This window comes from Coloeus monedula (assembly GCF_965178545.1).
Source record: "Coloeus monedula genome assembly, chromosome: 7".
NCBI classification, from domain to species: Eukaryota; Metazoa; Chordata; class Aves; order Passeriformes; family Corvidae; genus Coloeus; species Coloeus monedula.
In genome coordinates this window covers 14,908,570-15,052,748 of record NC_138787.1, presented here as the reverse complement: position 1 = coordinate 15,052,748, position 144,179 = coordinate 14,908,570, and the positions used below count along the sequence as shown (strand labels likewise).

At 40.7% G+C, this 144,179-nt stretch overlaps 3 protein-coding genes across 12 annotated transcripts; 2 read left to right on the top strand and 1 right to left on the bottom strand.

The window, feature by feature from the left end:
* The first annotated feature begins 24,211 nt into the window (after nt 1-24,211).
* Nucleotides 24,212-45,956, top strand: DNAJC10 (DnaJ heat shock protein family (Hsp40) member C10). The gene is made up of 23 exons (XM_082284722.1): nt 24,212-24,572; nt 24,844-25,205; nt 26,808-26,973; nt 28,697-28,747; nt 30,086-30,168; nt 30,361-30,492; nt 31,386-31,479; nt 31,693-31,770; nt 32,981-33,024; nt 33,384-33,521; nt 34,827-34,916; nt 35,666-35,779; nt 36,577-36,691; nt 38,450-38,577; nt 38,827-38,943; nt 39,720-39,821; nt 40,844-40,999; nt 41,911-42,044; nt 42,503-42,556; nt 42,934-43,081; nt 43,559-43,678; nt 44,830-44,946; nt 45,248-45,956. The coding sequence occupies exons 2-23, from the start codon at nt 25,005-25,007 to the stop codon at nt 45,257-45,259; spliced, it is 2,394 nt and encodes a 797-aa protein (XP_082140848.1). The 5' UTR covers nt 24,212-24,572; nt 24,844-25,004; the 3' UTR covers nt 45,260-45,956.
* Nucleotides 45,957-50,539: 4,583 nt separating this feature from the next.
* PIKFYVE (phosphoinositide kinase, FYVE-type zinc finger containing) lies at nt 50,540-116,643 on the bottom strand. Of its 10 annotated transcripts, none has more exons than XR_014226570.1 (44): nt 116,045-116,105; nt 113,164-113,345; nt 111,516-111,695; nt 105,125-105,243; nt 102,828-102,999; nt 101,917-102,124; nt 99,435-99,524; nt 96,097-96,235; nt 93,341-93,498; nt 92,422-92,542; nt 90,551-90,698; nt 89,891-90,058; nt 84,571-84,633; nt 83,186-83,315; nt 82,655-82,835; nt 81,238-81,312; nt 80,454-80,561; nt 78,507-78,647; nt 77,715-77,841; nt 75,310-76,496; nt 73,832-73,932; nt 72,584-72,655; nt 71,041-71,212; nt 69,544-69,722; nt 68,948-69,061; nt 67,541-67,649; nt 67,276-67,430; nt 66,661-66,751; nt 65,575-65,635; nt 64,867-65,007; nt 64,578-64,698; nt 64,125-64,169; nt 63,374-63,469; nt 62,529-62,612; nt 61,943-62,031; nt 61,166-61,330; nt 60,530-60,589; nt 59,918-60,094; nt 59,097-59,200; nt 58,711-58,839; nt 57,176-57,437; nt 55,021-55,095; nt 53,601-53,996; nt 50,540-52,419 (listed from the first exon to the last, which is right to left on the bottom strand). XR_014226570.1 is itself a non-coding variant. In XM_082285047.1 (43 exons), the coding sequence occupies exons 2-43, from the start codon at nt 113,333-113,335 to the stop codon at nt 53,881-53,883; spliced, it is 6,405 nt and encodes a 2,134-aa protein (XP_082141173.1). In that variant the 5' UTR covers nt 113,336-113,345; nt 116,619-116,643; the 3' UTR covers nt 50,540-53,880. The 10 variants fall into 10 exon arrangements, 8 of the variants coding, with proteins under 8 accessions (XP_082141173.1, XP_082141171.1, XP_082141174.1 ...); XR_014226571.1 differs by having other exon boundaries at nt 53,667-53,996; XM_082285047.1 differs by lacking the exon at nt 116,045-116,105 and adding an exon at nt 116,619-116,643 and having other exon boundaries at nt 50,540-53,996.
* Nucleotides 116,644-116,827: 184 nt separating this feature from the next.
* On the top strand, nt 116,828-133,323 carry IDH1 (isocitrate dehydrogenase (NADP(+)) 1). The gene is made up of 9 exons (XM_082285488.1): nt 116,828-116,961; nt 119,762-119,889; nt 121,384-121,675; nt 123,804-123,909; nt 126,483-126,660; nt 127,067-127,218; nt 128,288-128,428; nt 130,660-130,822; nt 131,326-133,323. The coding sequence occupies exons 2-9, from the start codon at nt 119,768-119,770 to the stop codon at nt 131,417-131,419; spliced, it is 1,248 nt and encodes a 415-aa protein (XP_082141614.1). The 5' UTR covers nt 116,828-116,961; nt 119,762-119,767; the 3' UTR covers nt 131,420-133,323.
* The last annotated feature ends 10,856 nt before the right edge of the window (nt 133,324-144,179 follow it).

The window sequence follows — 144,179 nt, the reverse complement described above, 5'->3', positions numbered from 1 at the left end:
TCAGGATTCAAGACACTTCTGAACTATTATGAACTTCCTGAATCATTGCAACAGCATATAAACATGGGACAATGAATCCAAATTAAATTGTGCACAATGCTGGACTCCATGGGACATTTTTGAAATACCAGTTCTGTGCTTTAGAGAATTGCATCCTCTGTCATACTAAGAAACTTTATTGCAGCAATGAAGCAATTTATATGGCTTAGACTTTAAGGCTCAGACTTTAAGGTTTCTTGTTCCAAACAGATGTGCAGTCTGGCCCACAGGGACTCTTAACCTGATGTTCTTCTACCACAATACTATTAATCAGAATAATGTCTTTACTAAAGTAAACTTTTCTGACTCATGTGTTTGGCCAAACCATATTCAGTGCAAGAGGAATACAAGGCAAAAAGCAAGAATGGGACAGAGATGTTCTGCCCAGGGGCTGAAGTGCTTCTGCTTTTTCAGATTATTCTGGAGATGTAAAACAAAATGGTTGCATAACATCTGGGAATCCTAACATATACCCAGATCCTACTGGAGACTAATCACAACAGTTTCACATTTAGAAAACATCAACTAAGCAGAAACAGTAAAATGTCAAAAAGCATTTGGGAAAAATCTTTCAAATTTCCAAAGCTTACATTAGCCTCAGTCTGAAAAAAAGAAAAAAGAAAAAAAATCAGATAACATTTGAAAGTTTGCAAAATCAGTAGGCAGAGAAAGAAAAGTCAAAGCAATTTAAGCAAACAAACAAAACCACAACCCACAACACTCACTGATCATTGCAATGTTTCCGGATCCCAGTTCTTATAATTAGGTTTACCTGAAAAATTAACAGTTTTAATGTTAAAAATTAGAAAATAGCAATGAGTGGATAACTATTTATTTTATTTGTTCTTCAGTACATGTACTTCATAGAAACAATTAGCAATAACTTAGGTATTATCATGCAAAATTTCTACTAAAAACCTGTGCTCATATGCTTGCAATGAGATATGCAAATATGACTCCTGGAAGCATGCAGCTGATGGAAACACTGCAGTGTGAAAAATTGTATACATCCTACTCCAAGTGCTTTTGTTAATCCTGTGCCTATTCAATTAATTTCTCAACTATCTCAGAGTCTAGTTCTATTAATAGTTCTAACATTTACTAAGCATATAAATAAGGATCAAACAAATGGCCAAAGAAAGTAGGATAATCCATTAGTGCACTTCATGTGACCTCAAAATACCATCCATCAAAAAATTCCTTGTATTTAATTTTCTTAATATCATCACCCACACAGTCTCTAAAATGTACAAGAATTAAAACTAAAATTAGAAAGAAATCACTAAATAGTTCTTCGTAGATGTGTCTAAATTTATCTCTTCAAAGGTATGAACAAGCAGGAAAGATTCATTTTTAGCAGCTCTTTGAAATCCATGTTCCAGAGACTGGTTTGTGAGTCTGAGAGGATGCCATGTAAATGACCCTTTCTTTGATCCAATTAAGATAGAAAAGACCCTTAAACTGATTCAGCGTTGGCAGTGATTGTCTCTCAAGTACCTGGACTTAATCATCAAGATCTCTCTCACATTCTCTTTTGTTGCACTCTCATTTCATTGTTTATTATTCCTATTACAGAAATTCTGCAATTCCAATAAAATTCAGAACTTAATCTTCTAAATGTCTGTCTTCCATCTCCAGGTCCTTAAAAACATCCAAAGCTCACATTAATCTCAAGACTAGAAAAATTGATTATATCTAAAGGTTGGAGAGAGTATAAAAGAAAAAAAATAGAAGAAAAACATCCTAAGGGAAAACAATCTAAGATTTGCTGCCAAGCAAGTTCAGAATGTTTTCATTTCATCATGCATCTTTTCATTTTTGGTTGTGTCTAACCTTTCATATCTTTGAAAAATAAGAAAAATAGAAACATTATCTAGCAAGAGCTGCTTTGAAGAGTAACATATATTTCACACAGACCAGTAATAAATTATATACTTTGTAAAAATGTTATTGTGTATATAGGATTAAGGGTTTCTCACTTGAAAGAATTATCAAAAACTACAAGGAATACTGCATTAAAAATGCTGCCTGAATGCAAGCATATCTAGGCTGCTTTGTATCACTCTTATGGTTAAACTGAGGCCTTATTATTCTACTTACCAAAACACAATCATGAGTCTTTCTCACCCTCAAAAAAAGAAAAGTGATTTTAGCCCTGAGTAAGCTCATGTTATAAGAATAAATATACAAATCAAACAAATTAGAGATTCAGCAAAGAATCTGAAAGTCTCAGATTTGTGAACAACAATAAATTGCTGGTTGAAAAAGCGTTGGTCACATATTTGTACCACAGAAATGTCTTGGCTGAACAGACAGTAAATACTTCCCTTTATGTGGGGTTTCCTCCTTTTCTACCTGTTCTTAACTTGGAATTCAGTTTTCCCTACATTCAGTCATGTAGGGATGAAGACTTCCAGAAAACATTAATTTATGCACATTGAAAAGACAAAAAACCAATCAACCCCAAAACTAACAAAATTTAGCTCTAAAAAACCCCCAAATATTAACCCAGCAACTTGTTATTTGAATATACACTGAGAACAGAAACAGGCATTGATTTTAATGACTGGAATAAACCTTTCAGCTTCTTTTGCTTCTTAGAAATCAGCAGCAAGCAAAGAGTAAGGAATGCCTGGCATTGCGCCTGCCACAGGGAAGCATTTGCAGGTATAGACTATCACAGACCTGCAGGAACACAGTAATAATCCATTGCTACAGAAAGCAGCAGTTCTTCACTACAGAACAGCTCCAGTCCATTACATATCTGGCCACAAGTTAGTCAGATCACACTTCTCCATAAAGAGATGCTCAGGAGGTTGGAGGGTACCAGTTTGAGTGCTACAACTGGCTAAGGAACAAGCCTGTTTGAAAAAATAAGGAGGCTCCAGCTCTATTGGATCTTGCTTGGATCTGCCTTTGTCACTTCTAAAAGCTACTGCTATGTCACCACAAAATTAAAATCCCACTAAGAAAATCACAGAGTTGGGATAAACTACTTCTGAACAAAGGAGCAGCAGCAACAACAATCTTTACTGGCAGATGAACTGCAAGGCCTGACTTAAATGTGCATGTTGGGCTGTGGAAGATAATTTGTATGCCTAGAACACTGGAATTAAATTATTTCTTTTAAGAGTTGGACACTTGTAGAATAAAAGCTTTCTGAGGATAGCAAGGAGCAATAATCAACAAGCAAAAAAGTGTCTAATACAAGAAATCTGTGTATTAGCAACTAATGATTGAACTACTGAAATAAATGAAAAATAGTATCTGCAATACCATTAATACCAGAGCTTATCTCTCCTGGAGGCCAGCTTGCTTTCTTTCTCTCATTAAAGCCCCTCAGCATCACTCTGTTGGTGGTTAACTGTTGCTGCAGGAAAAAGGTAAAATGCCTGTGCATACAAGACCCCTCTTTCCCTCACACAGCAACAACAGATCTCTACCTTTAGGAAAGGAAGAAGTTTTCAACTGCTTTGCTTCACTGTGCATCACCATCAAGCCCTGGTATAATGGATCTCACAGGGAAAGCAGAGCAGTGACACTGGAGAAGGTGAGAGACACTTCCAACCCACTGAGGGACTCTAGACATAAGTGATAACAGTCATGTAAGTGCAACCACTTTAATTCTTTAATGCCAGAAAACAAAGCATGTGCTTCAATGGCCCACTCAGCTACCTAAAGGAGCAAGCTCCTTCCCCTAACTAGTGTCATACTGCTGCTTCCCTTATCTTAGTGCCAGCATTTGTGCAGCTCCATAGTGAGCTTATCAGCAAACTTGTTTGGATAGAACTAAGAAATAAAAAGAAAACCATAAAATCTGGTTCACTTTCAATCAGCACAGCTCCTTGCTCCAGTATAATGTGTGCTCCCTTGGCAACAGCTCCAAGGACAGAGCAAAACACATGGCAGAGGATGAAAGGGAAGGCAGGATCTCTTCAGTAAAAGCCTGGGTTAAAAACACTGAATTGAGAGACATGGTGTCAGTTAAACACTCTGACGAGAAACTGTAGCCATGGACTATACGCCTTCTATCCTCAATTAAGATGTGCTGTAAAATAGAACACCGTTTCCCTAGTAATTAAAATCAGAAATACTTAGTTCAGTAAAACATCTTCGATTATGGAGGAGTGCTTGTGATCTTCTTTAAGCACATCAGTCTACTGAAGTGAAAAGTAACACTGTTCTTGTCTTTCTAGAGGTGAAACTTGGTATAAATGGTGCACACTTCACAAAACAGAAAGCCTGCTCTGGAGACCAAAATAGAAGCTCTGCAGTCAGTGTTCCAAAACATGAAAGCAGTGGCTGGGTATGCTATTAAATGAATCATAGATGGGGAGTGAATTAATCAGCGTAAAAACCTTGATGCATAAAGTAGAGAAAAAGTAACAATTCAAGCTGCAGATCCTTTCAATTCATTGTGTTTTCAATGTATTTCCATGGTACAGCCAATCTTTCACATCATCTCTCTGAGGCATCGCCATTGCTCAGGGTTCCTCAGGGAAACTAACCACATTTGAACCACATTAGTTTCACATCATTTGGATATATCTGCAACCAAAGCTTTTCAATTTCATTATTGACCAAAGAGCACAATCCAATTTCTTGAATTCTATTTCTTAAGTAGTCATATTTTTATGTGTATTCAACACCAACATGATAACTTAGTATGCAGGAGTGGTTATGCAAAACTGAATCTATTTCTACCATAAGAGGGTGCGGATAAGAGAACTTGTGCCGTTCAACAAGAAACTTTAATGAAGAAAAACACAGCTTATGTTAAAATGTCATTCCTATGACATTTTTTGCCTTTTTTGGAGATGCGTGGCTTGTTTAAAAGATACAAGCACTTCGGAGCCCACAGTTCCCCAAGGAAATGGAAATGTGAGTCTGATTCCTTGCAGTTACAGAAAAGCACAAAAACCTCAAACATCAGATCTTAACTTTTTGTTTCATTATTGCTGAATGACAGCTTTAGGATCTTTACTCCTTGAACAATTTCTTTTCCTAAACCATTTCCTTTCCTAAAACATCCTATTAACTAGACTTCTCATGAAATAAAACCCATCTTGTTCTACTGAACTTGGACAGCTGCAATGAAGAAGTATTCTCAAATCTCGTAGCTGATTTAGACTGCTAAAAAAATCCTTTATAAAATGTCACAAAACCTGCGATTACACCAACTCCATTTGCAGATGCCTGATTGCAACTGAAATGAAATTCAGGAGGTATTCAACTATGCATAAGGATTTAATTAAATCCTTCCAATACTTGACATTACAGGTATTCATAACACTGAATTTTGATCCCAGTTTCTTATATTTAAGCTCTCCGTCTCTTGAATGGAATTCAGTTACATATTCAGTATTAGACATGAAAGAAAACAGGAAGAATTACTAGTGTGTCTGGCTATAGAACATCCTGCCTTTGAAAAGGATACAGAAGGCATATACAGACAGTACTGAGCTCTACAACATTGACTTGAGCAAGACTGCTGCAATGCCCCTACTTGTACAACAAAAGGGAACATCTTCAAGGAAATGCGTGTGTTCAAAAATATTGGATAGCCATATCCCTATTTCCTCCCATTCTCTAACTGAAAATGGCGCTTACTTGGAACTGGAAGTTTCTCTTTTTATAAAGTGACATCTCCAACATGGTAGCATCCACCCAGCACTCAGTGGGCAAAAGAATTAGCAGCTAAAGGCACTAAACCTACATATCCTTTTCAGATTATAAAACTATTGGTATTTTGTTCTTCGGTGCAAAAAGGACACGGTCTTCTCCCACCAGCCTACACACAGGTTTTCTCCACATCTTTGCTCTACTCATTCTCATTCAAGGGTTAATAACAAAAGTGGCCCTGGTTTCTTCCAGAATTTTAATCTCACCAGCCCAGTACAAAGGTGTTTTGAACTGTAGACAGTTCCCATTTTAAAAAAGGCAGGTTTCTACTAATCTCACCACACAACACACAAGACACAACATTACAGTCACTCAGCTCAAACCCCGGGGCAAAAAGGCACACCTAAAAGTGCTTCGCAAAATTTTATAGAACCTGTGTATTAACCAAAAAGGGAAATTTTTGTGACATAGTCTTGTGATACCCATTGCCATTTTGTTTTCTTAGTTACAGAACTACTGGTATACAGAATTGAGCTACTATAAGAAAGTGAAACAGACTGATCCTATCCTATTAAGAAAGAAATGGTAAAACTTCAATGCCCATAACTCCATGATAAAAATACAGCTGCATTTCACAGGTAAAAAATTCTTTTTAAAATTCTAAAATGATAAAATAGCCTTTATCATTGCAGCGCTTAACTAAAAGAAGCAAATTAAACACATGTATTGATTCCTGTCACCTGGAACATTTAATGCAGCACCCCTGTCTCCTAATTTAAGCACTCTTCTTCTATTCTCTGCTGCACCACTCTGTTAACATTAACTTGCCTGTGATTCCTGTATCTACAGAAACACACACTCATGTTACTGTGGTTACTCTTGTTAAACAAACCTGCACACTATCACGTCACAGTTCTGTGCAGGGCATGGCACGGCCTATTATCATCAAGTAATACTTAGGAACAACTATCTATTCAAAATTATATGACAAGGGACACTATAGTTAAAAAATAGGATCTTCTTTGGAAAAAAGTATCAATGATTCCACAAAAAGCAGAGGACACTGAACATGCAGTTGTCTATCATACGTACAGTTATAGATGGGTATATACTCATGTGGACATAGATATGTATACATGTATCACTAATTATTCTACTTTTTTATATCCAGTTCAGTTCTCTAACATTACACCGATGAATAAAAGGATAAAGGTTGCTTGCATTCAGCATTTTTAATAGCTTAATTCTATTTTTAGAATGACAACACAAAGAGATCAAGTCAAGACTAAGTTATCCACAGTTTGAGGCTGAATTTATGTACATCCCATTTATTTATACTTGCAAGACAATGCAGTGGTCTCTAAAGAAAGTACTTTCTCCATTTCTGTATGTGTATTAATCTCACTTGCAACATATTCAAAAGATCAGGCTTTACCACCCATGACTGCATTTTGAAAAGCAGAACAATGATCTGACTAGCAGTTTGCTCATGCTGCAAGTGACACAATCTATCTGTCCTTTCTAAACAAGCACAGAACACATTTAATCAAGTAACCTTAGACCATGCTGTTATAATCAGCACTAGAACATAACTCATCAGTAGCCATTTCCAGTTTAATTTGCAAAAATTATTAATTAGCTTATGGAATTACAATTATATAAAGGAGAAACTGTCATCTGACAAGAAATGCAAGACATAGCTCTTAATCCTCTTTGGATGCGCAAGATTCTGAAAGCATTTTGAAAAGTCAGACTTACATGTAACATGAGCTTTTCTAAAGTGAACAATTAATGTTTAAACTAGGCAAAGAGATCCACTTTTTCTAAGACTTTAAGACAATCTGTCAGAATTGTTGCAGTGCTCCCCAAGTATTTATTAGAAAATAGGTGACTACATAAAATGCTCACGGCTAACAAATATTTGGAAAAAAATATATAAGTTTTGATTGCATAAGTAGCAATAGGATATTTCCTACACGTGACTGGAGAATTCACCTGCCAGCACTGGTATTGGAGATATAAGGTGAAGGGTATAAAATATAACACATTATATAATGTTAAGGTTTAGAATATATTGAAAGGTTTTGGTCAAATCCTGTAAATAGGAGACTTGTTTTAGGGGAATCAAGATTCCACATGAGGAAATAAAAATCAACTATCTTTTTGAACCCATTAGTAATACTGCTGTTCCCAGAGATTCAGAGTGTTTGCTAACAACATTACCTAAGCTTACTGTCATGTTATGCAGTAGAGAGTAGCTCCTGCTTACAGAAAACTGAGATTACCTTTAAATAGAGTTCACTCAAGTATTCCTCACAACATGAGGCATGAAAAATCATTTGAACAATGAAAGCTGTTCATTTAGCAGGAGTGGGCCTTGTTCCTTAAATAGGAACGCAAATATTTTAAATAATCAAAACATAATTTAATTTTCAAGACAGTCATAGAAACCTAAGTTGAATATAAGGTAGAAGAGCAGAGAATTCAAAACATAAAACTGCCAGATGACTTTTGGACTGAATAATGTACCATGTTACACAAAATAGACAAAAAAATTTATCAAAGTGTGTTTTAACAATCAAAAAAATTCCTGTCCAGGTTCAAAATACTGAAAGTCTGAAATTGAAGATATGTACTACTATAAGAACAAAACAACCACTTTGTATTTTCCTATTTTCTGGTAAGGTACATCATCTCTTCTTCCACATTAAACCCTCATTGCTTCAGAGAAAGGGGAAAAATACAGAAGCCGGTTCCATATACTGTGGTCAAAGAAAGGGGAGAAGAGAAAGCAAACTCTGGTTCATCAAATAATATGGTGCAAACCAACAAGACCAGCAGTGGTCAAGACAAGACTCCTGTCAGTCTCCCTTGCACTCCAATTTTGTTAGTATCACAGAGGACACCCTCCAAAACTTATTCTTGCAAGTTCCCAACTTCATGTTCACCCCTACTTTATTATCTCTCTCTTTTACAGATTCATCACCCTCTAGCTTAAAGAAGCTTTAGTTTCAATGATGATACTCCTTTTCATTCAGCTTAGACCACAGAATTTTGGTTTTATACAGCAAGAAATAAATTGCTGTCCAGTAAAACATAACTGTCTCCAAAAAGCATCTGCCTAAAGATAATGAAGGCCACATCTGGGTAAAAAATCTAGAGAAGAGGAAAACACAGTTACCTTATAAACTTCTTAGGATGGACCAAATGTGTTACTCAGATCTAAATCACAAGTATTTGCTTGCTAATTTCTCACAAGATATGAAACAATTCTCAAATGAACCATATTTCATTGAAATTTACTTTGCATATCTCTCAAGTATAATATTTACTTTTTCATGTATCTTCACAATTATACTGACATCAGTTACAAAACCAATTGAGTCTCACAAAAATATTGCCCCAAAAGGGATAATAAACAATCAGTGTAGATAATTAGTTAAAATAAGTATATTATTATGGAATTAATCTTTTACTATAGACTTACAGTAAAAACATCAAGCTATAGTCACACAGCCTCTGAAATGCAGTCCTGGACATTTTATTGCAGAAACTTGTGTCACCAACACTTAGTGAAGGATTTTGTGTAACCCAAATCTTGTATCTAGTTTGTGAATCATCCAGAGTAAGACAGAGACTGGACAAAAGCTCATCATCTGTTTATGCAATATCTGAGGCATTCTGGCTAGTACACTGCCCTTCTTTAAACACAGCCCATTCTTGAGAAGTTGTGTTTACTCATAGCAGTATTAAAAAAAAATAAATCCACACAAAATCCTTCATCAGAGTCCAGCCAAACAAACTCAAGCCCACATAAACTTTCCAATAACTACATGGGGCAGTAAGGGCACAGGTCATCTATTTCCACCAAATATGTTTCTGTAGCGATGCTTAAATACAGATTTCCACTAGTGTATTATTTCTCTTTCCACACCTGCAGGTCAAGACAACTAGTTTTAATAACATAAGGTTCTACCAAGAGATCTCTTATTGCTGCAGCAGCTCCACCCTTTCACATATTTCACATAGCAAAGAGAGAGAATGCAAACAAAATATTCCTGAGAGTAATCGCAAATTCAAAAGAAATGCCATAGTGAGTTTTCTTCTTTACATGATAGACTGTAAAGTACATGGAACAAGTAGGCAAATGTTTGGGACTTGACACACAGCACCATTACCCCTTTGTGGCAAACAGAAAAACCCCACCATGGCTTCCTTCTGCAGGTTAGCAATCACCTTAAATACAAAAAGGTAAGAAATTTCTGTTTGAAGGGCACATCAAAATTTTTATCTTAAAATAGAATTGTATACATGACTGGAAGCAGAGTCACCAAATAATTTTTCAGTTATTTTCTTTCAATCTTGTTATTCATGTAAACAATTACAGAAAGCTCGAAATACTTTCTAAATGCATCACTATGATGCAGGACTAGCATATTCCTCGTTCAGTCTAATGGAAACATGAATTGCTAGTGATTGAATTGTCAATCAAGTAAATAGCTTTTTTCCTTCAAATCATGCTTTCAGAAGATTTTCACGGCTATTTAACCTCAGTCTCTCACTATTTGTGAGTTGTTAGTTCTGTTAATAGTCCTCTCTCTCACTCCAGAAATCTTTGTCTCCAGATACTGGGAAAGTGCTGAGATTCACATATCTCTATTTTCCCAGACTCTCAGTTTGAATTTCTGAGATTTGGCAAGTACAGCCTGTCACCAACACCTGAACACTATTTAATACATCAATCCCAGCCAGGTAAACTGTTGTCTGAAAAATTCTTAGGACATTGCTTCCACGGCCAGTCCTTCAGTGAGAGACTTTCTCCAATTTGAGCTTGTCGTGCTCCACATCCAACAGAAATAGATATTTGAACAGTACTACCAGGTGTCTTTTAGAGCCAAACTCCCCAAGACAGTAGGGCAAACACACATTGATTTGTTAATGGAAGAGTAGTGGGTAGCCATAAAAGATTTCCTAACATGAGAGTTTGTTAAGATGCAAGTAGCCTACAAATCTGGAAGTATTTTCTCTTCTTGGTGTCACCATGTCAGCTGAAGAGTTTATTGTGTCTCTAGCTGCTTACCATTGAACTTCTGAAATAGGCTGTCACACCTCCCAAACCTGCTGCCTATTTGCTGTATGATAATACACCCCGGCCTGTTATAATAAGAAAGAAACATTGCATCAGAAGAATTATATTCCTACTGTTTAAACTATCTCAGCTTCTTTTTATTCGAATGGGTAAGAAACTGCCCATGTCACAGACCTTCAGGAAAACAGGAGTGCTGGTAAGACATACATCTAAACTTCAGTTTCAGAAGGCTAGGAGGTTTTTCTTCTTCTTTTCCTTAAAGATGTACATAAAGTTGCCTGATACTCCAGTATTGATGTGAATATCATGGAATAGAAATATCCCTTTGCTTCAGAGGCGTGTTGTGAAAATCAGCTGGTAGATATTTACAAACCTTTCTGTACATCCATACTAAGCACTACAAAGACCTATAAAATTACCAGTTCTGTGTTCACTCTGTGCTGTGGACAGAGAGCTTTAGAAAAAGCACTGACTACTCTTCAAACCATGAAAACAATATTCATAGTAGCTTTGCACTACATGTATACAATCTTTCAATTAATATATTTTGATATATTAAAACACATACACAAAGATCCATAACAGCTGCTAATTTTAAAAAATTGCACAAGCAACTGAGATTTTTAACTATTAGGAGTTATTTTCTACTAATCTTAGCAAAGCTCTAAAAAACGTTCTTTGTGATCAGAAGGACAAAACCCCAATAGTCTGGGAAAACCAGTATGGAGTAAATCGCAAGTGTAGTGCACAGAGACAAATGCTATCTATGCTGAGAAAAGATATTTGGGTTAGTATTTTCTGTTACAGAGCATTCTAAGAGCACAGTTAACAGATGGATGGAGAGAGTGTGTCCTAGTAAATTACATACATCCCTGCTCCTATTTGAATTGTAAATACAATGTTGATACTACCTACCCTGTGAATAAGTTGCAGTACACACAATCATCTGCTAATGTGAAGCGTTGGAAAAAAAATGCTTGCTGTTAGCTAGAAGCATTACAAAGGGATCTGAATGCAAGTAAAAAAAGCAGTTAATACTGAATACTGTCTTTGTAAACAGATTTTGGTGGATTTAGCTCCAACATTTATAAAACAAGAGACTAAACAAAGTGCAATTAGGATATTGAATGTCTTCAGTACTGAATCCCGTGTGAAACGCTACATGAAATATGGAAGCTGTCCCTCAGAATTAATAAATACTGCATTTTAGTATTTTACCAAAACAACACATTTTTCTCCACTATCCTCTACTAATATAAATTTTGAAAAGATTACATCTTCCAGATCCTTGAATTGAAGTATTCAGCACAGTGAATATAAGGCTGGGCAGTCAAAATTAAAGACTGTTTTTAATTCTCATCCAGACTTGCACTCTCACTTTAGGTGAGTCCAACTGCATCCAGACTGAAAGTGAGAATACTTCCCGTCTTGTGGATTTGAGTGTGCATTTTGACTACATAACAGGAGGAGACTGGGAGGGCACTACCACCTGAAAGTATCACGGGCAGGAAGCACAGGCACAGGATGGAAACATCATGCAGTGCAGGTGCAGTCTTAGGCAATGTGTCTTGGACAAAAACCTTGCTAAATTCTGAAGCCTCTTTATTTATGAGGGGAAAAAATGCAATCAAAAGGTTAAGGACTGTGGTTAAATAACTACCATAGCCACGACCCCATGGCTGCTGTAACATTACACAAGGCCCTGTGCCCGATGTCTGACACATGTTGCTGGTTATTACTGCAGGAACCATATTTTATGTGCTCACTGACACGTGGCAGGAAGTTATATGCAACATACAGGCATTCACAAACAAAGGTAAAATTTTGTATTCTAGCAGATCTCAAAAATCTCATGTCTCCATGCTGCCTAAACATGTAGAATGCCTCAACATACATGTACTCAAGCCTTTCCTCTGTGTTACTGCACTCAGAGGCTCTTGAGAGTTCTTTAAAAGAGAACTGCCATAAATTGTTTTGTGTTATATAAGCACCAGAACAAAGATTCCTCTGTTGTACTCTCCTCATAGTACTCAAAAAATACAGATAGCGGTAAGGGAGAACTGACTTTATGAATTGAAATATTCCCAAAAATGCTTTCAACTAAGTGCTTTTTGTACTTTGATATTTTATTTTGTATCGCAAAGCCATAAGAAATTTCGCTTTAAATGATTCATTAGTAGAAATAGTTTTACCTTTGTAAAGCCGTTTGTCTCAATGCAGAAAACTGTGATACGGGCTCCCTCTAGTGTCTTATCTCTGACACAAACTTGGAGTTACAAAAGCTTGCAAAGGTCATTTAGATGCACCAACAACCTACTTAAATTACCTTCAAAAAAAATTCACTGTTCGTGAAAAACAAGAATCACATTCCCAGTTAAATAGGTTTATCTATTTGTACATAGCAATTAAATTCTTAGCGCAGTGGTTTTGCTGTTCCATATAACTATTACAATATCCAAATATTATGGAATTACACGTGTAACTTTGCATTACAGCGTAAAGAAAGGAAAATACGACAAAATCCATTTCGAGATATTTCAAAAATCCAAAACTAAGCTTAGAAGCAGAATCCTCTATCTATATATAAAAAAAAAAAAAAAATCTTTAAATAAACACCTTGAGTATATTTTAAAATATCCCCTTCCCCATGAACCCCTCAAAGTTGTTTCAGTAATTCAAGTAGAACTCACAGCTACCTGGAGTCTGATCTGGCTTGATTCAGGTCAGTGGATGCTTTCCCCACCACTACAAGCACGAGAACATGCAAGCAGATTATTAAATGCTCCACAGTAACTAGAGCAGGGCATAAAAAGTGTGGGTAGATGGACAACTTTTGCATGAACAACCAGAAGCCTGAGCAGCCTTCTTTTCCCCACCAAATACACAGAGAAGCTGAGCTGAAGCAGCATGGATAGGGGAGTAGGCTGAACCAGGAAAAAGACTAGCATGGTTTTCCTTCCCTAGGAAAAGGGAAGCCATATGGTGAATCTCAGGATATCGTCCCTGACAACGCCATGAGCACCTCCATGCAAATATTTAGTACTTCCTCTTCCACATAATGCAAGCAGCAGTGTTGACAAGGCACATAAGATTTTTACAATAAACTGTTTCATTTCATTTTCTATAAACTGCTAAAACAAAGGAAACAAATTGAAAAAAAAAATCTCCACAACTTTTAAATGCCTAAAATCCCTACACAAATCTAGCATTTTCCAAGCCTTGCGGTTTTATATTGTTTCCCACTCATTGGAAAACAAAAGGCTTTGCCCCTCAGAAAAATATATTGTAGATATGACAGCCTCTTCTATAGCAAATAAAACATTGCCTATAAACCAGACCATTACATATATGCAATTAGCAGCGCTGCATATATCTGTTACAAATAATATTGACATGTAGATTAGAATCTGTCATTGACAGAAACACACAAAAAAATCACACATGCTTCCCTCACTGACTAATGCTAGAATTCACATTCTTGTTTTGCTCCACAGGTCTTGATTTAAATCTCATATAATACTTAAAAAAACAAAACAAACCACCTAGCACATTAGGAGGGCTATTATGTCTTCTTCAGAACAGATTTCCCCACTAACATTTTTTCCTTGCAATGTCTAGGAGCATTGCCAGGGCTGGTTTCATAGTCATCCTCTGCAAAGTCACAGAATCACACGGAATCCCAAAGTATTCTAAACTGGAAGGGACCCACAAGGATTATTGAGTCCAACTCTTAAGTGAATGGCCCATGAAGGGAAAATGGACTACGAGGAGAGTTTGATGCCTTCACCATCTCAGTCTTCCCCAAATTCTTTGGCTGAGTACAGAACACTGTCTGTACAATCTCTCAAACAGTGGCACTGCTTAAAAGAATATGTTGAATGTTGCATCATGCAGTCTCTTGGGCTTTCAGTACATGTATGCCAGAGTTCAATCAGCTAACAGAACTACAGGCTTAGTTAGCAACTGGATTCTAATAGAGTTTCTCATTTTTTTAAATTACCTTATATTAGTATAAACCAAGAGAAATACAAATAAATGCATTATGTCATATTTTCCTTTCTTTATTCTTCAGTGCCAAATTACGTGTATAATTATACCACAGATTTTCATTACTAATGCAGTTCGGACTTCCTTTTAGATTTAGCTATTAGTAAAACAAGCTAGCACCCATTATTATGAGTTGGAAAGGGCTGTCAAATATTACATACAACATCACCTAAATTTTCAAACACAAAAATAATTTACAACCTTCTACAAAGCTCAATTAGCCTACAATTCATATTAGCTTCCTTATATCTTTCACAGGTACTACAGCTCGCTACAAGATGAGGGAAAGATGGCTTTTGGGGGGGTTTTAGCATGGTTGGAAGGTAAGTTTTTGAAAAATAATTGAAGGAATGAACCACTATCAATTTAAGTTTGTTCAGGGAGAAGCCCTTTTGGTAGTTGTGTATTTTATGTAAAAAGGTTTCAGTCAATGTTCACCCCAAACCTGAAAATACTGCATCCCACAGTACACTAAATATCAGAAAGCACACTAATATTTAGTCTGTGATTAAAATAATTTTATGGAAACATCCTATACAAAATAAGTTCAAACAAATAAAGTAGCTCATCTAATCTGTGTGTCTGGAGAAGGGCAATGAAGCTGGTAAAAGGTCTGGAGCAGAAGTCTTCTGAAGAGTGACTGAGGGAACTGGAGTTGTTCAGCCTGGCAAAAAGAAGGCTCGGGGGGAACTCATCACTCTACAACTACCTGAAAGAAGGGTGTAGAGAGGTAGGGGTCTGTCTCTTCTCCCAAGTAACAAATGAGAGGTCCAAGGAAATGGCCTCAAGTTGTGCCATGGAAGATTTAGACTGGATATTGGGAAAAATTTGCAGTGGGACTCAATGATCTTGGAGGGTTTTTCCAACTTAAATAGTTCTATGATCCTAAACCACTTGTCTATTGAGCTCCTTAGGAAATCAGCAGCCACAGCAGCCAACCCACCACCCTACTTCCAGAAGAGTAACTTTGCAGCTCCAAGCCCTTACTGCAGCTAGTCCAGCAAACTGTTTTGCCCAGGGCTGAGCCAAAGCTAATATGCTTAAACCAAAACAAGGCAGCTCTTCTGGGAGCTCTGATTTGTAAGGTGGATGGCATGGAGTGAAAGCAGAGGGACATGAGCATTGAATTGCTGCATCCTAGCTGAGTTCCATGTTTTCTCCCTTCTTAGGGGAGAACAGTGGGAAAACATCCCTTTCAATTTAGCCTGGTACCTTCTGATGCAGTGCTCTTCAGAACACTACTGGCAGTACCCCACCCTGATGCTGAGGGCAGTGCAATTGCTTGAGCCCAGCCCCTCTGTGCTGCAGTCCAGTTCAGACAAGTGGCTGCACACATACATCCTTGACTTTACCAGCAGCAGCCCCACCTGCAATATAGAAGCAAATCCAGGTGGGACCTGATCCTGTGTGGGATCCAGGTCCCACTGCAAGACCACACACACTGGTACTGCTCTCCTACAACAAACCCGGACCTGCCCACATCGTGGCTCTGCCATTGTTCCAGGGCAGGAAAGAGCAGCTTGAGAAAGCCCACACCTGCCATCCCCCAGCACAGTCAGCTTAAACAACAGCACTGTTTGAATGCAGAGAATAAAATTGTTTACTCTAAAGACAACTACAAAGCTCTTAGTAAATACAGCATTTTTGAACAAATGCCAAGCAGTTTAAAACTGCTTACATATCTACAATAAATATCAAAGACAGTCAGGATTGAAGCATGTTGATTTGTAACATATGAATGATAGTTTACATAACAAAAATTAATCACAGTAACTGGCTTCAACCATATTCTGATAAATTCTTGCATCAAGTCAATACATTATGGCATTTTTGTAGCATTTAAACCTATGACCCTGATTGCACAGATTTAACTTCTGCCAACATTCACACACACACACACACAAACATCCATTTTCAGGTTTTTTTAAGTATAAGCTCTTCAGTGTAATCATGGTTTGGGTTGTTTTTTTCAAATGCACATGACTGCAAAGTGTTCACAGAACTGAGACCACGTGTGTTGAACAGTTTCCTCTTACTTTGAATAGTATTTCATTTGTAGTAGTCCCACTAATATCCTTTTAATTTGCTTATAAGAAATCACATTTTATTACAACTTTTCACATTAAACATAAATCAAGGACAGAGTCAAAAATCAAACAAACTTTTTTTTTTAAAATTCAAACACTACTCAGTAAAGAAGTTGAAATAACATGAGATGTCCAAAGCTGTGAAGAGGACACTGACAGTTCCCAGTGAGTTCAATAGAACTACACCAGTTCACGCTACAAGGAAAGTGGTTTAGGATCCAGCCCAGCAACCAGACTGGGCATTTAAAACAGTGGGGTTTTAAGTTTAGTACATATGGGTTTATGCCAAGTGTCTGAAGTGCTGACTGAACTGACAGACCTTTTAAAAAGCTACTGTTTATTAGAAATCTTTGCTTTATCACAATTTCAGCACAGAAGTTATAACTATCTGATGATTCAAAGCATAAATTGAGAATCTATTTATGGATCATGAATTTAACAAGAGCACAGGGAACAATTTTAAAGGAATACAGATAAAAATAATGCTATTAACATTAGTTTTAAGTTAATGAGCCAAGTTTAGTTGGCAATCATTCCTCAGGCTCGTTAAAGATATCTGAATGTGAACCACAAGAAATTTAAAATAATCTATTTGGTTTATCCATTGGGAGCTTAAACATTTTCTTTTCATCAGAAGTAATAAATGCAATGTAAATAAAGTAACAATGCAAATAAATCCATTTGAAATTATCTGTACTGTCTCAAAAGCTTACACTGCAGCACCCTGTACAGTCAGATGTATAAACAATGCATATGACATACCAGTGGAAACGAATGCTTTTCCTCACAATGCCACCTTCAGAACCAAATTAAGCATGATACCTAAGGCAAAACCCCCACTGTATGTTAATACAGCTATGATGTAGATAGAAGAGGTCATGTTAACACAGAACCCCAAGTGTATGCAATTTAGTGTTTCATTTATTCTAGAACATGTCCATAAGAATAAACCTCTACCTGCTCCCAATGTGGAAGGGGCAGCATCATCTTCATAGACAACAACAGTCAAACACCTAATTCATTCTTCAATAGTAAAATATTAAATAAAACCAAAGGAATGACTTATGTGCCCAAAGGGAGGATGATTTTAATTCTCAGTGACAACAGAACAGTTATGTTTATAGTCTGCAAGCAAGCTGCCATAGTGTGTATGAAAATATGGAGAGATTCACGGAAGATGTATGGTTTCCACCACATGCTGCGTATTATGGTTCAGGTTAGAAGGCAACAGCCATGAGGAAATACTGAAGCACAAAGACAAGCAGAATGCAATTCTGACAGACTTGTACACCGACTAGGGGAGGTACCCTGTGCAAATAATACCACACAGCTTGCTCTGAAGATTCACCCACTTCACAACCATAATGCTCATTATGTCCAAGGCTATTTTTGTGAATAAGTGGTCATCAGTGAGACTAAAAGATCACAGCCTTAGGCATTACTATGGAAAAGTACTAATCTTTAAATAACTAAGCCAGTATAACCAAGCAATCCTTTCACTGCCTACAACAAGCATGATTTGTTATCTCCCAGCCTCAAAATATCCAGCTTTGCCTCCTCCAACCAAATTTGCCTAGTCACTGACTTCTTTCACCTTTTTAACTTTTGCCTCTACTTCCTGTGAACATGCCTTTTCCTAGTCCAAGTAGCTACATTTGAACGAAAGGGTCTACAGGGAATAACTGCACTCCATAAAGAGCACAGCAAGCAGGTGTAAATCCATGAACTGGGAGCAGAAAATCTGGGCTTCAGCCTGGAGCAAGTCATCCAGCCACACCTGCACACACACCACACACACTGGCAGGCCTAACATTAAGGAACAACAAAGCTTGCAGTGAAGGCAGGAAGCAGGAGAAATAGACTTGTCTCATTTTATCCTAACTCATATCATCAGCTTAAAGTCAGTAATTTGACTTGCTCTTCATGGGCCATAGAACATCGTTTGTGAAGATGGGAAATCTCAGTAGTGCCATAGGAATGCTTTGTTTTTTTTCCAAACAGTGCCAGACAGCTCAGAATTGCTGAAAAGGGACCAGTGCAGCACACAAAGTAGCAGTAAGTCAGCAAAATTAGAGTAGGCTGCTAAAACTCTGAAACCCCCAAAGGGAAGTTTAAATGATAAATGAGAAGCAACAAGCCCATCTTGTATCATATTGACTAAAGGCTGCGAATATTAAGAACAACTTCCATTTGTTTGCTTTTTTTTTGTACATTGACAAATGACTGCCACTCCTCTCCAAAGTGACACATCTATCATAATTTTTCAAAGTTTCTGCTTTGATTTAGACTTTTTGAAGAGCTGCAATCTTGGGGTTTTTTCTGTTTCCTTTTTTAAAAACTCCTTCAAGGATACTCAGATAGCTCCACCAGCTGCTACACTGCTGTGGTTTCCACGCCTCACTATGTGAGGTCTCACTGCAGATGTGGAGATTTTTAAGACCCAGTCAAGTTTATGGATGCTTTGCATACAAATTAGTCACCCCTGTCCTTAAATTATTACTAAATTTGGAAAAACTCTTAATCCATTACAGAGTAAGGGAAGACAGGGGTTTTGGAATCAAATCTGTCAACAGTTTTACCCTTTTAGCGGACTACAGTGAAGTCATCTCTGAATGTCTCTTCACCTAAGATGTCTGAAAATTCTATAAAATATTGGATCTCACAGCTTATTTGTCCTATTTGGATTTACAAAAGCACAGGTGTTAACACTTGATGTTCTTATAACAATTTCTGTATATATAAAACTGTGCATCAAAACAGTTATAAAGATTTCTGCAAGGCTATTAGGAAACAGAGTGAGGTGTAAGTCCATGGAACATACAAGGGAAAAAACACTTTATAACATCATAGTCAGGAATTCAAAAATCAACAACTAGCAGACCAAGTCAGACAGAAAGTGCATTTTTGTGTTCAAGGTCTGTAAAGAAACCCTTAGACTGTGAAGAATACATTACAGGAAACTTCTGCCCCCACAGCCATACCTCATTTTATCTCCTCATCTTTACAAAACTGGCAGAAACCGCCCTTCTGACAAGCACCTTGCAAAAGCTTTCCAATTGCATCAGAGAATCTCCAAACAAACCTGGAAGTTACAGACAAATACAGCTCTGCCTGTTCAATTCACCACACTCCATTTACAGATTTTGAAAATCTGCTAAAAAGGATATGGGATTCCTGGTAAGCTCCTTTGAATGTTTAGGTTTTAGCTTGGATTTGTCAGGTGGCTTTTGTTTGTGCAAGGATTCCCCAGGAATTTTGCCACTGGGAATGACTGAAGAGACATATCCCTTCTGCTCACAGCCCTTCTCCTGCCAGGAAGCACGAGTGACGTGATTCTGAGTTCCTGCCGATTCTTCAACAGCCTACTAGACAAGTTAGTTTGCAGCACCATGGCCTGAAAGAGCTGTGTCCCATGACACTTTCAGCTACTCAGCATCAATGAAGTAGTTTGCAGGGAAAAGCCCAGCTGATGAATGGAATAAAACAAAACCCAGTTCCTCCTAAATTACCCACCATGCATTGTACAGAAAGTGTCAAACTGCAGCAGTCTACTTTAGCTTTTGATCTCCTTTAAACTGCTAGCAAGAACAAAAAACTTAGATGACAAAAATTGATATGTTAAAGTTCAAAATGTGCTAAATGAACAGAATTTCTGTTCGAAGTCCTCTTCATTAACAGTTATTGCATATTTCACTGCAGGAAAAAAAATAAGCAAGTCCTTATGAAAGTTGAATGCTAATTTTAAAGCAATCAAAAAATGCATAGATGTTTTAAATTACAAGAAATGGCTCTCTAACATCTTGACTATTTCAACAGAAGCAGATGGTTTATATAGCTTTACTGCTTAATTAAACATTTTATATATTCTGTAAAATGGTATTTGATGGCATTCATTCCAACTGGCTTTCTAAATTTAAATTACAAAGTAATTTTATGCATGTACCATATTAACCAGATAATTAATTAAAGTATTCATATCTAATACCAACTTACTGACCTGGCTTCTATTTTCTAATACATGTGAAAAATCTAATTGTCCACTTCTTTCCTATTTCTTCTTGAGGATAATGCTAACTTTTTCCATAATTCTACTGGTTTCCTTTATTTTAAATAGTCCTAATTTAAAAGCCAATATTTTAGATTTTCCTTTTTTATCCCCTTTACAAAAACAGGAAAAATAAGATGAAAATATTTTATGAAATGAAATATTAAAACCAATGCCAAACAAGATACACGTTTGGATGCTGCTATAAAAGCTAGACATGACTTCTGATGAGTGTGAGAGGTTTGAGATAATGAAGAAGGTCTAATGAAATCACTTAGAAAGCACTTCATAAAAGATGAAAAGGTACACTGTCCCCAACTCCCCCAGGGGAAAATAAAATCAGGTTACACAGTTCCACAAAGCCACAATCAGATAGTTGGAAGAAAAAAGAGGGATGAAAAGAAAAAACTGAGCATAGAGGGGAAAGGTCTTAAAATCTTTATCAAGTACAAATTTGATGCAGTATTTCCAGCAAAAGGAAGGATTTCGCAATTATTATGTATAGTTCCTAGCACGACTTTCTAAATCTGATTCAAAACAAACAGTAGAAGGCAGAAATAGACAAAACAACAATATAATCACTGAGCCAGGGACTTATTTAACTGTGTGACTACCAAAGACAACCTTAGATTAGAATGAACATCAGTCCTTCTCTGGGTTTATAGATCAAATTGGTGAGCAAAGGTAACACTGTGTGCTCAAATGGGCCTGCTTAGTTACAATTCAGCAGGGTCCTTATGAAAGCAGGTGACAAATGCCTGTCACAAAGTGAAATGTGAATTAAGTGGCTTGTGAGTCCCGTGAAGTCATTAGGGACACGAGTCATTACACCCTTCATGAAAACCAAGGCTCTAGCACTAGGACATGCTACACATTTTAAGCTATAGCAGCTTTTCCTGGTTCTTTCTGACCACTTGTTCAGCACGCTGCAGCTCAGAATTCCACAAAACCTTCATCTCTCCTGCTCCTCTTGACCCAAGCCCACACCACTGAGCAGGGGAGAAAAGCCAAAATATTCATAGATGTTCCTTAATTGATGAAATGCAGCTATGTCACATCACAGTTCTTTACATATGATCAGCACAGTGTACACAGAGAAGCAATCCATCTAGACATGCAGACACACACCTTGATAAAAAACATCAGTTTCCAAAAAAACCAAAAAACAATCGAACAACAACAAAAAAAAAAAAACCAAAAAAAACCCCACAACAAAGAATCAACAAAAATTGAAGCATTTATTAAAACAGAATATCAACTTGAAAAAAAATTACAGCAATATGATAAAACTAAGATAGTTAACTGTTCAAATGAGCAGAATCCTCAAGACTCTATAAAGGCATTTGCTCACCATCTCTTTTAATGGTCAAATTAGGCATTCAGAGACACTGACAAAAAGAACAGCAGAGTTACTCATGGAACTCACTACCATTAGGAATTCAAGTAAATATTTGAGTGAATATTTTCAGACGCGCACTGCTTGCAAAAATATAACATTAATTTAAATTAAGGTTGTTGTCATTAAAGTTTTCATCACAAGTGAAGATCCAGAAATGCCTATTCTTGTACTCCTCTAGCAGAACAGGAGAGCTTTTACCCATTCCACAATATACAGTTCATTGCTGCATGTGAGTTCTGAGAGAGAAATTATTTTCCTTACCTAGAAACACTTGACAGTTACACAAAACTTACTTCAGACCAACATATTTCATATATTTTTTATTGGTGTATATACTATATACCGTACTCTCTCAATATGCCTGATTTTATGTATCATCACATGCTAAATGAACTCATAACGACTGCAATACATTATCCCCAGCCCCTCTGAAAGACCCCAAGTCACTGAATACACACATAAAGAAACAAATGTTGCAACGAAGAGTCAGTGCTTCTGTGTGCAGTCTCATTTAAATTCTGAAAATTGAAAATTAGAAGCAAAGGAACCACCCACTAAGCTACTTTGTCACATAACCACTGGGAAGGAAATATAATGTTTCAGCAGATATGTTTTTCACCATTAGTTTGACAATGTTTTGGTTTCTGTAATAACATGCAATAACATGAACATTACAAGCTAACTTCTCAGGTACATTCTATTGGAGTATATCTTTGTATTTGTTAATTTAATAGGTTTTTTTCCCAAAAATATTTCACAACAGAAATCTTTATTCAGGTAGCTGAGACTAAACTACAAGCACAAAAAGAATTCCCTTTCAACAGTGAGCCTTAGGTACTTCTGTGTCACTTTGACTTTGTCAGAAGCAGAAGTAGTCAGAACTTGTGATTGGTTCCATCTACATAAATGAGATCAAGAGAGTGAACCGAAAGATTTTTTTGACAAAATTTCAAACAAAGCAAGCGTACAGAGAGGCAAACTGTAAGAAATCCTGGGTTATAGGCTTTACAACAATCCCGAATTGTCTCTGAAACAGAAGATACTTGCAAAGACTTCTTGCAATGTATATGTGTTTGCTAACCTGCTTTACAGGTCCTGCTCATAAAACAATGTATGGTTTTTCTCCACTAACAGTAACAACTGGTCATTAAGAGCTTAATAGTTCTTAACCCGATGGGAACTTTTGAAATAAGTCCTCCACAACCCCAAAACACCCTATCACCCTATCACTGCCCAATCCATTCAGAACCCTCGTCTGGGCTGGGCTCTCAGCCTGACCTCAGAGAGCAGGAGCACCCAGCGCCCCAGATGCTCGGCGTGTCCTCGGCCCCGGGGCCCGGCGGCGAGCGCCGCCCTCACCGGGAAGCCTCTGGCGGTGCCCCGGGCCCGCGTGTTTGGGCACATTTCATCAGGGGAGGAAAGGGGCTGCTTGCGGGGACTCCTGAACCTCATCCCCTCCCCACCGCCGGCCGCGGCGGAGGCAGCTGCCCGAGGGGAACAGCCCTTCGGAAATGGGCCCCTTCGCTGGCTTCAGATCCCCAGAAACTCGCGCGGCACCTTCGGGCGGGGCCTGCGCTTAGGGCGCGGACTGGACGAGAGCCTCTGGCGAGCTCTCCGCCTCCTGCTCAACTCTACCACCGGCATCTCTCCATTCGTGACCCCCTCGACCCGCCGGGGCTCCCTAGGGACGCGGTGCCAGCAGCGGGCGGCGGCAGCCGAAGGCGGGCTCGGGAGAGAAAGGGGCGGGCCGGGGGCGGACCCGTGGTGCCCCGGCAGGGAGCGGTCGGGAGGCGCCGAGCCCCCCGCCCGAGGCGGGCGCGGCGGCCACGTCAGCCCCGGAGCGGCCCCGCCCGCCTCCGGCCCAGAGCCGGATCCCGGATCCCGCCGCCCTTCCGCCGGCGCCGGGGGAAAGGCGCTGCCGTCCCAGCCTGCTCCGCGCCCGGCCCGCTCGCACCGCCGGCTCCGCAGCCCCGCGAGCGCCGCTCCCCGGGGCCGGCCCCGCTCCGCGGGGAGGGCAGAGCGCGGCGACCGCCCCGCCCCGGTGCCTCCCCGCGGCCCCGCGCCCTCCCGCCGCAGCCCGGCCCCCAGCCCTCGGGGCTCCTACCTGCGCCCTCCCGGCGGCAGCGGCTCCCGGCTTTGTCTGCGAGGGGCGTCCGCCGCCTCCTTGGCGGGCAGCCCCCGCCCCGGGGAGGCAGCCGGCTCAAAGCCCCCCGGCGCTTTCGGAGGAATGACCCCCTACTGAAGGTAGGTTAGAAGGAGCCCTCCTAAACCCGCCTTTTTTAATGCGATACCGGTGCGGGGCTTTTAGTGTCATTCCGTGAGGCTGTGTATGATTAGTGCAGTCACAATTAAGAGATGGTCTACCACTTGTGTGGTCGTTAGAAAGAAGGTAATTAGCCATCCAGAAACTTAAATGTACACGTGCGGTCCGCACAAGCTGGCGGTGGGGTTTGTTACTAACCTATGTTTATTGAATAAGTAGTATTTAATTGTTTTTTCCTCTGTCATCTTACAGGGTGTCTCTTTAGCAAGACTCGTGACATGAAGTAGAACAACAGGCATTTTGAAGGGCTCTGTCATAAATACAGCTGTATCTCTGAATGTTGGCGCATTTACTGGAGACTCTTCTCACAGCCTGTTTGAATCAGAACCTGTGAAACTTTCAAAAGCTTCATAATGGAGTTTTTAGCATCCAAAGGAGATTATATTAGGTATTTCAAAAGGCATTTATTGCTAGTTTTAGTATGTGTAATAGTTCTTGTGTGCACTGATCAGGACTACTATAGTTTACTCGGAGTATCCAAAGAAGCAAGTAGTAGAGAAATACGACAAGCATTCAAAAAGCTGGCATTAAAGTTGCACCCTGATAAAAATCAGGTAAGTTACGTTTTTAACAAGTCAAAGTTGTTGACTTAGTGGATCTTAGTGTTTAAACAAAAAGCAGTTTCAATTTATCACAAATGTTTCTCTGTTATTGTGAAGTAACCACCTGATAATATAGTTCAACTCAGATTTTCTGCAGAGAAAATTTACAAAAAGTGACAAGAGTGATCATACATGGTTGTGTTGAATTTGGGCTGCATTAAATTGCTGCTGTAAAAAAAGTAAAGATTTTTTAAGTCTCACTTATATTTTCGTAACTGGAGGAAAACTTACGTGTGTACCATACCTTGTTGGTAAGCTGATGAGTTTTCCTCTTTCCATTTAGCTTTTATTTAACTTGCTGTTTCCCTACCATGAAGTCTCCTCTAAACATCAAATAAGAGCAGCCTGTTCTGAGACATCAGTTTCCAAGTATCAAACTTGCCAAGGTATAAGGTGAAGCTTATAAAGAGCTCTGGACTAACTGGAGAGAAAAGATTGGGAATGGCTGTGTCTGTGCTGCCATATTTCTGAAATACAAAAAAATAACTTTTAAACATCATCAATTTTTCCCTGAAATGAATTGAAACGAGCAGAAATTCAAAGGAAATAAAAGTGCTTAGATCTTTGTATGTACAACTGCATGGAGTCCCAGAAGACAGCAGTCTTTCATATGAGCTCAGGGCCTGCATTCACTGACTACGTTGGAGCCTCTGACAGCTCAGAGAGAAAGCCAAATGTCAGTAAAGTTAGGAATGCCAACTCGTAGCTACTAAAGGAAAGTTTTGTTTTCCTTGCGTTGATACTTTCAAAACAGTGGCAATTTGGCTCGGATTCTGTAGTTTCCAAGCATGCAGATATTTTTCAACAGGTTATTTTCAACCTTAGAGATTTTATTTAGAAGATGACCCCATTAGACAAATTCCATAATGGTAATTAATTCCTGTGCATCTAGGTAAAAAAAAAAATCAAAAATCTTTAAGAAAAAGTGGCTTTTGAATGAAATGCGTAAGCAGAAGTTAAAAGAGCAGGACTGTGTGGCACATTATGCACACCACTGTTACACTGCACCAATGCAGATCCCAAACTGGGGTTCAAAATATGTCTGCAGGTTTTTCACCATTCTAATTCCCAAGCTACCTAAAACAAGAATGCTTTTTAAATAAAAGGAAGGGGCATCTGTCTGCACTGTAAGACCAGAAGGCATGAGTCTGTCTTTATAACAGAGATTTTGAACTGGTTGAGTGGGGATTCTAGGGTAGTGGAAAAGATTATAGAGGAAATGGTGTGTCTTCATTCTTGAGTATTTTTTGTAATTCCACTGAAAAGAGAGAGTTGAAAGAAGAGGAATCACTGGAGAATGTTACAGCCTCCTACCAGTTCACTTTGTATTTCAGTTGGGACTTTAGTGAGGATGAAGAAATAAGAGGGCACATCTGACTTCAGGGAAGGAAAACTTTACTGCAGTTTGTTTTGAGATCAGTGTGCAATGTCTGCTTCCATCACAACTACCATCCATAGCAGGGATATAAAAATATTTCCAAAGATCATTTTCTCAGCATTATATGCACAATATGATTTATTAATTAATTACTAATTATCGTTTTCCTTACATAGAATGATCCAAATGCACATGACAATTTTTTGAAAATAAATAGAGCATACGAAGTACTTAAAGATGAAGATCTCCGGAAGAAGTATGATAAATATGGAGAGAAGGGTCTCGAAGATCAGCAGCAAGGAGGTCGTTATGAAAGCTGGCACTTTTATCGCTATGATTTTGGTAAGTTTTGACGCATGTTTGTGATTCGCTTAAAGCAGTCACAAGGAAATGCAGTATTGAGATCTGTATCAGAGCTTTTCGCGTGTTTCTGATGTACCCTCTCCAGATTCTGGCTGCTCTGTAGCTGTCACTTTCTCTCTGCTGGCCCAGTATTTTATTTACCCTGTATGGCTACCCAAAGGTGCAATCTATTTACCTAGCCTTTTGTTCCGGCCGCTTGCTTTTTTATAGGTCATCTAACTTCTTGCTTATTTTTGGTTAAGTGCAAAGCTTTTTTTTCACTTAAATGTCAGTGTTAATATTTCATCAGGATTCTTTTTAACTTATTAATGCAGGAAGACCTTTTTGTTTTGTATTCTTCAGGGGGATTTTGAGAGGAAATTTTTGCACTGTCAAGCCTATTTGATATGCAGTTATGCAACTAGAGATCAGTAAAGAGGTAGTAGAAACTGAAAAAAGTAACAGAATCATACCTAAAATGATCTTGAGACAAGTTATTTAAGGTTTGTCTCAACAGATTTTAGGTAGTTCTAGGGAAAGGCTGCAATAAATGGTTCTCAGAGGTGGTGTAACAGGAGTAAACTAAAACAGAGAACTGAGAAACGTAGTTTGATTGGGATGAAAGAAAGAGCTGAAAGGAACCTCCACTTTGGCAACAATTTTTTGCTGGTGTTGTTTGATTTAATATGCCCCAATTTCTAAGAAATTCGTGTCTGTGCAGATTGAAATTGTATAAACCAGTGGTGCAACTATCAGGAAAATACAGAAATTACCCTAAAACTTCTTCAGATAAATTATTTGCCTGAAGCTTCACTGTTTGCTTGAGAAACAGTATCCTTAAATTTCTATTAATCAGTCATTTGGAGAGCATCTATTTTTATGTTTTATGTGTGAGTGTATATATGAAAATACAGATTTATATCTATTCATATGTATAGGTGAGTGTATGCATTATATTACATGAGATTTAAGTGGATAGTAATATAAAAAGTACCTTGTCACCTGTAGAAATTAATTTCTCTCATTATTTATTTGCATTTAATCCTTGTATACTTCAGGTGCAATGACATCTCACCGTGTTAGGTACTGTAAAAGATCTGCAACTGTAGTAGCATAATATAATGCTCTTTAATGGTATTTTTGGTAACTCTCCACTGCCTTTCTTGTGTAGTTGATGCAGTAAAGTGTTTTGTAGTGATATCCTAGGTAGGACTGGTTAGCTTTGTCTTCCTTACCTTTATTCTGTCTGCTTCATTCCACTACATTCATACATCTGATAGTGGAAAAGTTTGTGGCTGGAAACACCTTTGTGACCTAAATGTTTAGATAACCAGAGGCTGAGAGAAAGTGTGGAAGCTTCTGGACATTACATAAATCTCTCAGTGAGAGCTGAGGCTTCTTGAATTTTAATCTGGCAACTGGATGATGTTATTTCTAATGCTCTTGCCATACCAGCCATAGTTCTAATTCTCTGCTCTCTCCTTGGTTGGCTACTAAATAAAGGAAAGAACTGTTCAGATAGTGGCTTTTGTAGCATGAGTGAACTAGCAAGAGGTTAAACTCAGGTTCCACATTATTAAACAAGGACAGCATTTTTGTACAATCTCTTTGCCAGCTTAGTATTTCACCTTAAATCTACTGTCTTTCCTTGTGCATAAGATGATAATTTGTTTCTTCGTTTTAAAGATGGAAAAATAAAAAGCAATTGTTGTATCTTTAATAGGTATTTATGACGATGATCCCGAAATTATAACATTGGATAGAGGAGAATTTGGTAAGTTTTTAAAATAAATGACTGTTTGACAACATGGCAACCCAAAGTGCAATTTTTACATGCTGAGCTGTGTCTCTGTAGGCTTTTCTTACCCATCTCCACAAACACGTGTTGGAAAATCATCTTCAGATGAGAAAACGACGACAAACCAAATTCCCCTTAATGCTTCGTGTTAGACACTAGTTAGCAAATAAATAAATATCAGTAAACAGTTTACATTAAGTTTAAAAGTTTTGTGAAATCTGTAAAAGGAAATTATTTTAATTAAAACTTTTTTTCTCCTAATTTATCACTGCTGTTTCTCTTGTATAAAAATGCACTTGATAGAACATTTCTAATATATTTTTTTCTGTGAAATCCAGTCAATTGTGTGTGGTTCAAAACCAGAAGGTGATACCAGAGACAAAAAACACAGCTAAGGTCTGGAAAGATAAGTTTTAAGGACAATATCATCCAGTTTTTTTCTTTTAAAATTACAGCTAAGTTGTGTATTCCTAAGAGAGACTAGAGAGAAAAAATACTGGATTTTTTTTTATCTGCATTTTGAATTCAATTTCCTGTGTACAAGATTGGACCTACATACTGAATTAATTTTGTAAACTGTTCTAATAGCAGACCCTCACAACGCTCGCCCTGAGAACACAGTCTTGCTTTGGTTACTCTATTTGCGGGGTCTACATGTTCCTTAGTTGTCTTTTTTGTGAAGAAGTTTTCGTATGGGCAAATATTAGTTACAGAATCCGCTATAAGAATTACGTCCAAAAGTGGACAGGCTAAAAGCCAAGCAATTCAAGCTGATAACTGCTCTTCATGTATGTTTTGTTGCTGTTGTTTTCTTTCAAAAGCAAGATTATTTTTTAATGTTTCCCTTGACTTCTCTAGTAATGATCTTAACTTGGATTTTTAAATTGTATTAGACATGAATTCTTCGTAAAAAGATTGCCCTGTGGCATCCACTAAGTACACAAAGTAATATAAGGAAATGGAAAATTCTAGTGGGTAAAAATCTTTTAGAAATCGTATTTTGTAACCAGACTTACACTATCACACATTTCAGCTAGAATAATCTGCAGACAGTACATTTTTTCGTAATTAATAGAACAGATGCTGAAAGTTAGGGTGCTGATAGCTTCTGAAATATGTTTTTTGTGCACCTGCCTGCAACAGTGAATATGTGCAAGTGAGATACAATCTTTATCTCATCCGTGTTACTGTTACTGTGCCTGACATTAAATACTTAATACAGCTTTTGGGGAATACAATATAGCAAAAATGTACATTCTATAATTACATTGCAGATGTGCATTATTTAATTATAATTTTCTTCTCTCCATCTAGATGCTGCTGTAAACTCAGGAGAACTGTGGTTTGTGAATTTTTATTCTCCTCGATGCTCCCACTGCCATGATTTAGCACCTACAGTACGTACAACAAGTAAATTAACTCTGAAAATTCATTGGTTTTAATAGCACAAAACTTAATGAAGTGGATTTTTACACTGAAGCTGAAATCAAAGACAACAATTCAAAATGCCAGAAATATAACATGTGCTCATTTTTCATTATATCTTTATAGGAAAATAGCCTCTTTTTTGACTTTTTTTTTTTTTTTAGTGGAGAGAATTTGCTAAGGAGCTGGATGGAGTAATACGCATTGGAGCTGTGAACTGTGGAGATAACAGAATGCTTTGTCGAATTAAAGGGATTAACAGTTACCCCAGTCTGTATGTTTTCAAAACTGGAATGGTGAGTGATAAGACTTCAGGTGTTTTTAGAATGAAATCTGGAGAAGTATTTCTTTAATGCTTGTTCAATCATAGAGATTTATATAAAGATCTTCTGGTTTAGTATGTTACATCCTTTAGTATATATAACTTCTTCTTTACCTTGGTCAAATTAATTTACAAAGTTAACTTAAAAAATAAATATTTCTGGATAGATACAATTAATGTTATATATATACAATTCAAAGTAAATGCTAATATATTTTTACAATGGTTTTTCTGAATCATTTTTCTGTGCAACATATCACTGCTGATTCAGGAAGATACTGTCAGCAGAGGTGCTGTAGCAAAGCAACCAGTCTCCTTGAACAGTTTCTCTTATAGTGTTGTAATGGACTTTTCAAGTACAAAGCATAGTCTGTGGTTTTGAGTCTAAAGAATATGATCATATGCCTAAAGAAACCTGGAAATTCCTTCTACAAGATTTCCTCCATGCTACCTCCATGATGTACATCACTCTTTATAGCTGCTTGTTAAGTCGTGGTGCTGGGTGGTGTACAAAGTGCACTTGAATAGATGGGTACATTTTGACAATGATAAGTTTTGAGGGGTTGGATGCTAAATGGAGTGATGTAAGCAATTTTTATTTAAATAGAAAAATACAATCACTGGGAGTTGGTGTTTCTAAGACTAAATTATCCTTGTGTTGCAGTATTTGGAAAGAAATCACATTATGGAATTTAAATTAAGTTTCAAACATTCCAATAGGGGAGGGAGAGAACAGTTAGGGTGGTAGTGGGGGTTGGTCCTGCAGTTGTGTAAGCACTGTTAGAAGAACACAGTAGGTTTTGGGATGAGGTTTTTTGCCTTTTTTTTTTTCTTAATTTTATAAACTTTATTTGTTGTCTTCTATAGCAACCAGTGAAATATTATGGAGACAGGTCAAAAGAGAGCTTAAAGAACTTTGCCATGCAGTATGTTACAAGCACAGTCACTGAGCTATGGGCAGGTAATGTTCATGTTTTGCCTGGTGGGCTGTTGAAATTGTTTTTACTATATAAAATATGGCAGAAACTATGCGTGTGACTGAATCTGTCAACTGTTGCTAAGTCTTCTTTTTGAGAATAAAAATAGTTTATGTAATTTGCTAGTACAAATATAAAACTAGTTTCATGGTCACACTTAACTAGTCACAAACTGATGCAAATTGTTTCACTCTTAGGAAATTTTGTAAATGCTATTGAAACTTCATTTGCTTCTGGTGTTGGTTGGCTGATCACCTTCTGTGCTGAACGTGGGGGTAGGTATATTAAATACTTTCCAAATAAGGTGAGAAAAAAAAGACTTCTGTTGATAGTAGCACAATCCCTTTTGCTACTAAAAAATGTTAAAACATCTTAGGTGACCACAGTATTTGGCCTGTAGGTCATTTAAGCTCTGTGTTAAAGGCAGTTTGACAAAAGGGACATTAATGGATAAGTTAGGTTATTGTGCTTCTGTAATGTCCTGTGAGTCATTAAAGCAGCACTCAAGTGTAACCCATCAGGAGGGGAAGTGGCAGAAAAGGCTTCTACCTTCAGTTTCCAGCTCAGGTGACAGATACTGCTTAGGTACATGTCAGCTTCTCGTGATAGCTGAGTAGAAGAAAGGCTGTATCTCCCCCTTAAACCACCAATATTAAAATTTAGCTGAGTAGTTTCTCTTATGTTAGGTTTGCACACAGTAATTGGGTCTTAACCACTGGTTTCATGTCAGAATAGGTTTTTGTAGCTGTTTGTCCCTGGCTTTCTTGGGATCAGTACTGGATACAGTATATGAGAAAGTTACCTTGGTTAGCTGGTAGAGCTAAGTAAATGCACTACACCTTTAACAAATAAAGATTTCTCAGCCTTATAAAGAGACCTTTGTTCTGAGAATGGAATAATCAGAGCTGCAGTCTTGGATTTACATTTGTAAACAGCTTGATTTCAAGTTGCATCCCTTTTGTTAATAAGTTTTGAACTTGTTTCAGTTAAAGAGAGGTTGATGCATTTAATTTAAAAAAAAAATCTGCATCCAAAGGCAACTGTTCAAAGTCTGGATGGATAATTAAAGCATATGATGTATTTATTGTAGTGAATTATTATTTGTATCACAGGAAATGGATATTTCCATTGAAATATCATTCCAAGACTCTATGTAGATACTTGGATTAATTTTTTTAAACATTGCTTAACAAATTTTAAAGATCAGTCTTAGTACAGTAAAAATAGTTAATTTTTTAAAATGAGAATTCTGTCTTGATGAAGCAAGAGAATGTTATTTGTGAGGGTATTTTAACTTAGAGTAGACGATCATTAAGTGCTGTGACAACTCCAGGTCACTGGAATACTGGATGAACAGCCAGGAAGCATGCCATTAGAAATTGTCACGTTTTTTGGGAGGAAAGGGGCAATTCTAAGCAAGAGTAGATTTAGTGCATTAATAAGGTGAAGTTTTATGTTTGTAAATAAATAACTTGTGTTTTGCAGATTGCTTGAGTTACCAAACCCGCCTTAAGCTAGCTGGCATGTTGGTAAGCAGCGTTTCACTCTGAAAGCGTTTCCTGTTATAGTTAAAACAAAATAACAGAAGTGAAAGCATCACATTGTAACTAAAACTCTCACTGCATTTAGTAGAACCAAGATTTCACGCATTAACTTTTGGAAGACATAAATACTTTGACTGAGTAGCTTTTGAAATAACATTTTTTTTTTTAAGGATTTTATAAAATAAGAATGAATATAAGCTAATAAATTACAGTGTTGTTTCCTTTCATTTTCTAAGTGTTATATATAATTGCCTGTGTTGGGATTTTTAAAAGCATTTCTGAAGCTGAAATTAAAAAATACTTTTCTTTGGATTTGTTTTGTGTTCTTTTTTTCCTGATTACAGGAAGGTCTTGTTAATGTGGGCTGGATGGACTGTGGCACCCAGGGTGAGCTTTGTGATAATTTAGATGTCTCATCTAGTACTACTGCATACTTTCCACCTGGAGCCACCATAAATAACAAAGAGAAAGGAGGTGTTTTGGTATGACTTGTTTTTTGTTATCTATTTAGATAAAACAAAGTGATAACCATGCTAAAGGAATGTATAAATCATTCCCAGACTGATGATACACAACTGAAGATGCTTTTTCTTTTTTCTTCTAAGCTTGTATGCTCTGCTGTGAGTTTCTATCCCTCTGTCTGCTCAGGCAGTGATCCTGGAGGTGGTTCCAGTTTGCTGGGAGAGAGAACAGCAGCAGCCTGTAACTCTGCCTGGCCACCTCCCTGGGAGCCTCCCTGAGCAGCTCTGGGAGTCCGGGGCTAGGAAGTGCTCTGTGACTGGCCCAAGAGCTGATTCTAATGCTGCTGCTCAGCTGTCCTGGGCCAGCTTGGGAGTCTCTTCTCCCAGGTAAAAACTGATAAGACAAGAGGAAATGCTGTCAAGCAAGGGAGGTTTAGATTGAATATTAGCAGTTCTTCAGCAAAACAGTTGTGAGGCGTTGGAACTGCCCAGGGATGTGGTTGAGTCAGTGTCCCATGGGGTATTTAAAAGATGTGTGTAGACGTTGCACTTAGGGACATGATTTAAAGTAGTGAACTTGGCAGTTGGTTAAGGCTTGGGCTCAATTATCTTAAAGGTCTTTTCCAGCCTAAATGATTCTATGATCTTCGATGTGTCCCTCTGTTTTTGTTCCAGAAATAATATGCCCCAGGTATCACAAGTTTGAGAAATGCTACCCTGACATGTGGGATAAAAGTACTCCTGATGGTGTCTGTCAGTACAAATTTTACTGTTCAGTTCTATTCTAATATTGCAACCCACATTTGTATGGTAGTTTTAACTTCCCTAATTGATGGGAGACATTTCAGTTTGAAGCACGACTTGTTCCTTTATTGTCACTACTGTTACCTATATTTTTAAAAGGAGGAAATTAAATTGCAACCTACGTACTTTGAACCTTTTAACTTACCAACTCAGCTGCTGATTCATATTACTTCCAAAATTTTGCAAGTTAAGGAAACCTAAATATCTCTACAATGCCATTAAGGAAGGCTGTAGAACTAGATTGGAAATCTTGTAAACTTGATTGTTGGCTTTGGTCCTTGTCTTGACAAAATAGGATTTCTTGAGTTTAATATTGTAGGCAAGTGAGGTAAAAAACAGTATTCTGAAAGTGATGTGTGTGAAATTACATGTATGAAAAGGTTGATCAAATAAAATATTATTAACTGTATTCTCCATTTGATTAAAGGGAACAGATCAGAATAATTTCCCTGACACTTTCAGTACTAATCAGGTTGATGTTTGTAATTCCTTGTAATAAAGACAGTTAACTTTCCATCCTAGTTTCTTAACTCTTTGGATGCCAGAGAAATATATCAGGAAGTAATGCAGCATCTACCAGACTTTGAAATCATCTCTGCAGCATCATTAGAGGTAATTTTTAAAAAATATCCTAAGATTTTTTCAAATAATAAATTTTTGTTGTTATTTTCTACGTTTTTCAAATCCTGTTGACACAACAGCCTAGTATTTAACTGAATATTACTTCTTTTTATGTGTACCCCAAATTATGTGACATTGTTTGTCTACATTTACTTCTGTAAATGAAGTTGTTTAGTAAAATAACAAAAGTAAGGGGAGGAGATATCGTAGGAATATAGGAAGTCACAGAAATTGCCATTGCGACTCACTCTGCAACTGTAGCTTTCTAGTTATTTTTGGAATCAAGTACGTTGTAGAGAATTTTAGTTTAAATGTATTTTGTTCAGTAATGTAAGAAAGAAAAAGAAAATATTTGTTAATCCATGATAAGTTATGTATGAACTGCAATTGAGGGTCTTAAAAGTAACTTATGTCGTGGACGAAAAACAAGGAAGCCTCTTTCCACACTTGTAGTTGCATGTAGCAACATAATTTACAACAGGAAATGCACATAGAAACATCAAATATTAGAATGCAGCTTGTAGCCAGCTTGCTCCGATTTTTTCCACTTCCTTGATTATGATGCAGTAAAAGGAAGTTTAGTAGAAGGACTAAATGAAAGAATTTGTTGAATGGAGGTCTCTTGGAGATGAATAACTGGATATTTGCGTTTACAGAACACAAAAGGATTTTACATGTTAGTATAGTTGGGATTAACTTTTTGTGGGTTTGTTGTTTGTTGTTTCTTGCTGTGGTTAAAGGACCGTCTGGCTCACCACCGGTGGCTGCTTTTCTTCCAGTTTGGGGAGGGCGATAAATCAAATGTGCAGGAATTTAAGAAACTTAAGTTTTTACTTAAAGATGAGCATATTCAGGTAAGAGTGCTCACTCATCTTGTGTTTAAATGCCATTTACATTCCAAACAAGTCATGGTTTTCATTGTTATTAGCTGTTACCACCACGTGCCACCTCTGGTACTGAAAGAGATACAGTGTCATATAGTATCTCTCTGAAGTAAAGTTTTTTATGTAAAGCAATCATTTCAGTTTCCTGTACGTTTTGAATAATTTAAAAGTAGAGAGAGATTATCTTTTAAATCTGCTCTCTCATTGGAAATGTTCCTGCAGATCCCATTCAGTTAACAATTACAAGTTAACATTCCAACATCAAATATATGTATGTGGAACTGTATTTTAATTATTCAAAAAACCCTGTGATCATGTTGAATATTTTCTTATTAAAAAGAAATCTAGTTCAAACTTTGTAGTAAAGGCCTATGGATTCTATTATTCTATGAAGTATTTATTTTTTAAAAATTGTTGCTTTGACTCAAAGAATTTTAAGGTCACATTTATTTTAGGTGATTGATTGATTCCTTCCACATTGATTCCTTGCTTTTATATTTGATGGGGGGCGGGAGAAGAGAGGAAGAGAATTCTTTTTTTATTCCCCATTTTGGCCTTTAAATTAAAAATTAGCAAGCAACCTCATATAGTTGTGCTAGTAGTTTTCTTGAATGTCAGTTTGTCTTAAGATCTCTGTTTTTTATAAAAAAGGCTATTAGTTTTCCATATTTTTACCTTTATTTTCTAATTCTTACTGCCTTTCAAAATATGTCAATTGATAAAAATTAGGCTGCTTTAATTAAAATGGCATTGTCTGTTGAATATAGGTTGGGAAGTTCGACTGTCTTTCCTCACCAACCATCTGCAATAAACTATATGTTTATCAGCCTTGTTTAGCAGTCTTCAAAGGCAAAGGAACTGGAGATTATGAGATCCATCATGGTAAGGGAAACTTTGGCAAGTTTAAATCATGACCTAATCCCTTTGAGATGACAATATGTTTGGCAAACTGCATTTGTTTTCCCAAAGAACAGTTTTGTAGCTTTAATATTTGGTGTCTTTCTTCTGGCTGTAATGTAGCCTTGCACAAACTATTTATAATTTCCTTTGGTTTTCTTTTTTCTATTTTTCCTGGGTAAGCAGTCATCAGATACTGAGGGATGTATTTTGTCATTGCAATCTGTTTCACCATCATTTACATAATTACATACAAATGAAATCTCTGATTCTGATCAGGACAGCTTCTGCTTTGGATAGGATGACCAAAGAATGCTGTAAGACACGCCCTTCAGTGAGGCTTAACGTGCTGGTTACACAGTGCAGCCAGTCTGACAAACCTGGATTTGGTTTCATGTATCACTGCTAAAACTAATTCCAAGCTTTGATAACTTCTGTCCAAGAAAAAAAAAACATATATTGAGACTTCTACCACTTACTTTCATTTCCAATATTGCAGTTTCCTTTCAGGAAAGGCTGGAACTATGTTACTGTTTACTGCTGAAAGGATTCAAAAATGCTGGTTGAAGAAGAAGGGAGCCTGAAGCCAAACTGTAGCTTGCAGGAACAGGTGTAGCTTCATCCAGAATATAGCACAAGGCAGTTATGCAAGATGAAGTTCTCATTTTTCAGCCTCTGAGGTATTAGAAATAGCCTGTTAGGATTAAGTCAGAACCTCCATACTGTAATAAACAGGAAAAGAGAAGTTTTTCACTGTTTAGAAAAGATTAGGCTTATCAAAGGGGTAGAGATGATCCCATACATCTAATGGTTGGTGCCAGGAAAAGCCTTATATACTTTCTGCAATTTATGTTGCTGCAGAGAAGGCAAGAAAAGGTCATATCCATACAGCATTTTTATAATGGTGTGGATTACAGTGGAAGAGAAGTACATTGGACTACAGTGCATACAGGGGTTTTTCTGAATGGTTGGTTTACTATTTAGAAAATAGATGGCATGCAGAACATTTACCAACAGCCATCTCACTCCAGTCTTTATGAGAAAATAATCCTCAAAGAATCAGGCTTTTTTATATGTTATGTTGAAGGGCTTCAGCAGTTTAAGATCTAAGAAGAGTAATAAATCTTGGTAAGTCATTGTGCAGTGACTTCAGATTTGATTAACGGAAGTTCTTATTCTCAGATAAACTCTCGTTCCTGCTGACAAATATGTATACAAAGGGTATGAAGAGACAGGATCTTTGCCCATTGGAGCTGTGTGACCAGGAATTTCAGTTACACCTAAATAGCTGTGATTTATCAATATAATTTATTTTGCTTGAAGTTTTTACCTTGTCAATCCCTTTGCCAAGTCAGGTGTATCTAGAATTGTACTTCTTAGTTCCAACACAAGTAAGATGGTAAAATGACCAATAATCCTGTCACAAAAAATTCCATCATTTTGTTTGACAAAAATATGTTTTGTCTTGGATAAAGCATTTGTTTGGCTAATATTGGTAACTGTCCAGTTTAATATTTAGCCACATATCAACTATCAACTACAGTATGTCCTGCCTGTGTAGGTTTGGACAGTTTAATATTGTCCTCCTGAGAAAAAGCAAGTCAGTCCCTGCTAAATTTATTTAAGCAGGCTGTGTTTAAAGATTAGACAAGGGATCTGAAAGACTCTTGTTTCTTTCACAGTTTTTTAATGACACCTCTCATAGATAAAAATAAAATTTCCTTTCTACGTTGTTCTTTGAAGGAAAGAAGATCTTATATGACATTGTTGCATTTGCCAAAGAAAGTGTGAACTCCCATGTCATCACACTGGGACCTCAGAATTTTCCTGACAAAGATAAGGAACCGTGGCTTGTGGATTTCTTTGCACCGGTAAATATTTAATATCTACATTTCCCTTCTTCTAAAATCTGTTCTGTAGCTATGTAACAAGGCATATCTTGAAAGGCATCATGAGAGACTGTTATAATTCCTTATTCCCTGGCAGCTCTAGTTCCTCAACTGGGTTTTGTATTTAGTGGGGTCTGTTGTCAAAGCAACAGATTATTAATCAGATTATTAATTCTCCCGACAGCTACCTGTGCAAAAAGCAATGGCACTTACTTGCATTTTGTTTTCTAGTGGTGTCCTCCTTGTCGAGCTTTGTTACCAGAGCTGAGAAAAGCATCTAAACATCTTTATGGTCAGCTTAAATTTGGAACACTAGACTGTACTGTCCATGAAGGCCTTTGCAACATGGTAAGCTGCAGGAACTAAAAATAAAGAAATACAAATAGAATCCTTTCAAATAATATTATTTTCTTTGAGTTGAGGGTAGGAGGATATGGGCAGACAATGCTTGTCCTTCAATGTTACTTTCTTAAAGGGCAGTAAATTGAACAGGCACTTGTATCATAATTTTTTTCAAAGGAGCAAACTGTATAACCACTACAGATAAGGTATTAATACAAAATACCTTTTTCAGTCAGGTCAGATTTTATTCTAATTTCATAGTGTTACTGGAAGACTTTAGAATTTCTGATTTTAATAATTCTGGGGGGTGGGGTTAATGTCTGAAAATGCATGGAAAATGAGCAAAAAAGGACAAGCTTTTTCAAGTTTTATTTAGATGTGTTTACCCACTGAGGAATTCAAATGACCGAAACGGTCTGTGTTCAATGGTAAACAATAGTTATTCATACAGTACAAACATTCCATCTGAGGACTGGGAATAGTTTTAAAGCTAAGGCTTAGGAGGCCCATGGATTAATTCCTGTATTTGTAGAGCATGGCAAAAGATTTACTGGCTGGTTTTTAAATTGAGAATACACTATGCCATCTCCAAATAACAATTGGCATCTTCTCTGGACTGCTTTGTAATGGTGTCAGATTCTCCCCTGCATGTAAGTCTGAGCACTTGTACTGTACAAACTGAACAGATGAGCAGCTGTGAGCCACCAATACCAATGACAGTTAAGAGGCAAGTCCAAGAGCCTTAATCATTCCGTGCAATTTGTTATTGTCTGTTTTGTCAGCATAACATTCGAGCTTACCCAACAACAGTTGTGTTCAATCAGTCTGATGTTCACGAGTATGAAGGACATCACTCTGCTGAGCAGATCTTGGAGTTTATAGAGGTATGTAAATGATAATGCTTGTTGCAGTCTTGTTCTATGCAGTTCATACACAAATATGTTCTTTAGTTGGAAGATTCTAAGATTTTTAATTTTTTTTAATTAGACAAGGAAAATAAAAGGTGAAAAAAACTTGGGCAAGAAATGTGGTCCAGCAACTGTCAGTCAGAGACTTGACAACTAATGGATTAATTTCCCCACTCTGTCATGTAATTACTTTGAGATCATTAACAAATAAAGGTCCCTTCCAATCGCAAAATAATAGTAATGATTTCTCTCTTACAGAGAGGATAAAGGAATTAATATTACATCACTTTCTTCTTCAAAGGTGAAAATGCTTCCCATACACACCTTGATATAGGAGGGGGTTCACATTTTTGTCAATTAGATTGCTGCTGTCCACATTTCTCAGCTGTCCTTGAACTTTCTTCACTCTCAGAACTGCAAACTACTGGTATGGGTCATTGCTGATGCTAGAGTTCTGGCACCCAACATGGCTCCAGCATTCAGGTTCACTGCTATAGCCACAGGCTATTTTTCACTCTCTGAAGAGACTGTTCTCTCCAGGTAGCTCAGAAAAAGCAGCTCCAAGAACACACATGCAGAAACAGGTGGAGATTAGTCTTTTAGTTGACATTCAGAGGCCCATAGAGCACTAATGTGTATTCTTCTGCATTCTACTTCAAATAGCATGGCTGAGTTTCATAATGCCTGTTTCTGCCAGGTAAGATTAATTTCTTACCTTTTACCTCCTTTTATTGAGAAAAGGCAGAAAACCTCCCTCTTGGAACCTGGCTGTACTTTTTGGATAGTTTTTCTCAACAAATTAGGCATGTGATTTTTGGGTTGAAGGAATGTCTTTTGATGCTTCCCTGCCTTTCAGTGGTGTGGAGTCTTCCCTACCAGAGCAGCAAGCAAATTTCACAAAACATTCTTGGAATTTGGTGGTCTGTTTGTACATGATGGCCTAAATAGGGGATACAATGTGCAATAAGAAGTTGTGTCCATAAGCTGTCTTTATTTAGGATCTTAGGAATCCATCGGTGGTCTCCCTAACACCAGAGACATTTGCTGAATTAGTTCAGAGAAGAAAAAAAGAGGAAATCTGGATGGTGGACTTCTATGCTCCATGGTGTGGACCTTGTCAGGCTTTAATGCCAGAATGGAAGAAAATGGCCAGGGTAAATGACATTCAAACACTTCACTGCTTTTGTTCGTCTTCTGTGAAATTGCTGCTGAGATGGCACAACTGCTTAAGAGAATTGTCAGCTGAGAAAATTTAGAGTCTAATACTGTCAACAAAACAGGCAGTTCTTACCTGACAGTTTGTGTTGTTTCAAATACCAAGCTTTTATTTGACTTTTTAAAATATTCAGTACATTGATACTGTAGTCCAGTTTTTCCTGTTGGTTACAAGTAGGTAAGGCTTTCACAGCATTCTATCATTTGCAAAAGTGATATTACTGACAACCCTTCCTGGAGATGTTTCCAGGAATTTGAACCAGAAAATTGTGGGGGGCATAAAATCAGGCTTTGGAAACAAGCCCATGACTTTGAGACACATAGAACTCGACTAGGATGTGTAGCCAGGATTTGCTATTCTGTTGGAATGCCTGAGAAATGTTAGTAGCTCTACAGGACACTTTCAGTTAGCCTCCCTGCCCATGCCTGGGAGTTTGGGCCTTAATACAGTGTGTTCAGGACAGAGGCCCACTGTGACACTGATAGCAAATCTGCCCTGCATCAGCATTTGCCATAGTTACTGAGCTGTGATGGGGAACACAGTAACAGGGCATTCCTTATACTAAATAATCCCACTCGTGGGTACCTTTGAGGTAAGGTAGGTGCCTTGTGAGCCATGTGCAGGCAGCTTATACTAAATATGTGCATGATGGGAATGCACCTGGGTGGCTGGCTCTGATACCAGTGATCCACTTACAGGGAAGAGGAAAGCCTCGTGATAATCTTGGTCTGTTTTGTTGAGATTTTTTTCACCCAGCTAAGTTATAAAGACTTAAATTCTGAAGTACTACTGAAATGTCATAGTATTGGTTAACATATTTGATGGTAGGTTTTCTTCTTTCTTTTTCAGATGTTAAATGGATTAATCAGTGTAGGCAGTGTGGATTGTCAAAAATATCATTCTTTCTGTCACCAAGAAAGTGTTCGAGGCTATCCTGAAATCAGACTCTTTCCTCAAAAATCAAACACAGCTTACCAATACTAGTAAGTACATTGCTTCAGATGGGAAACATTCCATGATGTGAAACAAGACAAGTACACCTCTTCTGTTGCATAGAAGAGGTTCATCACAGCTATTAAAATAGGCTGTTAGGATATTACTGTACTGGATGCCATTAGCTTTTTTACTTCAAACTAGTGATTTTATTTTGCCATTTCATTTCAGGAAGTTGAACTGACACAGGAATCTTAGTATTTGCTTCTTCTCTTTCTTCTCTTGATCTTCTAGTCCTTAATTCTGTAGGTTTGAATTATATTTACAAAGCTTTCATTTATTCAGAGTTGAAAGCAGGGTAGAAATATATCCTCAAACGTATGGATTTACATTCTTAATGTTTGATTATCACCACGCTTCAGAGTGGATTGTCTATAGAGGTTTTTTTGCAAAATAACTCAAACTACTGCACAACTGCCTTTTTGTTTTCTCTTCAATGTTTTTATAGTAGCTACAATGGATGGCACAGAGATGCCTATTCACTGAGAGGCTGGGCATTGGGGTAAGTTACTGCATTAAACTTTGTGAGCTGCTTCTGTAGTTGCTTGCTAGGATAAATAAATATTTAAATACTATGTAAATCAAGACCTAGAAACACTTGGGTATATGTATTGCTTAATTTAAGATGTTCAAGTTTCTACATCTTTTAACTTACTGCTTTTAAAATTTGGAGAAATAGTATATTCCTTGCTGTTCACCCAGCTCCTGAAGACCGTATTATTTTACCACTTTTTTAAAGTTATTGTCCTATAGTACAAAGTGTGAAATAGGGATTTCCAGACTACTCATATTCTTACTTTCAGAACCTTTTCTTAAATGGAATTTGGATATTGTTTAAAGCTTTGAATGTGTTATGACTGTTACTCTTCTTTTACACAGATATTTACCACAGGTGTCTGTAGATCTCACCCCTCAGAGTTTCACAGAAAAAGTTCTGAATGGGAAAGATCATTGGGTCATTGATTTTTATGCTCCTTGGTGTGGACCTTGCCAAAATTTTGCTCCTGAATTTGAGATCCTTGCAAGGGTATGTTGTTAAGCGTATTGGCAGCTTGTTAGACTTGTAGTGGTTAAAATCTTACTCATCAACGCTTCATTTCTTAGCAGTTATCCAAAAACCACAATACTTACATGAGCCTCCTACTCATGGAATGATGCACACTTCTAGGTCCCACTTGACAGTGGGTGTTGTCTCTTCCACAGACAGACACACACACCCACCCTGTTTTGAGACAGATTTCAACTTTTGGTGGAGTGGCCTTTGGCAGTGTGGTGTGCTTTTGTGCTTTGCCCTGAATTCAAGTACCAGTGCTCTCTGAACACATAGAGACACCTGACACAAGGTTGACAGTGTGGGAAGCAAGCAACTACTCTGAGATATTTCAAAGATTTGAGCAACACTTTTTTTATTGTTAGCTGTAGTGCTGGCTTGCCCCACTTATTTGCTTCTACTCACCCATGGAAAGAAACGTGTAGTTTGTTTCTGATAAACATTTCTTTTCAGGCCGTTAAAGGAAAAGTAAAAGCTGGAAAAGTAGACTGTCAGGCATATGGTCACACCTGTCAGACTGCTGATATCAGAGCCTATCCTACTGTTAAGTTTTACCCCTACCAAGGAACAAAGGTAAAGTGTTACTGGTGAGCAGATACTGTTAGTAAATGTATTTCATTTCACATTAAAACTAAAGAGAATACTTCTGTGACATATTAAAGTGAATTATTTATATATTACTGTATCTCCAAATAATCAGTTTCAGTAATACTTAAAATAGTAGGACAGTGATACAATAATAATAAATTGCAAATTAATAGAATTAAATAGTAAATAAATTTAAATAGAATTCTAATAGTAATTAAAATGTGGGCTTAACCAGAACTAGGGTTTAATTTGCAGGGTCTCAGGTGACAAAATGTTTTTCAACCTTTACCAATTCCATCACCAGCTACCCAAAAGTAGACAATCTCTCTCTAAATGAAATGTGGACAACTTCATTTTGGCTAACAGGAAATATAACTGTTATATATTGAAAGAACAATTTTGACTTTATATAATGTATTTTAAGATAGATAATAAAAAATATATGGTTGTGTTGTCTCATGAACAAACCTTATCAAACCATTTCAATTATCAGTGGGACTCTTTAGATCAACATGTCCTACTCATAGAGTAATAGTATAAATTAAAAATACAAAGAGTATCCAAATAGTTCTAGGAAATTGCCTTTATTCTTGTAACACTATTAAATTTCAGGAATATTGCAGTCATCTTTCTAAATGTATTAAGGCTGAAGAGAAAGTATTCAATGATTTCTGATAGTTAAGCCAATTCCCTTACTTTCCTTTTTTTTAACTGAGTTTTTAATGGGAAGTTCTAGAAATCTTTCCTCACACAATCCCACCAAAGTCAATGAGACTTTCTGTGATAAAGAGTGAAGGCTTTTTAGGTCTCCACAGGGACAGATTTCACAAACATAGATTACAAAGTGGCAGACTGTTTAATAGCTGTCTAGCTTAAATACCTACCTCAATAAATGTGACCAAATTCTAACTATTTCAGGTTTCTTTAATGATCAGGACAAAATTAGTGTAGTTCTGAAAACTAGCAGCTAAGGTTCTTAGGACAATACAAATTAGCATTGTTTAAACAGACAAAAATGTATTCATGAATAATAAATGAAGCTACCAGGGCCATTGTATTCTGCCCTGCATTCCTCTTGAATTTTGTCTGAAAATTGTGTAATATATTACCCATGCTCTGTTTTATTTTCTTTTAAGAAAAGTGTTCTTGGGGAATATATAGACAGCAGAGATGCAAAAGGTATTGCTGACCTTTTGAATGAAAAATTAGAAGCAATGGAAAACAAAGGAAAAGGAAAAAAAACTAGGAATAAGGTAAGAACACTTACTGTGGGGCCTTTTGCAAAAGACTTGCTGTAAAGAATAGCTCTTTAAAACAATGTTAGTATTTGTTCTTTATCTGTAGTATTAAATGCAAACTACAGAGGCTCATCAGTGCAAGATCAGGTAAACTTAAGAAGGTATTAGCACACAGCTACTAAATACCCTAAATTCTAGTTAAGAAACATTTGTCCAAGTGAAAAATTAGTGCTACAGAAAACTTCAAAATCATGTGAAAAAAATATTTTTGTTTGTACTTTCAGAGAAACTCCATTGTTTATTTTCTTGTCACTAGGATGAACTCTAACTGGTACTGAAGGTAGATACAATTCAAAGTATTCTGAAGCTGTGAAGATAGAAGACACCACAAGGAAAATATAAGGATAGTTACATTGATGACAGGACAAGACACATGAAATCAAGTTTGAGTTCACAGGCATACATGACTGTATGAGTTCTGTTTAACTGTGGGGAGATGAAAACATTTTGGTTTTGGTGGAGGCAGTGTTTCTGCATGTCCCTCTTCTGATATACCAGCTACCTTCTTCCTGGCCAAACACTGGAGTTGACCAGAAATGTGGACACTCATCACTTTTGCCTACCCATTTACTAGTTCCTTATATTTTTTTCTGTCTCTTCTCAAATGCTTTTTGAATGTGGCACTCAGCCTGTGGCTGAATATGCACTCAAACCGCTCTGCAATGCAGAACATAATGACGGATTGTCTATTTGAAAGACAAACAGTTGTACCTGATGATTATTCTGCTTTGGGGTTGCATTATTGTCTAGTCAAGGGTCAAGAAATAAAATCAAGAACTGGTAGCAGGATATGTTTTTTGAATTAAATTGCTCTTGCCCTTGAGTGATTACTCTATTGTGGCAGTGGAGGTGCTGCCTGGATGAACAGAACTTTGAAGAGCTGCTTTAGTTGCTTGGTTTGGTTTTGGGATTGTGTTTATTCTTTTTTTTAAGTAAGGAAAAAAATAATAAAGTAATTAAAACGTGGTGTTGACTTTCAAAGTTTAAATTATGCAATAGAAGCATCTGGGTAAGTCATTAGATCATCACTTTTATCATTGTCTTTTTAAATATGAATGTATTCTGTGGACATATTTAACCTCTTTTGGCATTACCACATTCCCCTTCCCTGCAGACATGTTTTTAGGTATTTTATTTTTTTGTTTTTATATAATCATCAGGCAAGAAGGAGAGCAAGTGCCTTCTTTAATTTAATCATGAACACTGTACATTGCAATGTCTCCTCATACTTCTTACTAGAGTTGCTACTCTAAAGAGTAATATTTTTCATAGCTTCTCCATAGACAAGAAAAATTACAGAAGACGACAAAATGTCTTCAAACAACTGTTTCATAATTTCAGTAAAATGCTGCCGAGAACTTGACAGATGGAATTTCCTCCCTGCTCTCTGTGTACTTAGACCTGGCACAACTGGTCAGTGTAGTACAAGTATTACAAATTTGTAAATACATTGTTATTGACAAGTAATTTATTTCAAAGAAGGCAGCAAGAAGTGAAGAGATACTAGTAACTGAGACATTTAACTGTTCTTTTCCCTATTTTCAGGGTTGCCGCTATTGATTTGTCGTTTTTGCAGCATATTATTCTAAGAGACTGTATTGCATCTATTTTTTAATAAAGTAGACCTTCCTACATCCAAATTTATCTTCAATCACAGTCAAAAATTAAAATTTTGAAACAAACTTGGTCAGTTTTTGCATGTCATTGTAACTGCAGATCCCACTTTCTACCCTCTTCTTGGAGAATGAGGTCTAGGAAAAGTTTTGAAACATATTTAGGCTGAGGGGAAGAGGATTTAGTTTAAATATCAATAATGTTCATTTTGAAGATCTAATTCTGTATCAAGATCTTATCTTTGCAACCAGATTTTTAAATTTCAAATATGGAGATAAAATGGATGTGTATGGGTGAGGGAAAATAATCTTCCAAACAGAAGGAAAACTAGATGATGGAGGTTTCTAAGACTTTCCAAGTTTTCATGGTTTTTTTGCATGCTACCCTTTCTGAGAGTTTTCAGTAAGCAGCCTGGCAGGAAAATGGAGTAGGTAATAAAACCTTGCCTTTATTTGTATAGCTATGAATAAATAAATACAACCTTTTATAAATAGCTCTATCTCCAGCCTTCCCTAAGGACAAATTCACAGTTACATGATCTAATTTTTACTAATGAAGAGTTTAAACTGGTTATTCAAGACCAGTGGAGCAACACTATTCTAGAATAAAAATATCTTGAAATAACCAAGTCCCTCAGTTTTCTCCCGTAGGATCATGGAGGTGTCAGCATTAGAATTCCGTATCTACTGCTCCACATACTGTGCAGCATACATGTATTTTCTGTTCTATTTTGTGTTGCCCTTTCTTTATGCATGTGTAGTTACACAAGAAGGAAAAGGTAAAGACCAGCCTCATGCTCTGTTCTTTGTCATTGGAATTCTAAAGGCTTTTAAATTTATCTCTGGCATCCTATCTTGTTTTAATTAAAAGAAGGACTTCTGTGGCTGTTTAGTGTCACTGAACTGATAAGCTATCATGCCTTATCCTAAAACAACCAATTTCTCAAAAGACATTTTGCTCATTTAGCTTCTACTGCTGCTAAAAAGCATAAAAATAGAATAGAGAGAATAGAGCTAAAGTTTCAAGCAACATCCTGGGTTTATATGGTCTGCAGTTGGAAAAATCATGCTTTGACCAAACTTGGCAAGTTTGATTTTTTGCCAGTCATGGGCATACTTCACATTTAATTAGTTGTGGATGTTCAATATATTTTTATCAGTTTATAAAAAGACTTAAAATTCTATTATTTAAAGTGTTCAACAAGACAAGAACTTCCTCCATTTATGGAAACTTGGCATCTGCAAACAGTGATGTCCCAATCCCAAACACTTTCAACCTTGGTCTTCTCTCAATGCTAGAATTCAGTACTAATTTTATATCCACATATATGTAAAGCCAGCACAATTTTGACAACAAACAGCTAAAGATAAATCATCAACATGATATTAAGTACTTATCCCCAACATTGAACAGACTCCTCCTCGTACTGCCAACTTTCTAGGATCTAGTAGACTTCTCTAGCTGCCAACAGATCCTAAATTACAGTTAGTTGAGCATAAAAAGAAGAATGTTTCTCCAATTAATGTATATGACTGCTGTATTCTGCAGACTATTTCTTGACTAAGACCACAAGAGCCATATTGGTTAAAATTTGGTGTGTATTATGCATGAGCCAACACTTCCTGTAAGAAAATGGCTACTTTACTTAAATGACAGTGTTTCAAAAAAACATTCAAGAGCTAAATGAAGTAGGGGTTGGGTTGTTGTAAAAACATATTAATTCTGGTGAATTCTTACTGTACAACTGAGCTGGCATGGAAAATACAGCCTGAAGATGTTTTGCTTTTTAGGTCTTAAGAGACAGAAAGCAGAATATTGTTTTTCCATAAGGCAGCTCAAACTAACATGAAGAAGATACAATTTGTGCATGTTATAGGCTGCTATGGAGTCACAAAGTTACATTATTCTTTTTTTTTCTACCGTGCTAACAGACACATGAACAAGAATACACTTCAGTCAGAACTGATTACAGATCAACCACTAGAAATTCATATGGCTGACCTGACCTGTTTCCAGAAAATAGTTTTCTCCCTATAGTATGTATTTTAAATAATATTTATAATCCTATTAGAAAATGAAAACATTTTCTTTCTCTTGTTATGTGCACATGTGTACATCAAGCAATCCCAGTTGTGCTGTCCTACATATGTAACTTTTTCACCAGGTAGGTAGTTTAGTTATGATCTCAGCCAGTCCAGTAACAGAAGCCCATACCCAGGATACTTCATTTCTTCATACCCAGGGTGTTTCATGTTTGCAGAAGCTATAGTAGAAAAATATCCTATGTAAACAATGGAGAAAAGTTACTATATTCCCACCCTCTCTTCAACTGTAATTCAATGCTCTTTTTGGTAATTATGTTCACTTACTTTATTATCCTGCCTTTGGTCACTGGATCATTATTTCTTGAATGACTTTTATTTCAGTTACATGCTACAGTGAATGAACTTTGGTTGCAGTGCACCATTGCTGTGTTCAGGCTCGAGGCTGGAACAGCTTGCAGGAAGTACCTGTGTACCTGGCCAGCCATAGGGGCCAAGAAGAGCCAGTTGATGTTCTGGCAATACCACCTACTGTGCTTTGTTCTTCAGCATGAGCACACTCCCTTGCAGCTGTGGGGTACCCCTGTTCCAGTCACTCCTGTCAGAAAAAGGCTCGTGGGGAATGACAGCTGTAGTAATATAAGGTTTTGTGTTATCCTGTTGCAGAATCATTAGTAGAGCACAGGGATCTAACAAGCTAAAAATAACTAAGCATTGCAATGTACATGTAAGTATTTAACAAAATGCCTTTAATATTTTAGGCAAGTAAAAGATACAGATTTGATTCTGAAATCAGGAGTCCAAATTTTTTAGGAGAACGCACATATTCAGCTATTATGGGACTTCAGTCCTCCACCTCTCTAGAGGCAGATTCACAGCACATTAGAGACTGGGAAAACAATACAGAACTGTCACTAAGATTGTATTTTCTCTTACAATTTTTATATCCTGTGAGGCAATTTCAGCAGACATATAGCCAGCGCTCGCACCAGATGAGCTGAAGCAGGGGCAGCAGTCCTTTACCAGGTGTTGGTAGTTCCACTTGGGATACAGGAACACTCTTCTGATAACCCTGCATTTGTGCTTTGCAGCTTCATGCCAGAAGCCCCTCAAGTCCCACCACTCATCTTCACACCAGCAGAAGGCAGCACTGCCCCTGAACTGAGTATCCCATCCTTTCCTTGCTCATACCCCCATGAGAGGACAGGTTCTGATGTAGTTTCATACTGCAGCAGATAAAAGAACTCAAACTCATCTGGCAAAAAATGGTGATGGCACATAATACAGGTAAAATCCTCAAGTTTTAGATAGAGTTTTATATTCTAGGAACGAGGAAGTCCCCTTCCCAGAACTAATCACAAATGATTTTGAGCCTTAGCAAGGAGGTTACTGTATACCAATTAATGTGAAATAATCAAGATAAGACATTTATTTTCAGACCTCCTTAGATTTTTTCTTTGTCTAGTCCACTCAAAAGAAGATTATGGAAATACCTGGAATGTGTTCCACCTCTTGGCAGAACTGGGCAAAGGCACACCACCATCTGCTGGACAAAACTGGATCCCTGTCTCACACAGCACTGCGGGTGAAAAGCAGCTGCAGAGAAGACAGAACTGTGTGAAAGGTTATTTGCACATTCTACTGCCACTGCCCTGGGGAGCTGCCCAGAGGTGCTGCTCCATCAGAGGAGACAAGCTGCAAGCTACAGAGACAGGACAGGCAGCTTACCCTGCAAACAAAGCTGGGACTCTCCAGCACAGCAATCGCTGCACTGTGAGCCTTGCCTCTCATCAAGAAAATGGGGTGCTGTGAGAGCTAGCTATTCCACACATAGAACAGACTCAAGTATCTTTTAGTCACTTTATTTGTATATATATACATTACATTTTGATTTTCCAAGTAGTCAAGGCAGTTATTCTCAAATAGTTTAGTACATCAATTTTATAAAATACAGCTAAACCAAGGTAGAATAGAAATGCATACATTATAGTACATTAAGTGCTTTAAATAATGACTAGTCTGGTCACCAGCTAGTGAGCAATTCATTTGGTTTTGGTCATTCTCACAGAGGAGACTCCACAGGTAACTCCCCTGAGCCCAGCAGAACTCCTCTACCAGCAAGAGTCCTACATGTGCTTTTTGGGGACAGAATGCGTCCCTGGGCCACTACAAGGCATTCTGCTGTCCACATTGATGACTCAAAGTCATTGCTTCTGACTTGGACAAGATTTAGACATTTGTCTCAAGGCCTCAGATCAAAACAACAGAAGAGCCAGTGTAACTCTGAAGAAATTCACTCTTCATGTTTGCAGATTTACTTACATACACATATGCTAAACCTGTGTTACAAAGAAAGAAATAAGCTCTGACCAAAGGGTTCATTCTTAGGAATTCTACAGGGACACAGACCTAACACAGCCTCCCAAGTAGCTCTCAAAGATCTGTTCCACATGAAGTACTGCTCTCCTTCTGAGAAAATTAAGCTTTGTAGCAATTGAAATGTCAGGACAACTCTTATTCTGAAAAAGGAACATTTGAGGAGACCCATTCAACTGCTGGGATTTGAACTAGAAATGCTTACAGCTTTTTATCACAGGACACCAAAGATGACCCAACTCCAGTTGATACAGCAGCTACTGTGATACTCATGACCAGTAGTTTACTCCAGTCTAGTCAGGACTAGTCTATCAGCCACATCCTGGCCAAGCATTAGCTGTTGATGCCAGCTCCAGATCACTCCTGCAAATCTCTCCAACTGCTCTAACTTCAGCCCAAGAAGGTCACAATTCACATCTCGGACTCTGTGTTCATAGGCTGCTAAACAGTGGAAGGTTCTCTCACTTCTACAGTGCTGAGGGCCTCGTGCTGTCGTTCAGGAGTATTAGCAATTGTCAGATGATCAAGCTGCTTTCAGCCATCTGCTCAGGACTCTGGCAGACAAGCAGTACAGAGCAGCCACACATCCCAGGATAAGGGTTACTGGTGACAGACTGGGCTAGCATACCACATTAGCTTAGTTCAGCTGCCATGACACACAAGCCCACACTTGGGCTCCATCCACCAATCCACAATACTGACACAGGTGGAAAACAACATAATTAGCTGCTGTTGGGTCACCTTAGCTGGCCAGGAAAATCAAGTTTTTTCCCTGTAAACTTCAAGAAAGGAAGGAGAACACCATGTGTAAACTTCAGCTGAGACTGGAACATACACTGCACAGCAGGTTCTTTCACATTGATAAACCAAAACAGTAGGTAGAGGCCACAGAAGTGAGAGTAGCACTGAGCTGATGGACTGGTTGACCTCATTAGGCAAGGCCACACACAGAGCTAGGCATCTTGGGAGAACATTTCAACAGAAGAGGCAAGATGGATCCCAGAGGTGATCAGCTGTATCTGATGTGCTGTGTTGGTCTGAAGGGATTCTGGGTAGAGGAAGCAAGGATCATCTTTCCACAGCACACATCACTGCAGCCTTCAACACTGCACCCCCAGAAACAATTATTACATTGTACTAAGGAAATGAGTACACTTTCTTTTCTGCTGGTTCAAGTCCAGCATCTTTGCTCATTCTCTAGTACAGTTTTGCAATAGGGTGGAGAAGACTCCTTCCAACACAAATGACCTTCGCCTCCTGGCAGCTCAGACAAGAGCTGCACTGGTCGGTTTTGGAGAAAACAGCTCAATTCTCGCTGCTGGCCTTTTCCTTTCTCAGTGTTGCCCACTGTTGGTCAGTCCTAAAGAGCCACCACCATCTGCTGCAGAAGAAAATACTGAACACAGGAGGAGTGAATAAAATGCACATTTCAATCCATAGTTACAGTGATGAGGGCAGTATCAGGCAACTGGTTAGAATAAGCAAGTGATCACTAAGAGCTACCTGTCCCAGACTCCATGTTCATTTGATGTACTTCCATCAGAGACTGGAAGTCAACGGACAGTATTCTTGCCTTTCAAACTCATTAAAATTCCTCTTATTTACTGGCCTATAGTATAATGAAAGTAAAAAGTAAACTCATCACCTACAAAAATAAGTAAAAATTTAAAAAAAAAAAATGGAAAGAAGGGCTTATTGTCACAACAAAGAGACTCTCAGATCTCTGCACATCTTATCCATCATACAAGTTCTGTTAGCTCAGATTTTCCTTTTTACAGGAAACAACTACATTCATCTCAGTGACAAAAAAGATCATGTTATTAATGCAAGAAAAAACATTCTCCCAGCAAAATTTCACCATGAGGTAAATGCATTGCTTGAAAGTAAAGGGGAACTGAACTGGATTTGAAGCGATCTGCCAGGAATGATGGTTGCATTAAGGAGAAAGTTGTCACTAAAGCAGTATGCTTCACTTTGTCCAGCAACTTACTGCCTTTAATAAGGAAAAGGTTAATCTGCTTCGTAACTATAATTAATCAAGCCTGGTTAAATTAAAGGGTATATTGGTTCCCTGTTTCCAGGAATTTGAGTAACATTCAGATCAAAGTACTGGTTAGGACTAAAGGGATATGTTCTGAGTGTCGCAGTATACTAATGACCGACAACCCATTTTTATGGGATTCAGCTAAAATGAAATTACAACAGAAAACCAGAGCTGTACTGCAGTAACATAAAAGATGGAGTCATAGGGCATTATGGATGTGGAGCTGCCTTAAAAAAATATATAGTTTACAGAACCCAGTAAAAATTAAAACTACAGAGCATAAGCAGGACAAGTTATTAATGGATCGTAAACAGGTCAATTACAGACCACTGCAACAATAGTAGAACTCATGAATTAACTTCATTCTTCTCTCCCCCATCCACACTTGGGGGGTTTATTTCACATTTTCATAAGTATCCACTACAAAAACATGAGCTGCACATATTCAACACCATTTCGGCAGTGCACCACTTCCAGAGATCATGTACTTCTACACCATCAGGACCTGGACAAAATCTCAGTTCAGTACTTACAAGGAGATAGTATCACTTTCCCTACTGATATGAGGGATGTCTCTTATCAGTGCTGTTCAGTGGTACCTTTCAGCTTAGATCGTTACTGAGGCAGGTTTGCTTATTGTCCTCCAAGAGAGGATTAAAGTGCAACAAGCAGATTTCACACTTCACAACATGATGCACACGGTCAGTGTAGATATGGAACTGCAATCTTCTTGCTTGCTGCTGGACAGACCGCTGGAACAGAGTGGCCTATAATGCCAGTGTCCTCTTGTGCTTTCCCAATATGGGCTTTAGCTCAGCAATTCAGGCCCAGTCCTGTCCAATGGTCTGGCACCATCAGGAAATACTTGTCCATAGCTTCACAAAACCTGGTCCGGTACAGTTCTGGCGAGACCACGGTGGGCATCTTACCTAATGTGTAAGAGTCAAGAGCAGTCAGAAATGGGCTAAAGATACTGCAGTAGAGACAGATGTCACATGAGATTATACCAGCAGACAACACAGACTTGAAGGCAACAAGATAGAACCTTAGGAAGTTCAACAAGCATAAGGTTTTACACTTGGGAAAATGTAATGCAGGAGCACAGTACAGGCTGGGATCTCCCTGAGGAGCAGCTCTGTGAAAGGGACCTGAGGATCCTGGTGGACAAGCTGCTCAGTGTGAGTGAACAGTGCTGCTGCTGCTGCCACGGCAAAGCAAGCCAGCAGGAAGGACACTGAGCTGCATCAACAAGGGCATCACCAGCAGAGAGAAAGAAGTCATTATCCCACTCAGTATCCCAGCATTATGCTTCTCCTGGAGGTGCTACTTCCTGGTCACACTTGGAATACTGGACTCAGTTTTGGTCCCTGATACACAAAACAGGCTGAAGAGGGTCCAGAGAAGGGCCACAAAGATGATCCAAGGACTGGGAAGCCTGCCATATGAGGAAATGCTGCAAGAACTGGCTTTGATCAGGCTTAGGGGCGACCTTATCACTATGTTCCTGTATGTAAAGGATGGGTATAAAGAAGATGGAAATCCCCCTTTTACAAGGACTCACATGGAAAAGACAAGTGGTAATGGTTACAAGTTTATCCTGGAGAGATTCCAGTTGGACACAAGGAAAATTTTTCACAATGAGAACAATCAGCCATTGGAATAGTCTCGCCAGGGAAGTGATGGATTCCCCAACACTGCACAATTTTAGGATTCAGCTGCACAGGGTGCTGAGCCATCTTGTCTAGACTGTGCTTTTGCCAAGAAAGGTTGGACCAGATGATCCTTGAAGTCCCTTCCAACCTGAAATTCTATGATTCCTTCCTCTGTTCTGGACAACTTAATTTGTCACAAATTTGAATGGTGGGGAAGCTGTGAGTTTATTAGCAGTGTTACAGAAAGCTTCCTTGTAACAAGGAAACATGATCAAAATTTTTGCTTTCATTCTGGACTTACCTTGTCCTCCCAAGATGCCAGTTGACTTCACCACCATTTCAAGCTTTTTGTCCCAGGTAAAAGTACGAATATAGTCTGTTACAAAAAAAAAAAAAAAAAATCCACACACAAATATGTTGTATTTGTTTTAATCCAAGTCACACTGTTTTAAAATGTATCTATTTCCCCCAAAAACGAGCAGGAAAGCAGTAGGCTTTCAGAGTCAGAGCTTCAGTGTTTTCCCTACCACTTGCCTCACTTTCTGTAGTATTGATTATATTTGAGTAGGGTGAATACAGTACCTCAAAAGCCCAGCAAGATCACAATCAATTCTTCCTGTCTCTGCAAGAACAGGCTGCCCAAGCATGTCTGTCTTTATCCATGTTAGAGTGTCAAGGGCTCATTTACAAAGGTCACTTTGCTCACCCTTATCCCAGAAGCCCCACTACACGCACTGAGGCTTGGACACCTCTCCAGTATTTCTCATCATTGCAGCCACCTGCAGGTTTGATAACAGAAAGCAAGTGACTTCCTCTTCATGATAGGGAGGACTGGAAACATCACCAGTGACCTGTATTGGAAGAGGGGGGCAGCAAGAAGACAACTTCTGAATTGTTTCCAAGCCCCTTCCAGAGAAAGCATGCTCAGTCAAAACAAGCACATGAACACTTTGGTCTGCAAAGCTAAAGCTGCAGTAAGATCAGTTTTTCATTACTGGATGTCATTTTCTCCTAACACTTGACTACAAACGTAACTACACAATTTTGAATTTACTGTTTCTAAATTTACAAAAGGCCACCATAAATATTCACATTTCATCTCACCTGTGCCTGACAATCTTAAGACTTATCCATTTATCTGAATACTCTTTGAAAATATTCCTTAGAGTGTTTTGGGACAGATATCAGTGAACAGTTTGTTCACTAACAATTTCATGCCCCAAGGCCCAGAGTCTCACACAACAGAGCCTATGAATAACGTTTTCAAAGCTTTTCACAGACCTAACTTACTTGTTTCCTCTACCACATAATGACCTAAAATAGGTAGAGATAGTGACCTCCGATTCAAACAATCCAAACTAAGAGTTTTTAGTTCCAGTCTGACAAAAATTTAGCTTGACTGCTTTGTAAGTTCTCAGGGTTATCATCTAGAGAACATTCTGATAGCTTGATACAGCAAGCATGTTCTCTCTTAAAGATATTTGTGTTCACCAAGTTCCTTCAGATATTTGTGTTAAACACTGAAGGAACTGGTAGCTTTAAATATCATATAAAATATACTCTTCAATCAGGTAAGACTTGACATAGGACAACAAAAAGACACACACACAAGAGAAGCACATGGTCAATGTAGACCCATCCTGTTTACTCCAATATTCAAGAGTCTACAAATCTAGAAAGTAATAAAAACTTGCAACAAACAACAGCTTTCTTTGTAGCTGGGACTTTAGTTCTCAACTAGAAATGTTATTGAAATGGCTTGCAAGCTTTATCACAGTAAGAGTAATCCAGACCTCCTGTCCTGAGATCTCATCTGGAAGCATTTCTGAGCTGGGTTTCAAGACCATTTCCATGAGTCAATTCCACATCCTGCAATATTGCCTCATCTCTAAGTTTTCTATACTACAGAAGTTTGCCTGTCTAAAGATGAGGCTCTACTTACCAGTCACAAGTCAGAGGATGCAGCAAGGTAATTACTGCATTGCCACCCATATTACCCAGGTCAGACTACATGATCATGAGAGATCCCATGATGTTTAACTTCTCTCTTCCAATCCTACCACTACTGTTTCCCCTTAGAGCTCCTCCACACAAGATTTAAAAGACTATGTAAACATGACTAAACTAAAGTTTACAGATTAAACACATAAAAGCATACAAATAACCTTTCCTGCTTCAACTGCAAAGCATAGGTTAAACTACCTGTGAGGCCTCCTACATATACTCGTAGCAATACAAATACTAATCTAAGCCTATACAAGACCTGGAGAGATGACTTCCTGCCTCCACTTTGAATACTTGTAAGAGGTGAGGGTGGTATTCCACCAGGGAGAAGATAAGATTTCCTGACACACATCTCTCTGGTGGTAGCACAGTTCTAAGAGAACGATAAACACCGAAACCAGAAGAAAACTGTTTCATCATCTGAGAGCAAGAAAATACAAAAGACAACCTACCAATGATCCCAACAACCAGCTCATTGTTGGTATCATCACGACCCACCAGCAGGGAATAGTCGATGATGAGATGGCTGGAGAGGAACTGGGAATCACTGTGTATGGAAGCTTTCAGCACAGCTTTGCAATGGGAACGGATGTACAAGGGATTGTCCCGAACCATCTTCAGAAGGTTTTCATCCAGCAGGACTACATCACAAGTTTCCTTGCCTGTGTCTGTTTTAACATTTCTATTCCGGAGGGAGCCCTTCAGGTCAAACACCTGCAAATGGAGAACAGCACTACTCTGTTGCATTTTTCTGGGTTAAAGACTTCAGTACCTAACATTTGAGAAGGCAGCACAGCAGGGCAACTCTTTCCTTCTCTTTAGAAGGAAGACAGTTAACAATAAGCATTTTGTGGAGAATAGCATGTAAGCCTGGGTGAAAGTTCCGCCACTTCAATTCACAAGTTTTAGGCAAGTTATTTCATTAATATTTTGTATAAATTACAAGAAAAAAAGCTGTCCCTGCTTTTTATATTGTTTAGGTAAACTCAGTTTTCCAGCCAGTTTCTACAGAGTTAATTGCTGACAAAAGCAAAGCCACTGAAGAGGGAGGTGGGTGCTGCATGAAGTACCAGTTAGGCTGGAAATTATCTCTGGAGTTCTCCAGTCCAAAATCCTGCTTCAAGCAGGCCCTGTTGGAGAAGGTTGTTCAACTTCTGTCCAGTCAAGATTTCACTAACTTCTGTGGAATAGAGTCCACAGTCTGTCTGGGTTTCTGTTTTGTAGTGCCTGAGCTCTCCTCATGACTTAAACAACAGACAAACAAAAAGAAAACCCACAACATCCTTTACATCTATCTAGAATTCCCTCCATCCACCTCCTCCCACAAACATTCCCTGTTTGAGGTCTGGCACTGAGAGGTAAGGTGGAAAGAACTGATACTATCTAGTTTTGTAAGTGATGTTTGTTTGAACTTCCTTTTCAGTTTCAAATCTCTATTTAAAGAGAATTTGCCCCTAGTCATTTTAAGATCTTCATTCTACTACCTCATAAAGATTGCTTTTCCTTGACTAAGAGCAAGACTGAACTCAGAATCTTGTCCCACACCTGAAGTGGTTCCAAGAAAGAACAGTGGGTTGAAAAACTTACAAACTCCCCCCACACTACAGAGTAACTCACCATCTGAGTAAGGCTCTCACTCTAAATAAATTAGTCTGTAATTCCAGTCAGTTCCTCTGAAAGCTTTTTACAAAGATTTTACACTTTCCTCATCAGGTTAGTGATGCTTTCTCTCAGACACCAGAGATACAGGGACAAACAAGACTTCTAAAGACTGAATCCTACGCAACAGCTACCTGAACTAGCCAATAGAGGCATCAAGTTCCTGGGGATCCCGAACCAAGGAAAGAGGCCCGAACTGTCAGCTTTGAGGAGCACTAGTTGCAGACAGCACACACCAAGTTAAAAGTTACCTAGATGGCCACAAATGACCCTGCTCTTTCTCCCAGTCACAACCACACTGCAAGGACACAGAACACTTTGTTCTTACCTGAGCCATTTTCCTGCCATAGAAAAGGTTTTCCATGACAAGCAGATCCAGCTTCTTTTCAGTGTTGTTTTGAGAGTTCTTGTAACCAATTCGATATACCCCAAGGATTTTAGCCAGTGCTGTGGGCTTCTAATGAAGACAAGACATGGGTTGAGATCTCTGTGTAGAGCAATCAGCAGTCCCATACTAGAAGCACCACTGCTCTGACTCTGTATTACAGCTTAGAAGCCCAAGCATAATTTCCACTTTACACCTTAAAAACACATTATTAGTGTAACTCATAGCCGCCAACATTTTCTTTTATTTAAATGAAAAAGCTTAATAGAAACTTCTACTAGTCTGTAAAATACAGAACACTGCCTAAAATAAAAGGCACTTTTTAATACCTTCTGCTGAACTGCATTAGTGATGTAAGTGAAGTAGTGTGGAGCAAAGTCAAGGAATGACTGGACTTCCAGACGAGGCATTTGCTTCAAGATGAATCTATCATCTGTTATAACATCAGACAGACACAACAGGGTTACATACAATAAGTGATGTACTATTTGAAATTTTTTTAGGACTGTCACATAGCTGAAATGGTTTGAAAAATTAAAGCACTACAATTCTCTTAAATCCTTACCTACAAAAGCTCATTTCTAGATTCTTTTAACTTCACATATTTTGAATTTCAGCCTCCCTGGATTTCTATCTTCTAGTAAATCATGGACAAGAGACTGCCTACACTAGATCTACTTCAGCTCTATGGGCTTCCTATACAGACAACAGAAACAGCCTACAGACCACTCTGTTCAATACTTGTTTTACGCAGAAGTCTAGAAACAGACACAGTTTTTAAAAAAATTAGATTAACTATAGCACGTGAGTTTGTAAGAAACACTGTGTCTTTAGTAACAAGTTTTCCTTGAATTATACTCAAGTTTTTGTTTTTCTGAAGCCTGCCTAAGAGTACAACCCTTCAGTTCAACTGGCCTTCCTAGCTGCTACTGCTGAAAACAGAACTACATTTCGTTCTCCTGCATGTACAAAGAGACAAATAATTTGATGTTCAAGACCCCAGAAAAATCCACTTAATTTTCCCTTCTGAGTGGCCACTTCAGCATCAGCAACCCTCCGGACAGAGGTTATCAGGGATTAAATGACACGCTAACCACGGGCATCCACAAGTAATACCCTCTAATCCAAAGGGGGAAGAAGCTGCATTTACCCTCAGTCACATAGAACGCAGCTCCAGATTTGCCACCTCGTGCCTGCCAGGGCATCGAGTGAGAGAGGGATCGGATGAAATCCTCTTCACTGCTCCCCAGGATCACTTCACGCATCTTGTGAAACTCCCCAGCATAATAAATCCGGCAGTAGAACTTGGCATTCGCATCCGAGAACTCTGCAAGAAAGGGTTTTTCTCAACAACAGCATGCAATATGCACCGACTACCCAAGACAACACTGAGATTTTACTGATGTCTAGAGGAGCATTATTGTGCTAAATATCCCACTCATGCTTATTGTAATTCAGAAGTTTTAACCAACAGGATTTAAATGGAAAATTTACAGGAAAGTCAACTCCCTCTAGATTAGCTTCCAGTATATGTCATGGGAAAGTGTTTGGACAAAAGATTGATCAAAAAAAAGCTTATGAAGTATTTTTGCAAAAGAGATTGATTGCAGTAAGTAAAAAGTGCATTGCTTTTTTCTTGATTTGCTTTTCCTTCATGCCAAATACAAAGAAAAAAACATTATTAACTTCAAGATTCCCACTACATGTGCATGAAGAAATGAGTTTGTCAGCTAAGACTAAGTTTTTATTTACAACTACTCACGGAGTTCCACATGGGGATTCACCACCTGCTTCTTCTGTCCATCTCCTCCATCTCCATCATCTGAAGGCATAAAAGGACCATTCTGTCAGGGCTGTTCACTGTTATTACTGAGCAAGCCACATTAGGTACTACTTGTAAATTCATGTTACAAGAAAAATATTTTATTTTTTTTTCCAAGAATACAGAGGGAACTATACACAGGGAATTAGAAATATAGCTATAATTGTATAATATAATACATATGCTACAAGGGCACTGCTGTTTATGGACACAAGTCCAGTCTTTCTCTTCATTCATTTTCCATATGCTGAAACAAAGAGAACTAAACAGCAAGTGAGAGAGAGAGACTGGGCAGCTTAACTAGAGTCAACTCAATCCAAAGGCATTCAAGACCAGACTACTCCATGTACCTATAGTTTGGGTTTGAAAGATCCTGTTTCTCTTATCACAAAGAAAAGCAATGTACTTAGGAAAAAACCATATTCAATGTCCAAATGATTCATTTTCAATGCATGCTGAGTAACCTTGGATTGTTGAAAAAGTATGAGCAGGAGTGCATTCCGGGCCTTGCACGTATGAATAAGGTTTAGGAGAAGTACCAATGCAAGAGAGAAGATGGGCTCTGCAGTCTTGTACCTTGAGTCTCTGCTCCTTGGTTTTCTGCTCCCTCTTTGCCCATCTGTCCAACCTGGTAGTAAGCACTGTCAGCACCACGCAAGGTCTCTTTCTTCTGGGAAGACAGGTCTGGGCTCTTCCCTCCCGTGCCACGGAAGAAAGACAAAACACCAGATGGTTTCTTTGCTACAGTGAAAAGGAATAGAAAAAGATGGTGTTGGCATTTCCACAATGGATGGTGTTGGCAGTTTAATAAAAGCATGACTCCTATGAACATTCCCCATTCATTGTTCTAACTGGAGGAATGATGCCATTCAACTCATTTGCAACCAAGGTCCATGCAGGTAGACGATCTAGTATTCTGAGTAGCATCCTAGAATGCAGAGACATTTGAAAACACAGACCAAGCCTGAGTGTCTTTAACACAGTACGAACTTCATGTCTTCATTTCAAAATATTTAACTGCATCTCTCTAAAGAAGGCAATGCCAAAAGAAGGCATCATATCCCACTGAACAGGCTAGATTCAAGAACAACCTTAGGTCCACTACATAATAACATTAAATCAGGGGATGACAGTTTGATCTCATGAGAATGAGAGAAAGCCACAGACTTCAAAAAACAAAAAAAACCACACACTCCCACCCTTCTCATGTGTTACATTAAGTCAACACTAAGACTAGTCACAATTTCAACTCAGAATGCTGCTCTTTTCTCCCCACAAGAACTAGAATCCAAGTGGACTCACATCTGAGCTGAGATTAGCATCATGGATATGATTTTGGCAAAATGGTCTTACGTTGTTCTGGCTCTGCACTGCGAAGTGGACACATGTTAGCCTCAGGCAGGCGGACAGGGCTGCTGCTCTTGGGTTTGCTGTCTGACATGCTGAAAGGAGAAAGAACAAAGAAGTCATGAGCCAACACATACTGCCACCCTACTACTACTACCACTACCCCCCTACCACTACTGCTTTATGCCTGGACATTTCTTTCTCCCCCGTGCCTAAACATTAAGGGAAGAAGACACCATTTAAAACGGTATGGGACTCTCCAAAGTTGTCCTCCTCCGCCTTCCTAAAAAATACTTCTCAGGGTCCATAGCAATGGTTCCATCCATGACCACAGCAAAGGTAAGCAGGCCCAGTGTTCCTATCATGCACGCAATCAAGGGATTAGGTGATGGAGCCAGCATGGTCCCTAACACGAAACGGAAACCCACACACTGAAGTATGTGTTGGTTACATGGAATGAGTCAGATTCCATCAGAAAGCAGAGATCCTAACAACAGGGGCATATTTTGAAGGTTCTTCCCCATTCTAGTTTTGGCTTATTCACTACCATCACTGTGTCTTCACTCTATGTACTGTAGTTCCTGCATGTAACCTGTTTGATTGTAGTCCTTCTTCAGAACTGTTCTTCAGAGATGCTTTGGACAACTCATCCAGGGCATTTCTGTACTCCTTGCAACTGATGGGGAAAGGAAAATTTAAAAAAAAATTTAAAAAAAAAAAAAAGAAGAAGAAAAGAAAAGAAAGAACAGAACCAAAAATAATTAAGTGTTCTCTGGGAAACTGCCATAACAGCCCAAAGATTGAGTTCAGAGACAACCACAGGAAACAAAACACCACTGTAGAAAAACCTCTGCTTTATTTTTTCTTGTAATTAGAACTTAGTTTTCTTAGAACAGAAGCCGCTCTAGACAATACTGCGGGAAAAATATCCCCGTATTTTTTCCCCCTCCCACAATTTAAGAATGCTCTTCTTCAAAAATCCGCTGCCTCGTGACATGGAAACCCAAAGGTTTACTGAAGCAGCTGGTGTGGAGAGCTGAGCAGTAGCAAGAGCTGCTATGACCAAAGGTAGGCAAGGGATAGACTACAATATCAATACCAACAGTTGATCCCCAACTCAGTTGCACTTCCTCAGCTGGAGAGGCTGAGCAAACCTTAGTTGCACTACTTTCTCTAGTAATATCTCATTAAAAGAAACACCACTCAACTAAGTCATTTTTGCATACCAGAGTTCCACTAAGAAAGTCCAAAATCCAGTTGCATTTTCATATCTCAGCAGAAAAAGGAAAGAACCCCAGCTCTGGCAGAAACTCTAACACAGCTTAATGTAGAAATTCTGTCATGCTTCTTCCCTGTCATTAAAATTCAAATATTCCTCAAACACAAAAGCTGCAAAAGTACAAAGCAGTCAGATGAACAGCAAAATCATACCAGTACCTGAGAGCAAAAGCTATGATGGAGCTTGGTTCTTTCTCACAGACTGCAATAGGTACACGTTCATGCTCATACATCAGGTAGTGCTTATCTGGGTCACTAAATGAAAACAACATAGACTGTTAGTACATCATAAAAATTTGTGGAAAGAAAAGAAGTTTTGGTCAAACCCAGACCTCATCACTGCACTCCCAAGCTGCAAGTCTCAGCATAGAACCAAGGCTCACCAGATCAGCTTCTCCCAACAGACACATTCATAACTATGTGGTTAATTCTAAATGGTAGAGTGTTAGGGCAATCAGCATTTCAAGCAAGCTGCTTAGACCAGAAGACCAGCTCCAAGTTAGAGTCTATTTCTGTTTAGCAGCCACTGTTTCTAATGGCACCAAAACCTGCCTGAGTTTGGTTTGATTGTCCAGCAGCATAGCCTGCAGAGTGAAATTAGGGGACAAACCTGGACTCTTTTCTTAACAAGCACAGAAAATTCCCCAAAGCCTCCTGGATTTCTGTACGATTTTCTTTTACTTATCTGCAGGGTCCAGTCATTTAGCTTTTACCTCAACAGCCCAAGGCCTCTGCTTCTACCCTGGGGGTGGGATTCACAAGTTAAACTCAGGTGCCAAACGTTAGGCGCATGTCAAACAAGAAACACTACACAAAGCACGCAGACCAAGTAGCTGAAAGACTTTCCAGCCTGCTCATCTTCACATGGGAGGGAGACTTGAGGGCACATGCAGTAGCCATTGAACCTGACCTACACCCAGACAATGCCAATTTGAGTCCAACCCTTGGAAGAGGTCTGGAAGCAAAAACAAGATGCAGGCATGTAGCTTTAGTTAAGTCTTTGCTAAGGAAGGGCACTTTCACTCCCTCCCTGCAGCAATGAAGTTAGAAGGCACCTTTCTCCCCTCTTCCCCCACCCCTTCATCTCCCACAAGAGCTCTGAGGAGGCATGCCTGCTAGGAGAAGGAGAAACTGATACTGGATTTACACAAGGGCAGATCATTCATAAGAAAGGTGAGTAAACTACAATCACCTAGAAAGGACACAGAAAACTTCCTACTTTGACAAAGTTCTCTAGTTTATTCAGAGGCAAACTTAAGTAATGACTTAAATTATACACTGAGCCAAGGAAGCATGCATGGCTCTGCCTGCAATCTTCCAAGGTTGCTAATTTTGTTCATTATATATACTATGCAGTACTTACAAAGGAAAGGGAATGGGGTTATAGTTGTTTCCAGGCAAAAAGTTAGCCAAAATAGCTTTCATGGTAGACTTCTCCTTCACTTGGCTGTCTGTAGATCCCAGTGAGTGTCCATCAAACACATCTGGAACAGACATGTTACGTCAGCATCACAATATCAAAGTTCAAGCTGTAAATTCAGAAAGATGACTACAGACCACAGAGTTACCAGATTTATCATTTCCTAAATGGATCTTGCACACTTGGCACAGAAAAGCAAGAGAAAGAAAACAAGATCACAACTGAACTATACCTTCTGAGCTGCTTGTTGTGTCCTGTTCGGAGAGTGTGTTGGCACTCATATGCTCCGATGCAACCTCTGGAGAAGTGGGCAGCTGCAGATGGGTGGAGCCTGTGGAGCTCTGACTTGATAAAGTCGTCAGGAAACGATCCTCTGAGAGTACAAGGACAGAAGAAAGCATTTTACGTGGCTGTAAGAAGTCATACTGTTTGCTCCCTGCTATAACCAGGATCTACTTTCAGGAAGTTTTTACTTAGAAAGCAGGTAAGGCCACGCAGATCAAAGGACCAGGAAGGCTTATCAAGTAGCACATAACCTCCAGAACATGCATATTCTTGTAACTACTACCTTCAGCTCCCACAAACTCTCAGTATGCCTCACAGGTAAGAGGTCTCAGCACCCATAACCAGATCACAGAAGAGGCAAAAAGCATTTCCCAAATTCCATGTAGTTATTCAGTTATTTAGAAAGCCTCTGAAAGTTTTTAAACTCACGTTCAAAGGAAGACCATTGTTGGCCACTTTACTAACCACTAGTAATTCAGCTTCAGATTAGAAGGAGATGGCCAACTTCTATCTTACCATTAGAAAAAACAAATGTGACATGATGGGGATTTGCTGTTTCTGTGATTTATCAAATTTGACAAAAGCTCCCCTGTTACATCAGGAAAAGGGCTACAACACACTTCTATTGGCAGCTTATAAAAAATAAGTAACAGACCTTTCTCTCCATTTTGCAGGGATGGAGAAGCATTGCGTGGGGAAGCATCCATGCTACTGATCTAGGCAGAATAACAAAACACCAACGTTGATGCCAAGCTCTTTACAGCTCTATTCCCGCCTGTGTGGAATGTTTTCAAAAGCAGATTTACTACAACAGAGCACTCCCACCCACTTCTCAGCCTCTGTGCTGTCACTGAATCTGTTACCACAGGAAAAAGACAAGGCAAGAGCAACTCAAGTTCACAAGATGCTTATGATGGCTGTTATCTCTGCATGCTGCTTTAAACACCACACTCTCCCTCTCAATGAACCTACTCCCTGCTACAACAAGATTAAGTTTCTTTTAGCACCTCACAAATAATTTGTTAAGTGGAAAGGGCACATGTGCATGCAGCAGAGCAATTCCAGGGTCTCTAGGGGTTTGTAGTGCACCTTGCTATAGTAGAACTATTGGGAGTTCCGCCTCTCGGTATGATGCTGACACTGTACTGCCTTGCAGCCCAGCCATATCCTCAGAGTTCCAGCTCCCCAAAGGGTGGAAGTTCAGCATGCTGGCATGTGTATCCTTGGACAGAGCTCTTGAGACAGCAGTCCAAAATCATTTATACATCCCTTCAGTCAGTTCCCACAGGATACATCACAAAACAGGGATGATCCTGAAAATCCATTATTAGTCCTTCCCATGTCATCTGCTCTACCTCTCAACATTATTTGTCTTTTCTTTTTCACAAGGGATGCACCTGATGGGCAACAACCTAGGGCTGAAGGAGATGGCCCAGTTCCTATCTAGGCACACTTGACAATGACAGCAGCTCTCTGCTGGCAGTGTTCACATCAACACTGCACAGGCATCACAGAAAATCAACTCCATACTTAGTCTTTCTCTCTACATTATGGCTCTTAGTTCACATCTTTTAGGAAAACATACATATACTAACATGCAATTAAAGCTTTTACAGTTGAAAACTACAAGATGCAGTAAAACCAGTTTACTAATTATTAAAGAGAACTGAAGCCAGTCTTAAGACTATTGTATTGCCCCAGAAAAAAGAAGTTTAAGAGGTTTATAGCCTGTTACCCATACCTTGCTTTCTTCACCTTGCCTCAGCCTCCCAGGGCTAGGTGGTACTGATGGACGTTTTCTCCCTTTCTCTTGTTGGAAGAGATCCTGCAATCTTAAACAAAAAATAAAAATAAATAAAACCAACACACATAAAACCACCACCACCAAAGAAAAATTCATCAAAAGATAGGTTACTGGTCTTATCTCTGAATGACACAAGTTATGAAGCTGCTCCATACCGGAATACAGCCAAGCATGACTTCACAAGTCTTTACTGTAAACTCAGATTGCCTCTAACATGTGCCAAAGATGTATCAAATGGCCAAAGACAGCACATTTTCTTCACCTCTGAGATAATTTCCCCCAAACAACTGGTCCCACACTTCCCTCTTTCCATGTCTTCTACCTTTAATCAAATGAAAATTTCTCCTCCAGATGCAAGTTGTGCTCTACAACACAATACTTTTATCATATGGTCTCAAATGAGTTTCTGTTCCAACCAATCAGCTGTGCGGTCTTAACCAGTAGAGGACATTCAGCACAAGCTCTATAGAGCAGCTGTACAGTTGAACTTCTTCCCCCCTGGAACCAACACAGTATCAGTGTTGCTCTTGATTCCACCATATGTCCTCTTACCTATTATTCCAGGCTTGTAGCATCTCACAAAGTCCTTGCTTTTTAGCTATCAGAGACTCAAAAACAGATTGCAGCTGTTGAGGTGTGTCCAGTGATGATGAAAGCAGCCTTGCTTGGATTTTCTCAGTCCAGTTTTGAAACTCCCCTTCTTCCATCTGCCGAAAGAAAAGCTGTTTAGTGTTCTGTCACCCAAGATAACACAGGATCTGAGTAGCTCCTCCATACACTTAGCCTGTGGTCCACTGATGCAAAAATAGTCTATTACCTCCTTTTGGGCAAAGAGGTCTTCCATCTTCTCTTCCCTTGTTTTGCTGAAAGTATCCGTTTTCAGAGAAGCAAGGCGATCATCCACAGCGAGATACACTTGTGACACCCTGTCAGTACCGATGCAAAGAGTTAAGCTGTGACTACTTGGAGCTTCCTCAACATTCTTTAATAAAAGTCTGAATGCGTTTAAGGTTAGCATTTAAGAGTACAAAAGACAATATATGACAGCCTTCCTGCACAGTGAGCTATCCAACTGTATTTACAGAGAAAGTTGGGAAAACTTCATTAGTAATAGGAGAAAACAAGAAGTTACACACATTTGCATTTGTCTCCACAATTTATTCTTAGCAGTGGAAGCTGTCAGAGAGCAATATAAATGTCTCAAACACATTACTAACAAAGGGGAACTGTTGTGTCACCTGTGATTAGGAAGAATCTGGGTCTGCAAGCTACACCTCCACCAGCAGGGCTCAGAAATAATGAGTACCTCTATTTCAGCTCTAAACAAAGCTCCACAGGTTTTGAAGTCAGATAGTCACAGAGACATCAGCCATACAGGAATGCTGTGACCAGGCAGAACAGCAGTCTGGCTGGATTTAAGAGTGTTTTCATCAGGCCTGTCTTCCACCTTTTTGTTCCTACACTTAGAAAGTGTCCAGGTTCATAGTAGTTTACCTTGGACTAGAAGGAGGTACAGTCTGCCTGCTGTCACCATATTCAGTAGCTAACAAAGGCAATGACTTTTATATACCAGAGTTCTGTTGCCACATGACCAATATAATGACAACAGTTCTGTTCAGACAAGAGACTTGAGCAAGGTCTTGGCAGGTTTTTGGGGCTGAAGACAGAATTGAAACTCAGTCAGATGTTCTATAAAGGAATGTTAGGTAAGAGTACAATGTATAACCTGCAATTTTCAGAGTAGGCCTTCTAGGACCATCTCTTCCATTTCATTTTTAGCATTAGAGGGAGGAATTAAAAATACTTTAAAACTGTGCTTGAGAAGGCATTTCATAAGGTAACATTTCAGACACCTGCTGATGGCCAACCTTTCAGGAGCTTGGCAGCATCATTCTAAAATCACAGAATGCTATAAAAATGCTATATCACTCAGACATCAGTGCAATATTCAGAGACAGAGAAGAAAAGAATCTTGGTTTCTACTGGCTATATTTAACCTGAATTGCCACCAGACAGAGTTGAGAGATTAGTACAGACAGAGCAGGCAAAGGTAATAAAGATTTCAATACCACTCTCCCTTGGAAGTATATATGCATACATGTTTTAAACTATCACTTTTCTATTGAATAATGACTATTTAGCCAAATCTCATCATACTAGCAAAAATAGTTATGTGTTCTGCTAGTAAAAGTACAAAATAAAAAACATTAAAAACAAAGCTTACTTTTGTGAGAAATCCTTAAGATCCTGCAAAATAGTAACTTTTAACGGAGCCTGTCGTTTGATGTAGATCTTGGGGAGTGGGACACACACTTCCAGCAGCCGGATTGGAGAGTAGCTGAGAAGGCAATACAACAGCTTGTAACAAGACTCACATCACACAGTACTAGTTCTACACCATACTGAGGTTTGAGACCCTTATATGAAAAGGGGCACTGTCAATATGTCCAGGGCTTAAGTTACTTTTAGCAGCAATAACACACTGTTCATGTATCTCCCAGGCAAGAAGTAAAACCATAAATCATGTTGCAAAACCAAAATTTTGAGAGTTTTTGGAATTAGATAGGGAAAAGCATTTCCCTTCTGTATCATGAACAGGAACCATCCACTCTTAGAACACTGCCCACCACAGCTAGGACAGCAATGTCACCCACAATGGCCTCGGCAAGCCAGCACACAATCCTGCACTTGTGGTTATGGTACTGTTATGCTATCCCACACTGTACTCATAGTGAAGGACAGAACTGATGAATCCTTACAAGAGCCATATGCTTCATATAGTACTAGAGAGAGAAGGAAGGTTTTAGCAGTGGAACTCACCTGAAAGATGCCACCATCTGATTATAGGAAAAATACTGGTGATAGTCATGGTGAATGGAATGCCCACAAGGCTCTGCATTGGCCCTTCGAGTGTACTGGTACCCATAGAACCTCAGCTCAAGGTATTTTGCAAATGACATAGACCAAGAGTCATTGGAAAGGGGAACAACTGGTGTCACCTGAAAAATTGAAAGGCGTCTCAATTTCATCCTTCAAACAAGATTAAGGACAGGATAATCCACACAGCAATCTAGTATTTCTAGTTCCAGAAGCACCCATCACCCTGAAACACGCTAAACAACAAAGATCGCATTTATGCAAAGCTAAGGCCAACACACAGTTAAAATAAATCTGATGAACAACAACTGCTAGCTGATGATGACAGGTGCTAAGCTGGGGGAGTCCAAACATACCCTGGATGGAAGCTTACTTCTGGGATGCTATTTCTCTATATGGAGTCAATTTCCAGCAACCCAGCCAGCAGCAGTAGCCATATATACCTTTTTCCTGGTGATTTTTCAGCTACGGATGCATTGGTACTGCTTTGCAGTGCAATTCATCTTCAGAACTGCTTGCAAGCTTAGAGCAGACACTGCTTTACAAACACTTGACAGCCTCAGACATGTAAGTGTTTACATGAGCACACAGAAATGAAAGGTTATAGAGCAGCTGTATACACAGCAGCACAGGGCTTGCTGTCGGCAACTGCGTTAACCTCCAGGTATCTTTAAATCCATCACCCATGTTTAAGGCAGTGTAAGTAGGTGAACTGAGTCAGCCATATGGGTAATTGAGACGTTTTGCATTTCAGGTACTGCATGAATCTTTTTCATTAAGTTTTATTCTTGTCTCTTTGAAGGCTCTTAATGTTTAGCTAGAGATGAATATCCAGCTAGCAATGTTTTCTTAGCTAAATTACAGAACACGTTTCAGATAATACACAATCTTACTATCTAGTGGGCTTTTTAAAGCAATTTAGTGTTTCTCTAATGAAGATGTTACTTTCTAATGACTACTAAAGGAACTCTAGACATCACATTGACGCAATGCAGGCTGTTCAGTCTGCAGCAGATCAAAGAATACCAAATGGCTTTTGCCAGTTACTAACCCAGTAGGTCTTGGTGTCTGCCCTTCCCCATGCATACATTCTTTTGATGCTCATAATAATTCATTGTAAGCAAGGGACCATACTCTTCACCTCTAAGTGGGCAACTCCATTTTTTTCTGCTTAGATCTATCCTCTCAGTCAATTTTGACAGAGTCAATTTTTCTAACAAGACTACCTCACACAAGATTTTTCACCCTCAACAGCCCCAGTGCAACAAGAGGAGTTTGTAGGTAACATGAGAACATCTGTATCAGTAACAGGTTTTCTGCCAGTTTAGCCATAGCTCCAGAGATGAGCACTTTCTCAAACATGCTGCCTTTCCATACAAAGCCAGTCACAACAAGAATACTAAATTGGAATAGCAATGATTCTGAAGCCCACATCCTTACCTGTTTGCACAGTCTGCACCAGGAGTAAGTAAGGATGGTGTGCTGGTACCCAGGGACAGGGGAGTCCAGCTCCTTTAACACAATCTGCACACAGCCTTGCCCATGAACAAAGCGACGAATGTGGTGCACCATTGGTGTTTCACAGAACATGCTGGGGCATTGGTAGGAAGGCCTTACAGAGAGAAACAGAAACACTTATGAATGATCATATACTTGGCACTGCTGAAGAACTGATTCACCAGATCTAATACGCCTTTTAATATCATGGTACTATTTATCTTCACTGTAAAAAAGTTTTCTAAGTCTGTAGCAAAGGCTGTTTCTGCAGAGTGATTTAGAAGTAGCACATAGCGAAGTTCCATTGACAGCAATGGCTGTATGGGTCCCAAAAGCACTGACTGGATACTGGTTGCTATCACTTTTTTACAATGAATCACTTTCTATAAACACATTCTCTATAATCCACAAAATAAGGATCAAAGCACCTGTGGAAGTGCTTGGCACCAAATTAGAAGACCACTGTGGCAGCGTACCCAAGCAAATGCTACTGAGGACAAAGATGTGACAAAGAGCCTTCAAAACGGCAATGTTTCAGCTCCTGAAGGAGCAGGTAAGAAAAACAGTGCCATAGAACATCTTTGAACAGTAAAACCCATGATCTTTCTTTGGATGGGTTTTTTTTAGGTCAGGGAAGAAAAACCAATACCAGAAAAATAAAAGCTGCATTGTTTAGATACCAAAGTCAGATGAGATATTCTTCAAAACCAGAAAGAGCCTGAAAAAGCTCAGATTCTTCTTGCTCATGTGAAAAAATTAAGAATTTTAATTACTGAAACTATGGAGATTGAGAAGCACTCACTTTAGCACACACTACCTAATGAACAGAGAGAAGCAAGAATTTAAAAGTTGGCAGCTAAGCTCCTCCTCACTGATCACCAAAAGGAGAAATACTTGTTCCTCCAGAAGGCTGAACAGCAAGAGCATTCTGCTACTGCAAGTGGCCAATGAAGAAAACAGAGTGAGCTTGTCTTTTGAGCAGGTTACCTCTCCAGCTTCACAGCCTGCTGAGACTCTGCATGGGGTTGTGGCAGCAGCAGTTATTACAGAAACATAATAACTTACACCTCGGGGAGATGAAATTAATGACACAGTACTTTGCCAGGGCTTAAAGTGCTCTGGACCATTTACATTGGCCACCTTGCACATATGACAAAGCCTTACTCTAAGACACTAAATGGGTAGTGTTACCCAACACTAGTACGAATGTTCAAAGAGGAACCTCAGAAAACTGTGACCAGTACAGTTGCTTGTCTTGAAAAACAGACAATTGGAATACATGTTCAGACTCTTAACTTGGCCCCAAAGCCCTAATTGCTACAAAAAAGTGAACACATTTGTCTTTAAGAACTTATAAACCTTGTTTCATAATGTTTCACTTCCTCATGGAAGAAAAGTAGGAAGGACAGGGCCAAAATAGGAAAGCAACAGATGTATTTGCTTGTAACAAGTGAGCATGAATGAATTAGAAAAAGTTCCTCCTTACCTGAAACAGTAGCGCTCCAGAAAAATCCCTAGAGTTAGGTCATTTTTCCCATAGAACTCCATGGTCACAATCCTAAAGCAGAGATAGAAAAGCTTTAGAGACTGGATGCCATCACTGTTAGCTGCGCAATGGCCTTTAGGTGCACAGATCTACACCCACTGCTGGCTTGTTTACAGCCCTGTAAACCTTCAAAGACTTTTTTTCCTATTGACTACGCTTCCTAGATCCCTGCTGTCAGGTTTGCTAGTAATCAGTTCAAAGTCCTACTAGAACAACTTTAGGTTTGACATCTAAAAGTCCAATACAGTTCAAACACGCTTCTGAAGATCATGATCAAAAATATCTAGGCGTGAAGTCTAAACAGCTTCAAGCACTAATGTTTAAACACCTACAAAAAGGGTACATCCAGAACATTAAAAAGCCTCAAAAAATCCTTATTCTTCTAGAGTATTTAATAGCAACTTTTGTTTCCCCAGAACCTGAGGTGACCAAGCCATTCAAACTGTGTATCAGTTTCAGTGTCCCTAACATCACTAATTTACAACCTCACATTGCTGCTGGTTAGTGAGCATATCACCATCTTCTTTGGTTCATTTCTAAGCTTTTACAGGAACTTTAGACCTTTCCCTGTAAGAGGGTCATCGCTTTATTTTCACCAAAGCTAATAATTAAAATCACCTAAGATAATGATTAAACACCAAGACCTGTCCTATTTAGTAGAGATAAAAGTGTGTCATAAGTTGCACACAATTAGCAAATTACAGCCCCCTAAGCTGGAAATAAAGCTCTTAATACTAATGACTACAGTATGAGAAAGACAGCAACATATTCCAATGCCACTCTCGGATAATACAATCTACAAGTATTCCAAAATTCTCACGAGGCTCATTTTTGGGCTTGGACATTGTTCTGTGCTCATTTACACAAACTCTTCCCCACAAGATTGCATGCAGTGCTCCCCACACAGAGACATTACTCTGCAGTGAAAGACCAACTAAAGCATTTGGTTTCAGGTTGGGCTTTCTCATTCGTGCCTTGGGTATTACAGAGGCTGTGCAATACTGCTGTGGATTCACCTGACCACACAACACAGAAGTCTTTTGGCAAAAGTTCCTGTTACAGGATGGGCACAACCTACAATTCTTTAAGGAGTCCTTAAAGAAATACTGCTATGAGGCAGGCACTGATTCTGACTTTGGGAAGGAAAGCATAGCGATTATACAAGCTGTAGAGGAATAGTTTTCATACCAGGGGCTAACACAGGCACTTGGAGCGTTGCTGGACTGAGAAGAAGAGCTGCTGAAGAGAACACAGAGCCTCTGATGGTTTACTGGACTCAGGCAATCCACCTAGTAGAGAGAAAACAACTCATTCGCTGGTTACAGACACCTCCATTCACACACAACTTCTGTTGACAAAATTCTATTCTAGTAATTTTATTCAAAGACAAATCCCTGCTTTCTCCTTTTGTACAGACTAACTTCACATTATCTCCCAGCTTCAGGCAAACTTGTACTATGTATAATTGCTAACTGCCATTTTTAGAACAACATGGCTCATATGCATAACGAAACCAATGAACACACGTGTCTTTCTGTGGAAACGAAGCCAAGAGGAACAGAAAACAACAAAAGCCCCACAACAAACATCCAGAGTCTCTCAACCACTGTATGGTTTAGGAAACCTCGGACTCAAAACTCTGCCAGTATCTTATACCTCAGTTACTCATTCAGGCTATAGAAAGATTTCTATCTTTCTGTTCTCTGGGAAGAGAAGTACCATGCCACTGCTGGAATGGAGCTGTTTTCCCTCCCCCACCCTACAAAACTATGATGTTACCAAATACTTTTATTTGATCACTGAATAAATTTAAAACAGCATCAACTGGTCTGATCCAGAGCAAGGGCTACTCTTACAGTTTGCAAGACTATGGCCTGTGAAGCTACGGAGATCTACACTTAAGCACCAATTAAAAAGTTACTTCTGCCTATAAACATAAGGGCTGATTGGCTCAGGGACCAAAATGTTTGGCTATTTCAACAGCTCAGTTCTGCTACTCTTGTTCATAGACTTTTTTCCCTAAACAGCTCACAATTCAAGAAAGCCCCAAGATCCTTTTCCTCAGACACAAGTTAGTTACTTTCATGGCAGTTTACCAGAACTTTAAATATTTTTATTACAAGCACATACTCCCTTGCTTTGAAATTTCAAAGAAGATTCCTTCCCCTCCGTTATGTGATTCTCACTTTTCTTCAGATCACCCAAACTTTTACAATCAATCAAGTGCTTAATGTAATTACAGCCTACTGCTGTTTCCATGACATTAAGCCCTCTGAAAATGAAAGTATTACATTTCTACAAATCACCAAATACAAGGAGCCAGAAAGCTCAGTTTAAGAAACTTCTTAAGGTTTGCTCCCTCTTCGTGGACTCATTTTCAGAAAACAGTTAGGTTCAGCCCAGTCAAACAGGCAAAACTGATTCTGGGCTGACTTTGTGCATTTCTCAGAGGAATTTTCCAGTCTCTCTTTCTTAATGATTGCAGAGCACTGCAATCTAAAATGCAGTTATGACCCAGTCAAAAAAACAAAACAAAACAAACTTAATCAAACAGAAAGAAACAGACAAAAAGCCACCCCCTCTGGTTTAATATGAGACCCTACACCTTCTGTATACCATGAGAGACTGATGTAACTTGAGTTTTGAGCAGCACAACTCAATCTTACCTTATGAGACCATGATGATTCACTCTGAGCCAGTCCCTTCTCCTCCTCTTCAGTTCTGCTCCCAGTTTTTCCAGTAGGGACACTAGACACATCCTTATTTTGGGCAAAAGGATCTGTGCTCTTCTGCAGTATCCTCCCTCCTCTGGCCCGATAGTCAGCCAGCATTCTGGCTAAGCTCTGGCTGTCACGTAGATGTTCTGCTATTCTAGTATTAACGAGCTCATGAGAAGGCAAGATTTGGATAGCCTTGGCTTGGATACTCCCATTCCTCCCCTGTAGTCCAGAAAGATCCCGCAACAGTTGCCTCTTCCTTCTGCTCTCCAACTCCTTGTATTCCTTATTGAGCAGAGGAGACCAATACACTTGCTCAGGAAAGTATTCCCGGGCAGGGCATCTCATGCCTTTTTCAGTCAAAAGAAATGGTTCACGGAACATCAGTACTGGAGAAATACAGAGAATGACATCTTTCAACTCCTGCTTAAACGCTGCAGAGTAAGTTTTGAGACGATCCTCAGACGAAGTTACCTCTTCTGTGACATATAAACCAGTATCATCCTGGAGAGGGTCTCTGAAGACTCTCATCTGACTCTTGGATTCCTGTAAATCATCTGCCTGTTGAAGAGGCTCTAGTGTCTGGTTATCCAGAGTAGCCAAGTGCTGGTCCATGCCATGGAGGGGCAGTGGGGATGTTTCAGGTATTGCATGAGGTACAGAGCTGAACACTGCAAATGGTGATTCCCCTTTGTGGTGCTCTTGCTGCTTGGAGGACACCGTTTCCACCTGACTGTTCTCTTGGTCACCTCTGTCAAATACACCTCTTGGTTCAGGCAAACTGACCTCATCAGAGGACACTGACTCAGAGATTACGGGCAGTTTTTCAGAGGATAGTTCAATGTCTTTGACTGCTGTGCTGAAGTCCTCACCATTGAAGAGGTTCTGTTGTTCATTTTCATCTCCTGGCTCCTCAATAAGGGAGTGAAAGGAAGCGTTTTTGGTGAGAGTAGGGGGCATGGCAAACTCATCCATAAGAAATGAGATTTCCAGCTGGGAATGATAAGCCACACAGACCATGAAGATCAGGATCTCCTTCACACGAGCCAGCTCGTACTCTGCAGCACCACACAACTTGATAGTGCAACCCAGGTGCTGGGGACACCCTTCAAAGAACATCAGGGGTTTTGTCTGATCTAGAAGAAAAGTAATACATGGGAGTTAGGATGACAACTACAGTTAACCTGCTTTTAGGTATCTCACACACTCAGGAGACTGTAACAGAGCAAGTAACATTGGTAGCTGCAGAAATGCACATTACTGTACTAACTTATTTTTCCAAGAAAAAAAAGCATTGGCTGTAAATCTCCTGTTTTGTAAAACAAGCCATCATAAAGTCAAAGTGAAGGCCACACGGAACACCCTGACCTAAACAGCGTATTCTAAGATGACTACAGATTCTGCAGCAGTGAGCAAAAGAATCACTTCCCTCCCAGGCACATTTACTCATCCTTACAAGTCAAAAGCCTATGACATTTTGAGGGCAATTTAAAGGCTGGAAGGGGCAATAAGGAAGTGGAAAGGGAAGTGTTCAAGGACAGATTTGGTGGAACTTGGAGCAACCTGGTCTAGTGGAAGGTCTAGTTCCTGCCTATGGCAGAGAAGTTAGAGCTAAATGATTTTTAAGGTTCCTCTAACCCAAATCTTTCTATGATTCTATGAAGAGAATGCAAAGACTGCATTCCCACAAAGATCTGCATCCACAGCATTTATGTGTGCCAGCACCACTGGTAACCTGTCAAGCAGCATTTCTTCCTTCCTTTGTAAACTACTGCCTAGGGGAGTTACAGAGAAAAAGGAACCTCATTTCTTAAAGGTGCACAAGGACACGAGGAACTGTGCACAAATTGCAACAAGGTAAATTTTGATTGGATTTGTTAAGGTTGGACCAGATAATCTTTTGAAATCCTTTCCAACACAGGCTGTTCTATGATGCTCTATTTCAATGCAAAATTCTTTACAGTGAGGATGGTGCCCAGACAGGCTATGAAATCTCTGCTCTGCGATGTTTTCAAGAGTTGGCTGACAAAACCCTAAGAAATCTGATGCTGCATTGAAATTAATCCTTCCTGCTTTGAACAGGAAGTTGGACTAGAGAAACTACAGTATGTGGGAAGAGAAAAAACAGTTTGGAAGAAAGAAATCAGTCTAATTAAAATCTATAGCATGTCTCATATTAGTAAGATCATGCTTTTCTCTACACAGACAGTTCACTGTAGTTCCAAGAACAGAGATAAAAGGAGTAGGATGATACATGATCACACAAGGAAGCCAACAGTTAAGACCTATTTAAAAAGAAGCAAAACATTTGTCTTTTTGCACACATGAGCTAAGGCACATCAAGCTTTACTCACCATTGGGCAACTGAAAAACTTGCATATAAAATTTATGACACGTCCCCAGTTGTGGTTTGGTCAACAGTTGATCCATTGACATCACTAAGTCCCCCTGGGTCATTCGACTTACCCGGTCTAACACTTGCTGTAAAAATAGAAAGAACAGTAAGAATCTACAAGGCAAAGCAGACACTGGCATCTTTACCTTGCTCTTAACAAATCAAAAAACACCAGTGTGATCTAGGAAACTTCTCACTGAGATGCAAGCTCTCAGTTAAACCCAGTCCCACAAATCCACATCCACAATATACAAGGATCTTAGAAACATGGGTAAATATTTCTGGTGGGATTGTACCCTGCCCAGAACTTCTCACTTGACTAGATCCAGATACCTCCAGGAGGTGCAGGGCAGTCAGCATAATGCTGGCTCTGCCAGGAGCTCAGCCAACTCCCACACCTACTCTCCATATGGCTGTCTGTATCCTGCCCCACAGGGATGGAGGCTCTCTGGCCATCACTCAGGACTCAGGCATGATTTGCTACAAATGGGTGTCAAATTCAACTAGAACTAAACCAGGGTACAAGGACCCATCAAACAAGGACACAGCACAGTAAGTGTGAAGAGCTGAGGAAAAGGTTACTCTCCAGATTTGCCTGTTTTACCTTCTTGGAAAAGAAGTATGGTTAAAAAAGAGCCCACGTTTCGTTAGAAAATAAGACAACTCTTGGCTTTCTCCAGGGGGTTTGCTACAAGGAGATATTAAGAGATCTACCACAAGGCAGAGTCTAACTCTGATCAGAAATGCTCACCGGCTTGACATTGATGACCAGAGTGATACCATGCTCTAAGAGCATGTCCTGGGCAATTCTGGACACAGTCTTCTCAACGAGGACCAAATTAGGCTGGACATCAACTATCCGCTGTACGTAGTTCTTCAAGAACTCCCTTTCCTGCAGACAGGAACAAAGCATGGCAGTGAACTACTGCAAACCCACCTGGAAAATAAACCCACTTTCATGTTTAATATTACTTTTCATTTCATTTACATACTGTCCTTTCCTATAAAACAGGGCAAACAGCTATCCAGAAAACACCAGCAGTAGTCCACTGTGAACATTTTCCCACCTCCACAGCGCAAGGCTCAGTTTATCAGTACTTTTTTATAAGCATTAATTTCACATGAGAATACAGTCCAATGACAACATGAAGTAATGGACTTGCAGCAGAATCCAAACATACATACAGGAGGGTGCACCTTACACCCGCACACATAGAAAAGCTTTATGTTCAAAAGGTGCTAGAATCAGAGCATCATAAACCAAAGCTGTTTGCAGCATTACATTCTCCACCTTCAGATACATGCTAATGAGTGCTGGCAGTCAGAGACACATTCAGGAAGAGTATGAGAGTGCTCTGTGCCTCTGTAAGTCTGTACACACATTGCCAGTCCCTAAATCTGTACTTGAGGACAGTGCTCCCAAAATCCCATCCCAAATGCTATGCACTACAGAACTGCTCTTCTAACCAGGGCCATCTTCATCTCATTACCCCCACACACTTGTATTACCATCCACAGAAAGAGAAATCAGGCTGCAACTCATCAGAACTAAAGGTCTACACTGCTAGAGGGAGGATACGTCTTCTTAAGCCAGATATTCTCAATTGTGTTATTGCAGCTCACATCAGTCAGGTTTTAAAAGTTCTGTGCACTCCAAAGGTATCACAAAAATAGTCTGACAGCTCCTCAGAACACAGACACTCGTGTAAGTGTAACAAAGATATAGCTCTTGCTGGGAGCTAACCTTTTCAATCAAACTAGGACTATTGCAGTATTTTCTGTCCCGCAGGATTTTAATGCAGATACACAATTAGTTATGATTATGTTCTGAAGCAGACACTGAAACAATCACAGAGACCAATATTTACGAAGTACTGCAGATACTTCTACCCCATTCAGAAAAATAGACAGGTCTGAGTTTAAGCATTAACCATTTCACTAGGCAGTAAGTTTTACTGCTGAAGCTTTCATACTTGTAATCCTGTCTATTAACCACTAAACAGAAGTGGTCTTAAATGAATGCTATGAAAAACAGTCAAATACAGAAACAAACATTGCTGCCCAAGCTCAGTAGGGCACCAAATATCTTTTCTATGGGTATCCTAGCAAACACCTGAAGACTGATTCTCAGACAAGACTGCAGTGTGTTAAAGAAAAGGTCTATGTACTTCAGTGTTTTCATATTTAAGGCACATTCCTGCTCACAGGGGCAGGGCACCTGTTCCAAAGTGATATTTTCTAGTTCATCACTCCATTGCACTGGTGGTTGTTCCATTTTTTCAAGCCTGACAAAAAATAACATGGGTGTGACCTAACCCTCACCCACACTAACTTTTCAAACATTTCTTCACACACCTAAACCTTATCTAGCTCTAATACTGTATAAGGAACATACAGTTAAGAAAGTCTCAATAAAAAAAAATAAAAAAACCCCAAGTTTTCTAAAAAGCTGCATTGTGAGGATCAAAAGCTCACATAGGTGTTCTCAGGACATGGAACCTGAGGACAAAAACCCTCAGTGCAAGGCTACGAGTCTGTACTTACTGCAGCAGATCTCTTAGCTAACTTACTAGAAGAGGAAAGTTCTCTCTTTTCTATGCAATCTCACTCATTCAACTCCACCTTACAGACTGAAAAAAATGCACTGATCATGATTTTGTTAGGGTTATTTTAACCAAGAACAAAAGCATACTCTCACCTGAAGTACTATAGGCTCTATGCAGGTAAACTTTGTTTCTTCTCGATAGAGGTACTCAATTGAGCATTTTAGCAGAAGAATTCTGGGATTTTTTAAGCAAGAGTTCATCTAAGAAAGACACAAAAATAGTTAAAACAAAAATACTTACCTGGAGAGGAAGAAGTACACAAGAGACAGACTTCTCAGACAAGAAAAAGAGACAGACTTCTCATGATTGGTCCCTGCTGCCCCCACCTCCCTTTACAGTGTGTCTCAGCTATCCTCCCCTGCAGACCCAACTACACATTCTTCCTTCTTCTGAAGTTGTTACACTCAGTTGTTGAAATTTCACAGGTACTGTCCATAAGCAGGCAATGCTAGAGAGGATTTCCAGTCACTGCTAAGAGCCCCAAATCTTGATACACTTGATTCATGCAGTTCATGCCTATCTTGCCCTCTTGCCTTAAAGACTCATTTCACTATACTGTTCTAAGTCAGAACCACAAATGCCTTTTTCTGGCTAAAAGTTGGGGTAATGATTAGATGCCTCATGTGGTGGTAGCGGTGGATAGGATGTTTTTCTATACATGCATGAGGAGAGTTTCTCCCCTAAAATCTCTGGGCTAGAAAACAAAACAGCTTGGAAAAGAAATGCTTTGAAAGCTATTCTTGTCTGGGGGATCAAAGCAGAGAAAGCTCACAAACCTCCTAAGTGGTAAGAGAAGCTTCCTGACACAAAAAGCAAGTCAGAGCACCCTTGTTTCCACAGCATGCATTACAGTTAAGATTAATCAAGCTGCATTACCTTCTTGTGCGCAACATTCTTAGTGCAAACAAATCCATTCACCACCATGGAGTCAAATTTCTTTCCACCAGGGATCTAACAAAGCAAAAAACATTTTTAGAACTGTCATACACTCCCACATACTCTAGTGCAGTAAAGCTAATACACAGAATACCTATTGTAGGGGATGTGCAAGCTTTAGCTACATCCTCAATTATCAGATGAAAGATCAGATACAGTCATACTGGACACATAAGGATTTCCCTTTAAAGCCTGACAAACTTAGGACAACATGAAAACAAGTACTGAGTTCTAGGATTTCTATACCCCTCCCAAGAGACTCTTATTTGTTAAACCAGTATACTCCAGAGCACGACAAGAGAACCTAATTTTGACAGGCCATGAGGAGCATATACCTTTGCACATGCGATTTCTATTAACAACAAGCTAATTGTAAAGAAAGGGAAGAAAAAAAAAGAAAGAAAGAAAGAAAACCAAAAAACCTTCTAACTACCAACTGAACACATCAAACAGTTGACTGGTGTGCCTGCAGTCACAGGCGATCCCATGAGTAATAAACAACATGAAACAGGTTTCTGAGTAACATGTTTCAGAGGACATTTGTATTACCAGCATGTGAAAACAGCAGACAGCTATGAAGAGCTTTCACCTCTCAACAACTGCTCTTTGAACTGGAGTTTCAGGAGAAGCAGGAACAAGTGATGCTGCCTGAAGAGATGCCACAGAACTACCACCAGAATCACAAGGTTCTCATCAAATCTTACATGGCTTTCAAACAAGAGTACTGCTGAGGTGAATTTGGCCAAAGCAAACTAAGCCCAAATCTTCAGTCCTCAGTCACACTAGCTCCTTGGACATCATTTTCACATCAGACTCTCAGAAGAAAGTTTGCATGCCAGAACTCCAGACTTACAGTTCAACAATGTCAACACTGGGCCATCTGGCAGAACTGGATACACCATTCCATTACAATTAAGTTTCCCTCTGGAAGAAAGTCATTGTACTTGGCATGGGAGGAGTTGAATCCTCCATAATGGGTGGGTACAGGGCAACAGATTGCTGCACCATGTCCTGCAAGCTACTTATCCAGCATTTGGTACATGTCCAGTTCAAGCGCAAAACAAGCAGAAACCAAAAAATGAAGCAAGTCATTACAGAGGTGTTACTCTTTGCTACCTTCTGCAGCCTACAGCCTGAAAGAAGACATCAGCCCCAGGGCATTAAAGCACCTTTCAGAGAAGGCCAAGTTCCCTCTGTGCAACTTTTTCTAGAGCCCCACCTTACCCAAAGGCCAAGTCAGCCAGTTACACTGCTGAATATGCTGGGGGCAGTGGGAAAGGGACTATTCTCTTCAAACAAGGGGTGCTGCCAACAGCTACACCCTTTTGTTTCCCTACATCCACTGCTTGAAACTTACTTTTTTGATGTGGACAAACTGGCGGATATCCATGTCATCATCTCTCTTCTTGACATCAGGCCGTACTGTTTGAACTACCTGGCAGACCACAGGTACAATAATATCCCTCCAGGACAGTGACAGGGACTCGTTGTATAGAAGCTGCTGAAGCAGTGCCATCATGTGATTGTGATTAGCAGACCTGTAAAGAAGGCAAAATAAATACACCTCTCATTAAAAAAAAAATTATATAGTGCAGTGATTGGCTGAAGCCATTCAGAAGCAAATTTCTTAACATTTACAATACAGAAGTCCTCTGAAGGAACAGCTGCCTAGAATGTTCTGCAGCCAGCTCTGGTCCCATACTCAATATATAAACATCACAAGATAAAAAAACTAACCAATATATACGGTAAAAATTCTGCATTCTTAATGCAAATGAGTTCCTTGTATTGCCTACTGTAGCTCAAGCCCCACTGAAAGTTGGTGGAATAGAGGGGCTTCAGAAATTGTTACTCAAGATAGACAAATTCCTTTTTCTACATTTCTTACAGCAGCCTTTCCATGGCTTGTTTCTCCCCATTCTCTTCTCTCAGCAGATCCAGATTGCTGTGGTGCCAGCCTAGGGGTGTGAATAAGAGTTCTTTGGACTTCTCCTCCACCCTCCTGTTGAACAATGACTCTGCAAGAGACAAACAAACCTTCCTAATATAAGGTCACATTTGACTGCTTGTGTCTATCTGAAAGGCTACTTTGAAAAGGGAAGAATTTACTAAGACATGAGTCTAAGCCTACTGAAATACTGAGTTTAAGGTAGATGTCATGGTTCTCAGTTTGAGGAGGTGTGCCCATATAATTACACTTTCAATCACTATATTGTGTAGTAACTCCTTAGAACTGTTCTCTGTTTTGCAGTACCAAAATTAGAGGTTATTTCAGCACAGTCTTCCATGCTTTGAAAGAGTTACTAGGTTATTTCCTGCACAGTTATTATGATATTATAGAGGCAAGCTATAAACTTCCATATTGACATAATGGGTGACTATACTGTAAGTCATTTATCCTAGTAGTGAATAAGTTTTCATCAAGCAAGTATGTAAGCCTTCAGAGCTGAAGCTTAAAACTTCTTAGTGTTAAGCAAAATCTTTAGACAATAGTAACCCAAGGAGAACTACTGAAAAAAAACAACAATAGTTAAGTTCTTCCAGATGCTCCACACACAAAATTAGCTGTGTAGATGATTAATAGAAGCTACGTTGATTTCCCCCTTTCTTCTGCAAAAGCTCAGTTAAAAACCAAACATCAGTTTAACCCAAGACTTGATTTTTCAGGCTATACAGACATTGAGGTTTCCCCCTTACTTCCTCCTCTTACAAGCTCGCCAAAATCAACAGCGTTAACTGGGAAGAAGAAAAGCCCACAAGTGCACCTTGCCATGGTATGGAAAGCACGAGGGTTTAAAAACTCGTAAGTGCATGTAATGGCCTTTCATTTCAGAAGTAGTAGTGATGATGGTGGTGATGATAAGAAACCCAGAAAGATTTAAGAGAAGCTTTAAGCTACTCTGCAGAAGCAGTGCAGTTAATTGTATCACATCTTCATTTGCTTGCACAGGAAGTTAAAAATCAGTTACATAATTTGTTGGTGGAGAAACTGTGAACAGACTTGCCACTTACACTTGTTTGTTAAAAAAAGTAAAAGCTTTTCTTTGAGTATTTTTGAATGCAGACATCTGAGAAGTGAAAGAAATTTAAGCTGGAAAGGGCATTCAAAAAAGTCAAAGTATAGTTTATACACCAGTTTTGCCACAAATTATTTCAGATTTACAGTTGAGTAAATTTTTTTAAAGTGTCAATGCTCTATTAAAGGAGTATTAAGGAGTTTCCATCATTGTATTAAAAACATACACAACAGCAGCATTTGAAGTTTTTCCTTACCTTTAATAAAAGCGTCACTTATAGAGTACATCTGCTGCCCTCCGTTTTCAGGATTCAAGTACTCTGAAAGGAAAGAGAAGAGGGATATAGGTGGAGACAAAAAAAAAAAAAGACAGGTTACACTGGTGTGCCCATATAATTACAATGTACACGCCCACACCAGAAGAAGCAGCATTACTCATCTAAGTGTTTAGTCACCAACTTAGCAACAGCTTGATGAGTGGTTAAGACAAGAATATCCTCTCATTCTTGTTCTATCAAAAAATTCTATGATGACAAGAAAATACTGCTTATTAATGTGAAGAAACACAACAAAGTAGACATGAGCAAAGACTGAACTAAGATTGTATCTTTCCAATTGACAGAGACCACCCCCTTCTACACCTGAATACAAAGGTGTTAACATGTGATCAGATATCATGGGAATGGCCTCCTCACTCATGTCTAAAAATGCAGCTTCAGAAACCACTTTGGTCTCCCACTCCATTGGACCATCTCAGACTGAGGGAGAGACCAGCCATAAGGTTTATCTTACACAGTGCAAGAAAAACAAGACAGCCTGCCTTTCAAGAGCTGAAAGTCTCAAGTCTGGAACAGTCCAAAGTGTTTTGAGGAATGCTGACAGAGACGGATACCCAGAAATAAAGCAGAGCAAGAGATAGATCACTTTACATGTGGGAAATATAGTTAGAGCCTGGTGCTAATAATGCCAAGGTTGTGGATTCAATCCCTGTATGGGCCATTCACTTAAAGAGTTGGATTTGATGGGTCCCTTCCAACTCAGAGCATTCTGTGATATCTGTGAAACAGAAGGAAGTTCCACCTACTACCCTCATCTAGCTTGCTAGATCTTGATTTTTCATGCTGACTGGGTACAAAAAGCTTGTTTTCTCCAGAAGCCATTAGCTTGTTGTGCCTTTAGTTGGCTCCTTACTTACAGATATATAAGATGTATATACAGATAGATACATAAAGGGATTCTACAGTGAGAAGAGCAGCAGCCCAACTACTTATACAGCACGACTACCTGAAGTTCAAAGCCAACCCTTTATCATCTTTCCTGACAATGCTCCAGACTCATCACAAACAGAATGCAAAGCCAGGCTGCTTTCAGACACCAACAGAAAGCAACAGAAAGCTGACAGGACATAAACAAACACAAGACTCTGAACAGCAGCACTCGTGATTTTAAATACCACCATTTTAAATATCTGAGCCTGTTTGCAAATAGATACTCAATAGAGGAGAAGTGTACCAAAGAAGTTACAAGCCTCCTTTGTAGATTCCTGGTTATTTGAGATTAATTTCATCTCTTGCTTAGTTTAAGAGTTTAGCATTACAATAAACTACTGCTTGATAAAAGCTGGCTCACTCTCAGCATTCATTCACCCACTGACTACCTAGAGAAAGTCATGTCATGCTCTACCTACACAAGAGCATGTATACTGGCACCTCCATCCCTCTCCATCTTGTAACAGCCTCAGGGCAGCACCTCTTACTGTAAACACACTCAAATTAGGTCTGGCACAGCCAAAGCACAAGTTATCCCCACCTGAAACCTAATCTTATGCTCTGGACAAAGACACAGGTAGCACCTGCAAGCCACTTCTAGATCTGTAATGATCTACGTTCTAGATGATCTGTAAGGTCCCTTCCAACCCAAACTACTCTATTATTCTTTTCAATACAACTTCAGCTCCCATAACTTCACTTCTGATTGGTTCCCAGGGGAAGTTCCTGACAATCTAAGATACCATACCTCTTCTTAGCCCAGACTGATAACACACTCATAGGTATGAGTCTGAGATGGCTTAGAGTGGCTAACATGCACATTTCTTACCTCATGTCATCCCTACATGCATCATGCTCCACAAAACAAGGAAGGGGAATGGGGAAATGTTCCTGTAGCTTATTTTATAACCTGACAAGTCAGGCACCTTCTCAAAAGAAGAACTAAAAGGCTCCTGGCAACAGCACACTAAACCTTGGCAAGCAATACTGAAATATTCTTCTCTTTCCCCCTCCTAACTACATGCAGGCATCAAAAACTACCCAAAATACCCGCTACCATGATCAAGGATACCTGGCTAGAGAGACATTTATAAAATAGAATTTCCCATATTGTTAACTGTATCTCTTTAAAAACAGCAACCAAACCCCATATATAAAATTTGTCATGTAATCTCTTGCCCCAATTTAAATGCAGAAAGCAATCTTATTTTGTTTCCCCTTCTGATACATAGTATGTCTTTAGGCAGATGATACTATAAATGAGTCACTATTCTCAGCTAACTTGGAGTCACCCAAATTTCATGGAAACACACCAGACATTAGTCAGCCTGTAACATCACAAGAAGTTCTGCCATTACACTATATACAAACCACTCTGCTCTAGAACACAGTGGGTGGATACATCACCCGCCCTTGCTTCAAAGCAGCTGACCTCTGTTGCTCTGGGAAATTGCACATCCCTTAATCATTCAAGAAACCCACGAACTGCTCAGATCAAAGCTGACCTGCACTTCCAACACTTGATGTTTTCTATCATCAGACCTCCCCACAATGAAATGACTGGAATTTACACAGTCCTAAAGAAACTGAATTACAAGTTTCAAAAGGAAGGTGGCATTTTCAGTTTCACTTCATTATTTCAAAGACAGTCAAGTCACTGTTACTGAGTCTAAGGACAAGAGACAACTCCAACACAATCAAGCCAAGTAAGTGTGTCCACAACAGTCACAGGGAAGTTACTGACACTGACAGCAGCAAACACCTCATGTCACTGATTAACTACAGAACCCTGTTCTTAAAACAACCACCCATTTTACACAAATGCTTAACTACCCAGTTTTGGCCATCTAATCGTTGTGATACTCCAACATCTTAGACAGCATCTTTTGTTGAATATAGCCAGAAAAACAAAGTGAAAATCTTAATATTAACTTTATATAATAAAGTCTCTGATTATAACATTTCCAGAACAAAGTTTTAGAAGTAACGTATTTCACTACCCTAGGCACTGCAGCATTCTCTGTAGTGTTTTTTCCCCTCCTCACTGCCCACAAAGTTTCAGTCTGCCTACATGAAGAAATGTTTCTTGCTATTCAGGATATTGTCATTCATTTTAACTTGTTGCTCCGTGGTTAGGTCTTTGCTCTAGAGATTCTCATGGCAGGAATTAAAAAAAAAAAAAAAAAGGAAAAAAAAAAAAGGTACACTAACTCTTCTGTATTTGCAGATACAAATTTTTCAAAAAACTGCAGGATACCTACCTATCCACGATGTACTTTTATGACACAATTCCACCCTATCCCAGTTCTGGGCCTACTACTGATACCATCCCCTCAAGGGAAATCCATTCTCTTGGAAGAAATTGTTACCAGTTTTCTACTAACAATTACACTCCTACAGAATAACCTGGTTAATAGGCCACATGTTTCAGGAATATATAACAAACACCAGTAGAGATCCACCAAAGATAGCCAAGTGCTGCCAATACACATAACTCAAAGACAGAAGTCCTTCTCCTTTCAGTCCCCTCACCACTTGCCTTTTCTGCTGATCTTCTCTGAGCTCTCCATTATTAAAAACTTTCTCACAAGAGCTTTGTCACAAGGAGTCACAAGAGTTCTGGCTCTGAGCAGCTTTGATTTGGTCAACAGTTTCCAAGAGAGAGAGGCTCTCTTACATTTCCCCTTCATGATCTACTGCTCCTTGTATAAAGGAATAAAGACTGAGATATGTCTGAAACCAGGACAAACACTCTGCAAGTCCTTTTAACACTTGCCACAGCCAAACCAACTACTACCTGCTTTACTGCCATTACACACTGATAAAGATAAACCTGCTACAGCTGTAAATTCACAGGATACTGCAGCACACCTGGGCCTGTTTCAAGCTCACTTAATCCAGCACCCTTCCTTCCTAAAAGGAATTCATTGGTATATCTTCCTCTCCACAGCTTTCCCTCCCTGTAGATGCATTAGCTTTTCATTTGATTAGAGCATCAGCTGGAAACGAAAGGAACCAACAATGAGCTGGTGTCAGTAGTGCTGAGAACCCATTCCCAGTTTTGGATCATCTGACATCAACTCAAACTTTTGAAACTGTTCTGCTTGTCTCTTTGGGGGAAAAAAAGCGGTTAGATTTCCTTCCTTCTAGGCATATTTTTAGCAAATAAAAAAGGTGACTACAGTAGGCATCAATAATCTGTCTCACTCTGTCCGCATGTCTAACACACAAGGAAAGTCAGCTGTGACCCCTTCTACCTCACTGTCTTCAGTGACCATTTCAGTTTCAGAATATGTAATCTGTATGCAAGCTTATGGCTACTGTTCCATTCTGATTCAGAGCAACGCGTGAGATCGGCTAGACTTTACAGAAGAATGAATTAATCAGGGGTACAAACTATTTAACACTGGATCATCTTTTACAGTCAGGAACACTCAAAGGGTGGGGTGAAACAATAATTAAGAAACTACTTAGAAGCAGCCAAAGATACAAGTCTACAAAGCTGATGTAACCTTATGTAAGGAAGCAGTGCAAAGACATCAACTGCTACCCAATGCATAAAGCAACTAAAACATAGTAGACCCAAGCCAGTGGAATCATTTAGAGACTGCAGTTGTCAACATGCAGGCACATTATTTCTTCCATAAGAATGTTGCTCATAGACTCTTTCAATTTAGTACTTCTTTAGGGGACAATCCTTTCAAAAGCAGTCTTCAACACCAAGTATTTGATTTCTTCCTACTTCACTTAGATGGATGATCTCTTTTGAACAAACGATATGTATATGGATGAAGTTAGGCCTTACGCAATCCATATGCAAGCTTATAGTTTATCAGAAAGATTCTTCTGTAAAATGTATGCTTATTAAGGTACAATTTTAAGTCAGCACAGCACTCTTTCAAGTTAATCTTGTTCTTTTGTTCTCTGGGGTTTTATTTCTTACTTGCTTTTTTTAAATTCCATCTCAAACTGTAGAGTCACCTATCAAACTGGTTTACGTGTGGATTATTTTTCCACCCCAGTTAGCCAGAACATATATGTGGATCTGCCTAATTATGCATGGGCAAGAGACTTTGCTTCAATGGCAAAGAGAAAGTCACAGGGGAAGTTACACACTCTGCAGAGAAGGCATTTCGGCAGGTCTATTGAGCCTCCTCAGAGGTGAGCACATCAAAACTGCAAGCAAGTGCCAGTTAAATATCATATTTTCCCCTCTGAAGGACAGCTACCTAAGTAGTGTCCAAATAGGTTAGTAATATTAGGGCCAGCTCTCCATCATGTGCAACTCCAGCTGGTGACTACCTCATACCTTTTTGGTCGGCAGGGTGAGGGGGCACATGTGGGTACTTGGAGTGCTTCTTGATATGGAAGTTCACGTTGTCCAGCTCCACGTTCAGGCTGATGGAGGCGGCTGAATCACTGTCCATTGTGGACTGGAAGCTGCTGACTGAAGTGCGCTTGCTAGGGCTGGCGGAGTCTTTTAGTGTGGGGTGAGGGTGAAGATACAGGGAGGAGAAGGGTTCAAATGGGTATTATGAGGGTACCAGAGAGGAGAAAAATTGTCTTTAATACCATAAAGACCAGTGTGCAATAATACAGGAATACAGTATTTTCATAATTCTAATCTTGTCTTCATGTACGCATGCTGACTTACTGGACATTCTTTAGTGCACTACTATAGGGCCCAAATCAAGCAGAAGTCTGCTTGAGAAACAGAAGGCAGCAATTTACATGCTTTTCCTTCATTAGAAGTATGAAGCTTTACCAGTTCCACTAAATTCAAAATACTGTATCCATTGTGAGAAACTGGAAGACTAGACAGGCTATAGCTTTCTTAGATCCCTACAGCCCCAAGCACGCACACAGAAACGCACAAATAAAGCAAGACACAGTTAAACTACTAAGTCCTGAAAGACCGGGGACAACAGGGAAGAAGGCAGAGTGAGAACAAGACTCAGGTGAAACTTACTAGCTAAGTTGTCTTCCCCTTCATCAGCAATCTGCTCTGTGTCACTGTCATCAAACTTGATGTCTTTGAACCAGGATGGCTCGGAGTGGCCCTCTACAGAGTTCACAGAGTCACTGTCTGGAGACGGGGTTTCTGAGAACTCTGTGCTCTAGAAGACAAGGAAGGGAAAAAAGTTATTAAAATGCAGCTCTGCTGAAATATTAAGCAGCCTACTACAAATGCAGGTCAGGCATTTTAAAAATCAGAGGATACTCTCAGTGCGCTGAGCCAAGTTAGTCACAGAGTCACCCCTTTAGCATGAAGTAGGAACTCTTTGGGACAAGAAACAAATGTTTACAATCCCCAGATGCTTAGTCTTTGTCTACACTCTGCTTCTAAACAAGTTCTGACTAAGTGGTAGTAAAGACAAGTTTATTATACAGCACAATTTTCACATTGTCATCACATCCAATTAAGCAGCTTTGAAAGCTTGCTTTCTCCAGCCAGGGTAGGTGACAGCTGTATCCTTTGCCCAGAAACCAACACACGCAGCTTTTGGTGGAGCCTGTTTCTAAGTTACTGGAGCAATTCTTTGACTGACCAATGTAGCCCCAAGAGTTTCAATCCAAGATGGGCTCTAGCTGGGCCTACCGTGTCAAAGCAAAGACTGGCCAGATTGCCAGTCTTGAGATACCTGGAGAGTATCTAAGTAATTTCTATCAGCCATCCTGATGCCTCCAGGTACCTCAAAATGAAGTTATCATTATCTTGCCTTTGGCTACAGTGAGTGCAGCAAGCAACTGAGTCAACACCACCACTTCTCCTGACTCTTGTCCAGAAGAATGGAGATCAGACAGCGCTTTCAGTTGATTAGAACAAGAATTGGCTTTAAACATATAATAATATAGGCACCTTACAAATAGTTACAAATAGGGATGCATAAGCACTTGCTAGTTAAGGGCAAGCTTTTACCAGGGAACTGAGAGAGCTGACTAGCTGAGGTACCAGATGAACCCCAGAGCAATCTCAATGGAAGCCATATGACTGTGTCCAAGAGCTGAAATGCATGAGGAAGACAAATGCTAATGGCTCTAAGCTTTCTAACTGAAGCCCATGGGACAGCTGAGCCATTCCTCATTCTAAGAAGCTGCAGAACATGAAAGACTCTCAACTGAATGCTTTCAGTTAAGAGAGGCTACAGAGATATGTTGTTCAAGCCAAAAAAACCAGTACAACCCCTCAGGCCAGTGACAGCTCTTACCCCTCAGCACATTTGATTCCAGTGAAGTATGGTAGGACAGAATCTCTGGTCACTAGTTCCTGCTTCCCCTCAGGTAACTAGTCCTGTCTGAGAGGTATGACAAAGACCCCATCCCAAACTTGGATCATGTGGCTAAGGTACCGAATTCCTTATTACTGCCATCTCTGGAGATCAAAAGAAGGTTACCAATACAATATACCTAAAATATCCATTTAGAATTTTTTTTAAAGGAATCTTGAAACAGAAGATCACCATTGTGTCTCCACCACCAGTAAGTGTACACAGGTTCTAAATTCTGCACATGACAACATAGCTGCCACAAGCACAGACTGTGCCATCTTGAGGCCTCTGGTGGAAGATGTCCACCATGAGAGGCCTGGCCTCTGAAGACTCTTTCCTTCACTTCAGGCAGCACCACAGGTAACAACTCATTCTCCACAGAGGACAGCCCAAAGCCTTCTGGGCAAATGAAACTACCTCAGCCTTCAACCCCCTAAGGAAAAAGGCCTGGCCACTCTATTTTCTGTACAGGAGACCTGATTTAGAAAACATACTACAGCTGTTGAGAACAGGACTAGAAAGATTCCAGTCAGCAGTCAAATACAGGAAGAACATCTTTCAGCTTTCCTACTTCTTTCACCTGCAATGGTCTGTAGAGAGCATATTCATCTCTGAAGAGCTGATCATGATGACTGACACATTCCAGCCAACGTCCATCAACCAGCGCCTGTCCTATTGCAATGGCCTGGACCCTGGAAGTATAAGAACAGAGATGGTCTTCCAAGTCTTGTTCTAAACACATATGGTTTGTGATACAAGCATACTACAAAAGAGAAGAGTCATTTGCTATGCACTATTTGACCTGTCAGTATTCCATTCCCATGTTTACACGACACTATTTAAAATACTGCAGTGAGGCAGCACAGTGTACTAGTTCAAGCATGGAGCTAAATAAAGATTGCCAGTATTCTGAACTCAGCTGAGGTGTCCAACATATGATTAGGACATATTGTTTGTGCTCCTCCAATATTGTTAACTTATGTATACTGATCATCTCTGAGGGAGAACTGTTGCTCTACACTTAAGAACCTCTAGGTTTTATCCCATTTTCACATAGTTAAATACACAAGATTGTTTATATTCACCTATACAATTAAGAGTCTGCCATCAAACACTAGCTAGTGTAGCTATCAAACACTATTAGCGATCTCTGATGCCAGAGGCAGACTTGCTCTTTGGAGTACCAGTGAACATTTTTGGACAATCTTTGTAATACTCTCACTGTTCTCCAAGTGAGTAATGTTTGTCCCTTAAGCTACCTCCCATACTAGTTTCCAAACCGGACAGTCTCCTGTGCCCTGTTGTTTTGGGCCACGTGGAGTCAAAATGCGACCTGCTCTGGTAGGCAGTAAAGAAGAGATTTGAATTTTCTCTCATCTCCCTGAAAAGAAGCCTCTCTCTGCAGTCCCAAGTACCCTATATCAGCTCAAACTCACAACCTCCTCTCACACAGACAGAGGACACCTGTTGTCCTAAAGCATCAGGATTACCTTGTGGTTATGTGCCCATTTCTCATGAGCCAGTTGACCAGCTCTTTTCCCACAACACAGTTGGGATGTGTCCGCAGCCAGTAGCGATGGTCTTGAAATTCCATGCCACTGTTATGATGGCAGATTTTCTTCCACAGATCTTTCAGCTGGACTGAGTCCTGGACAGGGAGATGTGCAAGTTAATTACCAGTCTAATCATAGCACTGGTTCCAAGGGCATCAACACAGGCCTTCAGATCACCTTCTAGATCAAAATTCCTCCACAAACAGGCACAGAATCTAAGCCATTCTGCACAACCTACGCAAAGGTGCAAACAGAAATAGCAAACATACGAAATCAGCTCCTTATTTCCTTCCATTTATATCCAGTTCAGAACAACAAAAAAACGAAGTGGGTACCCTTAGAGATAAGGGGGCTCTGATGTGGCAATATTTTGTACCACCAGCAAGATACTTATGCCCTCACTACTGCCCTCTTTCACCCTATTCCTAAACTCAGGAGACATGAGCAAACAGAGGACAATGAAAACTCATCCTTGGCAAGAACATTTTTCTGTATTATCTGTGCTCAACCCAGGCATTGTGAAACACACTAGTCCAATATCAAGACCAGATATGAAGCAAGTACTTAACACAGCAATGCCCAGTGCCAGGATAGCATCTCTTATTGAGGATCTGTTTTCATATTGTCCATTATCAAGGCTTTTTTAGATGCTGGTAGCTTTGGCCACTAAGAAAAAAATGTGTATTCCTCCTAACTCAATTAACCATTTTTGAATCTGTGATTCTCTTCCCCTCACCACTTGGAACACTTCAGCCTATACCTAGAACTTATTTTGGAGCCTGTTAAACATGTATGCCAACTCTTCTGTAGGCTGTAGTCCATCCAAACTGAGCTGTCTCTCTGCACCTGGCCCCTTCTGCTTTCCCATATGTGCCCTGACTTAGCACAGCACAAGCCATTACTGCAGGTGGAAACGGGGATCTGGGATTATTTTGAGCAAGCAGCACACCACCTCAGGGTGTGGAGAAGAGATGCTGCAGCTCCCTCTCTCAAATGCCTCATTTGTTCTATTTCTGTGTAACAGAACTTTAACTAAATTTTAACTGGTTTCAGCTTTCCAGTTAACTGTCAGACTCACATTATTGCACTTTCCAGAGGGTGCCCTGAGGCCCAGAAGTTTTGCTCCACTTTTATCACTGGACCGGCTTTCCGCTTTCAGTTCTAGCTGGCCTTTGTACCACCCTAAAACGAACGTCAGCAGCTCTCCTTCCATACCAGGTACAGAGTAAAATCGATCAGTAACAGAACATGGTAAGATCACACAATTTGATGCAACTGGAGTCTCCACAGTTCAGCTGTCTTCAACTGGTGAATACAGTACACTGAACAAATCGGCAGAACAAAGCAAATCCTTTCAACTCAAGGATTTTGACCTCTAGTTCACTGAAGTATGTGCTTATCCCAGCATATGTAGAACCTCCCCTACCTTTACTTCATGAACAAAGTTCATTAGTCTTCTGAATGGACTAGATTAAGCTTTGAATTAACTTGTGATATAGGGTTAACTCCACACGGTAAGGGCATTAAACGAACAGTGGGAATGCATAGAAAATCCTGCATTAATTGACACTGTGTTCTGCTCTTACATGAACAAAATACTACCAGTCCTCTTCTTCCTCAAGAAAGAAAATGGGCAAAAAATTAAACAATGTGAAGCTGAAATGCACTGGGACTTGAACATATTGCTTCAAGTTGCATTCACAGAGGTTTGAATTTCCTTTTTCCTGCATTAACATACCTGCATGAAGCAGGGTGGTATAAAGACATGCCTTAAACATGTTTCTCCCTCATGTGGTTATCCGTTTACAGAGCAACTTGGAAAGGCATTTTGCAACTAAACAGGAGTTAGTGTTTCTACACCCTCAGGCACACTTGTATGCATACTGCTGACAGCAGGCAGAACCTGGTAAAACAGAATGAGCCTGATTTTAACTTGGCAATGGGGTGCAATCTCAAATCTTTTAATGTGTGAAAAACACTGCTTTTCCTTTGCTGCAACTTCTTTGCCTACTTTGTTGGAAACACTTCCCTTTCCTTCTCTCCAGGAAAAGAAACAGTTCTTTACTGAAATCTGTACAGTAATTGCAGCCTACAACATTGCCCCTGTGGGGAAGGGATAATAGGATTACACAGAACACCATTGCACATTGACTTTTCTTTCAAACAGTATGTCATTACAACTTCTACAAAATCTTTTACTTATTCTGCAAACAAAGGAAGGGGCCAAGTTATGTTTTGGCCCAGTAAGCTGTAACAGCTTTAATTTATTCCTTGTGGTGTAACTATTTCAAAGCAACCATTTAAAGCTCCCAGTTATGTAGCCTACGAAAGAGAAAGTCTCAACCTGAAGAAATACAAAAACAGGTCACTGCATTACAGCTGCAACCATGACAGGTTTAACTCACGAAGAGCCACCATACACCAACTCCACACCGCATAACACACCTAGCAAGACTAAAACTGTAAACATTTGTATGCAAACACCCCATGAAACTATGATTTATTTCCAGGGAGATAGTAATGTCCAAAGCAGCATCAATATTCCCCATCTCTGCTCCACCTGGAGGAGAGGCCCAGGTAGGAGTGCTTAGAGAAGAGCCTTAAAAGACAGCAAAATACTCTTGCTGCATGACATAAGGAAGGCAAACTTCACCGTCTTCACAGAGCAAGGCAAAGAGAAGCCTGAAAGGTACCAGAAGGATTTTGCGCTCATCCTCGCTGGTCTCTGCCTTCATATGAGTGCGAGTGGCCTGGGGGCTGACCGACGTCTCGTAGGCAGGCACCATGGGTGACCCCGACCGATCTAGCGACAGGTTAGTGATGCTGGCTGACCTGCAGGGGAACACAGAACAACTGAAGTGTAAGTGTTCATTGCATGGTGCTTGACCAGAGCAGGCATTCATCCTATAACATACTAAAAACCAGCTTAAGCCTGTGCCACTGTTTACTCTTGTCAGTACAGACTGCTTAATGCTTCCTCCCTTTTCAAAGAAGAAGAAAGGCTCCCGTGGAAGCAAGTGTATTGCTTTGGAACTGCCAAGGCAAGCACGAACTTCTGTAAAGCTCTTTGTATGAAACAGTTGGAACTAAGTTTAGGCACACCAATTCATATATGTCTGTATTTAAATAGACTGGGGAAGAGATGGGATGCTGGGTAATCAGAAGCTCCAGCAGTTTGGAGGCAAAACATACGTCAGCAAGGGTGGCAAACACCCAGATACCTGTAACAGGGCACTGAGATTTCCGCCTCTCCTTGTCCCGTTTAAAATTCCTTGTCCTCAGCTCTCAAACACATGGCTGAAAGCTTGCAGAGTCTGAAGTTTGAGCATTTGTTCCCCAGAGTGGCTAAACCATTTTCTGAAGCTGGAGGTCACTCCAGCTGGTAACCTTCCTTGTACTGCAATATGGAGCATCCCCCCTTATCTCAGCCCAGCTGTTAGGAAATCTTGGCTATGCACTCATTTTGCACAAACACACCATTTTGCAACTATCATTGCGAAGTTACAAATGCAAATACACATTCCAGATAACTTCTGCTCCATTAACCTACAACTAGACTTGAGACTCCAAATAACCAGAGTGCAACGTCTCATCACACAGCAGCAACATGCACTGAAGTTATCAGTGCTAACAGCACTCTAAGGAGTGAGGACGGAAAACACTTCTGCATATATCAACAGGAAAACTCAAAATGCCAGTTTTGGACTGACTGAAGAGGCTTGCACCAATGTCATGAGAACAGCTGCCAGCCTCTAGCCTTCGGAATGAAACGCTCATAACTTCAGAGAGCTTGCTAACTGGATAACAGACATACTACAATGATTCCCAAAAATTCTTAATGGATGATGTGGCTCAGCCCAGGCACGAAAAAGCAATGCCACCCTATTTCAGCTTTTATACTGCAAGGAAGTAGCACTGAAGGTACAACAGTCTCAAAATCACTGCTTTTTTCTCCTCTGTTCTCTTGAGGAAGAAATACTGGGTTGATAAAGGGGTTTAGTTAAGTCCTTTCAAGTCATACGCACTGTGTTGGCACTACTTCCATATATCTCTAGGAGTGATAAGCAAAAGCTTTGTGTCATTGTCAGGCATTCAAAGCAGGCTAAAACTCTACCAGTCTTGTACTGTTCAGATGCTCTCAAAGTAAAAACTGGCAGAGGTCTGCAGCTTAACAGAAAGCATCCTAACGCACAAGATGAGGCTGACATGGAAGTCCACAACTAAGCACTCCTCCCAGTTGCTTTGCAACAGTTGCTTTAACTATGTCACACACCCGTAAGCAGCAGAGATGTTTTATTTGGGTGGAAGCAAGTTAGAACAGTGAGATTTCATATGTCTTTATCATCAACACTTTTATCTGGGCTTTTATCGTATATATCTTTTTTAAAAACAGAGGGGGAGATTTTGCAATGAAAACATTTATCCTTTAGAAGGACCTGCAACGGAGCAGTTTGAACCCTACTTGCAACATTTGACTGTTCTGCTGGGGTTTCCCCCCCCTCATGAAAAACAAGACTGAGAACAAGTAACACACTTCCCACCCACAGGGAAAACAAATAGCAATATGTAAGTTCTGCTACCTGCATCTAAATGCACTCAACCTGTATCTTTTCTGCTTCATCTCATCTAGAAAGAGGAATACACCAGCTTCTCTCAAAGAAATGGCTACAGCTGCTTTGAGAAGATCTAAATGCTAACATCACTTAAACCAAAGCCAACAGCATGTTTTCCAAAGGTTCAGAATTTTTAACAGAGATACATTATACCTTATCATTACATGCATCCAAACAACCAAGTACATTTGGTGAGGCCATGAACAGCAAAAGAGCTAAAATTTAACTTGAATAAGCAATCTGGGCCTGCCAGATCAAGATCAGAACCATCCTACTACTGCATGTTCAAGCAAACAGCAAAAGCCTTTTAAAACAGACATATATTCAAACAGGAGACCATCCTCAAGGTTTCAGACATCTCTTGACGTCACAGCAGTCATTTAGCATTGAACTTTTAATTCTGGACTCCTTGCCGTGTTTGCCCAGAATTGATTTTTGGTACTTGTTTATTCACCAGTACTTTACTCCCCCAGGTGAGATCTTTGGGTCTCAGCTGTACAGTCAGTGTGCATCTCCTCCTAACCATCCCCATAACCCAGAAGATAAAGGCTCCAAGCAGTCCATTCTCCGAAAGGCACACCCAGCACCCTTCTCAACCGAATTCCCTAGTCTTCACTGGTCCTGCCAGATCCCTCCAACCTGCTAAACATTCTGCATTCCTGTAACACCAATGCAAAGAAATCTCTGAATGTCCCCTGACTCCAACTTTGAAATCTGGATTATCTTTGCTCTGCTCCTCACACTCCTGCCTCACCTTCATTTCCTTAATTTAACCATAAGGGAAGCATGTACCCAGCATCACAGTAGAAGCACTCTTGAAGTGGGAGCTACTTGTTCTCCCAATACCAGCCTATTTAGTGGGATTAAGCTCAAGTACTCACAAATCACACTAAAGCTCTCATGAACACTTTCAAGTTCATCCCAACACTCTTGCAAAAAGATCTATGAAGGGATTTTAGCCTGAAGAAGCCTGGCAATTTAAACAAGATTATCCTTAATGGAAGAGCAAAGGAAGCAGATGGGAACACGCACAAACAAATAAACAAAAACTGTACCTCTGCTTCTACATGACCTGAGTCTTTTTGTCTCCCATCACCAAATATGTGTTACTCCCTTTTCTTCAGCTTCCTCAGAACTGTACTTTCCTTACCACTTCTTTCCCCTCCTGTCCTCTTCACCACCACTTCTGCTTGACCAACTCAGCAGCAAACTACAGGTTCCTCAAAAGTAGCACATTTGTTAACATTAATATGTACACAAATGGTCCCTCCTTACCGCTCCATATGGGCAGTGAGCTGTCCCATTTTAGACATGAAACAGCACATTCAGTAAAATAAGCCTAGAAACACAGGCTTTACAGTGGAGAGTGTGTTAGGAATGCATCCAGAACAGAAAATACTCAGAAATTATTTGTTTACCTGTTTCTAGCTGGTGACTTTCCTGCATCCTCCTGGACAGACCCAAGGCGTGCAGACAATGTGGAAGTTGAAGAGTCTGGGTGAATTAAACTGCATGGAAAGGAGCAAGATAGAGATGTTTGATGTATTTGTGACATCCAGTGCATCAGAACAGCTGTAATTAAAGTACGGTTAATTGTCATATTACCTCAGACTCACACCCATGATTGTTAAATCAACAAGGGAATAGGGAGATCTTTCCCCATCTGTAGGCCAATGGCATCTGGAAGACAGTGCTCCTGTCTTCTTCCAAACTCAAGTCTTGAACAATACAGACTGTTCCTACTTCTTGTATTATCCTGCTTTCCCACCTGCTTCCCCTTCTTACACATCTTTCTTGCTTACAGGCTGCTATGAGATGCTTTGGCAATAGACACATAGCCCCCATCTCCCCAGCATATCATCTTTGCAATCCAAGCAACGCTCTCCATAGCTACTGCTAGACAGCTTTTGCCAAGATAGCCTGAGAACCTTCTGTAATTGTTTAACTCGATCACAATCACCTTTGCCCTCCTTCTGTTTCTACCCCAGGAGGAAGGACAGCAGATGTTCAAACACCATCAAAAGAAATTCCTATTAGAAAACTGTATCAGATGTAAGCCACTACAGGCCAACTGATACAGCCACACTGGCTGTGCTCTGGCACAGTAAATGCTCCTAGCATGATAAGTGATCTTCATGAGAAACTGTAAGCAATGCAGCTTTGCCTGAGTAGCTGTATTTATCCAGAGTACACCACTCCTTCACTTTTAAAGGACATGGCTCTTCGAGTTAGTTAAAGCAGGAACTCTGTGTTCCAACTGTTCAAAGAGCAGAGCAACATCTGACAAGTACATGCAGCACCAGTCTCCCTAAATGCTTTTCTCGCTGCTTTGCAGCATCTTATCTCAGATACATTATTTTGGAAAGTGATAACTCCCAAGTTTTCTTCTGAAACAAACTATTTCTCATGCAGATGCCACTATTAGCACAAAACCTCTGCTCCATTATGAAGTTTTGAGTCGACAGTTCCCATTGTGGCACCATTTAAATTCAGTGTCTTGAGTTTAAATCTCTTAAGGTCAGTTAGTAACTTACCAAACACAGTATTGAAGAAAAGCACTGTAACCCACTGCAAAGGGCAACAAGCACTGAAGAAAATGTTAATCTTGTTAAACCACCTAATCCCAAATCTCTCTTCCTCTCACACACAAAAGAAGCCCCCATTTACTCAGTGTCTCCCAAAAACACTAAGTGTTCCATTACAGAGTTATCAGCCTTTCAACAATAGGAATTATTTTTCGAGTGCTACAAGCTGCCCAAAATAAAGATTTAAATACTTTCTTTACATGTTCATGTCTACAAGCTGCTGAATTGTCATTATAAAGATACTAATAACACGCCCAAAGACAAAATAAACAGTACCTTCAGTATTTTGCACATTTGAAGAGAAGATTCTTAGAACACCTACTTATTCTCCAATTCAAAATTTGTTAGTATTTATCCATGCATTGTTATGTTATCACTTTAAATGACCATAACATTAAACCAGAAGTACTTTCCTTTATTTAGGCCTACAGCTGATCATTTAAATGTTTCCAGATAGGAGCACCATACTCCAAAAAGCAACATGCAAAGCAAGAGTCAGGGCATTTTCTGAAGACAGAAAATGGTTTGACAGGTTTTTTTATATACTATCAGAAGAGATTTGCTGAGGGGCACATGCCACTAACACTACTGCTCAGATAAACAAAGGTTCTGACTCAAGACCTCCTCAGTAGTTTTGTATCTGCCTGTTCTTCTGTTTTAGGGAAATGAGCCCAAATGCCACACTAAATTATTTCTTCTTCCCCACAACATTAAATTAAATCAAGGTATTCCAAAAATAACTTGCACAGCACTTGAGAAGTACAGCGTTCTTTTACTCATGGTCCAAAAATAAGGATCCCCTCATCTGAGAGCAACAGGCATAAATATACTTTGAAAGGAGGTTAGAGAACCTTTACAGCTGTCCTTTCAATCCCAATTCTTCTGAAACAGGCAGTTAGTTCCGTCACTTCTCTTTTACCTACACAGAGTATTTCTTACATTCTCTTGCCCAATTCAAAACCTGACAGGTGAAGCACTAATGTTACATTGACTTGCCTCTCAATACATTGGGGGTTACCAGGTGTGATTTTGGTTTTGTCTTTTTAAACCCTGAAGACAACAGCCTGCTCTGTCACTGATACAGAATCACTGATTCAGTAGGTTAAAGGAAGAACTGCAAATAATTTAAAACTCCACTAGAACTGTTTCCACATTTCAACCTGAAGAGAAGAATATTACAAGCAAGCATAGGATTAGATTCTTTTTACAGCAGCTGGAATCTAAGCTTCCTAGGTGGAAACCACCAGCCTTTTTCTAGCTGTCAGCCTGAAAACAGTTGAGATTCTGGAGCTCAGCATGAAGCCATTGACTTTACCTTTGCCAGGTTAGATCCTCCTCCAGGAAGATGTTGCGGCTGGCTTTGCGGCTCCCAACCGGTGTACGCGGCTCGCCAGGATCCAGCACAGACACAGAACACGCAGAATCTGACAGGGCATTTAAGTCTTCTCCAATGGAGTTACTGTCCGTGGAGTGTGCATAGCTTAAGGCTATTTTACGGCAGTAAGTGCAGGCTCGGAGATCCCCTATGGAAAAGGGAACCAGAGAGTGTAAGTGAACAGGAACAAACAGTACTCTGTTCCTAAAGGATCAGAGGTGTATAGTGGTGGAAACAAAAGTATTTTCTGTTTCAAAACCTCTTTGCAAGTCTAATTCTCATACCCTCTTAAAGGGCAAAACCCTGGGTAATTACACACTCAGGGAATTTTTCCAAGGTAGATGATGCGTAACACAAGATCAGTGAAAGAGGAGAGAGAAGAGAGAAAAGGAGAGGAAGAGGGAGGGAGGGAGGGAGGGAGAGAGGGAGGGAGAACACATGTGCCCACTGAAATGATGGCAGAACAATAGCCAGTCAAATATGATACACCAGCTGATGTCTAGAATTTGGGAACCGGTATTTGAAAGACTTTCCCCTTACCCTCAATTAAAACATGCAGCTCATCTTTTAAAACTACTGTTACTAAGAGCACTTTTTCCTTGAGCACACTTTCTGTAGTGCACACCCTTGTTAAATAGTGGCCATATTTGTTTTGTAGTGTGGTAAAAATTAGCAGGCATGGCATAATCCCCCACTTGATAAAGAAACTGGTAGAAGTAGGTCCTGTGATTCTTTTTCCTTATTTTTAAGCCCGCTACAAACCTGTACACCATTTTCTAGCAGATGCCAGGATCTCAGACGCAAATCTGAGCACACAGAGACTGTTCTGTTTCTCAGTAAATAAACCCTACCTGTGTAGCCCATGAATTTTCCAGGGATTTCTTGATTGCAGCATCGACTACAGAAGATCTGCCCACAAAGTCGACAGTGGTGCCTCCTCCGGAAGGTGGTGAACTTCTCGCTACAGTCATAACATTCCTTGCACTGGCTGTCAGGCATCCAGTACTGCTTCAAGTCACTGTCCTACGAGAGAAGACAGCAGATAAAAGCTTTTTCTTTTGTAAATAAGAAAGCATGTTTAGTTTCATAACTCTATGTAGACTGTGCTCATGGAAAGGAAAATTTCATGTACTCACATATCTGTGCACACATATACATACTCTTGCACAAAAGCCCACAAAGGATTTTTCATGTGGTTTTACAGGGAATCAGAAGGCTAAGAGCTCTGAACTAAGAGAATAAATCCAGTAGGACTCTGCCTCCTGGATCCAAGATGGAAGCAAAGCAGAATAAAACTATCATACAATGTAGACAAAAGTCAAAAAGAAACAATTACATGAAGTAGTGATTGGTCTCCCCTCTCATTTGCCCACAGCACATGAGAGGTCCTCAACTAGCACAGTTTAAAAATGAAAAGAAAAAAACCCCACCACATATTAGTTAAAGCTGTTATCTAGGAGTAAATCAAGTTATGACAAATTATTAATGCAGGAAGATAATTTCAACAGCTAATATTGGGATATGTTTTGAAAGGATTATAGATGCATGTAAAAAGTTTTATTACATAATCAAATTCTTCAATACTTCAGTGAACAGTTGTAAAAGCCTGTCCCAGACGGATCTTGTTTCAAAACTCCAGGTTAACTGCTATGTGAAGAAAACTGAAATTCACATTCAGCAGGCAACAATGTATATTAATTTACAGCACTGGTATAGCCACAGGAAAAACATCATCTTAAAAACAGAGAGCTAAAACTTCCATTTGGTGTTGAAGCTATAGAGCAAGAAAAACTCTCAATTGTGATTCTGAGCACACCAGCTGCAACTTCCATGGATGGAGACAACTGCTAATGGTCACATGACAGACAGCCCTGGCTGTGAAACGCTCTTTGCTAGAGTTCAGTTCTGGCAATAAGCCTTTTCAGAGGGACTGAATGCTCCAGCTTTTTCTTAGGAAGAGAAACTGCTGCAAGTGTTTTCTCAAAACAATTGCTAAAGAAAGGCGATCCATGCTCTCATTTTCACATAATCAAAAAAACCCATTGGGTTTTATCTTACATGGTGATTTATTTGTGGATATTCACAAAGTAAAGTTTGACACAGCTACTAGACCAATTTTGAGACCAAAGCAGTTATGATCAACAACACAACACTTTCATGCTGTCCTCACCCAAGAAAACCCACACAGAAAGAAGTTGAAGGCTGCTCAAGACAATCTAGTTTTAGAGAATCTAGAAATTTTTAAAATTAACACTAAGCTTCAAGCAGGGAAAGCCCTGGTCATATTCATTCATGAAAGGCTTCTGCTTCACTCTCAAAAATCTTGCCCTTTCTATCAAAGCAAGATTGTTCTTACAAGCAGAATAGCACTGGAAGCTAACTAAGTTCACTGAAAGTCTACCTATAAAAGCTATCAAGCCAAAAGCCTTTTTCTTCCTCTACGAGTTTAATTAAATGTACTTTTGCCTGTTCATGTCTTGCTCACAGACACAGCTATTTATACCCTCACTTATAAATAGTTGTGGATTCTTTTCTCAACTAGATCCTCTTCTTAAAGGTATGGTCCAACTCAGCAGATGGAGGTGAAACCAGCAATTCAGTAGCAACCACCAGACCCTTGTCTATCTAAATCAAAACTGATTAACAGGGCAAGCCTTTCAAGTAAATATTGCTGACTAATCAATACCACAGTAAGTAGCAGATTTAAGCCATTCTGGGAATTCTCATCACTATTTGTGATATCTCATTACTATTTGTGACTATTCTCATTACTATTTGTGTTAATGTGTTTCACCTGCCCATGGTCAGCCTTCTAGGGAGAAAACTATCAGGGTTTTTTTTTTCACTAGATTGGGTAACAGAGAAGTGGGAAGGAGTCTAAAAAGAGAGCATCTGGTCCCAGCACAAGAAGCCAAGTAAATGCAATGATTCACTCCCACAATATGACAGATGTTTGGCAACTCAAAGGTCAGCATCAAATGAAATTGTTTTCCCTGCATCCACACGACGCTTTTTGAGTTTATTCACTCATCTTTCAAATATACGGAAAAAAAATTCCCATGGTGTATCTAAAAACAAAGCTCAGAGAAGCCCAGTAAAGAGTTCATTTTCTAGATGGTTTGGCCTACAAATCCTTCAAAAGAAGTACCTGGCTCTTCCCCTCCATTATTTCTTTGAGGCGTTTTAAAACAGTGCTGAGGCTTCTTAACTGAACTGCAGTTCGAGGATCATGACCTCCAAGAGGTGGTTCTACTTTCCTTCGATTGTCTGGAAGGGAAGGGAGAGCAATATTCATTTTTTCCATGATATATCAGCATTCACATCACAACACAAAGCCCCATTAGAGGGAAGAACATTCACATATATATACATTTTACAAAGTTACAATGTGTATCACTTCTTGCCCTTGCATTCTTTTCCCCCCAGTGGACCTTCTGATGCCAGATAGCTTGCTCTGACTGACATTTTAAATACCACGCTCTGTGTTTACAAGAAGCCATTAAAGTTCTCTGAGAATGAAAACATCTTTTAAAGAAGTGATTTTCAACCTACTATATGAAGCTTGTAGTAGTCTTTTACAAAGCCCTGAAGTCTCGTTTTTAAAATGCCCTCTAGGATACTAATACTTACTAAATAATTGCTACAATATACATATTCATTCTAGGACTAGTACAAGTCAATGCTTTAACCTGAACTTATTTATAAATGACTACAGCAAACATCAGGGCACCATTGCTCAGTTTCTATTAAAAACAGTAACAGAATAAAATACATTCAGAAGTTCACATTTTTGAGGGGTTTGGGTTTGCTTTTTTGTTGTTGTTGGTTTGGTTTTTTGCTAAGAAAAACATCAGGTTGTTGAGAACTTGTACAGTCATTCTTGATTAACTATAGCAAAGAGACTCCTGAATAAAAATGTAATGCAGCCAATTTCTTTCCTATAAAATGCTTCATTACTTTGGACCATTGCTGAACAAGTTACAAATAGGCTCCTTCTCTCCAGAAAGATTTGAAAACACAGTTCTCTATTTACCTAAACATTTAAACGTTTTCAGAATCTCTTTCCTAGATCAACAACTTTCTGAATAGTTTAAAGTTTCTTACCATCCTCGTTGCTCTCCATCTGACTAGTGTTTTATTTAGCTTGCCCCTAGTACAGGAAGAACAGACATGGCTGCTTTCTGTTTACTGCCTGAGCTATCCCTGATGTCAGCAGGAATAAAGCTGACAGCTCTGCCTGAAGCCTGTTAACTGTTGCTGTGCAGTAACAGCTACGCTACTGCTTCGCATGCAGCAGACCAAAAACCCTCCCTGTAATGTGACTAAAACCGTGGGTTCCGTGCCTCCTCTTCAGCTTCCTAGTATGTATTTTTAGTCAATCAGCCTACACATAGCTGCTATGTACAACAAAGAATGCACAACGTTTTCCTTTTTAAGAAAAGGAACCCATTTCTGTAACTAGCCACTTGGAATTGATTTCTTTTTAAAAATCAAACAGACTTTTCAGCAGTACAAAGTTGAATATGATTAAAGGGACTTTCATATTTCAAGAAGACATTGATAATACCAGAGAAACCTCTGGCTCCTCCTTACTTCTATCACAAGATCTACGCTGCGTTTACTTCCTGGTACTCCCTCTGAATTCAAGAGTATCTCCTTCCCAGGAATGTTGCTTCCAATTCAAAGAATTGCCAGATAATTCCAACAAATCTTGTCAGGCAAGCGATTCCCAAAATACAAACATACACAGCATTAAGGAAACGCCACAGGTAACTCCACACTGGTTCTTGTTAGTTAAATGCCCTTTTCTCTGTTACATAAAACAATGTCAGAAGGATGCCATCTACATAAGAAAAAACATGCCACCAGCAGTAGCAGCACATGGCCAACCTGTTTATACCAGAGAAGCTGACTGATACTCAGATTAAAATTCAGTTAGTTCTTTCTCTTCTCAATCATGAGATTTCTCCCTTTCAGAGGAAAAACACACTGTACAGCAAGAACGTAAGAAGTTATCATTCCTGCAGTAAAGAAAACACTGTCTAAAATGCCATCCTTCAAAAACAATTCCCATTTATCAATCTTAGGTTAACTCTTACCCCTGGTCCAAACTGCATTATTGCAAGTACCACAGTCACTTTGTCAGCTAATGCACACATGATTTATAGATACATACATTCCCAGTGTTGCAACTGTATTTTCTCACTTTACCAATAAATACACAAAACTCATGTTCTGTTCCACAGACACAGAAACCCTCAGAGTGTTGTTCTTGCTTTGCCCAGGTAATCATGCCAGCTGCCATCAGTAGTACTTCTGAAGAGTTTTCATATCTCCTTTTGATTTGATCTAAGAGGGTTGACCACACTTACACATCAAAGTAGTGGTAAGCCTTTTTGGCACTTCTGAAGCGGCAAACTCAGTATATCACCAAATCATAGAACATTAAGGGGTTGGAAAGACCTTAAAAATCATCTAGTCCCAACCCCCACTGCCATGGGAGGGACACCTCCCACTAGAACAATGCTCCAGCCTTGTCCAACCTGGTTTTGAGCAGTGCCAGGGCTGGGCCATCAACAAACTCCCAGGGCAACCTGTTCCAGTGCCTCACAGCCAAGAATTTCTTCTGCCTGTCTAGCCTAAACTTCCTCTCTTTCAATTTGTATCGATGACTCCTTGTCCTGTCACTACAGTTCCTGACAGAGTTCCTCTCTGGCTTTTCTTTAGGCCCCCTTCAGATACTGGAAGATTCCTATGAGGTCTCCAGGCAACCTTCTCTTCCCTAGGCTGAACAGCCCCAAATTTCTTATGCTATTACATATATGCTTTCATATATATATATGTGCTACTGAAAGAAATTTTTGCTTGTCATTGCTACATCTCAGCCTTAAAGATAACCACACAAAAATTAGTGTGGAACACATCTTTTCAGCAATACCAGTTTATGCAGCAATTGTGGTTTTTTCTATCCATTCCCTTCCCATCTCCATGTTCCCTTAACAAAACCTCAAGAAAATGCAAAAGGGATTCCATACAGACTTCAAAATTGATTTATTTCTAACTTATTTATTGTTCTTAAGTTAAAAATTAACTCCTACAGCTAAAAAAAAAAGTTAACTTATTTCAACAGTAAACCTCATCCTTCCTCTATGTATTTATGGTTGCTGACCCTTGGTAAAACCTAGGGAAAAAAACTCTGAATTATAGAAATATGTTTTTACAGAGTTTCTTCCATGACTATATAGTATTTTGGCATTCATTTTACAGTGAAAGACAAGGTAAAAAACACCACAAAAACTACTTTGGTGCAATCTAGAGTTTCAGAACTGACCATATGCTAACGCAAGAGGTAGATATTCACACAGTTTCAACAACAAAAAAGTACCCCTGCCAGAGATGCCACAGTTTTGCTCATATAAAACAACACAAATTGCTTTCTAATTACTCACTGCCACAGCATAAAATTTCATATTCAAGTTCATTACCACAGTTCAAACATCATGTCTTCCCCAAGTCACTGCTATAAAAAGTATTACCACAAAAAGTAGGAAAAATGTCCTTTGTTTCATTTTACAACATCCATTTTCATGCTCCAAAATCTTTTTGATTAGGAAAGATGCTCTGGTAATAACTCATGCTCCACAATGGCTTCCAGTAGCTCCCACATGTTTTCCTCAGGCCTTCTTCCCCCTATACAATCATTGGCCATTCCTTTCTCCTGCTAAGCTCCTTTGCTACTCCCTATTACTGCCAATCTGTTAAAATTGTCTAGCATTAACAGCATTATCCTGTGGGACAGGGTAACAAGCTGGAAGTGTTTTTACTACCCATGCTCCCTCTGCAGCAGCTCAGCATTTTCAGTTCTCCCCAACAGGATTTGCAAGCTGTGACATTATCTCAGTGACAACAGTCTCATAATGGGACTATTTTGGTTCAATTCAGCACCTTGAAAGCCCTCATCTGACAGCACAGACACACACGGTCCAATACAACCAGCTGTGCCCACAGTCACTTGGCAGTGACACCAGCTCCACACAACAACGGAACAGACTGCCCAAGAGCGAGGCCACACGACCCTCAGATTGCAGAGTCTCAGCACTGGTTCTTGAGCCACACAAACCCCAGAGCATCTCTGACAAAAGCCACGCATCCAACAGCTCCTCCTATTTTCACAAAAGCCAGTAAGGAGCTATTATAATGTTTTGTGTAAGCAGTCCTGAAGGGACGCACACAACTGAAACCCTACATGTCTCATGCCAGACAGTGTCCTACAAGAGCCACCATCGCTCCACATTGTTCTGCACTTGCAGCTGTCAGCCAGCACAGTCCCTGAGCAATGAAAAGATCTGCTGCACAGACACTACAAGCTAATGGAGGGATGAGGGGTGAGGGTCAGCATCTTCAGGAACAATTTCATTTCATCACTATTTAGAGGCACCGGCAGCAGCCTTTTATTTATTTATTCCTTTCAGTTTGCTTAACTTGACACATTATTTAAGATCAAGTAGGCTAGAGAGACCTTTGTGAAGGCCTTATATATATTTTTCTGCCTACACTTGCCCACCTTATTAAGTATCTAAGTAATGGCAAAGCCTAGAGAGACATTTACAGGTCTGCGGACACAGGGCTACAAGAAAACTCAACTCGATTAGACACCTCGCTGTTACTGAAGTCAGTGGGTGACCCAACCTACCAATCTAGATGTTTATGTAAATCCCATCATTTATTTTCCCACTTTTCATTATTCAGACATTATAATAATTTCTAAGATTATTTGTGCAGCCCAGCATCAGCTGCAATAGCAGAAGTAAAATTCTCTGCTACTCAGTGTTCAGAAATCCTCAAAGACCTGATTATTCAGCACCTTTTAAGGTAAAAAAAGGAAAGAAAAATAATTTTCTGAAGTTTGCTTCAAAAAAACCCAATGCCTGATTTTTAGAGAAGGACAATGCAAGTATTTTTCCCCCTCTTCAAATAAAGAGAGATGGCCTAAAAAACTCCCCCAAAACCTTCTCACCAATCCAGTATACTTTTACATGCGTTACACAGAGCTCATGTTTGTTACAGCACCAAGGTTATTTGGGGGAAAATACTCAGCAGCAAGTAAGGCCACTCACCACACACTATCACAGAAATCTCTTCCAAAAGTGACCAGCAATTCCTGTTTGGTCTAACTTTACTTCTTTACAGGCTGATTCATCACCACATTTTTCTAAGCATACTTGCATCCAAACCCAGGGATATGAATGGAGGTCCTGAAAAGGAATTCCTATATGGAATAATACAGCAGCAGTTCCTCACACGCACGTTAAACTAAGTCTTATTCCCTGTTTGATTAATCCCAGTGGAAATCAAACAGCAAGATTATTTCTGCCTTCTGAGCATCGAACAACATACCTCACCGGAAGGTTTCTAACATCTAATCCCCAGGCAATTTCCAAGTGATTTATAAGAGGTACCAAGAAAAAGTAGATGGGCTTATCAGCCAAGAGCACATAGCCATTCTTGGAACATTTGAGGAAGTTCTTTAAAAAGAGCCCAAGCAAACAAATCAAAACAAAAACCCCAAACCTTAACTGGTTTGTTGGAAGAAGTACAACTAAATAGATTAAACAGTACTAGAGGGCAAGGAGGAAGATGATGAACATGTTTAATTAAACATGCAAATGACTTAGATAAAAATGTTAGTTATCTGTACTAGACTTTTGCCTGGCTACCAAAACTCTTTCTAAAAATCCTATACACCTCTTTCTAAAAATCCTATACACATGAACAATATTTAGGATCTGATTGTTTGCACTAGGTACCACACTCTTGGAAATACTGTCTTTCACAAGACTTACCCAGTTTAGCAGTTTCCTCAAGGCTATCACTAACAGACAACAGTAACCAGACAGATCTCAAGAGGGAGCCCTGCAATCTACTTCCTAGCTCTTCCAGATCTTCATAGCCATTACACAGTTGCACCTTAGAAATCACAATCAACTCACATTCCAGCTAAAAGATTCAGTACAGCATCTAGCAATAGCTTCAAGGTTAGACAGGACTAAATTAAAAAAAAAAAAAAATCTTAAGCACAACTTCCTATTCAATTCTCGTCAAAACAACTACAACCAAAACCTTCATTTACAACTCCCTTGAAAACACAAACATCAAATTCATCCAGACTAAGCACTAGAGTTAGCATGTAGATGTTAAGAAACTGTAGTATCTCAAGATAAAGCAGAAATATTCAGGATCAAAGTTCAAGTGACTTTAAAACGTTGGATGTGTTTTCACAGCCTCTTCAGTTCCAGATTGTTTTCCAATTGAAAGAGCAGAGCCCCAACAAGAAGTTGTCTTGCTGGAACACCAAGAAGGGTGGAGGAATATGTTTATGAGGTTAAAGTGCAACCTCACTAACAGAAGCAGTGTAGCCTGATACTAAATTCTGCTATGAATCTAGACACTCAATGAACCTTTGGTCACATCCTTCCATCTCACCCTGAAGTATCCTGGCTAGTACAACATTGCCTTATAGAACAAAGAGCTGAAATTACCCAGAGTTGCAGAGGATCTTCTTTGCAGCTCACCAGTCAGTTGTTTTTTGTAAGGAATTGGTGATCTCAGAGACTGAGCCCTTGTGGGATGCTGAGGACTGGACCAGCCACCACTCAAAGCTTGTGGAACACTCTGTCCTGCCTCTGCTTTCTCTGCCGGGGAAGAAAGCCTGCCGTCATCTGGAGGTGACAAAGAGCGAGAAACCAACTGTTCAGACATGATAAAGAAAACCAGCAGTGCATGCAAAGCTAAGGGGAAAAAAACTCTCACAAACAGCTGTTTTGGATAATGATTAAACAAAACAAATTAATTTTTAGTTTTAAAAGTATATACACATCATGGAAACAGGACAGTAGGCTGTCTTCAAGGCTCAGACTATTTCAGAAATTCCCTACTGTGAAAAGCGTCAAAAAAAAAAACCCCGACAAATTATTCTTGAATATGAACATGAATTATTCTTGCTAAATAGAATAGCTGTACTTGACTATCAGCTTCCACCTTGAAAAGAGTTTTTCAGTTATTTTACAAGCCAGTACTGAGGTCACATTAAAGTTACCACAGCCTTTAATTTCCATCAGCAGATCAAGTATAGACAGGTTCTCATTGATTCCAGTAAGATGCACATTTCATGTGTTATTTCAAGGTTGTTTTCCCATTCACTCAACATAAGACTTTGCTGACTCCAGCTACCTTTGTCAGAAACAAGCAAGTGAAGCCAATATTGATCACATTTTATGCTACTTTCAATAAATTAGCAATGACAGGTGCTCCTCTACTATGCAAACTAATAGCAGCCATACCAAGTAATTAATTTTTCATTTTTCATAAGAAGAGTCTGAACAGATCCATTTGCTTAAGCAAAAAGCTGTCTTGGCCCTTTTCCCCCAGCCCAAACATTGCTGAAGTATGCTTAGCAGAGCTGGATAATGAACAGACTAAACAAAAGCAGCTGACCAGCGTGCCATCTCCAGTGAAGGGATACACAGATTTTGCACAAAACCCAGGTGCTTTTGTTCACCACTCTCTGCAGGATATTTCTTTGAAACCAAAAGGAACTCACATAGTTCTTTTAGAGTTTGCCTACTGAAAACATATTTCAAGACACAGGCCAAAATCAAGCAATATTTTTTAATATACAACACTTTCACAACACTTCAGAGTTCTTGATGCAAAGCCATGCAAACTAAGTGTGCACTTCCTGCTTTATTGCAGCTCAGCTGTCACCTGGCTGTAGGTACAAGAGGCACAGAAAGGTGAGGGATGGATGAAGTCTGAAGTAAGAACTTGCACTGGAAGGACAAGCACACATTTTGCTCATACAGGTTGGCAGAGGATTACTCCTACTTTCAGCCAAAAAAATTCATACAGACAAAGGAAATTCTGATGTCAAGCTAAGAATCTATACAATATGATCTGCTAACTGGCTTGTCTTTGACTTTCATGCGCAGCCACAGATTTCCAGCTGTAAGAAGCTGGCTATCTTCTCTCATAATAAAGCTCTACTATGTCACCCAAAACGAAGATGCAACATCTCTCACAAAAGAACTAACCTCAGCCCTTTGACACTATGCTCCTATGTTCAGAGGTGTTTTTACAAGCAGCAAAGGGCATGCACAACCAATGCACACAGTTCCCCCCAGCACTTACCTTTGCTGAAACGGAAGAGATTTACAAAAGAACTGTAAGCTGATTTAAAAGGAGGCTCATCCTGGTCAGGAGTCAGGGGTTTGAAGTGAGTGAGATGAGACGGACTGCTGGGAGAACGAGGTAGATCACTGGTAGAGTCCAATGTGGGAGACCGTTTGTCATCTGCAGCCATTTCACGTGCTCTGGAAAGAGGTCAGCAACACACATTACACATGGGGTGCTGAAACAGAACCTCTTCAGTCTTCTGAACAGGAGGTGTCTCTTTAGATCCGAGAGGAGAGACATTCACCCAACTGACCATAGGCATCTGCTATTAGCACAGATGAAGAGTGCCAAAGGAGCCCATGCCCCTGCCTAGCTACTGACAAGAGAGTGGCATCTCTGCAGAGGACAATTCACAGTGCCTAATTAAACATCCAGAGCAACAAAGTAAACAACCACTACACTGATGACACACTCCAGTTGAGGTTTATGGGAACTTGAAGTTTTCAAATGGAGACTCTGCGTGCATATCATGAAGAAGTTAGACAGCTCTTCTCCTAATGTTGTGACTTCTGCAGCCCTTGTAACAAAACTGAAAACAGGCATGCCTGAGCAAGCACAAAGCAGACTTGTTGTTTGGGCAGGTTAACTTCAGAATGAGAAGTAAAATGAACTACAAACAAAAGCAGGACTGAAAGATTAAGTTCGGTGGGAAACTATTTCCCTCCCCTCTGCATTACAATACAGACCCTTGTGCAAGTTACCAGGGAAGCAACCCAAACTGTGATTTACTTGTCAAATCTAACATCTCCAAACTTCCTTGTTTTCAAGAGCAGCTACATTAAGGAAAAACAAACAAAAACCCCAAACCACTTTCTGTATTAGGAGAAGCCATACTTGTAAACCCTATTTTCTGTGTACCAAAGCTTCCATAGAGCCAAGAGTCAAACTTTTCCCCAGCCCATACTTTTTAAGCTGAACAGACACCCAATTTCTTTCACAACACCTCACTCAGCCTGCACTTCTAGCCTGCTAGGCTAAGGTGCTTACCACCTTTGTCTAAGCAAGACTTAGTGAAATGTTTAACAGTACAGGAACCCAGGGAGCTGATGGAACCTATGAGTGATGGCTGATTTTTACCTGTGCTAAGCATCAAAACCCCATGTGAGCCTACTTCCTGCTTATCAGCTGATACACACTTCTCCATGAAATAACAATTTCCAGTCCCAACAATTGTTCCCTAGAACTTACAGGCATATATTGCTGACTAGAATATTTTCTTCCAAGTTCTAAAAAGCCACACCAAAAGAAATCTGTGCAGTCCAGAGAAAATCAACGTGATCAGCAAGTGACACTGAAAGTGCTAACAAGCTGCATGCAGCTCATGTGGCAAGCTTTGACTACTCCAACAAAGAATGCTGAAGAGATGATATCTGCAAGTCATTCACATGACTTCTCAGTGGACTTCTGCTTGTTGCTCTGTATAGTAAGCACCTTCAGCTCAGAGTTTCTTTTGCTATTCACATATCCTCAGGAAAGAAAGCAGAGAGGCATCATTTACTAAGTTTCAGGAGAAACTTTGGTCAGGTTCTTCATGTAAGTCTGAGTCTTAGTCTTCCACATCCCTCTCCCCTGTAAGTCAGGTATGTTTTGTGGTTGTTCATTTCAGCAGTATTATTCAAACAGGTGATTTAAACATACTTAAACACCAGAGTTCATGGAAGGCTTTCCTTGAAAAACACATCTTCAGGTAAATTTGGAATTGTTTCTTCAATCTTAAGGCAACCAATAGTTTACTTTTTAAATGTTGAACATACAAGAACGGTGTACCTTCACACATGCTACCACATTAAAAATGCCTCTTTGAAGTCAACCAGTTTTATAGGAAACTACGTTCATTATTCAGCAACTGACTATAGCCTGGCAAGAGAAGACTTACAAGCAAGTCTCTGAACTTGCATTAAATAGATATATGTGATCATAGAAAAATAAAAACTTTAGTTTCAAGGGGGGAAAAAACCCATAATAATTGCTTCTGTCACAGCAGTACTGGCCTAATTAAAACGATTGAAAAGAATAGCATTACACCTGGCATTAGCTCCAAAAATACCTGGATTTTCTGTGCTGTACAATACAGTAGCGGTGGGGTCTATCAGCCTTTCTACGCTTTAGTTGTCCCCCTATAGGGAAAATAATCCCCTCCACCCCACCGTAAGAAACCAAGAAATAGTCACTTATTTGTGTAATATGGGAAATGAGAAAGCAAGGTACACATATCGGTCAACAACCAGAAAACCAGAGTACATTCCTCTCAGGATCCTCCCCAACAGTCACGGGGAATGTATCTGAACCCACCTGAAGCTGCAGCTTCAGCAATCACCAACTCATCACCGATCAAATGCAGCTTCAGCAATCACCAACTCATCACCGATCAAATACGGAGTACGAGGGTGGCTGTGAGCCTCCTCACACGTACTGCTGTTGCATCCAGAGCGTCCCACAAAACTGACCACAACTGCTCAGTGCCAGAAGGATACGACCACTCCTTCTTACACAGACGCTACTCCGGGCACCTGGATAACACACCCCGGGTGCAAAAACACCCGCAATTTAAACACAACTGCGTGACACACGCTTCACTTCCAACCTCCGCGCAGGAGCCAGCTGCTTTGCCCTCCCCTCTGTGAAGGGAACACCGCTGCCTTCCCCTGCCTGGGATGGCAGACCCGGAGATCACCTGCGACGGGACGGGGAGGAAGCGGGGGGAAGCGACCCCCGGAGAGCCGCCGCCAGCCGCTACCAGGCAGCCCGGCCTGGGCAGCCCGGAGAAGGCTCGCGCAGCAAAGGGGCCACAGAGCGGTCCCGGCGGCGCGGCGCGGCCCCGGCGGGCTGTGCTCACCTGCTGCCCTGTCCTCGGCGGCGGTGCCGGTGCTGGGGCGGCACCGCCGCTCTTCCTTCACCGCCCGGCCCGGCAACGCCGCCAGCCCCGACCAACCGCCCGCCGACCGCGCCGTTCCCCGCCCAGGCATCGCCAATCGAAGCTCCTCGCACTCCACCCGTCGGCAGCGCCCGGCCCCGCCCCGCGGCCCTTCTCGGCTGCTCCGCCCGTGCGCGGCACACCCTGGCTGCTGCTTCGGGGGTCGTTGGGTGTGCGGAGAGCCGGTGTGTCCCCGGGGAAGTCATAGTACACTATATTTCATTAATATTCCCTTCTCTTCTATTCCCGCCCCGAGGTTCCGCGCCGGTCACGCTCCCCGCCTCGCCCCGGCCCCAGAGAGGTGCCCGCTCCTGCCCCTCAGGGCGGACAGTGCGGCTGCTCCGGGGCCGTGGTGTCGACACCGCCGCCTCAGCGCCAGCAGACGAGCCCTTGCGCGCTGTGGGTACCGCATCCCTGGGCTGGGCTGCGGAGCTCTCCCTGGGGCACGCCCGGCCCCCCTCGCGCCAGCGCGTTCCCTGTGCCGGCGGACACTCACTGCGCGGGGGTGCCACAGCGCGGAACGGGCCCGCCCCGGAACGGCGGCGGCGCGGTCCGAGCTGCCGCGGGCCCCTCGCACGGGGACACCGGCGCGCGAGACCCGGGCGGGCCCGGTTGCTGGCCCCGCGCCAGCCTCGCGCCCCCTGGCGGCCTCGCGCCGCCGCCGGGGGGAGGGGCCGGGCGCGGCCAGCGGGGGGCGCGGCCAGCAGGGGGCGCCGCGGCGGCGGGGCCGGGCGGGGCGGGGGCGCGGCCACATAAAGGACCCCGCGCTCGGCCCGGCCCCGCATCGCGCCCGCAGCGCTGCACGGAGCGGAACGGGACCGGGGCCGCCGCCGCCGCAGGTAAAGGGGATCGGCACCGCCCCTGCACGCCGCGGGTTCAACGGCCGCACAGCACCCTTTGTCTTTCCTCTCTCGGGCGCAGTGCCCCCGACCCGCAGCGGGGCCCCCAGGGGCGGGATTGTGTTTAAGGGCTTTTCTCCGTCAGTGCGGGCGGGACCCCGCGGCCGCCCCCCGCCCGCCGCTAGTGTCGGTGGCGCGCCTCGGGAGCTGAGGGTGCGGCACCCCGGGATCGCCCTCCCTCTCCTGGGCTGGGCTGTCTCCTCACGCAGTCCTGGGGTCTCCCGGTATTCGTGGTGTCCCCAGCGCGGGCCGGGCTCGGGGCCCCCCGCGTGTCCCCACCCGCGAGGGGAAGCGGCCCCAGTCACGGCCGTGGCAGTGCCGGGATTTCAGCCTCGGCCGTGGCGGCGGCTGCTGCCCGCGGCCCGGTGGGCGAATGCCCCCTGTGCCACGAGATCGCCTTGTCAGGGGAGAGAAGGGCCGAAAAACAAGTGCGGGCGAGAGCTCGGTTAGTGCCAGGGACCCGCTCCGCGCCCCCTGCGATCTGGCTCCTCCAGGGAGATCTGCTGTACGCCGGAGTTACGGACTTGTTGCAATAGTTAATTATTGCCTATAGGCCCCGAGCCCTTCCTCGGGACCAAGGGGTGTTTGGAAATACACAGTTTCTTCTAAATTGCCTTGGCTGTGTGCCTGGGTTAAGTGTATTTAATTATGAGCTGCCGTAGGAGAAAGACCTTGCTGGATTTTGGCAGTTCAGTATAAAATCAGAGAGGACGAGTGGCAGAGTTGAACTCTGGGGAATGTGTGCTCTCTAGAGGAGCCTCTTGGCATGTTGACTGGTGTGCAGAAGAGCGATGCTACTGCAGTACTGCCCCAGATCATAGAGAAACTGGGGACAATGCTGCCTGAGGAGGAGAAAAGTACCGGGGCCATGATCAGATAAACATGTTGGATGCCGTCAGAGTCGTTGAAGAAGCTGCTGTTTCCAACCAGTGGAGATGAATCCCAGTGGAGGTGTGTCTCACCTGCCTCTGTGTCCTCTGCATGACAGCAGCATCGATTAGTTCTGAAGCCAAACCTATTGCCATGGCTGACATAGTTTGATTTGTCTTAGTTTAGTAGAACCAAACCACAAAACAAGCAGTGTTTTGTGGGTTTGTGCATGTCTACATTTTTACTTAAATAAATCAGACTGTAGTTCTGTGTCTAGGCCATGGTCTGTGATACAGACCTTTTTTATTTAGATAGTCACAATTGAAAATTGGGTTCAAAGTACTTGTATAAATTAACTGAGTTCAGATAGAGTGTGGTCATGTGAAGTTCAAGTTCTCCATGAGGATTAGAGAGGCCCACTATAAGCCAAAGTACTATCTGTGTTAGGGATAGAAGTGCCTGAAGTAGTTTATCTTTTAAACTGAGTCCCAGTAGCACAATCTTATTTTAATTTTTAAATTTTAATTCTTTGGGGGAGAGGGTTGTGTTGTTTTTTGGGTGGGTTTTGTTTTGGGGTGGCTTTGTTTTGGGCGTTTTTTGGTTGTTGGGTTTTTTTTTGTTTGTTTCCTTTTTTTTTTTTTGTGGTTGTTTTTTTTTTTTTTTTTGTTTTGTTTGGTTTTCTTGGTTTTTAGCTTTTGCTCTTTAAAAGGTTTGCAAAAGCTTGATCCCATGAACATAGCTTAGAAAGTTTATTCTTTTCCCAGACTAAAATTGTTTAATAGATTGGATTTTGGAAATGTGGCACAAGGTACTTTATAAAAAAAAAAAAAAAGAAAATTGGAACCCTGGGACAGTCTCCCAACATGCTTGTAATGTGGGGCCCTTGCTTTGCAAGCCTCGCACCTCTGAAGGGCTTGGTCTAGATGAACAGACTGTGTGTGTACAGTAGAACCCTTCAATCTGGATCAAGTCATTCCTGACCCTTGGTCTCTGTGTGACTGCAGCCTCGGGTACAAGGTTGCTATCTCACTGTAGTATCCCAGCAGCTGAACACAAGAACAGGACTGTCTGGAAGGAGGAACTTGCCAAGTCATAGCTCTTGCATAATTGGAGCCAAGACCCGAGAACCTGTGGCTGTTGGAAAGCAGGGCATTGTTAGAGCAGTTCAGTGGCTTGTGAAGTTTTCTTGACAAAAAAACTAAGTGCAAATAGAAGGGCAGAGTTCAGGTTTATTTTTTGAAGGCTTTGTTCACAAATATCTTGGGAAACCTCTGTTCCCTACAGCAAACAAATTTGTCCAGTATTTATTTTACTGTGGAAATAAAGCTTTCCACGAGAAAATACTCTTGATGTGTAGCCCTTGGATTTTCCTACCTGTTTCCTTCCTTCCTGGGGGACAAAGCTAATAAAGAAGCTGACAATATATTAATCTTAATGGTTTCAGCAGTATGAGCGGTCATTGTAATCATGTCCATTAACCCCTGATTTTCAGGAAAAGGTGGAGGAACAGGCAACTGGACTAGAACTCATGACATCTAAAAGTAAACAGTGCTCATCTATTTCTGTGGAATTTGGGGGAAGAATTTGGTTGTGTTTTCAAATTCTTTCATACAACCATAATTAAAGCCCATGCCCTTAATTCTCAGATATTAAGCTTTCTTTTTATCCTCACATACATCTCCCTAGGAGCTGGGGCTTTAAGGAAAATACCATTTAACATGAAACTAAGGGTAAACTGGGGTTATTTTCAAGACTTTTTGGAGACATTCTGTGTACTATATTAGTGCCTTACCTAGTTATGTTGTAAAAATCAGGATACATGTATTGGTAGCTTTTAACTTAGGTTGGGTTTTTTTTATGTCTATTGCAGTTCAAGATGTCTAAAAAAATCCATGGAGGCTCCGTTGTGGAGATGCAAGGAGATGAAATGACACGGGTCATCTGGGAGCTGATTAAAGAAAAGCTGATTTTTCCTTATGTAGATCTGGATTTACACAGGTAATGGCTCTTTGACAGTCAGCTACTTTATACTGCAATTTGCTTGTGTCATTAGGCATTGATGGAGTTTCACTTAGCGCCGGAAGCATCCCCTCCGGGGTTCCTCACAGCAGTGAGCAGTGAATGCTGAATTGGGAGTTAGCTTTTTTCCTGTACTGTGCTTTTAAGAAAGTCTCTCAGAGACACAGCCTGTATTTTGATCTCCTGTGTCTTGGGTTTCCAGCACCTGGGCAGTCTGCGTGACTCCCTGCAGCCTAAACAATTAGAAACATGGGGTGTTTCAGCCACTGCCTGACTTGAAGCCTAGCATCTGTGAACCCCTGAGTAGGCTTATGGCTTCTCGCCATGCCTGTTTGAACATCTGCCCAGAGGACAAAAGGGTGGTTGTAGGGCACGGACTCTGCCCTGATGGCTGTAAGCCTGAGCTCTCTTGCTGATGATGTGAGCTAACTGTTGCAATTATTTCCTGAACCTAGGCTGGGCTCCTATACTCCCTTCTGGAAAAAAAAAAAACAAACAAATACTAGCAGCTGGGTACAGCAAAAGGGACATGCTGTCTACAGCATCTGGCCAAGCAGAACAAATAATCTCTTCCCTTTCTGGCCACCGAGCTACAATTGTTAGAGAAGCATCCAGCTACATTGCTCCTTCCCATGTGGACAGAGGCCTTCAGTGGTATCTGCCATAGTTAAACCCACAAGTCTGACCTCTTCCCCTGCTGCTGGAGACATTTGTATGCCACCTACATCAGGCTTTCTGCTTGCTGGTGTTGGGAACCAAGCAGACAGGAACCCAGCAGCATAATACATGCACACAGTCTGGAGAGCATCCCTTTTCAAAGAGGGGTGGGAGGAGGGCAAGCAAACCCCTGGCTGAGCCAGCACAATGGCTAGATTCATGTACAGCTGGCTGTGCTTCAGGGCTGTTCCATGCTGGGCACCCATTGTTCTCCAAAAGCTATTAAAACAGTGAGTATGGAAATGGCCTTCCTCTGATGTTTGAAGGGAATATTGGCAGTTTTGCTGCCAGAGTGGGATTGTGGGTCCATTGTCAAAGTGGTTTTTAAGCCTAGTGTAGCTTCATGTGCTCAGTACATGAAGGAAGCCAGAACCCTCAGCACAAGAGGGTTGAAATAAAGGCTCATATTCATCTGGGTATTTTGCTGCTCCATACAATTTGAATCCTCAATTGAAAGCTGCCATTGCAGGAAGCTCAAAAGGCAAGGCAGAGGAGATACTGTCCCATGCGGGCAGAAAACCTGAAGCATAAACTGAAGCTCTCCTTTCTCCAATCTCCTACCAACCTCCCCTAACAGGAGAAGTGTCACTGTGTAAGTCTGTTTTCTTCCAGCATTTGCTCTGGAAGAGGGATAACTTCAGTTGTGGCAGAATGCTGCAACTACACTCTCAAGCACATATGGGGTCTTGTTTCTTTCCTTTTGAACACAAAGAAATGTCCTGGGCAGTCCTGACCGTGTGTGTGGGTTTGTTACAGCTATGACTTGGGCATTGAGCATCGTGATGCTACAAATGATAAAGTAACCGTGGAAGCTGCTGAAGCCATAAAGAAATACAATGTGGGCATAAAGTGTGCAACCATCACTCCTGATGAGAAGAGAGTGGAGGAGTTCAAGTTGAAGCAGATGTGGAAGTCTCCCAATGGCACAATTAGAAACATCCTAGGTGGCACTGTCTTCAGAGAGGCTATTATCTGCAAGAACATTCCCCGGCTGGTGTCTGGATGGGTGAAACCCATTGTCATCGGCCGTCATGCTTATGGGGATCAAGTGAGTCATTTCAGTGTTTACACCTCTTTTTGTCTCAACAGGCTTATTCCTGACTGGTATAGAGCTCCAAAGACATAGACATCCCTGTGCTTCTGCTCTGTCTCTTGCATTCCACCTGGGAGCACATACTTGCTAGCACTTTGTTTGTACTGCAACTGGCAAGTGTGGGAGAGGCTGGTTCATGCCTCTCTTCCTTGAACAGTGTCACTGTATAAACAGCATTCAGAGGCCTGTGCTTGGATTAGATAGGCCTGTACTTAGACACTTAACTCTGCTAAGATATTGTGCATCACCTCTCCTAGAACCCTCTTCCCTACATAAGAACATTTTTAGAAAATATCCTTTACACAGCCCACCTTCTTACTTTGTAGGACTTTCTGGTGTAAAATGTTGCTCACAGCAAAAGTGGATACAAGTGAGTGATTTCTAGAAGTGGGCAAAATTGCCTTCTGTCGCTGTTGTCCCCAGGGACGGTGAAAATCATGACACGAATTCAGGTCCAGGATGAATGGGATTATTTAATTAATTATCACCTCGTTTATATAACTTGGTTCGCAATAGCGAAATTACGTTATTGGGTGCTTGACCCTACACCTCCCAGAGTGATTGGCTGAATGCTACAATGCCTATTTCAAAATATTTTCTTCAGTGAACCAAAACAAGACCTTGCAGGTACAAGATAGAGAGTTAATTTGCAGAAGTCTTTCACTGTTTCTCAGCTAAAGCATGAGAAAGGAAAAACTTCACAAATGCTTCAGCAGCTGGAAAATTCCTCTGCTCCTGCTTTTTAGCATCCACAGCCTTCTGTATGGGGGTTGGTTTTGTTCTATTTTTTTTAATTTTTTTTTTTTTTTTTTTACTGTGGTCTGCTGCTTAAACTTGCACAGCACACCTGCAGAGTTGGTATCTGAACTGGGCACATCAGGCTGTGGTACAGAAGTAGGGAAACATCATTTATCAGAGCTCTCCTGACAGTGGTAGTACAGGGCTCTCAAGAACCCTGGAATGGTTCTCAGTGTTGTGCCCTTTGGGTAGCCTGGAAGACAAGAATCAGTCATACTGTTCTCCGTGGGCAATCATATGCTGTAAAACAACCAAACATGGCAAAAGAAAAGTCTTCTAGAAAAGCCAAGTGCTTAAATAGATGGCTAAACCTGCAAACTGAGGGCAAGTCATTAGATTACCTGGGATAGGAAGGTAAAATAATAAATTTTCAAGAGGAAAATAATTGCAGAACCCTGACACTAGAAAAGAATGAGATTCAACATCCTTAAAGGTTTTGAATAATTAAGAAGGTCAAAATAATAATAGAAAACAATGGATTAAAGGGGAAGGATTGAAACCCTGCCAAAGTATGAGATTAAAGTGAAAGGAACAATATAAGAACATACAAAGGACATAGGAGCAAGACACTTCAGAACAGCTCAGGGAACAGATTCTCTTGGTAGGAGGAAAACTACATGAAAAATAATAACAAATTTCAAGGAAATGTGACTTCATACAATACTGTTCAGAGCAACTGGGAAGATGAGACATCATGTAAATACTTGAAGTTTTTAACTTCAAAGACTCATTCTACAAGTTGGCCTTTCAAATGTCGTCTTGTATGATGTGTGATTCCCTGTTACTTAAGAGATCAGCAGTTGTAATGAGTGGCTTTTTTGAGGCAGAGAGGGGAGCCTTTCTACCCAGCAACCACACAACAGTCTAAATAATCTGCACTTTAAAACTTCAGTGTATCTGCAAAAGTACATACTCTGCCAGTTGATGGGGCCCAAGGATCTGTGAGTTTTTTCCCCTAAAGGGAAGGATGGCTTCTGAAACAGGCAGACTCTTGACTACTTAAGGACACAGTTTAGTGGTGCACTTGGCAGTGCTGGCTGGGTTAACTGTTGGACTTGATGATCTTAGGAGTCTTTTCCAACCTAAGTGATTCTATGACTCCTGTCTTTCTAATCTCTAGTAAAATAATCCAATGACCATCTGGCTGAATAAAAAGTCTACTTAATGGGGTTTTTAGTACAACTGCTTTTCTGTACCCTGCCCTCCCAAATGAGGGCTGTCTTTTATGGTTCTCTCTTCCTGATAGATAAAATCATCGTGACAATTTTTTTTTTTTTTTTAACAGTACAGAGCAACTGATTTTGTGATACCTGGGCCTGGAAAAGTAGAGATGACCTACACTCCCACAGATGGAGGCAAACCAGTCACATATCTGGTCCATAACTTTGAAAGTAGGTATTTCTCTAAGTAGTGATTAAAACTACTATTTTGGATTTAATTCAACCTTGAATTATCAGTCAGATCTATTTGATGGTAAAATATGATTTTGAGGTAGAGTGGGGGAGAAAGCTTGGGTTTTCTTCATTTATTTGTCAAGTGCTGAAAGCTCCTTGAAACCCTCTGGGATCAAAGAGGCAGATCAAGAATACAATCATATTAGACTGGCCACCTGTCATGCTCTTTATATCATGACTCTGGTAGCAGCATGTATGTTTTTCTCTGTAATCAGAGGCAAACTTGCTATGTAAAACGAGGCCTGACCTAAGGGGAGCTACGTTTGAGAACAATTCATGTGTAATTTTTTTCTGGGTTTAGTTTGTCTTACTGATCTCTGTATACCTTTGCAGTTTTTGCCCTTCTTTATGAAGCAGTCTTTTTATTTGCTCAGTAGAAATGAGAATTAACACTTACTCTTGTAAGGTGGAAAGAAGATTTTACAAGGATGCTCCTGACTGCGTAGGCTGTAACTTTTAACAGATGCAGTCCCAGAGGTTTTGGTGTCCCTCCTATCCCTATTGCTGTGCTGGTTGCAGACATTGCTAGGCTCAGGAGGACTCCTGACATTGGTGGGCTTTGTTGCATGGAAGCAGTTACACGTATGTTGCCAGCACTCAGGCTCTTTTCTCTAGGGGCAGCATTCAGGAAAACATAATATAGGTTATCTCTCTTGTTTATCATTGCTCAAAGGGTTCAGGATTTTAAGTCTTATGGTGATCTATTTGTGAGTGTGCAGTGTTTTAGTTTTAGCTACAAAAAAAATGAAGTCCATGTAAACCACAGCATCCTTGTTTGTGTGCAGTTGGTTTGGCAAACAGATACCAAGATTGACGTATGACCCTCATTTGTAATACTTGATTTCTCTGGCATTCTTGCTCGTAAGAGCCTAAATCTCTACCATCTCTTCTGGCATATCCTTTCATCTGGAGTTCACCTGCTTCACTGCCAGTCCTAATCTGTTTTCATTTGATAGGTGGCTGGTGAGCCTGTGTTGAAGATGGGCGGCCATCCAGCTGCCAGTCTGATTTGCTGCTCTGCATTGCATCAGCGAGCAGAAAGCAAGGAAGTGCAAAGATGACAGATTACTGCTGTTGCTCTGGGGAACTGTCCTCCCCATGGATAACTGTTGTGCCCAGCATGTCTCCCAAATGATTAAGGGAAGGTTGTCTTTTTGCTGTACTAATATGTTCTACCTTGACACTGAATCAAGAGATTTTTAGTAGGCAGTAGGATTGTATGATTGCAATAAAGTTTTTTTTTTTTTTTACATGTATGAAAATAGCTCTTTGAATAAAACTTAGAGCTGTCATCCAGCAACCATGAAATCATGGCTCCTGAGGACACAGTCTCTGTAGCTGATCACACCCTGTACTGTCCTTGACTCTATAGGGAAGGTACAGGGACAACATGTATTTTCACTGGTAACAACAGGAATTTCATTCTCTGTCAGTATCAACTTTAAATTACATTGCTATCTTGGCAAGTAGATAAACCTCCTCTGGCTTCCCCTGTTCATTCTGCATGTATGTCCATGTCGTAACGACCACCGGGAGGTAAGGACAAATGGATAATAGGAAAGGTATTTTTAAAAAGAGCAAAGATCCCTGATAAGAGTATTGTACAAAAACTAGATAGATGGTGGTAGTGAGGTGCTTAAAATTAAGTACTTGGTATCTGCTTTTCACTAGAAACACAGAGCTGTGCTCTGAAAATGACAAAGCATTCTCATGAAGCTCTAGACCCTGCTTTCACCCACAATCATCCTCTTCTATGATCTGAGTGCTTCTTGCAACTGGGCTGCAAGTTCAGCATGCTTCCATTTGTGCTTCTAACACATCTGCCTTACACAGTCTAAGTCGTGTGAATGTTTTTAGTTCCTCAGAGCCTTCTCAGGACTTGCCTGAGCACCCACACAACTGGCACGTTTTTCCCACAACTTGCTAGACATGAACCTGAGTGGGTGGATCAAAGCTGCCGGGTAGGCCCCACATGTGCTGAAAAAAATGCAGGAATTCATGCAGAGTCTTGTTTACCTGAGCTAGGCAAAGTAGTCTTTGACTGCTGGAGTTAGTTCTGAAGGTGCAAAGCATTTAAGGTGTGAGCACGTCCATTTCTGGCTTTGACTGAGACCTCCTGCTCCAAACTGCTACCTTCTGCTTTGATAGAAAAAGACTGTATTACTTAAATGGCTAGTAGGAGTTCAAGCATACTCGCTTCTGACACAGTTTTGCTGCTTAGGCTGGATTAGAACAAAACTTCTTAGAGGGATTAGATCACATTATTAAGATGTACTTACTGTAAAACAAAACCACCTTCCTATCCATGTGTCACAGAACTGCTGGAGCTTTGAGCTGATAGTGCAAAGCAAATCTTCTCCTGAAAGAACCAGCCTTAAATTGAGAACTAGATTAAAACACATGGGGAGAGCACCAGCCTACCTGCCAGCCAAAGTATGCTACGGGGAGAATAAAATTCTTAACCAAAACTAAATCTAGTTGATTCCTATCTGTTCTTCCTCCACTAACAGGCTGTGGTGGCGTAGCCATGGGAATGTACAATCTTGACCAGTCTATAAAGGATTTTGCCCACAGTTCCTTCCAAATGGCACTGTCTAAAGGCTGGCCCCTCTACATGAGCACCAAGAACACCATTCTGAAGAGATATGATGGCCGCTTCAAAGACATCTTCCAAGAGATCTATGACAGGTAATTAGTTGTGTACTTCCTACTGCAATGCATAAGTTTGCGGCAGGAACATCCCCTCCAGCCTTGTGAGTTGCTTTTTCAGACATTCAGCAACACTTTGAGGGCACCAGGCATGCCATCTCTATCACAGTGTCCCTTGTCCTGCAAGGCACAGTACTCGATGTTGAAAGCTCTGCTAAATGTGGCTGTGGTGTCCATCTCTTCTAATAGAGTTACAGATTCTCTGTGGGTGCCTCTGTGACTCTGAAGCAGCCATGCTGTAGCCTAGCAAAGCAGACAAGGGAAAAAAGAGTAAAGAGAATGTGATTTTTTTTGTTGGTTTTGGTCTTATCTCTTTGCACCTCTGTATGCACAAACTCTGCAATCCCTGTTTATATGACAAGGTGTTTTGTTTTTTGTTTTCCAGAGAATACAAGTCCCAGTTTGAAGCCAAAAAGATCTGGTATGAGCACAGGCTCATTGATGACATGGTTGCTCAGGCCCTGAAGTCTGAAGGAGGCTTTGTCTGGGCCTGCAAGAACTATGATGGGGATGTGCAGTCTGACTCCGTTGCACAAGGTATGAGGTGCTTCCTGTGCCACACTGAAGTAGGCTTAGTGGTAGTCTCTTGTGTCCTTCTGTCACATCTTATGGAATGGCCCAGGAGGTGGTGTTGGGTCTCAGAATTTGTATTTCAAATCTGTGGCCAGTGATGGAGGTATCAGGCACTCAAATTCTGATTTTGCTTTTACAAGAAAATCTATTGAATGTAGACTCTGTAGTTGTATTTATTTGCAGGAGGGAAGTTCCTACCAACATGATAGCTGGTAGGCTTTCTATTCTAATGGACAGTATCTAGACAGCTGGTTCTGTCTCACTGATGGCTTGAGTTAAGCTGACTGCTGATGAGTGTGAGGGCAGGTGCTCTATAGATCAGTAAGAAAACCTTCAGGACCTAAAGCTACCTGTCAGGTGTAAAGAGAGAGATTGATATGTTAAACTTTACCTGTTTGTAGTGCTTGATCAAAATCCTATATAACCAAGGTGCCTGTTGCCAAAACAAATACAGATACAGAATTCCACAGGATGAGATGTGTGGCTTTATGTAATATGCTCTTTCTGAAGTAATGCCACTAAACTGCCTCCCACAGAACAAGGATGCGTGTTGGACTACTAAACAAAGCAGCTTTCAAAGATGCAGGTCTCTGAAACCTATAGGGTTAGAAGTGGTGTGAATGTCCAATATCAGAAGCTGCTGGTTCCTCTCACAAGAGCAGATGCTCTTGATAATAAGTATGTTTGTTATCACCCTGTGTGGAAGACAAGCAACACTTACTGTTCTCTTACTGTACATTTTCAGTAGAAATCTGTCCAGCAAATTAGGTGACAGTACTAATTCTCTTTAAATGGTGCAGAATGTCTGTGTATGTATATCTCATGGTTCAGTAGCACTTCTTGTTCAGATGAACTGTTATTTCAATCTGTAGGGACTTGCCAGTTGGTTGCAGAAGCACTACTGCAACCGTGCTGTTCAGGGACCTTCACGTCAGTGGGAGGATGTAGGGGGACTGTAGGATGGGGAGATTAAGGGGAATTTGACAGAGCTGTCCAAAGGAGACACTGAACTTTTGAAACTTGTATTCTGTAGGCTATGGCTCTCTGGGGATGATGACCAGCGTGCTGATCTGCCCTGATGGCAAGACTGTTGAAGCAGAAGCTGCTCATGGGACAGTTACTCGTCACTACCGCATGCACCAGAAAGGCCAAGAAACCTCCACTAACCCCATTGGTGAGCTGCTTTTCACTGCCCTTCATCATCTCTACACATGAAAGAACAGTTTAGAGTAAGAACATCTGCACCCTTTATGCAGGCAGTTGCACCACTGAGTGGTGAAACTTGCAGTTCATAATGCATTTTTCTTCTAGAGACTGTGACAACCCTTAAGGGGAAGGAAGCACCTAAGGTTCTTAAATGCTCATTGGTCAAAAGAAACTACAAAAGTCAGAGGGTCTGCAAACAATCAGAAAGTAAATTAGTAAGCTACACACTTGGCATGGAAATTGCTCTGTTAGTCCCTGATCTACAATATAAGCACACTGCAGTGGGTTTTGGATAAAGGGGCAGGGTGAAAGGGAAGAGAGGAATTAAAGAGGGAAAGATGAATTAAAGTAAGAAAGGAAAAGAGAAAAAGAGAAAAAAAAGAGAGAATTAAAGAAAAAGAGGATAAATGAGAGAGAAAAAGAGATCACCAATCCTGGTTACAGTATTGATCTATCTGAGGGGATGCCAGTCCTGTTTTCAGTGCTGATAAGTGGCAATCCGGCTGCATTGGTCTGGCTGATGAGATGTCCAGGGCCCTGGGGGCACCACCTGGGCTTGGGGCGGGGGAAGGGTACCTTTTTATGGACAGGTTTCTTGCTTTCTGTGTAGATTAGTCATCAAGTGCAGTCCATTCTTTCAGGCCTGTCTGGAAATGGGTCAGAGGGCTTTTGGGGTCTTTGGTCTCAATCCCCCCCTATACGCCATGCCCACTTCCTGCCACTCATTCTTGCGCTTGCGCTGTACTGTGTTGTGGTTCTTCCTCACAGAAAAATGCTCTCCTGTCTCCACCTGGCCCCCCTTCTCCAGTCAAATCTTGTTCTTTCTCATGGCATGTCAGTACCAACAGTCTGTGCTTGGCTCCACAGCCATCCATTTATCAGTGTTTGAGGCACACACATTAGTCCCTTCTCTTGAGATGAGTTCAGTTGGTCAGAGCATGGTGCTAATAGCACAAAGGTTGTGGGTTCAATCCCTATGTGGACCATTCACCTAAGAGTTGGACTCGATGATCCTTCTGTGTCCCTTGCAACTCGGACTATTCTGTGATTCCATGTGGATCTTCTGGAAATGAAGAGCTCCAAAAGATCTCACTGTGGGCTGCTGTTTAAAGGGTTGTTAGAGAGTAGGGTGTAGTATGCATTAGCTCCTTACAGTCAAGAGCTCAAGGGGTCTCACTTTGAATCACTGTTTATGGGGTCGCAAGAGAGTGGGCTTTAGTCATAGTAGTTTTCCATCCTGGCAGCAACTCAAGTCAACGACTTTCTTTGAAAGTTCAGTAACAAAAATATTATTCAACTTGGGTTGTTTTTCAAGCAAGAAAAATACATTTCAAAGGCTGTTTATTAAAAAAATGTGCTCACTAGACACCACTAGTTCTTGGGTTTCTGACAAGCTTGAGAAGGGCATAGTCCAGGTGTGGTTTGTCAAGGCCAAGGCCTAACGAGCATTTCTCAGATCACAGCGTGGCCTGAGGGAGGCAAGGGAATACACCCCCACAGTCCCTCCTGTGACTTAAGCCAGCTTCTCTGGGCCTCTACAGACACAGCCTAAAGCAAAAAACAGGCTGGAATGGAGTGGGTGCAAGGGATAAGCTAGACCTAACCTAGCTTTGAGGTATGCACTCACTCTTCAGGAAACAATTGGCTTATTGGTTTATTGGTGTATTGATTTATACAAGGCCTTAAGGTTTAGGTTGGTTGTTTTTTATTTTACTCCTCTTTCTGATGGCTCAGAAGACCCAACCACACCCCAAGCCATGTACACACTCAAAGCGTAAGTGCACTTGGAATGGGACATGAGGGAAGGAATCCTCTAAATTTGCATAGAGACCAGAGCATAATGTAGTATAAGGAAACGGACTGCACCCTTCTGTTCCAATGTTCTGTGTAACTACAGAGTCCTACCATGTGTCATTCCTTCTGACTTGGGCAGGAGGAAAATACAGTGACGTGCATAGATTACTGGAGGCAGTGAGTAGTTTCTGAGGTCTGCTTTTTTTTTTTAGAGTTGGATGAAAGGCAGAGGATACCTAGAAGAAGATAAGTGTTCTCTTTCCCATACCAGATTTTCTATCTTTTTTTTTCCATTTGCTTTCAGTTTTATTGATATTAAAAAATCCAATTATTGTTCCACATGATGATTTAGAGCAACTTTCAGGAAGTTCTAGAAGGATAGAATAACCTAGTGTTCTCTCTCAGCCTCCATCTTCGCATGGACAAGAGGCCTCGCTCACCGAGCTAAGTTAGACAACAACACTAGCCTCAGGAACTTTGCAGTTGCCCTGGAAGAAGTCTGCATTGAGACCATTGAATCTGGCTTCATGACAAAGGACCTTGCTGCCTGCATCAAAGGCCTGCCTAAGTAAGTGTATGGAATAACCAGCTATGCTTAGAGAGGAGGCTGTTTTACTTGGTGGTTCTGAAGAGCATCTGCTGGAACATTATTTTAGTATGGTAAAGAACAGGAGTCTGTCTCACAGAGCTTGCCTGTTCCCAGTGCTGTACAAACAGAACATGAGACACTCCCTGACCCAAGCAGCTTAGTCCAGATTGCTCTCTCTCTGCTATTGTACCGAATGAATTAGGAAAAAAGTAAAGTAGGAACTGCAAAGATTTTTTTTTTATGACAATCTAGCTATGTTGGCCAGATCCTAATAAATGAAGAAGACCCTACATAAATGAAAAATATCACCTGGCTACCTCTTCCCTGGAGCCTTTTGGCAAATAAACCCCAGCCTGATGAGTAGGAGAGAACTATTTTGGTTTTAGAGGGAAGACATAGAGTTCTTTGAACAGTCTTCCCCTGCTTTGATTATTTGAGAGTCTGTACAACTAATGTCTATCTTGTTTTGTTTACCCTGCCAGTGTCACACGCTCTGATTACCTGAACACCTTTGAGTTCATGGACAAGCTTGCTGAAAACTTGAAGCGGAAGCTGGCCTCTCTACCCAAGGCTTAAGGCATGGGTCCTACTCAAGCTCCTCTAGCAAAGTGTCTCCCACTTACACCAGAGTGTAAGTGGCACTGTATCGTACTTTGTTGTGCTTCTTTTAGGCTGTTCTTCAGCTTTGACCCTCCGATATTATCACACTGGCAGATACTTCCTATCAGAATCATCTCTTTGCCCAATTACTCATTTTTCTCTTGATTTTCTGTCTGATGCTCTTTCTGCTCACACTTGAGTCATCTTGCAAAGCACAGGCACTTGAAGTCTCTTTCCTCAAGAAAAGTGAATTTTGTAGACTGGAATCACCTGAGGGACCTTCATGACTTGAGAAGGTATGAGCTGGGGGTTTGAGCAAGCTCTCCATACTTTGCGTCTCAAAGATAGGTCCCTTCTTAACCTGTTGCATTAAGTCAACACTTTCAAGACTGTGCAGCTGTGCTGGATTCACCACATACGTACTTCCAAAGTTTTGGACTCCATCAGGACGGTGGGAATGGTGCTCCACACTACAGTCTCTATTCTTCCTGCCAAAAGTCCCCACACACGCCTTCTGCCCCATCTCACAGACTTCAGTCTCACTTGCAACTTTTGGCTGAAGAAGCTTTGCATTTTGAGCACACTCTTCACCTTGAGACCTATCAGGACTATCTGCGTTGTTTTTAATTGCAGTTGTTTTCTTTTTTCCTGTTCTTGGCTTTTTCAGCAGTTGTTTTCTCATCAGTTTTAGTTTAATAGGCTCCCTCCGGGGTACAAACATTCGCCCGTGATTGCTCAATCTTGCTGAATTTTTACAGTCAGTCTCACTCCCCCCAGATGTGAAACTGTACCAATATATAGATGATACTCTAATTGAAGGAGGTTCCCATGAAAAGGTGGGAGAAGCAGCAGCAATATGGGAAGCATTACATTAAGAAGAAATTGAAATTTTGCCTGAAAAATGTCAAGGATGAAGTAAAGAAACAAAATTTTTCAGTACTTGGTAGATGCAGGCAGTGGCAGTAGTTCCTCCAGACATTTTAAAGGAATTAGAAGAAATACAAGTGCCCCCATCAAAGAATGAATTAGGAGCATTAATGGGAACTGTAGGATATCGGAGAAAACACATACCTGGATTTTCTATCATTGCTCATATAAGTGGCTCTGTATCATGCTTTGTTGTGTAACATTTCAAACACTAGATAAAAATAAACATAGACACTTTTTAAATTTTTAGAAAATTATGTTTTCTGAAACCCTTTGAGCTGCTGGGCTAAGCCCTACTTTTGCTAAGCAGATGAATTTTATAAAAGCTTGGCATGGGGCTGGATTCCTAATTTTGTTCACAGCAGACCTGAGGTTTCTGTCCATGACTTTGATGTTTATCTCTTCCTCTCAGTCTAAAAGCCAGTTTGTGTCACAACTGTGGTCAAACCAGCAGTGACCTACTGCCCAACAGACCTTAGAAATGAGAACCGTCCACAGTGAGTGTGAGCTGAGGGCTATGCCAGCTCTACTGCAGCCCTCCTGAATTTATCTTAGTGCCAACCAGAGCACAGTATCCTGATACCAAGGGATTTGGTTCCATTGCTACAGTCAGGACTGTAGCATTTGAGTAGCACTTAGTAAATGCTGGAAACAAGCCTCATAGGCTAAGAGCCTACCAAAGCCATGCTGCAGTGTCTAAATGCAGGCCGTGCATTTAGTTATGCTCCTTCTGACTGGATGTGAAGCATAGGAACTATTAACCTCTTCCCTCACCCCACACTTCATAAAGGTGCAAACTTTTCTCCAATTGTTTGGGCTATTACTTACCCTTGTTGTCTTATAGCAAGTCAGATCATGACTGTGAAAACTTATTCCATCCATGGTTGTGTGTTGGGTTTTTTTTTTTAAGGAATATTTTTAATTCAGACTAAAATAAAAGCCAACTAACATTCTTTGTGTCATTCCTTTGTGTGATTAGCAGGTATGGGGAAATCCTGCCTCAGAGAGAGATGCCAGTAGCTTTCAGCACAGTCCAGTACACACTGGGACAAACTGCTGGAATGTGATATAAACACAAAATATGTCCCTTCTTAAGAGTTTTAATTTGTTCTGGCCCAGGGAAAGCTGTGATGTGTAGTGTCATGGTAAGCATCAGGTAATGTACAAAAATTCAAAGATACCACTTGTATTGAAGTTTTATTTGAGGAGTAATATAAACTGATACATCATCACTCAGCAAAACAAACTGGTTACACATGAACAAACTCTCCCCCTCCAACTGACTACTATACAGGTGGTGATTAGGATAGAGATACCAATGTTAGACTAGGGCAGCTAGTATTAACATGTGTTTGAAGCACAGCTCTGTAACAGCTAGCAGCTGTCTCTGTACCTTCAATATGAACAACTACAGTCTACTATTCTGTTATTAGCACAAGCACATAAGTGCAGCTGGAAAAAGTCCCATTTCTGACCCATAGAGGCAATCAAAACAATTACTGGGAACAGTTGGAGATCTGTGTTCCTGCCTGGCTTCTGACATCAGTGGGTCAACACACGCAGGTTCTAATACAACAGCACCTTTAACAAATTTCCTGTTATTTACTAGCTCCTACCTGGCTTCCAGAGTTACAGAGTACCAGAGAAAGCATGGTAACTTCCAGAAAACTGAACAAATAAATAAGAGGGCATTTTTAAATCTTGGGCTTTTTGTTTCCTAGTTTTAATAACCTAACAGTACAGCTTAAATGTAAGCTAGGTAGTAGCATTTACCTGACTGCAGATGACACTATTTTCCCTCTACTAATGAAGTTTCCATCTTCTGGAGTGCTCTGAGTACAGCAAGTACAGCAAAACTCAGCCTATCCTCATGAACTGATGGATGTTGTTGAAATGCTGAGGAGAAGCAGTAAGTATGGTCAGAAGAAAAGAGCAGCCCTCTCCCTGCTCCACCACAAAGAGGAAACACTTTTCCTGCTTCCAAAGGGGCACATTTCCTTCCCTTTTACTACCAGTCTGATTTCTTCCCCCCTATTCTCTCAAACATTTAGAATCAATAACCTTCAAAGTTACACCAGTAGACCCTAAAAAAAACAAGTGCTGGAAGCCAGTGGGTGCTCAGTCTGCAATGGGAGAGTACAGGATTTCCTGAAACACAGCTGACCCCATCTGGAGTACTGTGTCCAGCTCTGTGATTCCCAGCTTAAGAGGGACATGGACCTGTTGGAGCAAAGCCAGAGGAGGGACACAATGTTGTTCAGAGGGCTGAAGTACCTCTCCTATGAAGACAGGCTGAGAGAGTTGGGGTTGTTCAGCCTGGAAAACAGAAAGTGCCAAGGAGACCTTATCACATCTTCCACTACCTCAAGGGGCTATAAGAAGGCTGAAGGGGCAAGAAGTGATAGGAAAAGGGGGAGATGTTTTTAAACAGCTCTGTCCCACGGGACCCTCTCCTCCAATCACCTTTCCTGTAGCAATACTCAGAACGTTTGAGACAAAACATGCTTAGGTCTGGTCCTAAGCACCCTGTGTTTCAAATATTCCTTAATGTTGGTTGGTATAGGGCTCATCTTCTGCTGCAGGGAGCTTTACTCCTCCCTGGCAGACAGGGGGAGAGAACAGGAAGGAAACAGAAGATAGCGAGTGGCTAATCATACAGCACATAAGGGCCATGTTCATCATTAAAACACACATCCATCAGTTTCCCCACCCCATGAGTCCCAAAGATTTCAAAACAGAAGAAATCCACGTTACAAGGCTAAATTTGTTGAATTGGTCCTTGGGTTGCCTTAATTGGAATAGTTCAACTGCCTGGTCAGTCGCCTCCATCTTTGCTCGGGCCTCTGCAATCAAAGTTGTAGCCTTGTGGCTAAACACACAAGCTTCTAGGACCTTGGGAGCTGCCTTTCAACCACTATTCTAATCCTGATTCATTCCTGTTGACTGCATTGGCAGTGGGATATCCTTCAGGAAGCTGTTCTTTGTCCTCTTTCATCTTCTTGGCCATTCCCTTGGCTTTGACAGGCTTCTTTTTTCTTTTGTAGAGAGGAGAGTGGAGGAACTCCGTGTCTGTAAATGGGTCACCCTGCCTTAGTTTCCTGCAGAACCAAAAGAATTACACTGAAACATCAAGTGTGCCTTGAATACATGTATTTTAGTCCCTAAAGTTTCTGATTTTACTGTAGTGCTTCCTCATAAGATGATTAAGTAGTACAGTTTGTTTCTTGTCCAGTACAGAGTACCTTCTGACACAATATAACCAGCTATTCACAGAAAGTTCAAACTGACACTTTTCAGGGAAAAACACACCCAGTAACATAACAACAAAGTCGTCATTTTAGGAGCACGTGATTCTGTGCAATAGCCATTGGATGTGCTGAATCTACAGTTTCTTAAGGAAAAGATGCAGCTATTTGTTTAGGTACCATATCTGCTAGTGAACTTAGATACAGCCTGCTCTCAGGAGGAAAGTATGACTCAGGTGTGTAAAATTTTAGTCGTCACAGAATGTAAATGAAATCAGGGCTTTTGCTGAGCTGTCTTTATTTAGCCTGTATTTTATCCTTGTGCTACTGCCTCATTAGCACTGGAGTACCACAGATGCAGTCTGCCAAAAGATGGGCTCATTTCAACAAGTAAAATAACATCTTTGGTAGCTTGTTACCAGAAGCCTAAACATCCATGCATGCTGATGCAGAATTCTGGAATAACACAGTGTTAGGAGGGTCACAGAACACAAAGGGTAAGAAGAACTTTAAACAAAGCAACAGAGGGTCCAGCCCTGGAGAGTGAGTATATGAGAGCAGAGCAGGGGTTGCAGCATGGGAACAGACTTTGGAAGGAATCATTTAAAGCCCAACCTATTGATTGGTGGCTCTTTGTAGCAGGTTGGCTTCCGTTTCCGCCTGGATGAGCACCCTGATGCTTCCTCCGAGCTGGAGTAAGACACAACCCTGGCACTGTTCAAGTCCCGTAGTGGCCTGATATCTGCAAAGGGAGACATTCACATGGTTTGATCAAAGTGATTCCAAATAATTTCCAGGTATCCTAAGAAGTAACAGCTGTCAAATAGAAAGGTTTCTCTGAACGTGCACAGTCCAGAATCCAATCATATTCCCACTAAACTCAGGAGACCATTTTAATCCAAAAATACCAGACATGGTCCTCAAGTCAGCTTATAAATCAAATTAGGTCCCTCAGTGAAAAAATACAGATCACTAATACTGATAGTATCATGGTCCCTGGTGTAGTAGAAAAATGATATAAAAACTCTATTTGATAGCTGTAATGCCCAGGAGCTTACAGCCTGGACGAGACAGCAAGCTTATGGCACACAACCAACCTACCAGCAACCTACCAACTTCCAGCAAGACCCAGGATCATGCCAGTGGTCACTGCACCTTTCCAAGTAGAGTCAGCCAAAAGGAGAAGGGCAGGAGAACCCTCCCTCACTACAAAGTACAGCCCACTCCAGTTTGTCAACAGCTACAGAAAGAAAAACCTCACAAAACTACTCTCTTTACAGAGCATCCATTAACAGCAAACTCCCCAAAAGGTGTTTAACTGTCATCTTACCAGCCCAGGGATACACCCTCCAAATCCTTTTTAAAAACAAACCAAAAAAAAAAAAAAAACCCACAACCAAAATAACTTAGGTTGGCTCCTGGTTCATTTCCAGTGAAGATATCACCTACAGGTATGAAGTCTGACACCTTGCAGCATTCTGGACCAAAAATTTGTCATCGTCTTGATATTTTGTGTCCCAATAATACTGACTGACTCTACTAGGCAGGGTGAGCATCAAATGAGACTTTTCAACTGCTTGAGTACTTAATTTTCTAAATTAATAGGTATGCCCTGTAGATAACAAGAGTGGTAAAACAAGATGCAGCACATGCTGCTAGTCTTGTGCCAATATCTACACATGGACAAGTGGACAGAAATTTTCATAGGAATGCTGATAAACTAGAAGCAAATGCAGCTACAGAAATGACTGGCCAGCACAAGTGGAAGAATAAATGGTGTACTGGAGACTGATCTTTAACTCTGAAAAAAGAGAGGAGAGGAAGGAAAATATAAGTGCTTGCTCCATGGATTTTTTGCCCTCATCTCGAAATACAAGTACCTTCCCCAGCTTACCACCTACCAGGTTCCTGTGAAAGTGACCTCCAAGAACTTGACTGGACTTGGTTCCTTTCCCCGGGTGTTTTCTCTGCAGTCTTTTCTTCAAATATCAGGGAGTTTTTTGACCAAACAGGGGATTTTGCTGGCATTCTGTTGCCCTCAGTACTTAAGCTCTTGGAAACTGGTACTTCTGTAAGTCTGGAGCTGACAGGCAGAACTGCAGAACTGGTCACATAGGAGGATTCAAGACTGTGTGAAAGGTCAGTAAGACTATCTGCAAGTGATGTCTCAGGTAGCTGCTCCTCCAGGAAAGCATCTGGCTCAGACAGCAGATGTGTAATGCAGGAAAACTTCCCCATCAGGACTGTTTGCTTGGATGCAAGTTCTGTGGAACTTCCAATGAGAACCTTGGCACCATGACTTTTTCTGGCCAGGGAATCGGTCTCTGGTGGTGGAGAGTTACTCCTCTTCCTCGGAGACTTGGGTTTGCATGAGGCTTCTTTTTTCAAAGCATTCATGTTGTTGTCAACTTCACCTTGCCCTTTTTCTTTAAGACCGCCTGTCTGTTTTTTATTGCTCTTTTGATTGCTCTTAGCAGCTCTGGGGATTTTGCTGCCTTTGCTCCCAGGAACAGACCTGGGAGGCACATTTTCATCCCCTTCAAATTCTGTCTGGAAACAACCCAAGTTTCCTGCGAGATCCAAAGGATGGACAATATAAGTTTTCCTGCGTGGTTTAAGATTACCTGGCAAATCTTTTGTGCTCTCATTAGCTACTCCTTGAACATCTATACAGGGACTAAAAATATCAACTTCATTTCTCTGATCACAATTGCTTTCCCTGACAGTCTTCCTGCTTGTTTGGCTTCTTTTAGGCCGTTCTTCAACTTTGGCCTCTGGTATTATCACACAGTTTGGCAGATACTCCTCATCAGAATCATCTCTTTGCCCAATTACCCTAGTTTTTCTGTTGGCTTTCTGTCTGATGCTCTTTCTGCTCACACTTGAGAATTGTGTAGAATTTTGTAGACTGGAATCACCTGAGGGACCTTCATGACTTGAGAAGGTATGAGCTGGGGGTTTGAGCAAGCTCTCCATACTTTGCATCTCAAAGATAGGTCCCTTCTTAACCTGTTGCATTAAGTCAACACTTTCAAGACTGTGCAGCTGTGCTGGATTCACCACATACGTACTTCCAAAGTTTTGGACTCCATCAGGACGGTGGGAATGGTGCTCCACACTACAGTCTCTATTCTTCCTGCCAAAAGTCCCCACACACGCCTTCTGCCCCATCTCACAGACTTCAGTCTCACTAGAACATGTTGCAACTTTTGGCTTAAGAAGCTTCTTTGCATTTTGAGCACATTCTTCACCTTGAGATCTATCAGGACTACTTTCTGCATTGTTTTTAATTGCAGTTGTTTTCTTTTTTCCTGTTCTTGCTTTTTTAACAGTCTTTTTCTCTCCAGTTTTACAACTACCTTTGCTTTTAACCTTTACAGGAACAAACTCAGGGACTTGGCTATAGCTGGGGTCTGTTTCAACACCACACCCCATTTCTTTTGTCTGTAGCTGCTCACAGAAAGTCTCTTTACCCACAGAGTTTCTATGAGAAATAACAGCAGTTTGAGTAGGGGAAGCCAGGGGACTGGGAGATCTCAGCTGCTGCTGTGTGTTGTTCTTGCTGGAGCTGCTGTTGTCCTGTGCAGTACTACCCCCAGCTGCCTGAGTGGAACTGCCATGTGGGAAGATATCCAGACCAGAAGATGGAGTGCTTGTAGCAAACAGGGTGGAACGTTTTCTCCTCTGAGTAACATGCCCTTTTGACAGATGATCAAACAAATCTTTTACCATCTCATCAGCCTCATATGAAAGAGTATGACCTTCCCAGGCAAGTGCTGACAAATTGTCAGGATTTTGTTCAGTAGTGCACAAGACCTCTGTTGGAAAGAAAAATTTCTTTTCTAAGGCTGAGAAATGAAGCAGGTAAACGCCATCTTTCCCCATACCACTAAAAGCCTTGCTCCATACACTGTCACAAATCCAGAGCATAGAAAAAGCATGATTCTGTCTCTACAAGGACTCCCCAAACTTACTGTGTACCAGAGTTGTTCAGCTGGCTTCCCTCTGAACAAAAGGGCAGCTCAAAGCAAGATCCCTTAACCAGCTGTAATACTTAGGAACACTCATGATCTGTATAAGAGTTACAATTTATATGGCAAATCCACAAACAGTTGTGCACCTGGTCAGATTCTGCAACTTCGCACATCTCTGAAAATCTTATGTAAGCTCAGTACTTATTACTCAAGAAGCCTCATTTACAAGCTTGAAGTACTGCAAATGTGCCACATATCCCTCTGAAGACACTGATTCTGGAGTATACATAACTCCAGCAATAACAGCCCCAGGGGAGCATGTAGTTCCTACCAGTCATTGGGAGCTGCTGGAGTTGTGGTTGAGAGCTAACTAGAGCTATGGCACTCATGCATTTCTGAGTACAGACAAAAAGTCCTACCAGAAGAACAGCAAAAGATGCAAATTTACCTCCAAAGATGCAAGAGTCAGGAAAAGCCTCCTCTGTTGCCATTGCTTCAGTCACCTTCTTGTCATTCTCTTCCTGATGGAACTGAGGCTTCTCGTTGTGCTGCAGTGGCAAAGTATCTTTGGAGGCACTGGGCACAATTTTCAGGGGCTCATTAGAAGCAGATCTCTGAAGTTCTCCTGCATTAGAAGCAGGTCTCTGAAGTTGTCCTGAGGATGTGAGTACTGCTGTGGAGCTGCCACGTTGCTGTTCTGCATCACGTAGCTTGGAAATGGGCACTCTCATCGGTATCTGTGTAACCCTGGTGAGAAGGAATAATAGCAATGGATTATGTTTCACATATATGACAGGCCCCAGAATCCAGCAGACTAACTACAGGCCATGTGTGGGCAGCTCCAAGGACTGGCCTGTCTTCAAAGGGGAGACCGGACAAAGGAGAAACAGGACTTCAAATATACTTTAAGAGATGCTGCTCTGACCATCTTTCCAGAATGCAAGCTTACATCATACAAGCAAGTGACTACTAAGCATTTTTATGTCACAAACATCAAAGTAGCCAGCTATGGCACTCACTCACTCAAACAAATCTTGCCATGCTCCCCAGCTACAAAGAGAAAACTGCCTAAAAGTAACACGGTCTCAAAGAAAGGAGATTAAAAAGACCACTTTTTGCACAGACTCAGCATTAGGACAAGGAGTGGCAATAAAAAGGCAGAATAAAGGAAAGCATCAATCAGTGGTGGTTCAGAGTAGAGAGCTCATGTAAAACTGGCAGCTGGGCACACACATAAAACACAAGAAGTTTAGCATATAGAAATTCAGGACAAGCTTGGTGGTATCATTTTAAAGCCCACCTCAGAAGCTGACCATCTGCAATATCATCGGCCCAGCTATCTTCAGTCATGCTGCTCTTCTGGCCACTGGACACGGATGCAGAATTTGTATGGAACTGGAAAGAAGAGAAATAGAAGAGTGATTTAAAGTTCTTGAAATCCCTCATGCAGCCTCCTGCACAGAAACAGCAGAAGCTCAGTTTCTCTGGAAAGTATGTAAAGTACTGCCAGCAACCCTCTCACATTATGGAATAAATTATGGAATAAATTGCAGCAGAATTAGATTGTGTCTCCATGGCCTAAGAATGAAGTTAAACTAGTTCAGATAATCTGAGACTAGGAAGCAGGAATATTTTCCCATCCACCCACAAGACAAGACACAGGGAAAGTGTCCTATTCCCTATCCCAAGTTGCCATGGCAATACTTTAAAAAACAAATTGAAAAGAAGTCACAACCTGTCAGAACAGAAGAGCCTACTGGAAAATATAGCCAATAATCCAGAGGAAAACAGTTTAAAACTGTAGCTCTTCCTACAGAAAAATTACCCTGGAAATCCTTAACACCAAACTAAAAATAAGGACGTAGCCAGCACAACTCAAGCAACCAAAGAATAACAGGTGAAGCATTCAACACTGAAGTGAGCAGGCAACACAAAGCAAAAGACACAGAAAAACACAGCCCCCTTCCCAGAACAGTGTGCTCCTTTTTCCCATGGTTTACCTCAAGCAGCTCAGCCGTCTTAACTGCAGCCATAAGATTGTCCATTTTTTTCAACATATTATTCTGTATTGAGGTAATAAAGAGAGAGAAGCCATAAAAACATTCAATCAAAACATCTATTCCAACAAGGATACTAGTAGCCAGAGCAAGGCTTGTTCTGGGGAGAACACAGTTTGGAAACAAAAATAAGCAAATGAATGTTGACCTTTTCTATATGTCAAGAATTCAGACATTCAACAACAGCTCAATCCTCCCACAGCTGAGATGCTAGTGCTGCACACCTTGCCTACCACCCCTCCCCATGCCAGCCACACTGTTAGTGCCATACCAGGAAGGAAAGCCTGTGCCGCAGCACAGCGTTCTGGAAGTGGCACTGCTTCACCTCCTGCTGTAAGATGATCTTCTCCTGGGTGAGCCGCTGTGCGTTGGCTTTCTCCACATTGAGGGCCAGAGCCAATGCTTTATTGTTCTGCTTTAGGGAGACTTTCATAGTGGAGGAGTTGTCTGTGAGAGACAGAGCAGTATCACACACCATCAGCATCCAAGGTCTCATCCATACTTCTCCCCTCGTCATAATTCTTTCTCTTCCCAGACCAGCCTTCCTCAGATTCAGTTCTCCAACTCAAAAGCCCTCTCACAAAATCAGCAGTATTCTTCCTTCCAGCAATAGAAGTCTCCAGAGAAAACTGCAGGAAAAAATTTTCCGTAATAACATGCAACACTTCAGACACCCTCTCCACTCTCAGTGGGTCATGCTTGGACACCAAGCTTCAATTCTTAATGAATGATGGCATGGTTCAAGTGCTGAGTTTAAAAAGAAATTATTCTTGCTTTGAACAAGTTATCTACAGATAAGTCCTCATCACCATCCAAAAAATCGGAGAAAAACCTATTTTCCTCTACCCTGTTTCCCAATTTCAAAACAATTAAATAAAAGTAATCTGTGCTTTTCAAGGTAGTACAAATTATCTCCTGTTCTATCTTTGCATTATTTCCCCCATTAAAACAAGTCAGTTGGGCTAGCTTCTGCACAGGATTGCATATACTCTAAAATACTTCAGACACCTTTGGGCACCTTGAGTGGCACTTGACACTCATCTGCAGGGCACTGAATGCACTGGGAACTCCGGCGCAGAGAAGCGGCTGAGAAGCAGCACATGAGCTCTGGTAAGGGACTGCTGCCCACTCCTGATGCCACGGCCAAAGGCCCAGTTATAAGCTGACATGGCAGCCAGCCCCTGTACACACCGCAACGCAAAATACACTCACTGATGATTTTCGTTTTGATTTTTGATGCAAGCGAGGCATTCAACTTCGCAGTCCTCAAGGCACCCTTTTTCTTCTCCCGCATCCGCTCTCTCACGCCGCTCAGACTGAAGAAGGACATTTCGGCGGCCTCCCGCGCTGCCATCGCTGAAGAGAGCGACACCGAGCAGGGTCAGTCCCCGTATTTCCCTTCCACAAGCCCTTACCGGCCAAGGCTTGCACTTGCCCCGAGAAGCGGCGCCGCGGCCCGGCACAGCCCCGCGCGGACCCCCGCAGCGGCGGCGGCGGAGGAGGAGGAGGAGGAGGAGGAGGAAGAGAAGGAAGAAGAAGAAGAAAAAGAAGCGGAAGCCGTGCCAGCCAAGCGACTTTCGAATGCCGCGGCTCGGCAGACGGCCCGCCCCTCGCTCCGCCCCGCGGGACGGCGGCGGGGAGCGGCCACTTCCGTACGCCGCCGCCGGGGCTGGCGAGGGCGGATCGGCTGCCCCGCCTCACGGGGAGCGCGGCCCCGAAGTGCGCCTTCCCGGCCGCCGCGGCCCTGCTGCCCTTCTGGCTGGTAGAGCCCAACTTGGGAGGCGCTGCTGCCGCCACCTGCCCCGGCCGCACAGAGCTAAACTGCTGCTGGAATGCCCAAAAAAGGCCGAGGGTTCTTCTGAAGGACGTATCTCACCCAAAAATTAGGGTTTGCCGTTTTCACCCGTGCGAAAGAAAGTTAAATGTGACCATTCAAATGAATTACTTTTCTTCTTATGTACTTTACACTTCAGTCCAAGTTAATGCATTGTTTTCCAGATATCCTTCAATTTGCCCTCAAGAAGCTAACATTATGTGTGCTGGTATGATGATGTTAAATATTTTAAGGAAACGGCACATACAGGAGAAGCAGCCAAATATTTTGAAAATCAATTTACAGTGGAGGTCCCAAGGCTGCCAAAGCTGCTGAAAACATGTCTGTTGTCCGAAAATGGGTTCTTTTACCTGCTGTGCAAGAGTCCGATCCCCACAGAGAGGTGAGGTATTTGATTTTTGTATAGCTCTGCATAGAAAGGAGTGCTGTGTCAAATCCACTAAGCCAGCACAATGACTATCAAAAACGATCGCTATTCATACAGTTTAGTAAACAAAGGCATTAATATTCATTGGCTACAAGTTACATAGTTCTCTGATTAATTAGTATTCTATCTACTGTTACAGTCTATGTGTTTAGTCTCTCTTCTTTTGAGTTGGTGAGTTTCCTAAGTTGGGGGTCACAATCTCTCCTTGCCAGAATTACCTTCTAGCTACTTGGGACTGACTTAGCACAGTTGCTGAGTTGGCTTTGTTAGTT

What these genes read in the sequence shown, in the direction of transcription:
- DNAJC10 (XM_082284722.1), top strand. Translation starts at nt 25,005, where the DNA reads ATGGAGTTTTTAGCATCCAAAGGAGATTATATTAGGTATTTCAAAAGG. An exon ending in TGCACCCTGATAAAAATCAG is followed by an intron (nt 25,206 to 26,807) that starts GTAAGTTACGTT and finishes TTCCTTACATAG; the next exon opens with AATGATCCAAATGCACATGA. An exon ending in CTTTTATCGCTATGATTTTG is followed by an intron (nt 26,974 to 28,696) that starts GTAAGTTTTGAC and finishes TATCTTTAATAG; the next exon opens with GTATTTATGACGATGATCCC.
- PIKFYVE (XM_082285047.1), bottom strand. Translation starts at nt 113,335, where the DNA reads ATGGCTGCAGATGACAAACGGTCTCCCACATTGGACTCTACCAGTGAT. An exon ending in CAGATGGTGGCATCTTTCAG is followed by an intron (nt 69,062 to 69,543) that starts GTGAGTTCCACT and finishes TTGCCTTCTCAG; the next exon opens with CTACTCTCCAATCCGGCTGC. An exon ending in ATCATAGCTTTTGCTCTCAG is followed by an intron (nt 62,613 to 63,373) that starts GTACTGGTATGA and finishes TTTCCCCATCAG; the next exon opens with TTGCAAGGAGTACAGAAATG.
- IDH1 (XM_082285488.1), top strand. Translation starts at nt 119,768, where the DNA reads ATGTCTAAAAAAATCCATGGAGGCTCCGTTGTGGAGATGCAAGGAGAT. An exon ending in TTCCAAGAGATCTATGACAG is followed by an intron (nt 126,661 to 127,066) that starts GTAATTAGTTGT and finishes TTTGTTTTCCAG; the next exon opens with AGAATACAAGTCCCAGTTTG. An exon ending in AACCTCCACTAACCCCATTG is followed by an intron (nt 128,429 to 130,659) that starts GTGAGCTGCTTT and finishes GTTCTCTCTCAG; the next exon opens with CCTCCATCTTCGCATGGACA.